Source organism: Gambusia affinis, linkage group LG20, assembly GCF_019740435.1.
Source record: "Gambusia affinis linkage group LG20, SWU_Gaff_1.0, whole genome shotgun sequence".
NCBI lineage: Eukaryota > Metazoa > Chordata > Actinopteri > Cyprinodontiformes > Poeciliidae > Gambusia > Gambusia affinis.
The window spans coordinates 21411422-21552021 of NC_057887.1; the positions used below are offsets into that span (position 1 = coordinate 21411422).

At 38.5% G+C, this 140600-nt stretch overlaps 10 protein-coding genes, 1 long non-coding RNA gene and 1 pseudogene across 23 annotated transcripts in view; 6 read left to right on the forward strand and 6 right to left on the reverse strand.

Annotated features, from left to right (window-relative positions):
• Positions 1–3036: 3036 nt before the first annotated feature.
• On the forward strand, positions 3037–14403 carry si:dkey-94f20.4 (synembryn-A). 4 transcript variants are annotated; one of them, XM_044103364.1, is made up of 15 exons: positions 3037–3615; positions 4318–4341; positions 4460–4554; positions 4650–4697; positions 5452–5469; positions 5569–5658; positions 6973–7559; positions 8082–8217; positions 8604–8792; positions 10383–10477; positions 11464–11614; positions 11694–11789; positions 12799–12943; positions 13037–13307; positions 13685–14403. In XM_044103364.1, exons 3-15 carry the CDS (start codon positions 4465–4467, stop codon positions 13800–13802), a joined length of 2034 nt encoding a protein of 677 aa, XP_043959299.1. In that variant the 5' UTR covers positions 3037–3615; positions 4318–4341; positions 4460–4464; the 3' UTR covers positions 13803–14403. The 4 variants fall into 4 exon arrangements, with proteins under 4 accessions (XP_043959299.1, XP_043959298.1, XP_043959300.1 ...); XM_044103363.1 differs by lacking the exon at positions 4318–4341; XM_044103365.1 differs by lacking the exons at positions 4318–4341; positions 5452–5469.
• irf3 (interferon regulatory factor 3) lies at positions 13814–24019 on the reverse strand. 2 transcript variants are annotated; one of them, XM_044103366.1, is made up of 11 exons: positions 23732–24019; positions 20818–20984; positions 19168–19339; positions 19016–19083; positions 18173–18233; positions 18032–18100; positions 17674–17928; positions 16714–16804; positions 15779–16065; positions 15283–15401; positions 13814–15157 (listed from the first exon to the last, which is right to left on the reverse strand). In XM_044103366.1, exons 2-11 carry the CDS (start codon positions 20980–20982, stop codon positions 15044–15046), a joined length of 1401 nt encoding a protein of 466 aa, XP_043959301.1. In that variant the 5' UTR covers positions 20983–20984; positions 23732–24019; the 3' UTR covers positions 13814–15043. The 2 variants fall into 2 exon arrangements, with proteins under 2 accessions (XP_043959301.1, XP_043959302.1); XM_044103367.1 differs by having other exon boundaries at positions 18032–18097; positions 23732–24017.
• A 945-nt stretch (positions 24020–24964) lies between these two features.
• Positions 24965–51783, reverse strand: prr12a (proline rich 12a). 2 transcript variants are annotated; one of them, XM_044103370.1, is made up of 15 exons: positions 50666–51783; positions 48802–48959; positions 46918–47079; positions 41387–46080; positions 39733–39960; positions 38191–38884; positions 32971–33476; positions 32079–32195; positions 31815–31948; positions 30650–31431; positions 30438–30557; positions 29208–29305; positions 28015–28146; positions 26420–26515; positions 24965–26325 (listed from the first exon to the last, which is right to left on the reverse strand). In XM_044103370.1, the coding sequence occupies exons 1-15, from the start codon at positions 50743–50745 to the stop codon at positions 26191–26193; spliced, it is 8136 nt and encodes a 2711-aa protein (XP_043959305.1). In that variant the 5' UTR covers positions 50746–51783; the 3' UTR covers positions 24965–26190. The 2 variants fall into 2 exon arrangements, with proteins under 2 accessions (XP_043959305.1, XP_043959304.1); XM_044103369.1 differs by having other exon boundaries at positions 30650–31449.
• Positions 51784–54298: 2515 nt separating this feature from the next.
• Positions 54299–56874, forward strand: LOC122823593. Its single transcript, XR_006369359.1, has 3 exons — positions 54299–54469; positions 56371–56481; positions 56758–56874. It is a non-coding gene; the product is annotated as an uncharacterized LOC122823593 (long non-coding RNA).
• Positions 56875–57598: 724 nt separating this feature from the next.
• On the forward strand, positions 57599–72698 carry LOC122823592 (annotated as a pseudogene).
• Positions 72699–75676: 2978 nt separating this feature from the next.
• LOC122823594 (carnitine O-palmitoyltransferase 1, liver isoform-like) lies at positions 75677–97349 on the forward strand. 2 transcript variants are annotated; one of them, XM_044103371.1, is made up of 19 exons: positions 75677–75845; positions 79851–80004; positions 81358–81497; positions 82796–82964; positions 83804–83905; positions 85180–85317; positions 85510–85587; positions 87357–87464; positions 88483–88570; positions 89776–89971; positions 90053–90241; positions 91827–91932; positions 92013–92129; positions 93240–93404; positions 94150–94278; positions 94364–94519; positions 94605–94718; positions 95610–95702; positions 96063–97349. In XM_044103371.1, the coding sequence occupies exons 2-19, from the start codon at positions 79864–79866 to the stop codon at positions 96183–96185; spliced, it is 2352 nt and encodes a 783-aa protein (XP_043959306.1). In that variant the 5' UTR covers positions 75677–75845; positions 79851–79863; the 3' UTR covers positions 96186–97349. The 2 variants fall into 2 exon arrangements, with proteins under 2 accessions (XP_043959306.1, XP_043959307.1); XM_044103372.1 differs by lacking the exon at positions 88483–88570 and adding an exon at positions 88881–88965 and having other exon boundaries at positions 75700–75845.
• A 605-nt stretch (positions 97350–97954) lies between these two features.
• LOC122823596 (troponin T, slow skeletal muscle-like) lies at positions 97955–105988 on the forward strand. Of its 4 annotated transcripts, XM_044103378.1 has the most exons (13): positions 97955–98418; positions 101233–101262; positions 101354–101367; positions 101450–101476; positions 102300–102318; positions 102411–102471; positions 102554–102670; positions 103286–103363; positions 103442–103555; positions 104567–104676; positions 104792–104882; positions 105229–105269; positions 105726–105988. In XM_044103378.1, exons 2-13 carry the CDS (start codon positions 101240–101242, stop codon positions 105769–105771), a joined length of 741 nt encoding a protein of 246 aa, XP_043959313.1. In that variant the 5' UTR covers positions 97955–98418; positions 101233–101239; the 3' UTR covers positions 105772–105988. The 4 variants fall into 4 exon arrangements, with proteins under 4 accessions (XP_043959313.1, XP_043959314.1, XP_043959312.1 ...); XM_044103379.1 differs by lacking the exon at positions 97955–98418 and having other exon boundaries at positions 100626–101262; XM_044103377.1 differs by lacking the exon at positions 97955–98418 and having other exon boundaries at positions 100626–101262; positions 101354–101476.
• Positions 105989–106128: 140 nt separating this feature from the next.
• LOC122823595 (dynein axonemal assembly factor 3-like) lies at positions 106129–110653 on the reverse strand. Of its 2 annotated transcripts, none has more exons than XM_044103374.1 (12): positions 110596–110653; positions 110329–110411; positions 109569–109675; positions 109062–109155; positions 108836–108990; positions 108592–108771; positions 107961–108083; positions 107753–107875; positions 107340–107478; positions 107059–107173; positions 106889–106963; positions 106129–106461 (listed from the first exon to the last, which is right to left on the reverse strand). In XM_044103374.1, exons 2-12 carry the CDS (start codon positions 110408–110410, stop codon positions 106308–106310), a joined length of 1347 nt encoding a protein of 448 aa, XP_043959309.1. In that variant the 5' UTR covers position 110411; positions 110596–110653; the 3' UTR covers positions 106129–106307. The 2 variants fall into 2 exon arrangements, with proteins under 2 accessions (XP_043959309.1, XP_043959308.1); XM_044103373.1 differs by having other exon boundaries at positions 110329–110461; positions 110596–110647.
• A 393-nt stretch (positions 110654–111046) lies between these two features.
• Positions 111047–116947, reverse strand: syt5b (synaptotagmin Vb). The gene is made up of 9 exons (XM_044103380.1): positions 116843–116947; positions 115532–115738; positions 114528–114706; positions 114358–114456; positions 113476–113643; positions 113194–113361; positions 112746–112860; positions 112528–112661; positions 111047–111674 (listed from the first exon to the last, which is right to left on the reverse strand). Exons 2-9 carry the CDS (start codon positions 115731–115733, stop codon positions 111465–111467), a joined length of 1275 nt encoding a protein of 424 aa, XP_043959315.1. The 5' UTR covers positions 115734–115738; positions 116843–116947; the 3' UTR covers positions 111047–111464.
• A 1399-nt stretch (positions 116948–118346) lies between these two features.
• Positions 118347–121096, reverse strand: LOC122823600 (ferritin, lower subunit-like). Of its 2 annotated transcripts, none has more exons than XM_044103383.1 (5): positions 121015–121096; positions 120442–120545; positions 120226–120372; positions 119222–119347; positions 118347–119153 (listed from the first exon to the last, which is right to left on the reverse strand). In XM_044103383.1, the coding sequence occupies exons 1-5, from the start codon at positions 121070–121072 to the stop codon at positions 118995–118997; spliced, it is 594 nt and encodes a 197-aa protein (XP_043959318.1). In that variant the 5' UTR covers positions 121073–121096; the 3' UTR covers positions 118347–118994. The 2 variants fall into 2 exon arrangements, with proteins under 2 accessions (XP_043959318.1, XP_043959319.1); XM_044103384.1 differs by having other exon boundaries at positions 121034–121072.
• A 1566-nt stretch (positions 121097–122662) lies between these two features.
• On the reverse strand, positions 122663–124965 carry LOC122823602 (ferritin, lower subunit-like). The gene is made up of 5 exons (XM_044103385.1): positions 124757–124965; positions 124175–124278; positions 123959–124105; positions 123209–123334; positions 122663–123140 (listed from the first exon to the last, which is right to left on the reverse strand). The coding sequence occupies exons 2-5, from the start codon at positions 124274–124276 to the stop codon at positions 122991–122993; spliced, it is 525 nt and encodes a 174-aa protein (XP_043959320.1). The 5' UTR covers positions 124277–124278; positions 124757–124965; the 3' UTR covers positions 122663–122990.
• Positions 124966–127440: 2475 nt separating this feature from the next.
• The window catches only part of LOC122823599 (receptor-type tyrosine-protein phosphatase H-like), a 17291-nt gene continuing 4131 nt past the window's right edge, over positions 127441–140600 (forward strand). The window contains exons 1-14 of one of the 2 annotated variants that reach the window (XM_044103381.1): positions 127441–127715; positions 128014–128074; positions 128152–128409; positions 128579–128842; positions 128941–129204; positions 129958–130218; positions 130327–130557; positions 130924–131193; positions 131272–131365; positions 131454–131504; positions 131892–131973; positions 132104–132191; positions 132305–132378; positions 133520–133624. In XM_044103381.1, the coding sequence (XP_043959316.1) occupies positions 127647–127715; positions 128014–128074; positions 128152–128409; positions 128579–128842; positions 128941–129204; positions 129958–130218; positions 130327–130557; positions 130924–131193; positions 131272–131365; positions 131454–131504; positions 131892–131973; positions 132104–132191; positions 132305–132378; positions 133520–133624 (2172 nt within the window). In that variant the 5' untranslated portion in view covers positions 127441–127646. The remainder of the gene's footprint in view (positions 127716–128013; positions 128075–128151; positions 128410–128578; positions 128843–128940; positions 129205–129957; positions 130219–130326; positions 130558–130923; positions 131194–131271; positions 131366–131453; positions 131505–131891; positions 131974–132103; positions 132192–132304; positions 132379–133519; positions 133625–140600) is intronic. The other variant, XM_044103382.1, reaches the window with a different exon arrangement.

Sequence of the window (140600 nt, forward strand, 5' to 3'; positions counted from 1 at the left end):
GGATATCAATCCAAACTTTGACTAGGCCAACACCTTGTGCTTTGTATCCTTATTATGATACAGATCCAATTTGAGATTGAATTTAAGAGTTTAAGAGTTTTCAACACTTTGCTGACTGATAGATGTCAGACATTTTAATTTACATGAACAGGTGATATTTTACATTTCAGCATAAACTGGACTCAAAGACTCCTCTAACAAAAATATGCATAAATACAAGTAAAACACTTTTGTTACAAACTTCTACTTTTGTAGTAAAGTTAATAGCAAAGTAAAATCACACTAACGATGGGTGACCCTCAATTGATAACTACTTAGCCCAGAGCTAAATATCTAGTTTTAAGATGAATAGTAAGTTTGCTAACTAAATACTTAATTTGAAGCTAAACATTTAGCTTATTTGGAGTTGCTTTAGAAACATAACAAATGAAAAATTAACAGTGGCATTTGACAAAATGTAATGTGTCATTTGTTTGTGTGTTCTATGACAGTATTTTTGTTGGGAGGGAGGGGTTACGATGTAAAGCATTTGAAATGCCTCGTTCCTTAAATGTGCTATAGAAATTTGATCTGATTTGATTTGATTTGATTTGATTTGATTTGATTTGATTTGATGGTTTGATCTGTGCACGGTTTGTGGTTGAGTCAAGTCAACACAGTGAGGACAACATCTAAACATGGTGGTAAATTAGAAAGCTCTGATCCTTTTCCATAAGAGGAGGCAAAAGAATCTGCTTTGCATTTACAAAGGATCACCACAAGGGGGCATTATAGGGTAAATGAAAGGTTGGGCTGAGAATCCTAAAATTTATCAAATTACTGCACTTTCACTTGAGTAGCTTGCGTTAGTTTTGTAATCTTTCCACCTATCTTGTAGCATCTGCTGTAACTTTTCATCTTCGGTATCCTGGTCATATTTCTTTTTTACAGATTTGTTATTGTTCTCTCCGTTATCAAGTTTTGATTTTGCTTGAATTAAAAAATCACCGTGCCGCGGTGTTTCCTGGTTTTTATTCCAAAGTCTGTAAATGAGAAACGATTTCCTTCTTTGTCTTGGTGCTATAATTTAATACCAGTGAAATCCAGAAACTTTACTCAAGAGTAGAGAAACTTCATAAAATTACTCAAGTAAAAGTAAAAAAGTACAGTGTAGTAAAAATACTCCTAAAAGTACATTTTGTCAAAAAGGTTACTCAAGTAAATGTTATTTAGTAAATATAACTACTCAACAATGTTTACATTTTCTTCTCAGTGACACAGAGAACAGGTGTGTGTCTGTTGCTTCTTCGCTGTGTCTATATTGCATTTGTGTGTGTGTACGTGCGTGTGTGTGTGTGCGTGTGTGTGTGTGTGTGTGTGTGTTTGTGTCTGGTGTATTACTGCCACCAGCACCTCAACACAATCCAGCCTGGTTGGGACAGTATTTGCTTTATAACTAATACTGATTTGGTATCGATACTGTTGCTATTTTGAATCAATAAACCCACCTCTAATGCCTTCAGTAAACAACGGCTGATGGGAAAGCACGAATAACATTAATTAAATTATTAATTATTAACCCTGCTGAAAATAGGAACAAGTTTCATTTATTAGCAGAGTTTAATAACGTTCCATAAATGCAAAAGCAGGGTAAACTCTCAAGGTTTTTTTTTCTTCTTTAATTCATTTCACCAGTTTCATTTTACAGCACGGCTCCACTGAGAACTCCCAGCTGTAATCATCACAGGTGTGTGTGAATAAAAAGCTCCAGCACTCAAATGATTATTATTTTACCAATGATTAATCACGGATTACGTCCGACGGTAATCGGATAGAGAGGAGGGATTGTGTTCCCAGGAGGAAGTGTCCCTGTTTACCTGCTGTGGCAAAACTCTGAGCAAATCTGTCACTCACCTCACAAGGTTTTTATTTTACTCTTAATAAAATGTTTTACTAATTTGAAAAACGTTTGCAGTCATGTTTTGTTTCATGTGACTGAGAATACAGTAAAATTCAGTACAACATGAATTATTTTTAATCTTCAGATTTATTTGTGTCTCGTTGTTTTTGGATTTAGGAAACAATGAGACACACATAAATATTACTTTGTAATATTTACAGAGTAAACCAGAAATACATTTTTAAGCTCAAATCATTTGCATGAATATACTTAGCTTTCAAACTACATATTTAATTTTACTAACTAAAATATAAATTTTTTTTTATCAAAATAGCTTGTTTGGAACTAAACAGTTTGTAAACATAATATTTACCTAAATATGAAGCTAATTATGCTACTTACATAATTATTTTGAAACAGAAACATTTGTAAATAAATGAATGACATGGTGAAAATATGACATTGGAAAAAGAACTCTTAATATTTTCTTCTGTAATTAAACAACATAATTTGGCTTACTAACTCTAATTATTGCTGCTAATTTTTCACGGTGTAATTTTCCAAACGGCGGGCGATAAAATCTGTACAAAACAAATGGAAATGCATGCATTTACTTTATATATATATATAAAAAGAAACCAACGTGACTTATAATAAAACCACACTCATGTTTACTGTATTTGTTCTAACAAACGATGAAATCAAGTTGGTGGTTAACAGTCCAGCAGCTTCTGCCTCTATACATTAAATAAAATATAGTAAATAACCCTAAACAAACTACAGAGCAATAACTCCCAATGGGCAGCTAATAGCAGTTAGCAGCGGCTAATAAGTGTAAAATTAAACATAGCTAAAATGCACATTAATAATGATAACAGTTAAAAACGTATAAAAAAACATAGCAAAATACTCACAAAACCCTGTGTTAGATCAAATCTGTCTAAAATATATTATAAAATGCAATAATTATAAAGAAAACAGAGTTAGTCCTAACACGTATCACAGTTACCAACGGCAACAGGAAAAGGGGGCGGAGCTATCAGTTGCCGGTTGCTATGGTAACCACTAACCGTCAAGACCAGCCAAACGGAACTTAATACTCCAATGAGAAATGTCTGGAGAAACAACTTATTGACTAAACAAAAACAACTTCAGAGAACAAATAAACAAATTTTGACAAACGTCACTTCCACTGTACTGTTAAAATAAAATCCTGTTACACTCACTTGGTATCCTACCTTTTGATTTGCCAGAAATCCTCACTAAGACTAATTTTTTCCTTTAATTATGTGGTGAAAACTTCACCGGCGAGCAGTCAGACACACTGACTGCAGCTGCGGATGTTTTATTCAGTCGTTTTTTTCAGCCACATTTAGATCCAGTTTGGTCTTATAACGTTTAGCAAAACTCAGCTGAAGAAAAAAGGAAGTTTTAATGGCTGTTTCAGCCGCTGCAGAACGGCACACACACGGGAAACCTTCCACAGGTTGAAAGGTCAACACAGGGAGATATAAGCTTAGAGTCCATTAGTGGATTATAACCATAAACACTCTGCGGCTCCTGCATCTCCCTTGGATTAAAGAGAGAGAGAGAAACACGGAGAGGCAGACCGGCTGCATGAGAGGGACTGGAATCTGAAGCAAACTCGACGGCAGAGACGTGGAACGCTGAAGGAGCTGTGATCGACCCAAACTCTGAGATCTGAGGTGATCTTCCTCACCTGGAAGCTGAGGACGGTAGGTTGGCTCAGAGATTTAATCTGGAATATCACTGGACTGACAGATTGGTAGCAATGCTGCCTTGCAGAAGGTTCTGGGTTCAAATCCCAGCCTCTGGTCTTTCTGCATGGAGTTTGCATGTTCTCCCTGTTTGCATGTTCTCCCTGTTTGCATGTTCTCCCTGTGCATGCATGCTTTCTCTCTGGGTGCTCTGGGTCCCTCACACAATCCACAAACATGACTGTTAGGTAAAACTGCAGAAACACAAAATCTTACCAAGTATATTTGGTTATAATTATAAGTTATTTTATTACACTAGCAGATTATTTCACTTAGAATTAGAACTTTTCCTTCAGTATTAAGGAATTATTGACTAAAAAGAAGATCCTGTTTCTTGCTGAAATGTTACTTGTCTTATTTAAAGTGTACTGACTAAAAATTAGGACAAAGATACATTGTAAGATTGAGTGTGTTTGCAGTGTAATTAGTTTTAGGTGTGAGTGTGTCCACGTGTGTGATGAACTGGACCAGTCAACGGTGTTGAATTCTTGCTAAAGACTCTGCAGGGATAAATGCAAATAGATAATGAATGGATGGAGTTTTATGTTTGCATTCATCTATTAAATCTGCGCAAACTGACCAAAAAAGGTGAAAAATCACGTACATAAATAAATATTTAAGTGGGTTTCTCTTATTTTCTCATATTTCTTGCTTTTCTAGTTCCTGGTTTGATCCAAAAAGCAGGTAAAATCTACAGTTTGTTGCTTTTCGTGTTGGCGTCCTCATTTAGTGTTGTGTAAGTTTAATTTAGTTATGGCTGGTGTGTGTGTGTGTGTGTGTGTGTGTGTGTGTGTGTGTGCAGGAAGCATGGACGTGGACATGGAGGGGATTATCCAGTGCATCAAGCAGGGGGATGAGAACGGAGTTCAGATGCAGCTGCAGCAGTTCAACAAAGAGGTAACGCCGTCACAGAGGGCCGCCGATTCCTCATGCATGAGTGATTTCTGGTAAAAAAGCTTTTATTTTTATTGTCTGACTGTGTTGATCTGCAGTACGCCCAGTGCTTCTTCTTTGATGCAGACAAGAGGGACAGAAGGAGGGTGAGTTCCTGCTGCGTCTGGAGAAAGTTTCGGCTCACATCCTCCAGTTAATCACTCTCCACCTCCACCTCCACGCCGTCCTCGCTCCCCCGCCTCCACCCAACAGTCGGGCTGTGATTAGCAATTCTGCTGCATCAGTCGTTCCTGATCCTCTGCCTGCTCAGGCAGATTGAGTTCAGACGCAGCGACTGCAAACCGGTTAGATTAAAAAGGAGTTTTCAGGATTTCAGTGCAGGTTCAGGTCCTGAAAAAAACATTTTTTATTTTGTTTTTGTTTTCAGCAGAGGTGTCAAAAGTCTGCACACATTATTGTGGAAATTCACACAAAATCAACAGATCCCCCACAATTTTAAGCGTCTTTATTATACTTTTCAACTACAGAGGTCGCCATTTATCACCTGTGCAATATTTTGCTACTTTTCTAGCATCCTGCACCAGGAAGCTGTGCTGCATGGCTGACTCTCCCTTACCTACAAACCAGAAATAGAGCTGCAGTTTTAGCTGTAACTTTTGTTCTGTCCTTCTCTATAACTGAGCTCCAGCTAACATGTCACTGCTAATAAAAGCTTGTTTTTTTATTTTGTTGTTGCTTTTAAATTGTAAATGTTTATTCCCTGGTTTCCGACAACCACTTAGTTTTCATGTTAAAGTGTAAGTTAGCTTTTATAAGATATCTTTGCTGTTCTTTGTTGATATGTTTTTCTCCCCCTTTTCTCTGTTGCTGCCTGTAAAAATTGATTGTTTGATTCTCCAGCAAAAAAAACTAGAAGAGGTAAAGTTCTGCCAACGCTTAATTCCTGCAGTTCACCGTTTTGTGGAGACTAAAAGTTGGAAAAACATGTTTTATTTGTTCTTTCCACTGTTTTATCAGTTCAGGCAGAATAAAGTGAGGGACTTTGCTGATTCTGACTCCGACATTGACGACTTTGAGCAGGAAGATCGAGGCCTCGTCCTCAGACAGGTAACGTCTGATGACTCTGCATGAGCAGAACCAAAACACATTTATATGTTGCTATAATTAAAACAAAAAATGTTTTCATTATTGTCTACAGTCTGTTGTTAAGAAATCCAAAATGTCAAGTGCAAAATAATAATTTTTAAAAATTGTTAAAGATATAAAAAAATAGATATTTATTTTTTTAAATATAGATTTTATTTTTTTTTATTTAAAAACATTTTTAAATGATTTTGTATCACCCAGCTGTCTGGAGCCTTTACTAACTAACAGGTTATTTTTCTTTCAGGTCAGCCAAATAAAACTCGTTTACAGCAACAAATGTCACAACTTTTTGAAAAAAAAAAAATAAGACAGATTCTTTTTGTATAAATATCAACTTTATAGTTTTTTTATATATATATTTTTTAAATTTAAAAAAAATATACACATAAAAAAGGGGAGACAAGCACACAGATTCCAACCTAACTGTTAAAAAATTACCGGTACTTTTTGTATCTTTCTTTGCTCTGAGTGCAGAATTTTTATTTATTTTCTTTTAATTGTTAAAAACCTGCTTTTGTAATTTATTTTTTTAATTTTTAGAGTTATTAAGAGCCACTTTGTGGCTGCAGAATAGATGAATAAAGAGGTAGTTTGAGGTACAGAAGTTACGCCTCTGGTTCCAGAGAGTCAAACTCAATTTCATTTTGAGCCAAATCAAAAGTCAGAATGTTCTTAAAGGGCCAGAATCTACTGACAAAACCCATTAAACTGTTAAGATATCTATAAACAGCTGTTTGTTTCAGTGTTCAATAAATGTTTCTTGAAATGAAATGATATTGAACGGCTGTCCAGGATTTTATTTTCTGGTTGTTTTTTTTGCGGTGCTAATTTAGAAATATTTGTAAGGAAGTTTTATGACATTTGTGCCAATGTCTGATGCTAAATGTGACTTTTTATTAATCGCCGTAACTATCACGCACATCAAGTAAGGCTGAGGCAGCAGCCACTTAAACCCAAAGTTTTTGGCCAATTTGGAGAAAATTTTGCAATAAAATCAGGAAAAAATCTTTTATAATGTGTGAATTTTGCATGAATTTTGTAGATTTGGGGGGAAAAAAAAAAACAAAAAAAAAACTGGAGACCTATTGATGTAATTTGGAAGACACAGCTACGGCGGCCATGTTTGGCCCCCCGGACCTTGAGTTTGACACTTGTGCTGTAGTGGTTTGTGTAGCAGGATGTCAAGTCTGTCCAACATTTTAAAGTTTCCATCTCTGTTAACAAAAGTTTCAGATTCATGGCCACTTGTTGATGTTTTTCTGTCTCCCTCTTCAGAATTTAGCCGTCGTCATTGTGAGGCTCATGAGGACAGGAGTGAAGCGCAGTCTGCTGAGAGTCTCTCTGCACTCACTAAGGATCCTGAGCAGGGACAAAAAGATCCTGGGCCATCTGGTGACTGACAGCACTCTGCTGACTTTGGCCAAGTTGGCCGGCCTGACCACAATCGACGCCAGCGAGGAATGCAATGACCCCGACTCTGATTTCTACGACAACATCATCGCCTCCCTCGCCGAGGCCAAACTGCTGCAAGGGTGCGCTGAAGAGGACGGCGGCGAGGGCGAGGCCCTGGACCCTTCTGAGGAGTTTCCTGCGGTGGACGACGACTCCAGCGGCGGCGACCTGGACAGCAACAGCTGGTTCGGCAGCCACAGGACCAGCATCAATGAAATGCACAAAGGGAGCATCCATCAGAAGGCGCTGGAGAGGGGAAGGAGAGACCGCAGAGAGAGCAAGATGGAGGGGGAAGGAGAGGTGGAGGAGGAGGAGCACGGGGAGGAGGTGCTGAGGAAAGAGGCCATGAAGGTTCTGTGCAATGTGGTGTACAACAGCACCTGGGCTCAGGAGAGGTTCAGCGCGCTCAGGTGGGTCCAATGCTAAAAAGGCTGAGAACGAAAGCGAAAATTATTTACATACAACCGCCATCCCAAAAACAACATGAAAAGTTTCACAGCAATTCCTTAATTCATCATGCACACGGCACGAATGTCTGCTAAAGCGCTAATCGTAGAACTAATGTTTCATTTAGTGCATTAGCATTTTTGCTAACATTTAGCGCACTTGCCTTCCCCTAAATTTATATTTTCAAAGTCTAAACTTTCAGTTGGAGAAAGGTTTTAGGTTTTGGTTATTAGCTGTAAAGAATTCTTTAAGTATGCTTTTATTTTGAAGAGGGTGATGGCAGTTCATCTTCCTCTTACGTGTTTTATTAAACTTTACTGAGCAAGTGGCAAATGTACAAGAGGTATACAGAAAAACAAAACACTTATACCCAAAACAAACAACAACCAGGGGTATTAATTTAACAACGACATTTACCCAGAAAGCATCAACAGTTTTAAATCTACCAGAGATGTAAATCAACTTTTTCCCGCTTATGGTTTCAGGCTTCTGGGGGGCCTCATTGAGTGTCTTTCCTCCAGCGTTAGCTGGTCGTCTCCCTCCAGTGTTCAGTTTTACGAGCTCCGCCTCATGTTCCTCATCACCGCCCTGAGACCCGAACTCAGCACTCAGCTCAAACAGGTACATCTGTTTATGTAAAAGCCCCGAAGAAGAGGAATATTTCAAACATGATCCTTCTGTTTGTTAGCTTACAAACATAACCATACCAAACTTGAAACAATAGCATTGCAGCTAACAACGGAGTATGTAGCGCTAGACTCCCCCTGCTGGTTGCATCTCGCCACTACATCAGCGAAATCAGGTTGGACATTAATGTGAATTTATCCCAAAATCCTGGCTGCAAAAATGTAAATAAGACTAAATTCCTTAATAAGTACAATATGAAAATAAGACAAAAAAAGAGTAAATGTACCTCTGAATGGTAAATTAACACATTTACTCTGTGAGACGTTTAGGTTTAACTAACCGTCAGGGTTCCTCACTCTCTGCCTGTTTTCCTCCTCCAGGAGGGAGGCGTTCTCATCCTCACAGCAGCCCTGGAGAGCTGCCTGGAGGTCCAGTGGAAGGAGCAGTATGAGTGTGTGCTGGAGCCTGCAGCACCACCCATCTCTCTGGAAGCCTCGCAGCGCATCGTGGAGATCCTCAAAATCCTCTTCAACATCACCTACAGCACCCACAAGCAGGAGCCAAGCGAGGTCAGACCCTGTCAGGGTTAAAAGGAAGGGGGAATGTGTATTTAAGGCTTTTGAGGGAATATTTTAAATCTACAGGCTCTGCAGATATATTATGATTACATATATATATATATATATATATAGATGGTCAGATTTTTGTTCTGTTTTGACAGTTTGCTTTTAATCATTTTTTTAAATCAACATATTGCGACTTTTTACCTTTCAGTTGCATCTTACATGTAAAAGTTTGTCTAGAGCGGCGGTTTTCAAAGTGTGAGGCGCGCCTCCCCGGGGGGGCGCCAGAGCACTTTAGGGGAGGCGCGGTGCGAGGGAAAAAAATAAACCGGAAAAGCTATCTGCTTGCTGTCTACTGATGTGAGAAAGCGTCTTTTACTGGATTTAGGAAAAAGTTGGTACTGTAGGTGCATGTGGAGTGGGGATCAGTGGAAATGTTTCCTCCTTAGAGGATGTTTTGGCCAGTGATGTCAGTAACGTTACTGACGTCGGACCACCAGTAGTCAGACTACAGTTACTTATCAAAATCATTTTTTTATTGCGTTACTATCTTCTTTTGTTATTTAATCGTATTTCTCGCGCCTTGTCGAAAGACCGACTCTATGCGACAGAAATGTAAACAATGGAGGAGATCATTTTGTTGGAGGAAAAACTGAACTATTTTGAGTTTCTGTCGACAAGTCCGATTATTATAAGCGGCGTTGGGCTTCATTTTTTAAAGTCGCAATTTAATGAGCGGCGGTTGCGCCTTTTGGGCTCGTTTTTGAACGTGAAGTTAATCATTTGGGCTTGGAAATAAGCAGAGACTCACAATAGAGACCAATATGAACAAGCGCAATAAGCGTGAAAACAGCCACGAATAAGCGTGTCCGTGGTTGGCAATAGTTATAATGGCAAGTTAGCACCGTTATAATTATTAATATTACGGTAAGTGTCAGCCAGCCAGACTGTGGAGCTGCAGGAGGAGCTCTGTCGCTGCGACATCAAACTCAGGGGCGTAACAGCAGAATCTGGAGGCTTGGGGGAGGGGAGCTTTAAAATTCTTCTTAGAGTTTTCCAGACAACAGTGGACCACACAAATTACTCATGTTTTTTATTTTTTGTACAATCTGCTCTTCAGTTCAACCTTATCAGTGGAGACACATTGTTGATGTTACCATTATAAAATAACTTACAATTAAGTATTAGCAAAGCTCAATGTGATTTTCACAGGAGGCAGAGCGTTGTTGTTAGCAGCTGCTGAAAGTAACTAAAAAGTTACTTAATCCTGCAGTTAGTTACTTTCCTGCAGTTAGTTACTACTTGACTTGGAAAGTAACTTAGTTACTTTCCAAGTCAAGTAGTCAGTAATATAACTAAGTTACTTTTTCAAGAAGTAATCAGTAGTCCAATTAAAGTTACTTTTTCAAAGTAACTATGACATCACTGGTTTTGGCCAGAGCGGGGCTGAAGGTGGAGTTTTTACAACTCCGCCCCCCTCCACGGGGGAGGCGCAGCAGGCCTTAAGCTCCTTGAAGGGGGGCTCACCCTTTCATACTTTGAAAACCCCTGGTCTAGAGAGAGGCTGACAAATGATTTGTTCGGTTGTCCGTGCAGGACGATGCAGCTCTTTACCGACACCTAGTGGCCATTCTGCGTCTCTGCTTGATGAGGAAGTGTTTGCTGCCTGAGGACACCGACGAGCTGCAGGGGTGAGGAGAAATGTTCTTCCCAGCTGCTCCCAAAATAAATAAATGAACCAATAAAGACAACAGGACGGACGTTTTTATGTGCAGCACAGATATGAACAAGTTTGAAGAGAGAAATTTTATATCTCAAATAATCTGACAAATGTTTTCTAAACAATTACTAATTACAATTAGTAATTGTTTAGCACATTTATTATTAAAAAAAGAATATATTTGTGTTCATTCCTCCTTTTTAACTAAATACATAGAGTTAAAAGTATACAGCATGTTCCAAATTTATTCCACATTACATAATATGCAAAGTTTTGCATAATTTCTGATTATATCTATGACGGAAAATGTCTCCTTGCATTTAAAGAACCATATTTTTATTTTTATTTTTAATGGTTTTAAAACAAAGAAAGATACAAAAATCTTTGCAATGACGTGGTAAGAAACATTGTGTTGATATTTGTGGAAAATGCTATAAGAAAATCATATTTCCTCTAAAGTTTATATATTTCTAACTAATATTTGTGCGCTTGAAATTGAAGTTAAAGTTCTTGTTTGGACACAATATTTTCATAGTTTCCATGAAAAGACAAAAATATGACCTACAAATTTTGCTAGTTGTTTTAGTGTCATTGTTTTGTAGATATTTAGTGCCATAATGTTTTTTTATTCTGTCAGAAAAAATCTGAAATACTGTTAAAACATGCATTTACTAATATATATATATTTTTTAAACACATTAGTTGGTTCTTTATGATTTTTAACCAAAGTTATTAAGATCGGCTAATAAGAGACAAGGAAAGCCTCATCATAATTTTGCTTCACTTTGCATTGTTTTTTTTTTTTTTCATTATAACTTGACAAAATTAGCCAAAGTTCAGATGTTGTGAAGGTTTTTAGAGGCCGACTTTGAATCTCATTTTTCTGTCGGTTAATTCAAAAACAGATCAACAAACTCCTGGGTTTAATAAGCCTTGTGCATCACTTTGTTGTTGCAGTCACACGGTGAACCTGCTGACGGCGCTTCCTCTGCAGTGTCTCAACGTGCTGCTCACGGTGCCTCTGCAGCCCGAATCCAAGCAGAGCCTGGGGGTCAACATGGACTGCGTCCACACGCTGCTGACCTTCATGGAGAGGCGGCTGGAGGCGGTGAGGGAGGAGGCGTTCATGTCTTAAAGTTTGTTTTCTTTCTTGTGAACATGCAATCGTTTGTTTCTGTTCTTCTCAGGGAGCTCGAGTCAAAGAGAAACTGACGCCGATCCTCAACCTGCTGACGGAGAGCTGCAGGGCGCACAGAGAAACACGCCTGTACATCAGGAAACATGTAACTTGACATGAAAAGGATCTCACATTAACATGCTAGTTGTATCTCTGGACGTACGCAAGCCTGACACAATAATTAATCCCCCCACACTGCAAAAACACAAAATATTACCAAGTAATTTTGGTTTAATTTCTAGTGTAAATATCTTAGAACACTTGGAATAAGAGAAACTAACTTAAAAGTTACTTTCCAGCAATATGTGCTTGTTTTGAGTGAATAATTCCTTAATATTGATGAAAAATTCTACTGGCAGAGAAATTTACTTAACATGGGAAAAATCTTTTGTTAGTTAAATAATCTGCTAATGGACCCAGAAGTTTTTATTAAGGAATTAAAAGATTAATACAGTATTTTATTTTGTTTTAAAACAGAACATTAATATTAAGGAATTATTTACTTAAAACAGGCCTCTAGATCTTACTAAAAATAAGTTAGTTTTGTCTTAACTCAAATGCACTAAGATATTTTCACTAGAAACTAAACTAAAAATACTTGGTAAGATTTTGTGTTTTTGGAGTGCAGAAATTGAGATAAGCAATAATAATATTGTCATTTTGAGACCATTTCCAGCTAATACAATAATAATAATATTGGCATATTAATGCAAGTACTCCCTCCAAAATATCAGAAAATCTTTAGTTTCTTAAGAACAGCTAAAACTGGAACTGGGAAATATTTTAAAAAGCGAACATAAATAAATAAAACAGCAATAATTATAATGGCTTCTGAAGAAAACATGTAAAATTGCCTGTTAGTACTTTTGTAAAGAAAAAAAACTTACTACTTTGTACTGTTTGTATTATAATAATCAGTATTATTTTAAAGTGTGTTTTTCTTTCACATTTGGACCACCTTTGATTGATTTATTGTAAAAATAAGAGTTTCTTGGTCCTGACTTCCTCTCCCTTGTCTTTGTCAATACTTTGTTTGCCATTTGTTTCCACTTTGAAGTTGAGATTCGTTGATTCTGCGTCTGTATTTGAACTTTTCTGTGTTTCCCTGCCGTTAGGTCCTTCCTCCTCTGAGGGATGTGTCACACAGACCGGAGGAAGGAGACACTGTAAAGAGTCGCCTGGTTCGTCTCATGACTCACCTGGACACCGACCTGAAACACTGCGCCGCCGACCTCCTGTTTGTCCTCTGCAAGGAGAACGGTAAACCTTCATTTGGATCCGAGAAGTCTTGTCCTAAAAGAAAATAAATAAATGCAGTTTTTAGGGAATCTGCTGCTCCTCTTTGGTTTCCAGTGCGGCGTTTTGTAAAGTACACCGGCTACGGTAATGCGGCGGGCCTGCTGGCCACCAGGGGGCTGCTGGGCGGCCAGAGAGCCGTCGCCGACGCCCAGTACTCCAGCGACTCGGACTCGGACACCGAGGAGTACCGGCAGATGAAGGACCGCATCAACCCGGTGACGGGGCGGGTGGAGGCGGAGCAGTCGAACCCGATGGAGGGCATGACGGAGGAGGAGAAGGAGGAGGAGGCCAAGAGGCTGATCATGCTCTTCAACAAGCTGTCCAAGTAGGAAAAACAACTTTAGCGTCACAGTGACAGAACTGGTATATTCTCAGTCACCTTTTTTGTTGTCAGGTTGCAAATTACCGACTTTATTTCTTTACTTTCCTTAAATGGTAAATTATATCACCCAGGAAAGAATATTTATTCTCTTGCTTGTCATTCTAAAATCTAAAACTAGAAGTAAAATCTTGCTTCTTTTATTCACTATAAAATAAATACATTTATATTGAATTTTTTGGTCAATGACGCTTTATAAGACAAATTCAATTTATCACAAGCTCTCTTGGTTGTAACGTTTTTTTTAACTCCTGAAAAAAAAACAAAGCATGACCGCCATTTCCTCTAGATAATTTATCCGCGTGTTGATCTGTTGTTTGCAGAGAAAACATCATCCAGCCGATGGGAGTGGATGAAGAGGGGAAGCTGGTCCCGATGACGGGTCTGGAGGAAGCAAAGTCCGAGTCGGAAGACGAGGCAGAATCAGACAAAGACGACTGAAACGCCACAACCTCATTAATCCACTTTATTGATTTGGTTTGTAAACATTTCATTGCATACAGCAATGGGATGTTCTGACTGGAACAACAAAGAGGACAAAAGATTAAATTGTTGGTCAGTGACAGACGGATAAAAAGGATTTAAAAAACCAAGATGTTCAGCAGCTTTCACATTGGTCTGACTTCAGATTTCACTTCTTATTTGTGTTGTAGTTCTTGAGAAGAAATCAGTTTCGTTATGATTGTGACATCAGTGTTTTGATTGCAGTTTGTTTTCTGTGTATTAAAAAGATGGCACTTTCTAAAGTTAGCCAGTGTTTCTTGATCAGCCAAGATTACAAACATGAGATGAAGTTAACAGGTTGCAGCAATTATTTCATACAACGGGATATGATGGAGCGCAGATGCGTATAAAACTGAAGCAGGTTTTGTAAACACATTGAGACAAATTCACATTTTTTTGCAGCATCACAATCCCACATTGAAATAAAAGACAATCTTGAAATGTACCACTATTGCCTGTTGATGCATATTCAGCACACAGCAAGGCTAATATTAGAAATGTGCCGCCCCCTAGTGGCCTAAATTAGTTAACTTGCACACTAAATTCAAATGGACTAATGAAGCATTTCCTAATCCGTTCTTCTAGGTAGAAAAGACAATCTGTGAATTTTTTATTAGTTATTCATGACATTATGTTTCCCTCATGCTAAATTATCATAAGGCAGTTCAAAATGGGAAAAACAGGAGAACACAGCATTTAATAAATGCAAATGTAAAACAAGAAAGGGCCACAAAAGAAAGGAAAACCGTTTTATAAAAAAAAAAAAACAGGAACAAATGGGTCCAGATGAAGACAAAACTCAGATGAAAACAGTTAGAAACAAAAAATACATATATAAATATATATTGTATTTTGTAGTAAATAAGAAATAAAATCATAATCAGAAGAATATAATGAGTGAATTAGAATCTGTGTGGATGTTTTCATTGCTAGAAATTATTTTTAAAATGCCACATGTTTGAAGGAACTCAAATAAATCTTATAAATTATGCATTTTGTGTATCAAAATACAAAGATAAAGGAGAAAACCAAAGATATTTATAGTCTTGTGCTTGACTTTGTGCTATCTCAGCTAACGCAGCGGGACAATGTGGTGATTATTTCTGCAGGATCTGTTTGGTGTCAAATAAAAACATAATAAACTGAAATGTTCTGACATTGAAAGAGGGGAAAAAAACTCAGTAAAGATCCATCATTTCCTCGAGTGACATCTGCAGTTCCACAGACTGCAGGGAGGAGGCGCCACACTCAACAGCCATGTTCTTCAGAAGCTCCATTGAAGTCGGAACCACCTGAGAGAGAAGAAAAGAGACGAGTCAAATTCACATAATCATGACAACTGAAAGTATTTACGTTCAGTTTTCTCTTTTTTCCACTCTGGAACTGCTAGTCATTTAAAACAAAAGCGTTCCTTCACCTCCACCATGATGAGTTTTTTCTCCCAAGGCCTGTTTTCCAGGTCAGGCCACTTTTCCCCGAGACAGAAGAACATGGAGGATGGTGGGGATTCCTTCTTCTCAAAAAAGTCAATTAATCCTACAGGAAATAACATAGAATAGAATAGAATAGAATAGAATAGAATATTCTAAGCATAAAACTTTACTGTCATTGCACTGTCACAAGTACAAGCAACGAAATGTAGTTTGCATCTATCCAGAAGTGCTATACGGGATATAAATATTTATTTACAGGTGTACAAGACTATATATAAATATAAATATGGGAGCTATATGCACAGATTATACAGAATATACAAGAATGTTAGGAAACGGATTATATATGTATTAGTAGGTTTATAATACAAGATAAATAATGGCAGATAAGATTTACAGATTGCATATGTGTGTGAGGAAAACAGTCTGTATAAGATGCTGCACATCTAGTCACACACAGGCAGATGTTTCTGAACGCACCTCGGATGAAGTCCTTCACCTGGTAAAGAGGCTCAGGATTCAGTTTAGAAATCTCACGCGGCTGTCTGCTGCTGTCAAACTTGGAGAAGCTCCAGTAGGCTTTGACCTCGCCGTGCCGCTGGCCGTAGATCACGCGCTGCGACATGCCCACCTCCAGGCTGCCCAGGTTGTCCAGGATCTTTTGGGTCAGAGAGGCTTGGGTGTGATCCAGGATGCCTACTGGGCACGGCAGAGAGATGATGGAGAGGCCCGTCTCAGGATCCAAAACTGCGTCGTTTAGATCAGGCCTGAAGCGAAGACGAGATGGAAGAAGAAGAGTGAGGTGAAGAGCTGTAAAGGCAACCTATTACGCTTCTGAGAACAGGTTAGCATAGATCTGTGGGCGATGCAAAATCATTCTTAGGTGATGAGATTTCAGTCTGCTCAGTTCTGCCTATTTTGAGTTGTTTTAGGGCGTCCTGTCACTTTAAATCCAAATAAGTTGCTCCTGGACCGAGGTCAACACTTACACTCCCACGTGAAAACAACTGCAATCAGGTGAAACATGATACGACCGTACATCTTTGAAAAGCTTTAGTAGAGCCTCCTGCACAATCAGCAAGTTGTTTCTGGATGCTAAGTCAACAACAAAACACTTGTCTTTTCCAGGAGCCATTTTAAAAAATACACTGATAAAACAAGCTGACCCAACGCAATGGAGCACCAATTCGGTTGCTAGGTGACGGGCAGTGTCGGACGACCTTTGATCTTCTGATATTAAAGTTTGAATTCTGAGAAAAATTAAAAATTCTCAGAAAAAGTCAGAATTCTGACTTTTATAAATGAAGGATTATTTCTGAGCGAATGCAAAGGAGCGTGAAGGTTTGAGTGAAATTTTCCTGAGCTTCTTCGCGTTGGAACATTGAATAACTCAAACGTTTTCTCCTGCTTGTTACCTGTAAACTAAACGGAGTCCAGCTTCATTGGGGACCTCCTGCTCAGAAACCTTCACCCCTCTGTAGAACACAGTCACCCTGAAATGAGTCTCTGGAAATGCACAAAGAGAATTACAGCAAAAAACAAAATTAATTAAAATTAACAACTAAATCAGTCAATTAGAATTCTGACTTTTTATGTCTAAATCCAAATAAATAACCAAACATTCTGAGGATTATCTCAGTTATGTTGTTGTTAGTATATAAAAATAATTACTGAACTGCTTCTTTCCTTTTATGTTTTATTTGTTTGTCTGTTTTGTGTTTTTCCACTAATGTATGTTGTATTCTGAAGTAAATATATTTCTAGATAAAAAATAATAAAAACTGCACTTTATTACATACACGTGGTTATTAATAGTCATTCATTAATCTGAAAAAAAAGCTTTTTCTGTCATTAGTTTGTTTTGTTTTTTCACAAATTTAATGTAAAATACCATGTATCTTGTACTCTGATGTAAAAATATATTTCTATATTAGAAAAATTATAATAATTGCATTTAATTACAAACACATGGTTATTAATATTTATTCTTTAATACTCAATATTTTCAGGTGTTTTGTTTTCTCTTTTTCCACTAATGTAACGTACCGTACCATGTGTCGTACACTCTGATGTAAAATTAAATAATATATATATGGAGAGAGAGAGAGAGAGAGAGAGAGAGAGAGAGAGAGGTTGCACTTTATTACAAATCTGTGTAGTTTGAATATTAAGAATTTTGCACAGAATCAAGTACTTTAAAACCTAATTGAAATTAAACCATTTCTAAGGATTTCTGGCACCTGTATGATCTCTGTTAACACAAACAGGAAACTGAATTTCTCCAGAAACCTCCCTGATGTATGTAAACTTCTGATCGTCTTTTTGCTTCACATCCTTTTTTTCAGGAACATTTCCTGTGAGAGTGAGTGACTCACTGAAATGATCTCCATCTCTGGTCTGGTTCACCGTTTCTAGGAACTGCGCTGCCTGCTGCCCGTCGCCGTAGCCCGCCCCCTCCGCCGCTCCCCCACCCGCTGGACGTGCCGGTTGCTCTGGCAACCCAGTTTCACGGGCTGCACCCTCAAACATCACTGGATCCTGCTGTTGCTCAGGCAACGGGTGCGCACCAATCACGAGCTGATCCTGCAGCTGCTGTTGCTCAGTAGGAGGCTGAAAGCCCGTGGTGTCCTCTGTGGAAAAGTTGGGAGAAAATGGAAAAGTGTCTTTTTTTTTTTTTTTTTTGTGGGGAAAGTACCGCTGGTTTGTTTTCTGCTGCAGAGATGAGGAGACTACCTGCTCCAGGGCCGATGTTCAGTCCTCTCAGACACTCCTGGAGGATGTCCTGGCTGCCTGGGCATTCTGCTGACGGAGATTAATGTGCTTTAATAAAATCAGACAGTGATCGGTGAATCAGAATAAAAGCTCCTTGTTTACCTGGGATCAGAATGTCCTCTGGATTATAAATAGGTGCATTAAAGAATGGCACAACCCCACTCTAAAAATCACAGAAATATCTCAAAAAATTCAGTCATTTTGCAGCAACTACTCATTAATTCATGCATCACGAAGAACTAGGATGTGAACAGAAATTTGAGACAGTAATCGAACATTTAAAATCCAAACATAAATGCTCTCTTAATTATTTAAGGATTTGTATACAATAATTTAAAATGTTTGTACAAAGAGAATTTTAGCAAACAATATTCAAAATAGATGTGCAGAAAGAGGACGCAAACACAACTTAAAAGAAACGGAAATTTTCAAATTCAGAAAGGCATTTCAGTTAAAGGAATAATTTTGACAGTGAGATAAAATATACATCTTTTTCTGCAATGAAATTAGAAAGTTATTATGATGAAGCAAAATGGAACTAAATAAGCTGATGTGTTGTTGTGTAAGTTTTGTATATTTGGAATATCTTCTGATCTCAAAAGCTAATTTTTTTTTAATTGAATGGAATTTACACTTTTTTTCATTCATGATTTCTTTTAGTTGTTAGAGGAACTGTTCATATTGATAATTGAGTGAATTAAACAAAATGAATGAAATTAAATGAACATCTTTTGATAGTTTTATGTCTGATTGTATTAAAACAGATCTACAGGCAAACCGTACTTTAATCTACTCATGATTGTTTTTCTTTTCTTTCCCTCTTCTTCTTTCCATGCTGTGGTCTGTTATGTTTTATTCTCATAAAATTCAAAGTCAATAAATAAAATTGTGGTGGAAAACACACACACACACACACACACACACACACATTGCATCATTGCGTACCCCCTGGGGATTATAGCCGTTCAGATCATTTCCGTCTTCTTGCTCCTGGGATCCAGAGGAAGATCGGGCTTTTGATGGTAAAGAAAAATAAACAGATTGTTACAGTTTTAAGTTTTGTAATCATCGGAAGGATTTCGATTTCGACCCCTCACCTCCTGACGCCGACTCCTCCGGCCAGCGGTAGACCTTATGTGGGTTGGCGGTGTCGTTCTTGTTGTCGGACACCATTTTGAAGCCCTTTGCTCTCAGGGCGCTCCGGAAGTTCCTCTTCCAGACTGAGGGGTCTCCCTGAGCCCGGCCGTTCCCACTCGCCTCCGCCCAGGCCTGCAGGGGGAGTAACACGTCTACAGCCCACTGATAGAGACATTTTTACATCTCGTCACATAATGTGCTCTCATTTATCTGCTCCATTGTCGGACGAGTTGGGTTTAAGATGGAAGGTAAGCAGGATCCTTCAATGATTTTCAGCCAAATTCATGGAGAGCCAGAGAAAAGACTCTTTATCTATAAAAATAACTCACTGAATAAATGAAGTTAATGTTACTCAGCAGGTTAGTGTAAACCAGTGTTTCTCAATTCCAGTCCTCAGTCCCCCTCTGCACTGCATGTTTTAGGTGTTTTCCTTCTGCCTCACACCTGGTTTAAATATGTAGGTCATTAACAGGCTTCTGCAGCACTTGATGGTCATGCAATCATTTGAATCAGATGCTCTGGAGTAGAGGTACATCTAAAACATGCAGAGCAGGGAGGCCTGAGGACTGGAATTGAGAAGCGCTGGTGTAAACCAACATGCTAATGATAGCATTTGAGCTAATTTTTTACTTAAAAGCTAAAGCTAACTTACTGAATGGACAGAGTGAATGATTGCTAACATCATGCTACCACTGCTATGTAGGCCTATAAGTCTAAATAACAATGGTAGCATTAAGCTAACCTTAGCCTTTTAGTTTAATTTGATTTATTTTGACTTGTGTTTTACAGTAAATTAGGCTTGGTAGTATATAAAACACAACTTAGTTATTATTTAATTAAAAAACTCTGAATAGATTAAGCTAATGTTACTCAGTATCATGATAATGATAGCATTTGAGCTAATTGTTGACTTAACTTACTGAATGGACTGAGTGAATGATGGTTAACATTAAATCAGTTCAACGCTGCCACTTTTATATAGGCCTGTAAGCCTGTGACAGCATTAAGCTAACTTTAGCATTTTAGCTCATTTTGACTTGTGTTTTACAATAAATTAGGCTCAGTACTATATAAAACATGCCTTAGTTATTACTTTACATTTAATTAAATAAGTCATTGAATAGATTAAGTTAACGTTACTCAATATGTTACATGAGACACGACAGCATTTAATCTATTTTTTTACTTAAGTAGCATAATAGCATTTTGGCTAACATTCTTTTAACTCATTTTGGCATCTCTACTTCATACTTGTATTTTAAAATTAAGTTTAAATACAACTGTCATGGCCTAATAATGCCACTTGCATTAACTAATTGATATTTTGCATAAAATGGATAACATTTAATGCAATAAACACATTTTTCTGACAGGAATGCATTATTTTATGTCTCCTTTTATGAATTTGTTGGAGTGTTTTACAGCTGCCAACAGAATTTTTGCTAAAGAAAATCATCCCCACAGCATGAGATGATATAAATAAAAGGTTTTCTAGATTAAATTACACACAATTCTCTATTTTCTAATTAGGTGACGTCTGAAGAAAACTGCTTGCACTGGTAAAGGTTGTACAGTCCATAGAAGGAAAAATGAACTTGTTTTTTAATTGCCTTAAAGATGAGAACATCCTCATTGGAGGAGTCCTGTCTCAGCGCGTGCTTCCATGGGATGCAGAACTCGGTTTGCTCAGGATTGGTCCAATGGACACCTGGATACCTCTCACTGTCGATGCTGGACTTGAGCCATGGGATCAGCAGTGGTTTTGAGTGAGCCATTTCTGTAAAACCAAAAGAAACAGATGCTGTCAACGCCAGGAAGCCTTCCAGAATCTGAAATCAAACTTTTAGAAAACAGATATCTTCTTCTAAATCTAAACTGTCACAGTCATCCAGATTTGTTCTTGTGTGAATCGCACACAGATTGGGAGCTTATAGGGAATTTATCCAATGTTAAAGTGATCCCTGTACTATTCTGGTCCAAACCACATCCTGAATAAGAGCGGATCTTAACCGTCAACCAGTGGTGGGCTCTGCTAACTAAAAAGCTAGTTGTCCTATTCCTAAAACACTAATTGTAAACATTGGTTCTGGTAATTATAAAGCGCTACACCAACACAGAGTTTAGTGGAAGCAAATGCTAAGTTAACTTCAATTTAAATTATATCTCTCTTTTAAAGACTACAACCACCAATTTCTTTTTGAAATGCTAATTTACATACATATATAAAGGCCTTCGATATTGTATTTAATATCTTAGCTACTGTATGTGTTTTACTTTGTCCCTGTATGTTTCTTGCCTGAAAGTTATTAAAGTTATTGGGGAAAAAGGAGCAAACACATGGAGAGGAAATAGAACTGCAGCGTAAACGGTCTTCATCCACTTCAAAATAAGAGCATGAATACGAATCTCTACTTGAGGAATTCTTAATAGTCAATTACCAAGTAAATTAGTGCTTCCGAATTTACCTGAGAAATTCATTTAGAGGAAGGTATGTGTGCTAAGTGTTTTCAAAGTTAGTAAAAGCGCTAAAGTGCTAAGTAAAAAATTAGCTACATTAGCTATTAGTGCATTTGTTTGTCATCTAATGGCAGGAAGAAATGCGTCACTGACAACTCGCATGGCTTGGTAGTTCAAAGTCTGAAAGTTGGTTAGCAGTTCCTGAGATTTATTTACCTCAACAACCATCTTCCTCCTCCTCTTCCTCTTCACTGTTCCTGTGGCAAAGTGGCAAATCTTTTTTTTTTTGTTGCCAATTTCTGAATTTTTCTTATCGATAAACATCTTTCTTACTTGAAAGCATGATCTCTTGTATTTCCAATTTTATAGAATATCAGAAGGAGATGGGTCTCTGTCTGATATTTAAATAGCAAATAATGTTTTATGCGAATATCTTTTTGCAGATTGTCTGTGTTTTTCTACAAATCATTTTTAAATGAGAATTTGTTGATATTTTCTCAATGTCAGAGTGAGATGCATTTTATATCAGGAAAAGAAACGAAAGATAAGAGAAAAATTGAGTACAAACATTTGATCTTGAGTGTTTTGTTTGATGCAAAAGTTTCTGTTTCATTTCTGTTGGCAAACTTCAATATCTCGATTGCGTTTTACAAGAACAACAGAAAACAGAAACTAACATTAAATTATAGCTAAACAAAGAGAAGAGCAGCGTAAATATTAACTGGACTGGGGTTTAATAAACATAGAGCTCTGGGAAGAATGAAGAGCCACTGCACTGATACTCATCACCAGATTAATTCACCAGATACTGATTACTGAGTTAAAACCTTAGTGTTGTTGTTTCTAAATTAATATAAACTTGTTTTCTTTGCATTATTTGAGGTCTGAAAGCTCCGCATCTTTTTGTTATTTTGACCATTTCTCATTTCCTGCAAATAAATACAACATTTTTGGGGGGAATTTCAGAGACATGTTGTCAGTAGTTCATAGAATAAAAGAATAAAGTTTGTTTTTACTCAAACATAAACCTGTAAACAATAAAATCAGAGAGCTGATTGATTATCTCTTAATATTTTCCAGAACTGCGTATTCTAACAATAAAAGGTAATAGATTTATTTTTATTCTTTCTGGATGGCAGCTCTATGATTCTGTGCTTTTAAATGTAGAAAATCAAAATATGTCAATCTGACCTAAAAGAAATAAAAACTAGAAATCTGAAGGCTGGAAAAAGTTTGTTTGTCTCGTTTACTTCAGGAGGCTTTGAAATCCTGATGCAAGATTTGTTTTCACCCTTTGTTAGCTTGTACAAGCATGCAAATATATAACTCTTAATATATGAAAAATTATTAATTTAACATATTAGAGATTATGCAAGCATTTATTTCATAAAACAGTTTAATCCTCCATTTGGTCTTGGTTAAATAAAATTTATAATAAGTTACAAATTAAGAAGAAGCTAGATTAAATTCTTCTTTAAATATAAAAGTCTTGAAAGTGAATCCATGTAATTACTTTTCCCCCCCACTTCCTCAAAAATATTCATAAAAAAACAAGGAGTTGACAAATTTGGTAAATATTACAACGAAGAAAGAGGAAACAGACTGAAGACAGAGTAAGCTCAATAGTTGTATCCCGTATCACGATAATAAATAAAACTGAAATACAATTCAAATACTTAAAATATGCATGTCTGATAATAATAAATAGTGATAAATACATAATAATATTAATCCATTCTGATGAGGTTTAGCAGCACTTTAACAAAATAACAGTGATAATCACACTTTTCATTAAGCCTCATTTCCATATTAAAATGTTCTTTATTGTAATGTAATATTATAATGTTAAATGCTGTTTTCAGTAGTTAGCAGAAAAACGTCAAAATTAACAGAAATAAATGCTTGAAAACATCTCTGTGTATGTATTTAATCTAAAATTTGCTTCACTTTGCAAATAGAGTTACTGACATACATCAGCTTTTCAATAATATTCAGGTTTTTTAATGTAATGTATGTTTACTGCCTCTACCTTTCGCCACAGTAATAGAATAATTGATCCTCTCGTACCTGTTTAGTGATGCAGGTTCGGTTCGTTCGGCTCAGGTCGGTCCGGTGGTCGTTTTCGGAGCCCGAAGAGAGATAAATCAGTTCAGAGGTGGAGACACGGCGGGGACGACCAGCTGTCCTCCAATCCAAGATGCGGCTTTCGTAAAAGCTGACACCGGCTGATTTCTGACTTTCGGAGTTTCTGACTTCTCGGGAAACTCCGACTGTTTGTTTCGTTTTCCTGATGTGACGTCAGCACGTCGGGCGGTCCCGCTTGCTAAGGCAAGACGTGCCCACAAACACTCACGAGACCTGTGCCTACTTCTGAGTACCAACGTTATAAACTTTGAAATACGGAGATTAAAAACTATTAAAGTAATTTATGTGTCAAATCATGTTATTTCTCAAGAAGATATAGAACTTCCCCGAAAGTATAAGCGGGTTTAGATCTTGAGTGAATTATTATAAATTAGTTTTACGTTCAAATGTAGCTGAAAATTACTTATCTAGTTAGCTTACTAAATAAGCTAACTAGATAAGTTAGATAAACATCATTTAACGATGTCTAACATCGTTAAATGAGCATTAAAGAAATGTCAAAATTTATTCTGCAAAATTTCAGTGGATTTGGGATTATCTGACAAAATCCACATTTTTGGTCCACCAGTTTACATACCATGCTTTGTAAACGTATTCACATATTGGAACTTTTCACCTTTCAATTTGTTACATAAAAACGAAACGATTCAATTTAATTTATCGAGATTTTTTGTGTGACAGACAAGGTAGAGGAGTTTTTCAATTTCTGAAATAAAATATCTGAAAAGTGTGGTGTGTATTTGTATTCGACCATCCTGAGTACTGGCAAATTCTTTTTCGCAAATCAGCTCAAGCTTTTTGAGATTTAACAGGTAGAGCAGTTGAATCATTTTATATATTCTCAATTTGTTTCAAGTCTGAACTTTGACTACACCATTCTAGCACATGAATATCCTTTCATTTAAACCATTCAGTTGTCGCTATGGCTCTTTGTTTAGGGTAATTTTCCTGCAGAATTCAAAATTCAACCATTTTTCAGCCTATGAACAAGTTTCTTACTGCTGCAGAAAGGCAATAACACAGCATGATGCAGCCATCTTTAACTTTCCTTCATTTTAATTTAGAAAAAATTCATCTCTTCCTCACAATGAAATGTGACGAGATATGGGAAACATTTCCCCGAGTCTCGACATTGAGCTGAAGGAAACGAAACCATTTGTTCTTTGTAGATTTTATTTGTTTTTCAAATACAGGAGAGTTAATGTACAGAAGGACAAAGAGTTTCATCAAGAACTGTACAGTATTTACACATCTTTTTTTTTTCCTTTTTTATGGAAAATCAGATTGTTTTCAAAATAAGTCATAGTATGCACAGACATCAAAATGATAAAAATGAAATGACTATTTCCTCTTTAAATATTACTTATTTATATTCCTCCTTCCCACACGGGGAAGGAATAGTTCTTTTCTTTGCACCTGCATGACTGATGATTGAACTGAAGCACAACAATGTTAAGTTTCAAATAAATGTTACCATTCTTTTTTCTTTTGTTTTTTTTTTTCCTCATTTTTTTTCAATTTTACACCCACTGTATTTGATACAATAGTTCTGTCTCGACGCCTGTTCTTCTGTATAGAGGGGAAGACGACTCGGATATGTGGGTTATGATTGTATACTGATCCTGTGGAAAATAAAAAGCTATTTTAAACGTCTGGGGCAGCAAACCAGCGCGTGTGAGAGTTTTTAAGTTAAAAACCTCCTCATATAAATAATAAAAATGCGTTCATATATTACACACGGCCGACTGGTGCTGCCCGTCCACGTAAGCGCATGACGACCAGAGAGCGCCCCCTAACACTTCCCACGTTGCTATCCGCGATGGCGCTGCTCAGAAAGCACAAAGCACTCCCGCCGCCTTCCTCTCCTCAAAAGCCGACAGCTGATGTTAGTCTTTTCAAAAAAATAATTTATGTAAAAACTAAGCGGTAATAGTTTCTCTTTGAACTATTGTCTTTGTATGACACAGTTAACAAGACGTCAGTGACTCTCCTCCGTTGACTTGGTTTTCCGGCTCCTGGTTTCTCTCTCCGTCTTTTTTTTCTTCTTTTTTTGTTTTAAACAACGATCCGGTTCCCCCTCTCCTTTCATCCAGAAGGGTCCCACTCTCACAAAGTAAGACATTTCTTTAGTGATTGGTCAACAACAAGACAAAATAAAAACAGGTCAGCGTCCGAGGTCGGGTCAACAGGCCCTCTTGTGTTCGTCGAGGGCCTGGAAAACTTCCTGCTCGGATCTGAAGAGATTTTCGAAGAGGGTCTGGGGACTGTACAGCGGGATTCATCTGGGCTTTTCCTCCAGATTCTCATTTTATTTATTTATTATTTCTTTTCTCTTTTTTTTTTTAAGTTTAGCTCTCTGTGTGTCTCCTCATGAGGCGAACTCAGGCTTTGGTGCTGAGTGTGAGCAGCTCGATGAAGGAGCTGAAGAGGGTGTCCAGCCAGCTCTGGTTGGCCATGCACTGCTGCACCACTTCCTCTTGGCCCGGATCCTCGGCCGCCTGCTCGATGGTGTTGGTCTGCGAACGCAAACACAGGCAGCTCTGAGCCAAACGCAAAGCTTTCGGCACGCCAAACACAGAAATCCTAAAGAAATGATTGGAGTCAACTGACCTCTTTCTTGCACTGCAGGAAGGTGTGGTACTTATAGTGATGCAGGGAGTGGTAGAGACTGTATATCCGGTACGTCTCAGACGACAGCTTAAGGTCCTGAAGGAAGAAACGAGTCAGGAGTTATTGGAAAAATTAAAGAAAAATTCTAACTTTAATTTGATTTATTGGGATTTTTGTAACATTTTTACACATTTTTCCTTTGAAACTGGACATAACCTTATCACAACGATTTCTCAGTCCTCCTATAAATTCCCAAATGGATTTATGTATGAGCTTTGACTAGGCCACTCCAACACTCTAACATGATTTGATCCACATTATTTAATGGAATCTCTGACTGAATGTTTGGAATAAATCAATTAATTGCATGATAAATCAAAACAAGCTCAAAATTCACTAAACAATTTTGCCTAATTATAACTGCCTGAGCCTAATTATTAATGTTTTTGGTTGCATTTGGTTTTTATTTTCCATTTTATTTATTTATTTTTATAGATATTCCAGTTCCATAGTTTAGAAATTATTGATTGTTGAGCAAAATGCTTGCATTATGTCATTATATTACACAAAATACTACAATAACTACAATATTATAGTTTATCACAATAATTTCTAGGATAATTTATCGTCCAATAAAGCTTAGAATAGAGATAGGCAGTCCTCTGCTGCTGCCAACATGTTTTTATTGTCCTGAAATATGCCCCATCCTCACCATAATGCTGCCACCACCATGTTACACAGAGGGATGCGCAGTATTAGTTTTCTGCCTTTTACAGCAGAAAGTTTTTGCCCAGCAGGCCAAAAAAAGTCGGTTTAAATAAAAACAACATATGCCACTTTTTCAGATTTTAACCGGCGAAAATGTCAAAATCAAGTGTTTTTCTCATCACTTAAACAATTACTAATTAAACCTCAATAAAATACACTGCAGTAAGAAAAGGCGAAATAGATATGAGGGCAATACAATTTTTTTCTTAAAATTTACAAATAAATTGTCTAAAATAAAACACAGAAGTATAACTGATGGTTGTGCTCCCACAAAAAGTTTCCAAATTTCCCAGAATTCCTCCTCAACACTTTCACACATTTTTGCCGTAACTTCACTCTGCTAGTCTGAATTATTTTGGGTGGCAAAGAGAAAACGTGAAGCTGTTCTGCAAACTTGCAGCAGGTGTTACTCCCCATTTAGTGCAAAGGTTAATTCACTGAAACACTGAAACCAAAGTTTCAGTGTTTATATATAAACACACACAACACGACACTTATTCCTGTTGACGTGTGTCAAACATAAGAGTTTTATTTTCACTTAAATTTGATGTTTTTTCTCATTTTTGACAGTAGAAAAATAATCAGAAACACCGGTTTCTGCACATATTCATCAAATACTTCAAACAATTCTATATTTCTCGGACTGATATGCAGTAGACGTTTTTGCAGGTGCATGAAGAGAGTTTTCACTAAAATGAAGACATTTTTAGAATATGTGCTAAAGATTGGACAAAAACTAGACTTTATATAAGTATTTTATGTTTAACTTCAACATCTGATGTTGTTGTAAGTCTGGTAAGTGAAATAATCCATGTTTGTGACGCTACCTGTGGTTTAGGCAGGGTTTTCTTGACTCTGTTGAGGGTCTTTCGGTTGTAGGCGTCGCCGGTTAGCCGCACCCTGACCACCACGGTGTCCAGAGAGTCCGTCATCATTTGGGGGTAAGCATGCAGAACATCCTGACAAACAAAAACAGGGAAAAAGTTGCTTAGAAGGAGACAAAAGTTGTAGTTTATTTCATGGTTTTAATTTTTTTTAGCTACCAAGACCCAAACATTAAACAATGGAAGGATTAATTAGATTTTTTCTAAATTGTTATTTAGTATTTTCTAATGGTCAACTCTATTAGCAGACATGAAGCTATGATAAAATTCAAAAATGAACGCTGGATTAAAAAAAAATAATAATCAAAGATTGTGTTTTCAGTGACTTTTATGAAGAAAAAAACATCAATTTGATGCAAACAAAATTTATTTTGTAATAAATTACTGCATCGAATAAACATTTGGATCAGATTTAAATTTACTGACATACAGATGTAAGTAAATTAGCTGCAGTGTACGTAATAATAATAATAGGATGTATGTAGATAATAATCACATGCATATAAAAGGGGTTGTAAATGTTTCCCACAGTAAAATTTAAGAACTTTCCAGGCATTTTTTGGTTTCTCAAACTTTTTCCACACCACTCTGAAAAAAATACTATCCAAATGAACAAAAGAAAACTGTTTCAATTCAATACTAAATGACATTATTTATTACGTTTATTAATAATATAATGCAACAGTATTCTACATTCTACAGCAGGAAAAGGGTAAACTAGAATATAGCACATTTTTATGCTTTGAAAAGTCTCACACACACATACCTGACTGGTCTGAAAAAGTTGCAAAATATAAAAAAAAAAAATTGTAGAAAGAATTTCTGTTACTAACTGAGCTAAAACAGGAGAAGTTTCAACTTCAGACGGTGAGAAAAAATGTGCCTGCATCTTTTCGTTATCCTTAAATACCTGGTTTCAGATATAAATAATATTTTCAAAATGTAGCACCTGCACTGGTGCAGTTTATTTAAACTGCAGTTTAAATATCAAGCAATTTCAAGGACTTTACACATAAATCAAGCAACATCCAAACCTTGAAAACACACAAGCATTTTGAAGGATTTAAATCAAGAAAAAGCACAAATTAAATAAAGAAAAAGCTGAAATGCTGAAGCTGTCAGGCAGGACGGATTACCTGGTGTTGGGAACTCATGCTGACTTTCCTCAACAACCTCCTCTTCTGTTCGCTCAGGATGCTGTCGATCTTCCTCATCGGGGGCAGATACAGCTCATCTGCCGACCAATCAGGATGAGGAAGGTTTTCATTACTCATCACTCATGCAGCTGCCAGTCATTTTAATATCAAGGGCCAAACGTAGAGCAGCTCGTTCTGGCAGCGGATCTGCCTTTCCAGTCTGTCACACCTTGTTTATTTAAGCTTGAGGACTCATTAAAGGGCCGGTATGAATATGCAAACTCAACAGTCAACTAATCCTCTTCTGCTTTGAAGTAAGTTTGCTCAGCTGGCCTAGCAAGCTGACACTTGGCAGCAGTGCCGGTTATTCAACCTGACCTAACTTCCTATTTTAAAGGCAAAACAACTTAATGTCTTTAAATAAATCCGCCTGTACATTACACACACAGACAGGAAAGTCTGATCGGGTTACAAACTAGAGATGCACTGATTCGATATTAATATCTGTATCGGTCCAATATTCAATTCCAGATCTGCTATTAGGGATAATGTGTCCGATCCATAACATCTATTGATTCTAATTCTATGCTTTCTCCTCTAGGTGACGTCATGCTTTGTACTTATTTTACATTATATTTAGAAATCTTAATTGTTACATTTTGTTTTTTAATTGTTTGAGCAAGTAGTCTACCTATCATGTTTGTTAGTTTATTATTTATTTTGTACAAACTGAACAAAATAAAGTTGTTTTTAAATGTTTACAAAGTTTGTGAAGCTAAGAGTGTATGCAACTATGCTGCACAATTCAGAACATTTTATGTCAGTTTTAAAAAAGGGAAACATTTTAAGTCAAATCAAAGCTGTTGTCTCTTATCAGCCGGTACTAGTTTTCTAAACAAACTTCATGAAAACTGCAAAACAGCTGAAACACTGAGTTCCTTTACATGTAGATTGAAAACCCAGCTGGTTAGAGTTGCTTTTGAAACATAATCAATGAAACATTGAGTAACAATTTGATGTGCAACAATGGCAAAATGTAGTGTTTCAGTTGTACACTGTGTTCTATGGCTTTGTAATTTTGTAAAGCACGTTTAAATGCCTTGTTGTGAAATGTGTATCACACATAAAATTAGATTTGATTAATCGATAAACCTCAGATATCTCTGTCGGTATCAGAAGTGAAAAAAGTCGACTGGTGCATCAATATCAGAAAGTTGGAGGCGTTCTCACCGTCTGTGTCTTCCAGAGCTTGGATCATGTCTGGGTCCAGCGCCGTGCTCACCAGCATCTCCACGTAGCTCCTGAACATCTCCCTCATGGCCCGGTTGTCCACTCCTCCCTTAACTGGCACTGAGAGGGGACACATTAACAGGTTACAGCTGGAAAATGGAAAACGCATACTGAGCAAAACGCAGGGCGTAATAATCCAACTGATTTCTCACTTTCATTCTCGCTCGCCGCCTCGTCAGAGGAGTCGGAGTCAGAAGACGAAGGTACGGATGAGGGTACGTTCAGCCACTTCTTCCTCTTCTTGGGTGGAGGTTCGGCCTTCACTTTAGTCGACTTGGACTTGGGAGGTCGCTCGGCCTTCTCCTTCTCCTTCTTCTCCAAGGTTTTCTTATCATCCTTTGTCCGACCGCGGTCCGCAGCTCCGGCGCGTTTTTCCACCTTCTCCTGCTGCTGCTGTATTCGCCGCTCCGCTTTCTCCTGCTGTGGATGTATTCGCTTCTCCATTCTCTCCTGTTGAGGCTGCGCCCGCTTCTCCGCCTTTTCCTGTTGAGGCTGCGCCCGCTTCTCCTGTTGAGGCTGCACCCGCTTCTCCGCCTTTTCTTGCTGCGGATGCACCCGCTTCTCCGCCTTTTCTTGCTGTATTTGTGCTCTCTTCTCCGCCTTTTCCTGCTGCATCTGTATCCGCTTCTCCGCCTTTTCCTGCTGCATCTGTATCCGCTTCTCCGCCTTTTCCTGCTGTATCTGTACCCGCTTCATCCTCTCTCTTTCCTTCTCAGACTCCTTCTCTTTCTCCTTCTCTTTGGCTTTGGGCACAGCGGCTGCAGCCTCCTTCTTCACTTGATGTTCTGTTGTGGTTGCTGGTTTGGACGTTTTCTCTTTTTGTTCTTGATGGACAGGTGGAGTCAGTCGTTCGTCTTTCTCTGCTGCCCTCACTGGAAGAGGAGGTGGTGGCGGTGGTGGTGGTGGTGCCTGGGTGGCAGGTGGGGACGCCATTCTAGGAAGGGACTGTCGCCTGTTAGATAAAATATAACTGGAAGCTTAACTTCTAGCACTAAATTAATGATTGCCAATTAGAAAAATGATAAATGGTAATGTCCAATAATATAGAGAATAAACTGTAGGACCCACTGGTGATTCCAGTTCAAGTTCAAGATACTTCATTTATCCCAAAAGAACAATTCAGTTTCAAATGAAAAACCTTTTCAGCTGAGAAGATGCCTGTGGTGTACCACAAGGTTTTCTCCTCGGTCCCCCAAGTTTCTTTTTTCCATAACATATTCTGTAACTTACTCCATTTGCTGATGATGTTACGTTATTCTACTGTGGCTAAAGTTTACAGCTAGGGGTGCACCGAATGTTAATATTAAAGAAAGTTACCTGAGTCCAGGAGCAGATCGCCGCCAAGGCCTCCGAGAGCAAACCCTCACATAATCCTTTTTGTTAACGTTCTCCAGAAACTTCACATATATCCGCTGGTAGCGTCTCTTAGCATCTCCGAAGTAGCCGAGATACTAGAACAGAAGTATATTTTCAGAAGTTTGTAAAAGCAACAACATAAGATGTTCTGTTTGTTTGTTTAATCATGGAAGAGTGTAAAGTTGAAACAGGACGGTTAACGGGCGGTGGGAGGTGAGAACTCACGTTGCTCGTGGCGCAGAACTGCCTCTGGCCGTCTTTGATCTCCGGGCTGAACTTCTGCAGCAGCGCTTTCTGCACCCTCCAGATGGGCGGCGGCTCGCGGCCCGTCTGCAGAGCCAGCTGTGCACAAACGCAGGACGCACAGCGGTTCAGTCACACAAACAGAGACGAACATTTACAACCTACTGCATACGATGACTGACCGGTGAGGACTAAAAACAAAAACTCTGATATTTTCATACAAGATCAGATTCAATCTAAAATATTCTCAAAAAGTGGCCTTTATTGCAAGCATCACTTCTGAAAGTATTAAAGTGCAAATTTGTCAGAAGAACTTCTTAAAATTACGTTTTAATGAGGAAAAAAATCTTCTGTAATCGTCAAGATCTGATGTGATTACCCAAGTCTGTGGTTCTATCTTCTAAATAGACTCAGTCGTTTTCACAATTGTTTCAAAGTCCTGCTACTGCTAATCATTTTAACGATGAATTTAGAAAATGCAGAATTTGCTTATTATTAAGACTTCCCCAGATGCTCAGCATCCCTTATTTTAAACTCGGATGAGAATAAACCCGTAATATTATGAGAATAAAATCATATTGTGATAATAGAGAATGCATGAGAATAAAGTCAAAATATTGAGAATAAAGTCTTAATATTTCAAGATTACCACATAATAATTTTTTTTATTAGTGTGACTCTAAACTCCGTCGTAGAGTTTAAAGTCCAAATAAGCAGAAGCTGTAAAACATGCTTGTGAAAACAAGATGGCGTCCCTGGACGGGCCGACACTCTGAACTAAGAAAAACCAAAGAATTCATTGGAGAAAAAAATCCCAATTTTACAAAAAGGTAATGTTGACTCGTTGGCCAGCTCTAATTAGACACAATCATACCTTGAGAGTCCGGATGTCCTCCACCCGGACCACGAACTCGTCCCTTTCTCTGAAGATTCCCTCTCCTCCGCTTTCGCTCTCATCCTCCTCACTTTCTCCAACAATGGCTGCATCTTCCTGCTTCTGGGCGAGGTGCAGAGATGTGATCTTAGGGGCCGGAGGCTCTTCGGGGGACGAAGGAGACTCCGGCGACGGCATGGGGGACTCCTTCTGGGCCGAGGATGGAGGAGGCAGAGCAGGAGGAGGAAGAGGAGAAGCTGGAGGCGGTGTGGTCGGCTGAGGGAGAGCGGCTGGTTCAGGAGGTGCAGGTGGAGGCGAAGGAGACGTGGGAGCGGCGGGGCTTGGAGGCAGGGAATCGGCCCGCTCCTCCTCTTGAGGAGGTTGAGGTGAGGGGAGTGAAAGGGGAGGAAGGGGCGAGTGAGAGGGAGAGGAGGATGAAGCAGGAGATGGAGGGGCAGACGCTTGTTCAGGAGTTTCTGGCTCTGGAGGAATCTCAGGAAGAGGAGCTGGAAGGAACAAGGAGAAAATCACATTCATGAAAGGTGAACTCCAGTTTGAAAGCGTTTTCAGATACACTCGACTGGGGACCAAAGATGCAACATTTGTTCCTTTTAGAGATGCACAATATTGGATTTTTGGTCGATATCTGATATGCCAACATACTAAAACTAATTTGGCTGATATTTTTCTTATACTTACTTTTTGAAACTAATTGGCTTCCTCTACTGTGGAATTAAAACACTGCATAATCTTTGTCAAATTAGCCTGCTACCAAAAGCAAATGCTAAAAATTAGGCTAAAAATGATGCAACACGTTCAACTTATGCTTAATGTCAAATTTATTCATGGCGTCTGCTCTCTAAGACAATGACAACACTCAAACAGAGATAATTTGTAAATTTTCACAAAACTAAACTCAACCTGTTCACCAGCAACAAGTGAGAAGCACATCAGTTGTGTGTTAATACTCAACACTTTCTTATGACTTTGTGTTGTGCTTCATCACTGGTTTCTCATAAAAACAAGCTTTTTAAATCAGTGACTTATTTTGACCGAATGGCCGATGTTGAAATTTAAATTTCACAGCTAATATCAACCATGCAGATAACATTGTCCATCCTTTCCTTCTTCTTATATCACTTAATGATAATTTTATCACTCTTACATGAAGCAACACAAAACCTCTGAAGGAGAGACTGAACACAACTTCCTTCTCCACAAAATGTAAGATTTTAGAGGTTGTAGAATTATTTTTTTTGCTTTTGGTGAAAGACAATGAGACATTTCTCCCTCTACCACCAGACTCATGTTTGGTTTAGTTGTATTTACCCAGAATGCCCTGTACAATGGTTCGCTTCCTGCTTTTGGAGTCAGAGTTTACTTCAACCAAACCTTAAAGACCAAGGTTTTTAAGAGTTCGATTAGCATTCACACCTCCGCAAACAAACCGGACTTTCTAGACAAACGGATTGGTGTTGGATTAAAGCGGACTAAACAAGGTTGTTGTGAATCACCCATAACCGTCTCTGGAATATATTCCAGCTCTCATCTGAGGTTTCTTCAGTTTGCTTAATAGTTGAAGTTTTATGCTTTTAAAGCCTCGCTCAGAGATTCCCGTTAGACGAGTAGTCAGGTTTAACTGAACCACAGACTCAGCTGTTCCTCCTGAATGGACTGAAACGATTGTTTTAATTATCGCTTAAACCATAGTTGATTCTGATGATTAATTGGATTAAAAAATGCCATTTCATTTATCCACCAGCAGGAGATGACAGAGTTATTTTGGTTTGGTCAGGGGTCATAATCTGTCATATTTCATAAAAATCAACTCCACCAAACAGGAAGAAAACAAAATGGAGTTTAACCAAAAAAAAAAAAAAAACATGGTCATAATTGAACATTTTATTACTAATCACCTCTATTATTTTCTAAAAATAAACCTATTAATTTGTTGCACAATATTAGTAAAACCAGTGAAACACTATTATATCACTGAACGTTACAATAACTACATGACTTGTGACAAAAAAACAACAATTAAAACAGTTGATGTCTTTCTGCTTTCATAGTAAACATCGACTCCATCTATACTGGACAAAATAGATTTTTATTGACTGCACTAAAACAACTTGATTATAGTTTATTAATGAGTTTACGAACTTATAACCTTCTAAAACATTTTATTCTGCGTTAAACACAAAGTGTCCCAAAAGATATTGCAGCTAGAAAACCTGAATGCCAAGAAGCTTAATAAAAAGCTAAAACATATTGCAGTCAATGCAGTTATATCACTGTGCACAATAATGTTACAGTAACAAACTTTCCACATATTGTGCTGCCTTAATAAGCAATCGATTAAAATGTTTTGTTTATGAGAACAAAATGAAAGTATGACTGGATGAAATGGGAGTGAAATGTTTGAATAATTTCTATTTTAGGCTGAATGTCACTTTCTAGGATTCCCCCACCCAGTGACACGTGTTTTAATTAGTGGACACTGTATTACACTAATAATTATACTTCTAGATGATGGCATAACATTCATTCTCAGCATACAGTATTTAGATTAAGAACAAACATACATATACATCTGAAGCTAAATCTACTTCAATGCATTAGATTATTGATCATTTATTGCTCTTTCAAAGTAGCAGAAATTTCAACAATGTTAGAGACACAATTAGTTTGAGTGCTTTATTTTTAATATATTTAGTGCATTTATTTGAGACGAATAATAAAACATCAAGGTAGACATTACAGAAGATTTTGTTTTTGTTCTAACATTATACTCCTTAACCATTACATACACATTTTAAATCAGATCGGCTGCTGTCCTGTGACTTTAAAATTTGTTACATACATTTAAACGTATTAAATTTCTGACACACCTGGATTAGCTGAACAGCTGGCCAGCAGGCCTCTGCAGAGCTGAATGACGAAATGTCAGTAAAACTCAAATCTAGCATTGATTCCTCCTTAGTATAGAAATAAAACTGGCTGACCACAAGTGCAAAACATCCAAACAAACTGCAGAAGCAACGAGCTATGCTAATTTTGACTTATTGTATAAAAGACGCACTATATTAATAATATTTTGTGCTTTTTTTATTCTGGCAGTCAGCCAGAATACATGTGCAATACATGTCAGTGCAGTTGTTGTAAAACAAGAACTGATAACAGAGTTAGCATATTTCACTACCTCTAGAATCTACTATGAGGAATTAGCTTAGTTAGCTTCACTAAAACATCAGTCTGGGTAAAATTTCCAATAGGTTCCAAACATTTTCACCTAAAGCACAGGTTAAATGCTCAAAAGTATAAAACAGAGAACTTTGGATGTACTCAATTCAGCCTTCTTCTTAACTGCTTAAAGATTTGCTCTCTCTCACCTTATTGCAGCCTGAAATTACTTATGCTTTTTCTTCGTATATTTCCTCAAAATTTCTCTTTATACACACCACAGACAGATAATTAAGAGTGCCAACTATATTATCATCAACATCGAAATCAGCCAATGTTTTCATTTTCAACATACTGTTATCAGTTTGATAACAAAAGCTTTATTTCCACTTTATCTTATTTCCACCTTGTTACTGTTTGTGCTTCTGGTGGTGAACGGGGATTTGTGTGGTGACATGGACAGTAATGAAGGAGCAGTAATTACACCAAAACTGCACAAAATATAAATACATTTTGCATTTAAAATTAAAAGCCCATAATTGTCTGTAAATATGTCCTACCCAGAACTCCTCAAGTGGCAGTTTTAGCTTCATTTGCTTCAAATTCAGGAATAGAATCTCCTATTAATAAACTTGTGCAATTCAATTATCAAAGAAATCATAACAAGCCAAAATGGCTGAGCTTTTAACATGTTAATAATGAATGTATTTTTTTTTAGCTGCAGACATTCTTTGCTACAAACGATTAAAGTATGCACTAAAAAAAATGCTACGCATTCTTGTGCATTTTAGGCAATAAAATGTTTATTTTATCGTTTTGAAAATTTATTTAATTATTTCTTTGCCTTTATTTTCTAATAATGTATAAAATCAGCTTGAGGTTAAATGAAAAATCTGCGCGAGGTGCCGATTCAATTACTCAAGTAGTAAATAATTGTTAGCTGAAGTCTTTACTCTATAGCAACTTCAACACCAAAGAGAGTCATGTGGTGTATTTACTGACTGGAAAAAGATTGGATTTTTGAGTGACAGGAAAGATGATTGATTCTAGTCACAAGTCAATTTCTTGATGCACCTCTAGAAAGAACCTGAGCAAAGGCAACTAACCACAATCTGTTTAGATCTTTTAACAGACAGAAACTAAACAGCTAAGTTTAGAAAAAGCCCCACCTAAACCTGCCACATAGTTTGACAGAGAAGTAATTATAGCCATCTTTGGTAAACAGGAAAAACAACAGCCATGAACAAAGGTTTCAAAATCACTCAGACCTTTTGACACAACCCTGGTCGAGTTAAAAAGCAACTACCAAGTCACAGTGAACCCAACGACTTGCAGGAAAGACACGGAGATCTGACAATCATGTGGTTTCTGACCTTTTCTGTCCCCGCTTACATTAGAAACCTGAACCAGACCACAATCCGGGAGTTGGTCTGAATGTTTTTGTTCTGGTTTGTCCTTATGGGTTTGGTAGAATGACTGGGTTGTTTGTTTGTAGTAGATAAGGATGCGTTTGTTGTGTTATTACCTTCCTGCCCAGGTATGTCTTAAAAAAAAAAGAGTGATTTTAATCTCTTATCCAGATAAGTGAAGAATTTATACAGAACTTAGCAGACGTTTTGGATTACAGAAAATCCTGCTGCTTTTCTGGGCTGGCATGAAATTATGACAGTGTCATAACCTTAGGTGAAAATATGATTGCAGAAATCTAAAATGCAGACAAGTTGTGACAAGAGGAATATATTACTTAAATATTATTCATAAGTGTTGTATATATTATTATATATTTATCATTACATTATAGTCTAAAAACAACAATATTGTTGTTTACCACAATAATTCCTGGGGCAATTTATCGTTCAGCAAAATGAGATATTGTGACAGGCATAATGACGGAGAATTTTCCTGGTTTTGAAACTGACTTCTTCATAACATGGTTATTGGCCCATACCTACTGTTTAAAAAAACAAAACACACACAAAAAAAACAAGCGATCTGTAGGATAAAAATCTTCCAGATTGTAAGATTTCCAGTAAAACTCACCATCAAGTTTAGGAGCGCACAGCGTCTCCAGCTGGGGTTCTCTTTCCTCTGTTATGTCCCTCTCTTCTTCCTCTCCTGTACTCCGTTCCTCTTCGATCTCGTCCTCTTTGTCCTGCTCCATGTCCCCGTCTTCTGGAGGAAGGATGTCCGGTTCGTCAGACTCGGGCTGGGAGTGTGCGGTTTGCACGGTGGGCTGTGGGCTCAGCGCGGGAGGCTCCATGGTGGGGGAGAGGGGAGCCTGAATAGGCTGAGCCTGGGGCTGGGGCGGAGGAGGAGGAAGAGGAGCCTGGATGTTGGACGTCAGCTGAGGAGTGTCGTACAGAGCTGAAATGGCTGAGGAGATGCTCTTCTGGAGGTCCTGGTTCTTCCCGACCGAATCCTCCTCATCGGAGGAGAAAGACGGCAGCGTCTCCAGGTTTCTCTTCAGCTCGTCCTCTAAGCGCTTGGGGCTGGGGCAGTTGCCGAGAGCCAGTCCGCCATTCCCCTCGCCGTCCCCAAACGGAGGCGGCGGCGGCGGGGGAGGCGGCGCCGGAGAAAGTGGGCGCAGACCCCCGGATTTACAGGGCGACGTCTCGCTGTTGTCGTGGTCCATTCCCGGCGAGATGTCCAAACCCGGAGGCCGCTTCCCCGTCTTCAGGAAGTCCAAGAACGAAGCCACAAAGCCAGCTTTGGACTCAGAGTCCTTCTCATCTCCCTGGAAGAAGCACGACAGACATCAGCTGTAGGAGTGAACCTCACAACTATCAAACATTCAACTTCAAGCTGCTGTGATGGAACTACCGTAGGGTCGGGTAAAAACAAAATCTCAAAAAACAAAACAAAAAAAAAAACAGATTTTTTTTTCTTCTTTCGTTTCTGATAGAAAATTTCAAAAAACGGTTTTTATTTCAGTCAACCTTTCTGTGAGTTGTAAAATAGAGCATAAGGACAAGGCTACAAAAACTTGTCTTTAATTACGAAAATAAAGTCATAATGTTAGTAGAACGACAATGCAATTTTAAGAGAAAAAAATTCCTGAAATGAGAAAAATAGCTTTTAGAGTTATAATGGTCTGATGTAATTATTTCTTCAAAATAGAATCAATTCAAAGTCTTGTTACTGATAATTTAATGCTGATGTGTTAAAAGATGAAGTATTTGAATTAAGTGTGGTCTATAAAACCAGTCCCAAAGAACAAATTCACAAGCTGCTCTACATTCCTCATTTAAATTTCTTGTTTTTCTGATGGATGGATGGGTGGATGGATGGATGGGTGGGTGGATGGATGATTTCATTCTCGTATTATTTTGACTATTGCCATACAACTTTATTCTTATAATTGACCATTCAAAATCCAAATAAACAGAAGCTATAAAATACACTCCATGAACAAGATGGCGGCCCAGTTGAGCTGACATCACTCTGAACCACTGAAAGGCACAAAAAAAAAAATCCAGATTCTCCAAAAATATAAATTTGAAAACTCAAAAATTTGATTAATATAATCAATTCATCGCCCAGCCCTAAACTGAAGCATTCTGTCCTCATAGGAAGAACTTTTACCCTTTCATCCAGTCCCTCTTCATCCACTCCTTCACTCATCATCTGGCTCTTCTGTTTGCTCTTGTCCTGGCTCCTGGTGCTCTCAGTGCTGCAGGGAGGTCCAGGACTTAAACCGAGCGACGGAGCCGAGCCAACCGAGCCGTCTGACAAAGCCGGGTCGGTGCCAGACAAAGAGTCTGTCCTCAGCAAGGCGTCAGAGGAGGACAGGGTACCAACTGGCAACTTGATCTGCATCAACAGAGAGAAAGTCAAGAATCTAAAGATGACTTAAAAGTCATTCATTTGAAATTAAATGAATTTAAAATAAGGGTGGGGACAAATTAATCATATTAAACAACGTCTGGTTCCTCACAATGCCACCAGCGCAACATCTTCTAAAGTCTGGGCCAGATGTTTACATACAGTAGAGTAATGATGATTTGTTTTTCCAGCGCGTTATGATAAAACAAGTTGATCAAGATTTTATTTACTGAAGATTTTCTCTATACAAACAGCCCTAGTGTATTTTCAGCCCTAGGCTAAAATACACTAGGGCTGAAACAATTTATCAGCTTAATCGCAATTAATCGATTACTCAAATAATCAGCTAATGTAGTAATCATTAGCTCGGAGTTTACAGACTCAAAAACGGAATTTCCTAAAAAAAACAAACAAACATACAGAGCAGTAGTTAATCCAAAACATATGCACATGTAAGACAAAAACACTTATTTTCCGTAAATCTGTCTTAGACAAAACTCCGGGAGTGGCACAGTTTTAGCTTCACTTGGTTCAAATCCAATAAAGGAACGCCATGGTATTAAATTCTATTAAGAATTTAATTAGTATATTTGCAATATTAAGTAACAAGGTTTATATGGTTAAGTGAAAAATCTGAAGAATGTGCCATTTCTTTAGTCAGAGAACTCAATTAATCATCAGAATTAAAATAATTGTAAGTTCCAGTCCAAGTTTGCAAAACATTTGATCAATTTCAGGAAAACCATAAAATTCAATGTTCTGGTATAATTTTACTATTGATATTTTACTATTCCTTTCATTAAAAATGTTTCAGCTGATTTAAGTTACTAAAGTGATATTTAAAAATATCTTCTCGTTCCAGTGTCAAGTAGGCCTGCCATAAATTGTAACAAATTTTGCTGGACGATAAATTTTCCCAGAAATTATAACGATAATGTTGTTTTGAGACACTATAATGATAATGGCAAAATAATGCAAGTTTGACCTCTCAAATGTCAATAAACTTTATTTTTGTAAAGAACATTTAGCACTGGAACTGAAATTTTCAATATCCAAAATAAATGCATAAACGACCAAAAGCAATAAATGAATAAATACTGCACACAACCGAAACCAGAAATTCACTGGATTATGGAGATTGGCCTTTAAAAAGTATTAATAATCAGAATGGAAATTATGAAACTCTGACTTAGTGTTAAGTTCTCTTTACACAATTAAAGTTAAATGATGTTTAAGAGGACAAACTTATTATGCTATTATTATTATGATATTACTTGAAAATCGTGTCAAAACATCAATATTATCGTTTATCGCAATAATTTCTAGGACATTTTATCGTCCAGTAAAATTTGTTATTGCAACAACAATCAGATCTGTTTTTTGTTTTGCTGTTTTTTGATGGAGGCCTACCAACCTTGAGAGGCGGGATGGGCTCATGCTGCTGCTGTTGGGGCTGGTGATGGAGCTGCTGCTGCTGCAGGTGGTGCGAATGCATCTGATCCTGCTCCTTCCCGCTCATCTCCATGTACATATCCTCCCTCCTTCCTCCTCTTCCTCGGCTTCCACGCCCTCTACCTCTACCCCGTCCCTCCATGCTGAACCCCCCTCCAACGCCTGATCCACCCATCTCTCCCATCATGCCCCGTGGGGTGTAGGGCTCCGGCATGGGGCGGATACGCGGCCTGCCTCTGGGCCTTGGGGGACCCTCTCTTTTTGGCCTGGTGGGCTTTCGGCCTCTCTTCTTGGGTCCGTCTGGAGGAAGGATGGAGTGTGAACCCATAGAGGAGTAGCCAGAGGCGTGGTAAAAATCGATGTCACCCATTAAGGGGCTCAGTGATCCGCCGCCTCCTCCCTTTCTGCAACTGGACACTAAATCTGGTAAAAGGTCAGGCAGCCTGCGGCTGTTCAGCCGAATGTCGGCAGGCTGGTCGGCTTTATCTTCGTCATCCTCAAATTCATATTCTTGGGCGTAGCTTTTCTTAGGTAGTGTGTTGGGGTCCCTGCGCTCCTTTAGCAGATGGAACGAACTGGATTTGAGGAGTTTCTTGGGACGAGATGAGCAGAAGATGGGCGACTGGAGGCCTCCGGAACCGGCTCCAGAGCCAGTTCCTCCAGGACCAGAGGAGAGCTTTGCTCCGGCGTTGTTTGGACCAGCTGGATTGGAGCCCATCCCCATGGCGGGAGGCTGGGACTGTATCAGACCCAACTGTTCAGTGTTGACCGTAGAGGGAAGCTCGTGGGTTTTGAGAGAGTCTAGATCTAGAGTCATGGTGTTGCTGTTGGGTTCCTCCAGGCCGTGACAGTACGGTTCATATGCCTGATCGCCACCATGGTGACCCATCATGTCATAACTGGGTCCGGTACCGCCAGCAGCTCCTCCGGCACTCTGTCCGGCTTTCATCGAGTCCATCCCTTCCTGCCCAGGGTGGTTTTCATTCATCTCCTCCGGACCTGGACCGGCGCCGCCGGAACAGCTCGACTTGTAGTCCTCTGCGCAAAACATGTCTTCCATTCCTGGGAAGAAGGAGCGGTCCTCATCCTGAAGGAGGGAGTCTGGGAAGCAGATGGAGGTTAACGGAACAAAGCGGTTGCTCTGTTGGTTCTGGTCTGCTTTCTCCACCGGGCTGACCGTATCGAACTGATGCTGGTCAGAGCGCTGCTGGTCCAGCTGGCTCTGCTGCGAGGCGAGCTGGCTTGGGAGCGGTTGCTGGGGGTCGGGCTGATTCTGGGGGTGGCCTGAACCAGAGGGCGGGGGTATGTGGTGAGGGTGAGGCGGTTGCTGCTGAGGGTGGGGAAGGTGGTGTTGAGAAGTCTGTTGCTGCTGGGCGTGATGCTGCGACAGGTGGTGCATGTGAGACGGTGTGGACAAGCCGATGTCGGGCTCTGTCAGGAAGGAGTGGAGCTCTGGAGCCGAGTGGTGGGACTGCTGCGGCTGATGGTGGGAAGGGTGCTGCCTCTGAGGCTCCTGCTGAGGCTGCCGGTGGTGCTCACTGCCGCCGGCTCCTCCACCGCTCCGCCCTGCGCTGCCTGGTCCTCCACGCCGGTCTTCTGCTACGCCAACGTCAGCGCTGGAGGTCTGGGAGAGAGAGCGCTCCAGCATGTCCAGGGAGGAGACAACGGAGCTCTGCTTGACCTGGCTCTGGTCATGCTGATGTGCGCCATGGTTGTAGTGGGCGGCTGCCACTTCCAACGCCTGCGACTGCAGCTGAAGCTGGAGCTGGGTGGTTTGAGACTGGGACTGAGCCTGGTGTTTACTAGAGCCCAGTCTCCCGCCAGCTCCTTCCATCACCGCTTGCTGCTGGCTGATGGAGTGCTGCTGTTGGCTATGGGAGTCCATTTTATGGTGCTGTTGGTGCTGAGAGTGAGAGTCTATTTTGTGGTGCTGTGGGTGCTGATGGGAGTCCATTTTCTGGTGCTGCTGATGCTGAGGGTGGGAGTCCATTTTCGAATGTTGATGCGGAGGGAGAGGATCCATTTTGTGGTGCTGTTGATGTTGGCGGTGGGAGTCCATCTTGTGGTGTGGCTGATGGGGCTCCAGCTTGTTGCGGGTGGTGTGGGATAACACCGACTGCAGCAAGTGTGGCGGCTGACGGGACTGGTCAGTGGGGGAGTCCATGAGGGACACAGCAGCTTGGGACTGCGAGTGCTGCTGCTGCTGCAGCTCCGGCGTTTTCCGAGAATATGGGATTTCCGCACGCTCCTGCGGCTTCTTCTGGAGCTCCATCTGGTGAGGCGGCATTTGAGAATGCGAGGACACGTGCTGACTGTGAGAGGAGTGTTGGGCGGCAAGAGAGTGTTGGTTGTAGGGGTCGCCCCGGCCGTAGTGGACAACAGAACCGAGGCCGTCGTGATGATGGAGGTGCGAGTGCACTTGCTCGGTGCTGCCTCTTCCATTGCCGTTTCTGCTGCCCCCAACAGATCGGTCGCTCCTTTGCTGCGGTTGCTGCGGTTGATGATGGTGTTGATGCTGTTGCTTCTTTAGTGACATCTCTAGCTGGTTCTCAAGCCCAGAAATGGACCCTCCAGAACCTGTATTCCCCACCCCGGCAGAAGACGTCGCACTGTGCGTACGTATAACGCTCTGAGGGTGGTACCTCTCCTCAGGGGTCTTGCCCATGTCATAACTCATCCCTTTGCCCGAATCGCTGGTCGGGGGTACGGACTGTGGCTGCGATTGCGTTTGCTGCGATGCCTGCTGAGGCTGTTGCTGAGCGTGGTGATGAGCAGCCTGAGGAGCGGGGCTTGCTTGGGCTTGCAGCAGATGCTGAATCAAGAACTCGTCATCGTCGTCCACTTCCTCCTGGGATCTCTGGGAGCCCACGCCCATCATAGATCCGTCCGGTTTTGCTTTGGAGGAATTGGAATGATACGACTGGGGTTGGGAGGAAGGACCTCTGGCATCAGGGTATGCCTGGGGCGATGCGAGAAAAGTAGGAGAGAGAACAGAAGAAATGTATTTATTTGAGCCAGCGCCTCCTGGAGACTGAGTGGGACAGGTGGGCACTGGGGAGTGCAGACCCGGCCGGATTATGCCCGAGTTGCCCGATGGAGAGGGGCTGGAGTCGGGAATATGATAGGAACCTCCCCCGCTGCCTCCTCCACCTCTTTCGCTGGTCAAACTGTTTCCCGTTGCTCCTCCGGATCCGGAGTTCCCGCTCCCTGCGCCGCTGCTGCTTCCTCCCCCAGACGCTCCACTACCTGAGGACCCACTTGACCTTAGAAGGGCAGGTGAGTGACCTGGAGCTCCATAACCAAGTGATGGGCTGCCCGCTCCACCTAAAGAGGAGGGCAGTGATCCATAAGCAGAATCAGCTCCGTACAGATCAGTGGAATACGAATGGCTCCGCCCACCTAAACTTCCGTAACCTTTTCCAGCTGTACCAGAGCTCAGGTCTTGGGCTTGTGGTGAGTTGAAGCCTCCATAGGACTGTGCCAGGTGGGATGTAGGGGGCTGATTGGGAGAATATGACTGAGTCTGTTGTTGAGGTGGAGTCTGACCAGTAAGAGCAGAGGTGGGGGTCTTTACAGGGGGCACTGGGGAGCCGTAACCAGACAAGCAAGACTTGGGGAGAGACTGGGGAGCTGAAGTGGAGGTGGAGGGAGGCTGCTGCTGAGAAGTAGGGGGAGGGGGAGCAGGTTGAGGGGGCGGCTGCTGTCGAGACGGAGCAGAGCTGGAGCTAGACGTTGGAATCGAGTTTGAAGGGTGAGCTCCTGACGTTGCAGAAGAAGAGGACGAGGAGGAGGAGGTTGAAGAAGCAGAGGGGGGCGTATGAGGAGTCCTTGATGACGATGCAGAACTTCCTGAAGAATAACCACTACTTGAACTACTTTTTGTACCCTTTCCGGCAGAGGAAGAAGAAGAGGAAGATGAGGAGTAGGGAGGCTGAATGATTGGTCGATATTGTTCAGTGCGAGGAGCAGGCTTGTGGTCAGAGGAGGGGCTCTGGTCACCCAGCGGGCTGCAGGGAAGGCCAGCATGCCTGTGGTGGGTGGCGATCTGCTGGTAGCCCGCTCCTCCACAGCTGAGATAGTGCTGGAGAGAGTGAGCAGCCGAGGAGGAGAGCTGCGACTGAGCAGGCGAGGGCCGCTGGTAGTGCTTGATGACGCTGTCCTGTCGGGGCATGGCCCTTTCCTGAGCCGAGTTTGACTGCGACTGGGATTGAGGTTGGGGCTGGGCTGAGGAGAACACGGACGGGTTGTACAGCTGGGACGACTGGTCTTGAAGCTGAGATGATAGCAGATTGAACTGGTGCGACTGCAGGTGCCTGGCAGAAGATGCCTGGGCCGACGAAGCGCCCGTGGGGTCCTGGCTGCCCCTGTAGGCGGCGGCGGCAGCGGCACCTTGTGACGATAGGAGTCTATCAAAACCCAGGCTGGACTGGGACGGCGCTTTGATGTGTATAAGAGGGTCGTGGGGGGAGAGCAGACCGTTGGAGGTGGGGCTAAATGTGGGCGTTTCCTGGAGGGAAAGGGAGGCTGCGGGAAAAGAGCGACTGGAGAAGGATGCTGGATGTTGATAGGCTGATAGAGCTGAAGAGGATGGGAAGGATCCAGAGCCAGGGAGGGCTCCAGAGATGAACAGTTCAGGAGGAGCAGGCGTGTGCATCGCTGTTAGAAAAGGAAAACATTAGAAAATTAATCAAATCATCTAAATAACTTTAAATAGAGGCTTTATGTACAGTTAACTCCTTAAAGGTGACCTATTATGGTTACTTAGATTGGGACGGGTCTAAAGGCTATATAAAAGACGTTAATTACATCTTTTGCATGAAATAATTCTTATATAATGAAATTTTAGTTCTGCCTATGTCCTTCCAGAATGAGCTGTTATAGGGTCTCCTGTCACTTTATATACAAATAAACTGCTGTTGGCCACGCCCCCAACTCAACTTTTACAGTTGCATGTGAAAATGGCTGCAAACTGATGCACAATGATACAACAGTACATCTTTGAAAAGCATAAGTGGAGCCACCTTCACAAACAACAATAATGTAGCAAATGGTTTCTGAATGGTAAGTCAGCAACAAAACATTTATCTTATCCAGCAGTCATTGTACAGCTCATACAGTGGTAAAACCAGCAGAGCTCGAGCTCTGCTTGGTGGCTAGGTGACAGCATATCGCCTGTTGAATATGACTTAACAATTGGGAGGTTTTTGACACCAAAATAACATTAATTTATTGTCAAAAAATAGCTTGGTGGCTTTTTTAAGTGCTTGGGCTGTTTTAGAAGCAGTAGAGACCCGAATGTAAGTAGTAAAAACGTGCAAAATGTGAATTTTGCATAATGGACCCCTTTTAAATCTTTTAACAGAATGCGCCCACACACAAATTGTCCGAATATTAATGTAGGCAAACATTGGAGGGTTGATTTTTTTAAATGTCATATTGACATTGGGTCTGGTTGAATGTCAACACATCAGGGAGGATTTAACATGGCCCCACCTGTCTGCCAGGATGGTGTGCGGAACTGAGAGAGGAGCGAGGAGGCGGAGGGCGGAGGCTGGGGACCTCGGGACTCCAGAGCTGAGATCAGGTTCATGACCGAGGCGTCAGGAGCGGAGGGGCTGGCATGGTGCAGGCCAGTGTCAAACAGCCCAGAAAGACCTTACAGAAGGAAATAATACATAATTACAACAGTCGCTTAAAAAGTTTAACTATATTTTTACTAATATGTGGGAAAAACAATACAGAAATAAAAGAGAAAACTATAGATTATACAAATGTTGAGCTATAAGGGACAGTAACAGTGAAAAATGTAAAGCTTTATTCAAAAATTTGTATTTAGAACAATTTAATAATTTATAATGTCATTTTATAAAGTAAATAACTTCAAAAAATATATAAGTTGCTAACATTTATTATACAACATAAGAAGTATCAAAAACTTTGAATTTTGTTTCTTTTAGCTCAAATAAGCCAAAATGATCCATATAAGCCCAATAACATACATCAATTTCCACTAATATTTAGTAAGTTGTGCTTTAACGGGTTGCTAAGTAACCACATGGCTTTTGTAGCTATTCCCAAACTTCTGATTTATTTTTGCTATTTTTTGGATCAGAACTCTGCAACCTAGACTCAGTTGGGTGTCCAACAAGAAAATAATCTCAAACACACATGAAAACTAAATGCTTATATACAAAATGGGTGTAAGTAAATTTCTGAGCATGTATAACTTTGTGAAGAAAACCCAAAATTTAATTCAAACTTGTTTTTATAATTTACCAAATTATATGCCGGATGATCATGACACTTGGACTATTTTACTAATTTCAAATAATTTTGCCGTTATTTACATAACTGTTGTTTGCACAGCTTTATTTTCTTTTATTGAGAATAATCTGGGTTTTTTTTTTCAAATGCACATTTTGTACACTTCTTAAAATGATCTCAGTCAGTTGCACATTCCTTTGGAGTTGAGTACACTATTTCTAATAAATGCATTGTAATTTTGCTCTGACTGTACAGCATGTTATTTTTAATTTTGCTTCGATATATTTTTATACTTTTATCTGAGTGTAAATCAACGTTACACCTGAACTTCCCCACTGTGGTTTAATACTGAAATACTAATCAGTCTGACCTGACAGAAGAATTAGACCTGTTGAAATAAGCAATGAATCAATTAATTGAATGACAATTAAAATGAGCGCAATCATTTCCATTTGCATGATTTATTATTCTCTTTTTTTTCTACCAAAACCTGGATGAGAAAAATCTTCAGTCTGGTGATTTGGTCTCAATAAGTCTTTTTGTAGGACATTTTGTTAAAGGAGACTTTATAATTCATTCATAATCTATAGTTTCTGTTGCTTTGTTTATTTTGAATATTTAAAATATCTACCAGTTCAGTGTTAAATTTCCATAAGAATTTAAGGTTTATTCATCTTTGAGAATGTGTTCTTGCATTATTATGACATTACTATTATATTCCATGAAAATGGTCTCAAAACAACAATATTATTGTTTATTGTAATAATATCTGGGACAATTTCTCACCCAGAAGAATGGTTAAAAATCATAATAATTATGGAATTATTAATAACATAATTACATAATTCAATTCAGTGGTGAATGTATGTAAACTTGCAAGCAGCACTGCAACTCCAAATCCACCTTTCAATATGCTAATCACTGTTGCTCAAAACAACCTGCAGAACACTTGCAAAGCTGCACAGGAATGAATGCAGGGTTTAAACTTCACTGAGCCAAAATTTGCACACTTGTCTGCGACAATAACCTACCAGACCCTGCACAGGCTGACCAAATAATTCACCGGCAGGGCCCCTTATGGTGGTGACATGGAAGGTATGACATTTATCTTACCCAAACTCCGTCCAGCTGCTCCCCAAGCCCCGCCTTGGCCAGAGCTCCCTGGGTGGTGATTGGTGGCATAGCCCTGCAGAGGGTGTGGGGTGGAGTAGGCTTGTCTGTGAAGGAGCTCGGAGTCAGGGTGGGATGATCTGGAACTCCCATAAACCAGACTGGGAAGGAAGAGGATATGGGGAGGGCGAGGAGGGTGGAAGTGTCAATCAATCTTCAGAGCATATTTAACATAAATCCAGTCAGTTTCCCAAATGTGACCCCTGAAAACGACTAGGTGGAGGTTAGCTTCAGTGCACACAAAATCACACAAGTGAATTACTCTATTCTTCTATCATAAGGGTAATTCGTTATATTTGTTCCAAATTACAATTAAGTTTTCTATTAACAAGAAAACCAAAAACTATTAATGAAATCAATTTATTTTTGAAGGAATCACAGCTACAATCATCGTCATTTTACTAATATCTATTACAGTAGTCATAAATCTGTCAAGTCTATACAGTGAGGCATACTTAATTATAAAATAATGGCTTACTTCCAATCAATAAAACGGAATCAAAAGGCAATTTCGTTGCATATTTTTTTCCTAACTTCCTTTATATGTTTTTTGTAGCTGGATAATTTGGCCTTACAGAAAGCAGATGAAATGCGTGGCTGCCTGCCTGTTCAGATGCATGCTAGCATTTGGTAGCATCATTTGGGAGAAATGCAGAGACTAGGCCCGAACTGTGAAAGGCCTGCGTTGCGTATAAATAAAGCATATGACACCGCAGTGCAATGTGCAGCTAAATAAAAATAGATACATCGTCGGTTTGATCCGCAGACAAACAATTAGCATGTCTGTAACTGCTAATTAGTATGGCGATGCAGCTAACAACTGAATGGTGCATCCCGACGCAAATGTGAGCTAAGCTGCATGCAAAAACAAATAAGCATATTTGTTTGGCAAAAACAGGCTTTCATAAAAGGCCCATATTCCGTTTTAGAGTTTTATAACGCAAATCTATTTTTCCCTTAAACGTTTCGAGCAGAAATGCGGGGATGATGTTTGCGTGGACAGGCCTCTGCTTTGCTTCGCTGCAACACGGAGCGCTAGCTGCCAGGCTAACCAAAGCTAAACTACAGAGCTCCCCTTCACGCATTCTGTGCAGCTTTCATTCTCTAATTTGAATTGTTCACCTGAATTCTGGTTTTATTCGAGTCAAATTGCAAATTGCACCTTCGATGCACAGGAAGGAGATTTTTTTTTTTTGGCAGAGCTGTAATATGCAAATGAGCACCAAACCAAGCAAAACCATCACAAATCCGCTAAATCACAAACGCACCCAAGTTGACATCTAAACAGTGATGCATTATTTCTATACGTCTGTTTCTATTATGCGTGACAGTGTAGTAGGTGTTTAATTAATATGCATCAGTTTATCTGGTTGATTACTGTCAGGGGGGTTGCTGAGAGGGGGTTTGCTGCGTCTGCACCCCTCGCAGTTTTCCCATCAATCCCTATGAATTTATCTGTGTTCAGGCCTGCAACACAGGGAACAATAATTCCAATGGACACTCAGACATCCCCCACCTCCATCCATCCCGCCAGGTCCTACCTAAAGCCCCACGTATGTCAATCACATTCAATTCACCCCCCCAACCTTCTCCTTTCTCCACCCCGCCCACCCCCACGACACACGTTTATCCATTCCTGTTTATAATAATATTACTATGCAAACTGTTTGGATGACAATGCACTACGCACGGCGCTGTAAATGAAGCTCCTGGCTGCCCAATTTGTTTACACGGGAGGTCACACAGTGCCCTGCACAAAGTAGCACGGATTTGATGCATGCACATTGTCTGGATCCCGATGCATTACCTTTTTGCCGTTCTGTCGTAACTCCATCCTGCTCCTGCGCCCAAATCACCAAATCCTGTTCCCGGGTAATTTCTATCCATTTAGGAGCGGTTACAGTGAAAGCGACGAGAACGTAGCAGGGCACGAAAAATATCCAGTCTTTCCACGTTCTCGCTTTCAAGCTATTTTCCCCGGTTTCATAAGCAAGTCCTCAGGAGTGGAAAACAGCATATTGAAAGAGAAATGGTGGGGAGGAGGAGAAAGCTGGATGAAAAAAGAGGGGGGTCTACGGGGTTACAATCCAACCACCTCCAAAAAAAGCCAGTCTTTCACCTTTTCCTGTGCTTTTATCATTTCCTCGGTCTGAAACGAGTCACGGTCATGATGAAGATGCCGCGGATTTGCTCTCTAATGGGCGAATTGCTTTTAAACATTTGACTTGAACGCGTCCTTTTTCCACCGTCTCTCCTCCCCTTTCTTCAGGCTAGTTTTGGCTACGCTGATGCTAGCTCTAGAAAAGATAGCAATCGACGGGGCCACGTTGGTAGCAATCATTCCCCATGGACGAGCAAAAAGAAAATCCCTAATTTGAAAATCTCTTTTTTCCCCCCCTCTTGCTCTCTCTTCGCATGCAAATGGTTCCCACCCCCCTCCGGAGCGGAGCTGTGTGGGGCTAGCAGCAGATGCTAGCTGTCAGCAACGACGCATCAAAATAAAACGGGGCTGCTTTTATTTCCCCCAAAATACTCGCTCCCCTCTTTTCTCCTTAGGCCACCCGAGTAAAAGCAAAAACTGGGTCGTTCACACCTCAAAGGGTGACGCAAGAACACGAAAAATATACGTAAAATCAGAACGAGGAAGTGTAAAGAAATAGGCCGCGTTTAAATATTTTTTACTCATTTTCCTCCGGAGACGCCATTTTTGAAGGCGGATAGCCGCTGTCCGTCCTCCCTCTCTTCCTCTGTGTCTCACTCGGTGTCTGCTGTGACCTCCATTCACCGGCTACCAGTCTGCCAACGAGCCCTGCTCGCTCTTCCACATTTTCATTTTTTTGAAGGGATAACTATTAATCAACGCCAAATACCGAGCAGCTCGCCCTGCACGCTGCAGTTTGCTGAGACGCATTCGAGTGCAAGCGGAGAAAATCCCGAGACAGCCAGATTTATTGTGATGGAGAATTTAGTTTGCAAATTCATATCCAGATTTTGACACACATTTGCCAACCAAATGCTGCCAAATGATCTATGTTTTCTAAAGGTTTGATAATGGAGCAGTAAATCTGAAATGTAATGGCAAATACCAGACACCAAGTAAAAAATATTGATTAAAAAAATGATTTATTAATAATAAACTGTGAATAAAGATACGTTATAACAAAACAACAAAAAAGACCAAAATAAACAAGACTACACAAATCTATATGAATTAAGTCGGTGAAAAATAATAAAAAATAATTCTTAAAAACATTAATATAAGTTATAAACAGATAAATAAAAAACTATCTATCTATCTATCTATCTATCTATCTATCTATCTATCTATCTATCTATCTATCTATCTATCTATCTATCTATCTATCTATCTATCTATCTATCTATCTATCTATCTATCTATCTATCTATCTATCTATCTATCTATCGCTGTGCTATGAAAGAAATGTAATATAATAAAAAAACAAAATATGTAAATCTAAGAAATATACTTAAAATGACCAAACATAGAGGTCAAGTTAATTAAAAAAAACCCAAAACTAATGCAATGTATAAAATAAATTCCATTAGATGTAGTAAAAATATAATAATCACTTTCTAATTTGTGTAATAAAATTGCCCTGTAATTGCATATTATTAACTGCAAATAATTATTTTATGATTACATTTGCCCCGCTATTTTGGCTTGACATATTAATGACAATTGTATTAGACATTATTAACCCAACCAAAAGAAGCCGTGTAACATTTTATGAATCTAAATGTATAGATTGCATAGAAAAGATGAGCATAAAGAACAAAGAGGTGGAAATCTTCCAACTGTTTCACAACAGATGACTTTTCCTGTTTTAAACTTGTTGTAAATCCCTCTGACTCTGTATTTGACCCTTTTTGGCCTCCTCCATAGTTTTGGATTCCATTCATGTTTTCTCCTCCTAACATGGCAACAGTTGTTTACATGCTTCTATTAAAGCTTATTATTTAGAGAACCTGCCTGGCAGAAGATATGTACATAATTGTTCAGGCCAGCAGATGGCACACTGAGCTTTCTAGTAATTATAGTAATGGAGGATCATTGAGCCCTGGCTGGTAGAGATGGTCTAGTAGTTCATCCCTACTTGGGTTATTTTCTGACACTTTAAATGGCTAGACTGCTAGGCAACCTTGTGTCACTTCTAGGTTTAAATATAAACTGAGATACAACCAAGAAAGATATTATTAAACTATCACACAAAGACAAAAGAGCATGAAATACAAACCCATTCAACAAAATAGAATATTATTTGAAACTTCATTTATTCCAGTAACTCAGAAAAGCGTAATATAGAATAATTACACATAAACTGATGTCTACAAGTCTTTATTCCTGTTAATTGTAATGATTTCCACCTGCCACTTTCTAAATAACATCAAACCAATAAAAAATATATTTAATACAAAAATCTGGCCTTAATCAAAAGCATGTGTAACACCTTTAACACTTTGTTATCTTAATCTCATCGGAGCACATTTCTGGTTTATTTAATATGACAGTATGATCCTATTTGTTATACATATTTTAAAGGCGATTCGACTGGCTGTTCAGTATCGTGCTTTGCTGCCCTCTAGTGGAGAGGTTTGATTTTTTTTCCCAGTTGAAAAAAGATTTTTTTTTTTATATTAGGTCTTACAATGTCCAATAGTTTATATCAAATATAATATAAGTTATCTTTAATATACAATCTGTCAAGTGAGCACATTATTAATGCTTGTGCTACGTCTGGAATTTTATATTTTATGCAGACAAAAATTGGCTTGCAAAAAGTAAGCTGATATGTAAAAAAAAGTAATTCTGATATGGAAGTTGTTTTTTTCAGTAGCTTTTTCAATTAAGCTTGAACTTTGCTGTGATAAATGATAAAACTCTGAACATACTGTAAAGCACAAATTAAGAACAGCAGATTAGTTATTCTAATTTGTTTCAAACATTTATGCATATTTTCCTGTAAATTTGCAGTTTTTCTATTTTCATTCTTAAAACTTGGAAAATGCCTGTTTGCTTCTTTCATCCTTTCCTAAAACTAATTCTGTTTCCATTTTCTTTTTTTCTTTTTTTTTGAATGCAAATGAAACTTGTCCCAGTTCAGCCCCTTTAGGCAACAAACTGGTTTAAAACTGACTGACTTCATGCAGAGAGAATTAAGAGAACATTGTGATGCGTAACAGCTGACCCCAAAGGTCACGCATGCACAGTCATTAGAAGAATAACAAAACAAAGGATATAAATCAGGAAATATTACTTAGATAAGATAATGCATTTATCTGAATAAAAGAAAAAAAATTAAAAAGAGAGAAAATCTTTAACAAGGCAAGTACTTTTCCAGTACATCTGACTGTGAATTTCTGCATGAATTTAGTTTCGATTTGCTTTACGGTTAAAAAAGGATAAAAACTTTTAAATAAATTAAAATATAACCCACCCACCCAGTTAACTGTGTTAGCGCCTCTCTCTGTGATCCCACTTGACCGTAGCTGTTGCTGCAGCAAACCTCCGGTTCTGTTCAGTCCAAATGCCGGTTCCTGTTGACGCGGCGCCAGCTCCATGCCAGATTATCAAGGCGGACGCTGACAAGTGGTGAGTTTTAACACAAATTTCTGGAAACAAATACACATTGGATCTGAGTGATAAAGTGAATCTATTCCATCAGAAGCTTTATTGATTCCATCAATCACAGATCATTTGTTTACATTATTTGACAAATCACAATAAAGCTTGAAGTCCAGGAACACCAAGATCTTAAGATGCATAAATAGATGGGAAGCTTAAAATAGACTCCACACATGAGGAACGGCACATACAGTACAGGGTGTCAACTCACGTTACAGAGAGTTGCGTTTATTGGCAACAAACGTAAGCATGTCAGTAAAAAAAAAAAAAAAGGATTAATCTTTTATTAACACAAGGGTTTATAAACAAACAAAAAACAGCTTTTAATTTAAGGATATTTAGTCACTAGGGGAAGAAAAACTGTGTAACACAACCATTATTGTGTTTAAAAAAGCACCAGTGACACTATTAGTCGTTCCTCTAACATTTGACAAGGAGGAAGCAGACAGAGAGACGATTGCTTTCCTTTGCTATCCTATTTTTAAGCTCCCCCTCTAAACATAGAAGAAGCATTCATTTTGAATAATTTTTCTGTTATTTTGGTCATATGTTTTGATTTATTTTCCTGGCAAAAAATTATGACCAATTTTCCATTTACTGATTGAAGCCAAGAGATTGTTATTTAAGATGATCTTATATTTCATCTCCATGGTGAAGCAGTTGGCAGAACTGTTCAGAGATGGATAGTAACTGGATACATTTACTCAGTTACATTTACTTGTGTAACTTAAAAAAACCAAACCTTTAGGAATAGTTTTAAAGCACATTTTTACTTGCTTGAGTAATATTATAATTATAATTCATAATCTTACTTGAGTAAAATTTGGGTTACTCTACTCACTGTGAGTAACTTCTGAATGAAGAACAAACACGATTTGACCAAAAATACACCAGACACACACCTAAAGTTTGTTGAAGTGAGACCTCTTGTTTCTACACCAGCTTTGTTATCTGATGTAATTTTCTGCCTGCTGAGCTTGTTGCTACATTTATAGGTCAAATAAATGTCCGGTAAACACCATATATTGTCATTGGAGATACTTTTTATCCTTTTCTCAGATATATTTACATTACCTTCTATGGGTATTGACATTATATTGAAGAAAATAGTTTCTTCTGCTTGAAATTTATTTTTAAACTTTTACATATATCACTTTTTCATTTTAGTCTTTAAAATACCAGAATTTGCACTGCACATAACTTTATATTTTTATTTGTCTGATGACATCATTGTAAAATATTAAATCACATGTTACTTAGTACTTCAACAGATCAAATACTTTTTTACTCTTTAAATAATTTCATGCTTGTAGACAGGTGATAACATTACCTCATGTTTTAAAATAAATAATTTTGATCTTTTTACTTTTTCAATTTAGTTTAAAAAATGATAGAAAATAATGTAGATTTTGCTGTTTTTAAAATTCGTTCTTTATGCTTTTCCTTTTACTCATCAATGAATTTTATGGAGGGCCTATCATAGTTAAAAACATTTTTCCTTCTGAATAAATGTACTGAAATTAAAGGCTGGATTTTTTGAAATACAGATTTTTTGTATGAAATCATGAAACAACAGCAATAAAACATGAATTTAATGTACAGTTTTTTACACAACAAAATTGTTTGTCACCTTAAGAAGGAGCAGATATTTGATGCATGGATCTTGTTCCTGATGGCAGTTTACAAAGTTCCACAAATCTGAGCTGCAAAAAAGAGAAACTTAGCAAATTACAATAAAAAAAATCCACTGCTGCACTTTTAGAAAACATTTAGCTACATTTCTGCGTGTTTGTAATTTTATGTTGGCTAATTTCTATAAGGTGTGTGTTTATGAGTGCAGACTAAGTGTGTGATGTCTTGTGTTACAGCGTTCTAGAAAAGAAAGTGGTGGCCTGCAAGGATCTGATGGATGCCTTCCACGCCTGCATAAAAACTCTGTGTGACGGATCCTGATAAACGAAGAAACATGGATTTAAAAAGTAAGTTCACATCCCTACAAACTATCACATATTTATGCCTGCCTTCTTCTGGGAAAGCTTAGGTTAAATAAACCTTGCACCAGAAACCTTGTATTAAAAAGCTCTGCTTAGTCTGAATCTTAATAATCTTAAGGAGAGAAAGTGTTTGAAGTCAAAGATTTTTACTTATCATTCTCACAACTAATAAGACATTAAGCAAATACCAAATTTTGCTAATCGATGAAGCTAATGTTTGTTTCTTCCTCTTTTTCTTCCTTCTTCTTATGTTGCGTTTAGGCGGCCACCAGTTAAAGATTTTTCTACCTTCCAGATCCCCCAGTGAGGATAAATCTGGAACAAACTGAGTTACCAGAAAACTCAAGATGAATGTAATTCCAATATGTTCAACACCACAACACTTGTTTAAATTAAAATAATGCAAAAAACATAATGATGATGTCTTTTTCTGGCATGATGTTTGATCCTTAAATAGCAAGATGTAGGAAAATCTATATCTATAATAAATAAATAAGGTTATGTATTTATTATAAATAATTGTATAATAAATTATTATTATAAAACATTATCGCGATAAAGGATAAACAATAAATACCCATCTGTTCTCACAGCAGGTGACTAATTATTTATTCTGGAAGAAATCACATGCACTTAATTTTTTCTCAAAAGTATAACAAGGGGCATTAATTCAAAGACACTCCACACTTTTCAGATCTGTATTTGTAACAGAAACATTTGTGTTTTTCTGTCTCATTCAAATCCTAATGAAATATATTTAAATTTCTGGTTGTGAGCAAAAGAGAAAAAGTTCAAGGGGGTATGAATATTTTTGCGAGGTACAGTTACAACAAATATTCCTGTCGTGTTAAATAAAGTAGTGCAGGCCTACCAAGTTATACTGAAATCTCTGGGCCAGCAGCTCCTCATCGTCCCATCCGCAGCCTTAGGCGATGTTTACACATGTCTTTTCATAATAATAGGGAGGGAGGTGTCCTCTGCGGCCCACAGAGCCCACAGTGTGGCAGGTGCTGAGGTGAATGCAGAGATAAGCGTATTTTGAGGAAGGCGACCGGGAGGGCGGGGAAGAGAAGCCAAGAGGAGAGAGGATGGAGAGAGAGTGAGACCCGGATGCTGATGCGAGCGGGGCGAAGGAAGGGAAGAGGGGAGCGAAAATATCGATTTACGGCAAGAAAACGGAGTATCATCCAAGGGGGGCCTTTCGCTTGCGTGAACTGGGATCCGAAACGAGGAGGAAGATAAGCTGATTTGTGCGGTGTTGTTTCACCTGTATGTGTCACCGCCCATGGAGGACACGCCGAAGGAGAGGAGAGGGGGAAGAAGATGCTGTGATCCGCCACTTGCAGTGATGTAGGGAGGCAGAGACAAGCAGAGGCAGGGGACGGGGGAGGACTACGCTACGCTAATGAAAAATAACAAATATATAATTACATACACATGTAAGAAGATGGTTGTCCGGAGAGGACTGCGCGTTTCACCTCGAGATTCCGAGAGAATGTGGCAGCCGTGCGATAAAAGTGACCGTTTGGCGACGCCGAGAAACTTCAAGCGGGGTCGGTGTTTGTGACAGGCGCGAGACGGCCGTTGGTCGAGGCGTCGAAGCTAAAGCTAGCCTCAGATAGCATGTTGTTGCACCTGTAAAAACAGGCCTGACAGTGGAAAAAATAACTATTATCACGTTTTCGGAGCAAACATTTAAGCGTACGTGTTGGACATTTCGTTCTTACGCTCAAACAGAAAATGACATAAGTAAAGGCTTTAAAGCAGACGGCTTGTTTTACAGCTATAGTTTAATGACATATATATGTAGTTAACGTCATAAATGTAACTAAATTACACCAATAAGCTAATGTACATACGCAAAACATTCTAGTTAGCCTGCAGTACCTTATAATGTTCATTTTAAGGACAATGGTTGGTATTTAACTCAGTAAGCAGCCTTGGTACGAACTGTCATCCCAGTTTCTCTGCATTAAACTATATATTTTTGTTTAACTGTAACGCCATGTTTACCGCGTCTTAGAACAGGAAACTATTGATCTCAGCTTAATTTTATTTCCACATGGTTTGACATGTGTGTTATTTCATGATACATGTTAGTAAACTAGAAATAGCTGTGATATCCCTGAAATTTAAAGTTGAGCATAATTCCTTGCACCAACCTATGTAAAACCTGTACAGTACCAGAGAAATTGCAATAAATCCCAGTGGCGTATTAGTTCTAATTGTGTATTAAGCCTTCAGTGGGAGCAGTATGAGTAAGGAACTGTCTTTGAGTCAGTCTGCTCAATATGTTGGGCCCTATCGACTGGAGAAGACTCTGGGGAAGGGACAGACAGGTGAGAGGACACACACTCATTGTAGAATGAACAATATAAAACTGAAACATATTGAATCAAAATTATATATGTCTCTTTTCTGCATTCAGGACTGGTCAAACTCGGAATCCACTGTATTACAGCTCAGAAGGTAGCGATCAAAATAGTCAACCGCGAGAAGCTGTCTGAGTCAGTTCTGATGAAGGTACGTAGCTGCTCTCAAAAAAATACATGGTGTTAAAACAAAAATAATTGTTGGTATAATTGCTTTTACTCAAAACGGAAAATCAGGTGTTATTTCTAGCACTTTTAAAAAACAATTATGGATTGATTGTTACAGTTATTATAATGCTGACTGCTAATATTCTTGGATAAATTTTCAGGTGGTATTGCTCCATACTGCCTCAAACTGTAATCTATCTTTATTTTGAAAGTTCATATTATGTTGGAGTTTTATATAGCTAAACGTTATACTTGTTTGGATTTCTGCTCTTTTCAGAGTAACACAAGCAAAACAAATTGATTTTAGTTGGTACATTAGTCAGGATATTGACTGACTGTTTGTAGAGAGTAAATTTGTCTTGTTTAACCAAGGTTAAAGTTTAGTAGCCTTGTTTCAGCTAGCTGATTGACAATGTGCAAACTTAAAAAAACCCCATCTAATTTACGGTGAAATACCGACAGCTGGGGTTGCCAGAATTTTACTGTATAAATACGGTACAATTTTGATTTTAATTTTAATTTTACTGTAAAGAAAAAAATTCTGGCAACAACATCTGCCGGTATTTTACTGTAGATTAGAGACTTTTTCCTTTTTCAGTGCAGCAATAGGTGGGGAAAGGGGAAACTGCCAATGTTGCTTGCTGTATCAAACTACAAACTTTGGCATTTCTCCTTTATTTATTGTCTACTTACTTTAATTTTGATGCTTCAGAATGATCACTGCTGTCTGGCTCTGTAGCAATTTTGTCTGTATCTTCTGTTTAACCAGGTTGAAAGGGAGATTGCCATTCTGAAACTGATCGAGCATCCGCATGTGTTGAAGCTGCATGACGTTTATGAGAACAACAAATATCTGTGAGTTCCTGCTGCAATTTGGGACAATTCTAGCTCAATAATGAGTAATAATAATAATGAAAACTTGCGAATTAGATGGAGACCAGTATAACTTCAAGAAGGGTGAGAAATTTTTATTTTTCAAACATTTATCTGCCGTATTTTAGTGCCACTAAAAACGACCCTGTCTAAAAATGATGTGGTCCTTAATGAGATTTTATAAGCTAAGATTATAAACATAAATCTACAAATATTTTCTCCCTCAAAGTGCCGACATGGATTGGGCATCTTGTTCCAGTAATTATTGATATTTTGAGATCAGTTTGGGCTCCTGTGGTTCCAAAACTTTCCAGCTTCTGACCCCACCAAGTAAAAATGTAAAAGGGTCGTGACCCCAAATCTTGCTTGAGCATACAAGTGTTTTTATTGAGTCAGTTAAAAATGGCAACATAATCTGCACCAACAGCCAATGTGTTGCTTTTATTTATCCTAGTCCTGTGTGTTATGTTTTACACTGTTTATTAAATACATATACTTTTTCATTTCTCCTTTTGGTATTTAGGTTACTTTTGCAAGATATTTTTAAGACTCTCATGCTGCCCAACATTTATATTAACTGCAGAAGCATATTCTAAATAAGTAAACACTTTGAGATATAGCTGACAAATACAGAGATACATAGAAATAACAACAAACAAAGCTAGCATCAGAATGTCACTAGGCGTATATTTTTACTCTATTTATTTCAGTGGGTGTGAAAACAAAACTCCTACCTAAACTGGTTTTGTTTACTGTAGCACCAAAGAGATAAAATATTATTTTAATGCAGGTAAATATAAACCTGGAGTAGTCAGTCGTCTTGGAACTGGACATCATAAACATATCCATATAAACATCCCTGAGACAGAGGGATTTTCGAACTAACTCTGTCTGCCGAAGGATGCGGTCTCACTGTAGTGTTCTGCTTACTGACAGATACCTGGTGTTGGAGCATGTGTCAGGAGGAGAGCTCTTTGACTACCTGGTGAAAAAAGGACGTCTAACTCCGAAAGAAGCCAGGAAGTTCTTCAGGCAGATTATCTCTGCGTTGGATTTCTGCCACAGTCACTCCATCTGGTTGGTTTTTCGCTTTTGGAGCTCTGGGTCTGAGATCTCTTTTGACCGGGTCAGAAATAGATTTCCTCTTCCGTCTGTAATCTGGGTGTGTGTGTGTGTGTGTGTGCGTGTTGTGTTTTTGCAGCCACAGGGACTTGAAGCCAGAGAACTTGCTGCTGGATGAGAAGAACAACATTCGTATTGCTGACTTCGGAATGGCCTCCCTGCAGGTGGGGGACAGCCTGTTGGAGACCAGCTGTGGGTCAGTACCAGCCCTGTGTGTTAATACAGAACCAGGCTAATTTATGAGCAAAGATGTGAGCAAAGCATTAAACTAAAGACACACTGATCTAATATTAATATCTGCATTGGTCCCGATGTTGAGAAAAATTCTGTATTGGATATTGTTGACAATGTGTCCTATCTATACATTCTAATTCTATGTTTTGTGCTCTGAGCAATGTCCTCCTTCATCATATATTTTACATTATATCTACACTTTCTGAACCACTCAGGAGAAAGTTTCTTATAGTGTATTTTTATCTATGACCAAGGTAGTAAACTTATTGTTTTTGTCACTTTCCGTTTCTTTATTATTTGTTTTACATTTACTGTTTTACTTCTAATTGCACTGACTGACCAAATTAAAATAGTTTTTATATATTTGACCGACCTTGTGAAGCTATTGGTGTATTTAAGTGCAAATAAATACAAAATAAATTTGTAATTCGGTGCGCTTTACATCTGTGTTAAAAAAAGAAGCGGTTTAGGTGAATTAATTTTGGATTTGGTGAACTATTTCTTTGATAATTACGAATTAAAGTTTGGATCATTAAACTATCTAAAATCCAAATAATTTTAATTTTACTGTCAAGGCTCTTCAGATCACCAGATATAAAGTTTTTAAAATCTGATATTTTGAGAATGCCGTGGTGTTATGTGCTCCTTTGTGTAAAAGTATGCTGTTACTATTATAGATGCAAATATTTGAAAGTTTTCACGCATCTCTACTGGGGTTCCCAATACGTGAGCTTTGCAGAAGCAGAACTTACCATTAGCCACAGAAGCTAAAACCAGCACATCTTAGCTTTTACTCTTTTGGAGAGTCCATGTTGTTAATTCCCTTTTTATGCAGTTATCACTACTCCTGTCTTCACCTCAGTATTTATAGAAATATCAACACCTCCTATAACTTGTTTTTCTTTGGTTTCAGATCACCACATTATGCCTGTCCTGAAGTTATACGGGTGAGTGCATTTACCTGTGATGAAAATGAGCAAATGATGCGATTAAATTATTGATCCAGAAGCAAACGCGTTGAGCCACATGAGCTGAACACCAAGCGATGGCACTAATGATTTTAAAACCATTGAAGGTAAACTTGAAATCTCTCAAACTGACGATAAACCTGGGACCTGTGTTGCTTTATGGGGCCCATCTCTTGTCAAAGTGAGTTTTCACACTGCGCTCAGCACTTAAAAGATTATCCTGCTCCATGAAATAAATGTTGTTTTCACAGTGTCGATGGAGACAGAATAAGGACAGGGATTAAAATGGATTGCAGAGTTTCCTTTGACGGAAATGTAGCCATGTTGAAGCTTGTATAACTTATAATTCAGGTAAAATAAGTGAATTCTATTTGAATCAACTTCAGATTTATAATATTCTGTCTTACAGGGAGAGAAGTATGATGGGAGGAGAGCAGATGTGTGGAGCTGTGGGGTCATCCTGTTTGCCCTCCTGGTGGTCAGTTTTAACCTCTAGTGTTCACAGTTCAGTTTCATTTTAGTTTGAAATATTTTTTACTCTGTCATTTCCTGTTCTCCCTCTTACCTTCAGGGTGCTTTGCCGTTTGACCACGACAACCTTCGCCAGCTCCTGGAAAAGGTGAAGAGCGGCGTCTTCCACATGCCGCACTTCATCCCCCCAGACTGCCAGTCGCTGCTCAAAGGCATGATAGAGGTTAATCCTGAGAAGAGGCTCACGGTACACTACCCACTTCCACTAGTCAAAACTTTAGAAATTTTCTTTTAAAATTTAATTTATTGCAAAACAAGCATGTGATAGTGATACAATTGATTTAATTAATTGCATTAAACAATCTAATCCCCAAAGTTATTACAAATAATAGAAAAACAAAAAAAGAAAACGTCACCACTAAGCATCATTTTCTGAATTAATTTTCTTCATAATTCATTTTCTGAGTTTACTGAGAAACTCCGTAAATAGTAGCCATATTTCTTCAAAATTGACTCCCTTCTATCAATATAAGTGAGTCATTCTGATACAATCCATGATGCCACATATGATTTGATTGTGCATATTTTAGGATTTTAATGTGATAAAACAAGACATAGCACTGCATAATGGTGACGTGGAAGAAAAAGTGTTTCTATTGCATTCTGTTCAGTCCCACTGACTTTGAGAATAAAGTCAGTGGAAGTTAGTAATGGGATTTAATTCAATCTGAGAGTAAATGCTGCTGTTTTATTAAAGCTTCAGAACATTAATCAATAAACAGCATCATAAAGATTGGGATCCACCAATAAAAAGGCTCAGATTTCCTTCATTTTGAGGGATCATTGATGAGAAACTGATCTTATCCATTTCTACGACAGTGTTAAAATCAGCCACTGTCTCATTTTGTTGTGAACCGGGCCGGATTTAGAAGAATTTGAGTCCCTGGGCTGGAAATTTTCTGTTCTCTTCCATTCCAGCAAGGAGTAAAGTTGTAAACTTGGATTTGGCATTCATTATTCTGAGATAATAAAATTTATTCAAAGCAAAAAAAAAAAAGAAAGAAAGAAAAAATCAGCCCAGCTCTGCAGCCATCTGGCTGTGAACAGACTGGAGAAACTAATGGTCCCATCTGCCCTGTTCCTCTTACAGCTAGAGGCCATCCAGAAACACTCCTGGTATCAGTGAGTAAAAATTCTTTCTCTCTGCTGTCAGAAGACGTTGCACCATATTTTTAAGTTAATCCCGGTTGTTTGTGATTTGTCGTAATGAGCAGAGGCGGTCGTAATGAGCCGTGTCCTGAGCAGCCTCCTCCCAGGCGGGTGTGTGTGCAGAGAATCCTGTCGCTGACCGAGTTGGACCCGGACGTGTTGGAAAGCATGCACTCTCTAGGATGTTTCCGCGACCGAGTCAAGCTTACCCGTGATTTGCAATGCGAAGAGTAAGACCGCTGAAAACTTTAGTGTTCGTTCACCTGTCCTGTCATCTTAATGGATTAGGTGGATCTTAAAGGGGCAGTGTTATTCGAAGTCGACTTTTTTGAGCTTTACATCATGTGATAATGTTATCAAAAACATACCTGGAGAGTTGTTTTGATTCTTTCATGCATGTTTGAGAAATCCTTTAATCTCCGTGGCAACCATTCTGCTGTGCAAAACGTCTGGGTAGGTCTAGCTCTGCCTTCAAGGAGCTGCAGTTTCCAAACTCCCATGCTTCCATGCTACAGAGCACATATAGCCCCATGTCCCCCACACTGTGCTCCTTCAGACTAGCCAACAGCAATTAGCAAACACCTTGCAGACTGCACATCTGCAGTCATTGTAGGAGCTACTTCTGAATGCAGTGCTGGTAAAATGTTGTTGAAGGGTTAATAGAGGAGCCAGGTTGTGATGACTTCCAGAAGGCAGAGTTTCAGAAAGAGAGTTTTTAAAGAGACAGAGACCCAATTTCAAGAGTTTAAATCACCTAGTGACATTTAATTTAAATCATATTTGATATAAATAATATTTTTATACAACTGAAGGTAAAATAGTAACTTGATTGTTCTATGAAATGGCACTATGTGCCTGGAAAAGACATAATACTGCCTCTTTAAGGGATAAATAAAGGATTTTAATTGGGTTTAGAAATATATATCTTGAAAACATTACATTTAAACATAAGTATGTAGCTTTAAATTTTGGTAGAAAGGTAAAAATTATTCCTCCATTAACACTATCTTGTGTGAAAAATGTATATGAGACATTGTTTTTATATTTAGAGAAAACCAGGAGAAGATGATCTATTACCTACTGCTGGACAGGAAGGAACGCTACCCAAGCTATGAGGACGAGGACCTGCCTCCACGCAATGACGTTGGTGAGTCAGTAGGTGGCAGTAGCGAACCGTTCAAGAGGGGAAGCTGCTTCTATTAGCTTCTTGTGTCCATATTTTGGAGGGCTGAACCAGTTGATCAGATTAATCACAATAAATCGATTCTGAAAAAGCTAATTTAGTAATTAAATAATAATTAACTGGAGTATGTAGACTCTAAAACATGCCATTTGTTCTTTTAACAAATGGCCAAAACTGTATCAAAAATCTATTAATTTTTTTAAGCTGAAAAATATTATTTTTCTGTAAATATGTTCTATCGAGAATCCCTATTCAGTCATTTTAGCTTCACCGAGTTCAAATTCTGTTAATAAAATCTTCTATTAAGCACCTTTTTATCCAGTTTTTAATTGGTTTATCCAAAAAAAAAGTACATATCAGTGTCAATGTTGCTGCACTGGTTGGAGTTCTACTCCAGTTTAAAGCTGACAGAGCACATTGCCCCGTTATGTTGACGTTTTTCAGCAGACCCTCCCCGGAAGCGTGTCGACTCTCCCATGCTGACGCGTCATGGCCGCTGTCGCCCTGAGAGGAAAAGCCTAGAAGTCCTTAGTGTTACGGAGCAGGGGTCTCCCACTCCACCTCGCAGGGCCCTCGACACAGCTGCACACAGTCAGAGGTAAGTGTGTGTACATTAAATACAAAATTCTCTCTTTATAGACATTAAAAGTTCATTTTATTGTTTTTTTGTCACTTTTATGCTGGTTATTTTCAACAGGTCTCGCTCAGTCAGTGGAGCTTCTAGTGGTCTCTCCTCAAGCCCCCTCAGCAGTCCCAGGGTAAGGACTTCACAGACTTTTAATGCACTTTATCATAGAATGTAATAATCTTCATATGTTAATATTGTGTCTAATGCCTCTTTTAGAAATGATGATGGTTGCCTGTAGCAATCAATAATTGATATTTTCTGCAGATTTTTACAGCGAACTCCCTCACTAATCACTCTGCAAAATATCAACATCAATATGCGGTCAATATTTTCACAGCTCTGAAGATGAAACTGTTAAATATGAATCAACTTTCCACAATCTTTTCTGTACTGTCCATATATCAGTGTCTCCAGTCATTTATGCACATTATCACACCACTTCCAGCTCCTCAAATTAAAATCTTTCTCAACAGGAAGTTTGCATTTTCTCCCTTTATGTCATCTCTCTGCCTCCCTGTGCATGTACGAGAACAACTAGTTTATTATTTACTGAAATAAAGTAGTTTCAATTTGAAGCTTACAGTAACAACCTCACTGCCACTGTCTTCTCTCTGCCACAACACTAAATCCTCTCATATCAATAGTTTTTAGAAAAAGAATAAAATAATCAAACTCAGGGTTTCCCCGGTGGTAGGGGTGCTAGGGCAGTCATCCAGTGGCCCACCTTGTTTTTGAGTTTTAAAAAAATGTTTAAAGTTGACAGACAGGAAATTTGAAAATATCTCTAGGTAGTTATGTATTATTGGAAGATATTAACAGTACCTAAACATCATCTTAAAAAAGGCAAATATAAAAAATGCAATTAAAGTAAATACTTGTTTTGCAGTTCAGTTGTTTAATCCTAATTAAATTATCCAACTTGTTTTGATTAGAGGTGCACTGATTAATCGGTGTCGATTTTCTTAATTTTGGGAGGTCGGTGATCAGCCGATTTTTACATGTGAAGCTGATCTTATCCATTGATCTTATCCATTGATCTTATCCATTGATCTTATCCATTGATCTTATCCATTGATCTTATCCATTGATCTTATCCATTGATCTTATCCACCTCTGCAAAGGTCTAAAAATCAACCACTGTCCTCTTCTGCTCTCCCGTTAGAGAGGTTTGACTGACAGACCAGCCCACAAAGTCATGTTTGTACATTTACATTTAACAATAGCTTCCCCACTGTTGCAAATTCAGCAACTTTCTTGCTATATTGAGCAGCATTTCAGAGAAAGAAAATTGGTATTGGCCAAAATCAGAATCAGCAGGAAAGGCGTTTTAAAAGTTTGGTAATCAGGGATCGACCAGAAAAGTGCAATCCTAGTTTTGATCCTTAATCTGTGACTTATCACTTTATTCACTGGAGTTGTTAGCATGTAGACCGGTAAAGACAGGAAGTGGTTACAGAGTTTCTGTGAATAAAAAAAACACACCTGACCTCAGCCACCCTATGTGTTCACATTCTGACCTCACCATGTTGCCATTGTGCTTCCAATCGTTTCACCAAAGAGACTCTTTAACCTGCCTTTGACGTCAATGTTACTGGTCAGTGACGTGCGGTCAGGGGAGGCAGGTGAGGCAGTGCCTCACCAGCCATCATGGAAAGAAAGAAAATATATAATCATAAAGTAATTTAAATTGTTATATTCATCCGGTGGTTTGTACTAAAAAATATTTATTTTTCATGTAGCTTCACCAATTTCGATTTTTATTTGTTCAAAATCGCTGAATTTTCTTATTTTCCCATTCACACTCCTCCCCCTCACCCACAGTCCTACCAGAGCCCCGTCTTCACTTTCAGCCAGTCAGACGTCACCTGCGCCACTGCTTCCCCCCTCACAAAGGAGTCCAAACAGGGAAACGCCACCACTCCTCGTTCAGCACGGTCTCATGAAATGGTTTAAACAAATTTAATATGTGAACTTATTTCCAATAATTTAGCTTATGTATATAATGTACAGTGCTTTTATCACCAACTGTGTTTGTCCTAAGTCGTGACTAAGCGCACTCTGTGCCACAGGTTACCCCCCAGGGCTCTCCGCTGCCCACACCGTTGGGCACCCCTGTTCACCACCCCCACCACCCCTCAACTGCCCCCTCCTCTTCCCCTCATCCTCATCGATTCGGGCAGAGTGGAGGCGGAGATTATAATAGAGATAGTGATTTTTTCCTCTCCCTCCAGCCCAGGAGGGGGCGGCGGCATGGCGGCCAGCAGCCCCGCTCACTGGAGGACTCGCCTCAATTCTTTCAAGAACAACTTGCTGGGATCGCCGCGATTCCATCGCCGCAAATTACAAGGTGAGTTTCTACGTTATGTTGCAATAAACCAGTATTTATAAACCTTCACTGTCAGATTACAACCATAAACTTCATCAAAATTTTAAGTTGGGATGCACTGATCCACTTTTTTCATTTCTGAGACTGACCTAGATATCTAAGGTTTAGTATTGTCTGATATGATCCAATACATAATGACAGCACTGAATTGACTCAAGATCTTTATTTTTTAAAACACATACGTGAATTACAAATTTATCTGATAACTCTGCACCAGTGCAGCACATTTAAATACACCAATAGCTTCACAGACTTGGTCAAACATGTAAAAACAACGTTAAGTTTTCAGCCAGTGGAATTAGAAGTAGAACAGCTAATGTAAAATAAAGACAGAAATGGAACCTGACATCGGCTAGAATTTTTTTCCAACATTGGGACCAATACATTTAACAATGGATCGGTGCATCTCTTGTTTTAAGTAATAGGTAAACATAAGCGGAGCATAACGGTGAAGTCACACTAAACTACCCAGGGTTTCAACATTTTTTGTTGCTACTTTGTATTGATCTAAACCCATAAAGTACGCTGAGGTTTGTGTTTGTAATGAGACCAAAATGTTGATGTTTTGTTTTTAAATGAGGTGAATCTAGGATACAACCTCCATTACTTCCAGCTGTTTATGAAATTATCTTTAATTTAGATCTTTCTCTCCCAGTTCCGACGTCAGAGGACATGTCCAGCCTAACGCCAGAATCCAGCCCAGAGTAAGACTCCTGCCTGCTCTTTTATTCACCCACTATAACTCTCCTGCCTTTCTACGTTCCCGCTCACTGCCTGCAATTTTTAATTTGTCATCAAGGCTGGCCAAGAAGTCCTGGTTTGGGAATTTCATCGGTTTGGAGAAAGAGGAGCAGATCTTCGTGGTGATCAGGGACAAACCGTTGAGTTCTGTTAAAGCCGACATTGTCCACGCTTTCCTGTCAGTGAGTATCTGATGCATTCTGTCCTACTCGCTGCTCTGGTCAACTTTTATTTGTACATGAGCATGGCTCTCTGGGAGAGAAAGGCATTCACATGCACTCTCATGCTGTGCACCTCATTGCTTCTCATTATTTCACTCTTCTCTGTTTAATTTCTGTTTGAGCTCGCTCATTTGTGGCACGTACATGGGGCACGTTGCTTTCACCAATGGCTCACTCTCTGTCTCTCCTGTCCTCACCCTCACCCTTTGTGTCCCCTATGCTCACGTCGGACCCCTTGTACCTCTCCCGCCTCGTAAGTCTGTCGGTCTCTCTGCTTCTTCTCTGTCTCCCCACCACGCAGATCCCGTCGCTCAGCCACAGCGTCATCTCCCAGACCAGCTTCCGGGCAGAATACAAATCCTCCGGCGGTCCCTCCGTCTTCCAGAAGCCCGTCAAGTTCCAAGTGGACATTGCCTTCTCCGAGGGCGAGAGGGAACGGGACAGGGAGCGGAGCGAGAGGGAGGGGAGGAGGGAAACAGGAATCTACAGCGTGACGTTCTCCCTCATATCAGGCAAATGACATTTACGTACTTTTAAACGGGAAGGCTTTATGTCACATCCACATGATTTGTATAAGTGACGCGACCACTGCACTGAACCCCATTGAGAGCCTCATGGTTATTCCACCTGAGTTAGTAGTATCGTTGTTTCTTAATGAATATAAACTTATTTTCTTTGCATTGTTTGAGGTCTGAAAGCACTGCATCTTTTTTTTATATTGACCATTTCTCATTTTCTGAAAATACTGTAAATACAAATTTTTTGCTAGGAATTTCGGAGACATGTTGTCAGTAGTTCACAGAATGAAAGAACAATGTTCATTTTACTCAAACATGTACCTAGACAGAGTAAAATCAGAGTAACTGATAATTTTGCAGTGGTCTCTTAATTTTCAAATCAGCTAATGTTGAAGACAGAAATGGAATGCCCATCATTTGATTTTATTTCTTTCAGTTAAAAATGCAAAATAATTTTATTGTGAATTCTTTTCTTTTAACCTGTTCAGCAACAAATTAACATATAATATTTTTAAATGAAATATCTGAAAATGTTTCTCAGAGTTGTCCAGTTTCCTAACTTGTTGGTCAAGATATCATTGTTAGTTTATTCCCAGCAACAAAAATGAGAACTCTCTTTGAAAACCCTGAACTGGATTTAGTCCATTTTACTTATTAGGTGTAACTAGGTTGTGGCTGGAGATTTCAGTCAGTCAAGTTTATTTGTATTGAACATTTCAACAACAAGGTTTTGGATCCACAGGGGCCGAGGACATGTCCAGACAGCCAGAATCCAGCCCAGAGTCAAGCCCAGCTTCTCAGCTCTCATGATCAGCCACTGGTAACCCTGTTGCCTTTAAGACCGCCTATCCGCCAGTTTTAACTTCTGCAGTAATTCATTTATTTTAAATTGATCTCAAGAAGTCCTTACAAATTTTGGCCTTTCAACCTTGGAAAATTTGAAATTAATCTCAAAAATTTTCTAGAAAATCATGGAAAGTTCTGAGGTAAAAGTTTAAATTTTTCCAGTTTCAAAGTGAATAAAATGTGTGACTATTTGAGCTAAAAATGTGCATGTTTTTTCAATAAAATTTCTGGAAATTTCAAACTCAAATAGTTGAACATTTTCAACTTTTGCTCTGACATTATTTCCACAGTCTTTCTAGAAATCTTCTGAGATTAATATAATTGGATTGGTAAGAATGCACCATATAAACCCTGGGAGTGACTTTCCTGTTCTGCTCTGTTGATCCCTTCCCAGATGAGACGTCGGACCCCTTGTACCCCCACCGCCAAAAGTCTGAGGCGCTTCTGAGGGTCTGTCTCCCACCAGCAGATCCGTCAGGCCAGCCACAGCGTCATCTCCCAGACCAGCTTCCGGGCAGAATACAAATCCTCCGGCGGTCCCTCCGTCTTCCAGAAGCCCGTCAAGTTCCAAGTGGACATTGCCTTCTCCGACCCCATTGAGAGCCTCATGGTTATTCCACCTGAGTTAGTAGTATCGTTGTTTCTTAATGAATATAAACTTATTTTCTTTGCATTGTTTGAGGTCTGAAAGCACTGCATCTTTTTTTTATATTGACCATTTCTCATTTTCTGAAAATACTGTAAATACAAATTTTTTGCTAGGAATTTCGGAGACATGTTGTCAGTAGTTCACAGAATGAAAGAACAATGTTCATTTTACTCAAACATGTACCTAGACAGAGTAAAATCAGAGTAACTGATAATTTTGCAGTGGTCTCTTAATTTTCAAATCACCAAGTTGAAGGCATACAATGCCCACATTTGATTTTTATTTCTTTCAGTTAAAAATGCAAAATAATTTTATTGTGAATTCTTTTCTTTTAACCTGTTCAGCAACAAATTAACATATAATATTTTTAAATGAAATATCTGAAAATGTTTCTCAGAGTTGTCCAGTTTCCTAACTTGTTGGTCAAGATATCATTGTTAGTTTATTCCCAGCAACAAAAATGAGAACTCTCTTTGAAAACCCTGAACTGGATTTAGTCCATTTTACTTATTAGGTGTAACTAGGTTGTTTTTTTTGAGTAAAAAGTGGCTGGAGATTTCAGTCAGTCAAGTTTATTTGTATTGAACATTTCAACAACAAGGTTTTGGATCCACAGGGCCGAGTCGCAGATTCAGACGGGTGGTGGAAACGATTCAAGCCCAGCTTCTCAGCTCTCATGATCAGCCACTGGTGCAAGCCCTATGTGGTAAGACCGCCTATCCGCCAGTTTTAACTTCAACGAAGCAGTAATTCATTTATTTTAAATTGGTCTCAAAGTTTGACCCTTTTCTTACAAATTTTGACCTTTCAACCTTGGAAAATTTGAAATTAATCTCAAAAATTTTCTAGAAAATCATGGAAAGTTCTGAGGTCGAAAAGTTTAAATTTTTCCAGTTTCAAACGAATAAAATGTGTGACTATTTGAGCTAAAAAATGTGCATGTTTTTTCAATAAAATTTCTGGAAATTTCCAAACTCAAATAGTTGAACATTTTCAACTTTCGAAGCTCTGACAATTTCCACAGTCTTTCTAGAAATCTTCTGAGATTAATATAATTGGATTGGTAAGAATGCACCATATAAACCCTGGGAGTGACTTTCCTGTTCTGCTCTGTTGATCCCTTCCCAGATGAGAAGAGCAGTCGTCCCCACGGGACCCCCACCCGCCAAAACTCGAGGCGCTCTGAGGGTGGGGGCGACAGGTGCGAGTGGGGCGACCGAGCAGACGGCGGAGGCATCGGAGGCAGCGGAGGAGTTCTACAGCGCAGAGGCTCGGCCAAGGAGAGAACCCGCCTCCTGTCCTCTAACGGAACCCAGTCCCAACCGTAGGATAGAGCGAGAACACGCTGCAGGATGCTTGAGCTGCACCAGAAACCAGACAGTAATAACTCCACCTTCAAGTTTCCCTGCGAGCTACGAGCCACCCCGATTCTTCCTTGACTTCGTCACTGAAAGTGCTTAACCGTTACAAGGATTGAGCCTTTTTCCCCCTCCCATCTTGCATTGTTTTGCCAACATAATCTTGATGTTCCGGATCACCATTAGTCCTACTTTTAAAAGAGGAAGAAGTTTTAAGGAGCCACCCTTTAATTTAAAAGAAAAAAAAAAGGAGTGTGAGAATGAGCAGTTTGGTATCCATAATTTAAATATAAAAAATGTTTTGAAGCTATTATAACTATTGCCTGTGACAAAAGAACAATTATGATTGAATTGATGGTCAAAATAAAGGTCAGACCATTGGTTCACATCCAAAATTTACTCCTTAAATTAATGGTGGCGCTTGTGTCCCTGCCAAGCAACACGCAGATAATAGTCCCTCTGGAGAGAAATGTAAATGTATTGCAGCATAAAAACTTTAAATTTTAGCAACATGCTACCAGGAGGTTCCGCTTTTCTCTTAAGAAACTGCATCCTCTATTTCCAGCAGCGGCTTTTGTTGATCTAAAGAAAGCCAACAAGTAAGCTAAGTAAGTGAATGTGAAAAAACTTATTTTTTTATTTTGGTTTTTATTTGTGTTAACGTATTTCCTTTTATTTGAGGATGTCAGTAGCACAGTGGTGTTGGTGAAGACAGCAGCAGAAACAGTCTGAACGTTGTTGGCATAAGTTGAGTTGTTTTGTATTTCCTTTTTACTCAGAGACGGTATAAAACAATGCATCTATGATTCTGCATTGGACCCTCGTTGCTCCGGTTGCTTTGGTTTGAACAGATACATGAACATTGCGTTAAGGGCCATGGGGAGGGCATTGTTAATACGTGAATAGATCTCTGAACCGCGTTGGAGGTGTTTGTGCCCAGACTGAATCAGAAGAGCATTCCTGACCTTGGGATCAACCAGAAAGCACCTCTCATCTGAAGCTTATCTCCTATTGCCATTGTATTCACATACTGACCGTAAGGAAAAAAAAAAAACCCAATAAAACAGAAAACTCATGAGTGGACATTTTTATGACGCTGGACTCACAAGGTTTGCACAGGACTTAAAAAAAACAGGAAGCAAGCATCTCCCAACAACCCCGCACTCCTCATCTGAGTGTTCACCAACAAGCCAAGCGTTGGATCTCCAAGTGTCACGCCATTGGACAAGCACGACGTAGCAACTCGGACATCCACATGTTACCCCAGTACTACGCCAGACCAGTCAGTGTTCTTCACCAGTCTTCCATTCAGCACAATATGCAACGTAGTGCAGGAGTTTCAGTTTTTCATTAATTTATTTGATTATTTATTTATTTATTTATTTTGTTATTTATTCATTTATAAATTTAAGTTAGAGTTCGGTTTTGCCATATGTTTGTTTACAAAGTGTATCCCATGTCATGAGAACCATTTTAATAACAATCTAACTCACTCATAATCACTCTGATTTTCCTTTCCTCCTCTGATAGATGTGTTGACTCGTTTTCTTTTCCTCAGTGACCTTCGTCTGAATCTCAAGCTTCTCATGTTTATCTCTGGTTTCTGGAATCTGTGTGTGAACTGATGACTGAGTGAGAGAGAGAGATTAAAGCTTCGCAGTAGCTATACGTTGAGCTGATTCCGCATGGCGACTTCGCCCAACCTAACCATATCAAATTAACTACCGAAGCCAAACCCTACAAGGCGCTGTTTATTTCTCTTTTACACATTTTTAGCGTTCGCTTCACTCATTTGCGTCTCTTCACTCCCCGCCACCCTGTCGTATACCCATCATCACCAGACAAAATGTACAGAGTTGTTTGCCTCACTGTTAGTACACACTTTTACGATCGCTCGCCTTCATTTCTGGTTTCATTTCTCAAACCACTTTCACTTTCATTGACCCAGCCCTGGCTAAGATTGTAAACTATTCTCCATTCATAAGGGTCAGTAGAATAAGGTGTTTAAAAAAATGAAGTGTCTGTATCATAATTTAAATATAAAAAGTGCACTATTATAACTATTGCCTGTGACAAAAGAACAATTATGATTGAATTGATGGTCAAAATAAAGAGAGATTCACATTATTGTTATGGTGACAATAATAAACCTTAAATTTATATGTGTGTCTATTTACTTTCTTAGTTACAAAGTTGTTTACCTTTCACTTTATGTTTCTAAATGTTTTAATGATATTCTGTTACACTTAAAGCTACTACACATGCTTTTCTTTTTGTATAATTAAATTCTCTTTAGGTGCATTTTGTCATCTAAAAAATAAGATGCCCTTGTCAGTTTTACTTTTAGGTAGTTATTTAAATCAAGAATAATCTACCCTCACAAAATCAATCTTTCATAAACACATGCCTGTGATGACATCACACAAGGTGAGTTTATATTTATTCCTTGTTTTCCCCCCTTTTCAGTTGTGTTTTTTAAATCAAATTCCACATTTAAAAGTGTTTACCTGTGTTCTGATTTGAGAACACTTAATTTAAGAAAATATAAACCACAATAAAAATGGTTTGTTAAGAGAATCAGGTCCAGGGAAGACCAAAATGGCTACATCGACAGTGATCATAATGAAGGTAACGTATAGGAACTATGTAGTCTGGTTGATGTGTTTCATCAAGATGATTCTCTGCTGTTTCCTGCAGAACTGCTGCATCACCGCCATACTTTTACATGAAAGTATAACCAGGGAAACAGACTCAACTTATATATATATCTCCAGTACAGCCTGCCAGCATCATTCCAGTCAAAACTAAAAAGAATATCCATATGATAATGCATGCTATTGTTTTGTTATGATGGCGCTTTCAATTTCATTATAGTAATTTACGGTACTTGAAGTCGCGTCTTTTTCCACGGAGAATGGATTTAAAAAGGTTGAAAGGTAAACTTGGAAAACTCCAAAGTTCTCCAATAACTCCAAAGTTGTTGGAGAACTTTTGAACAATATACACATTTTTCTTTTCTGGAGATAGATTTGTGTATTACGAAATCAGTAACTCTAACATGGTATTAAATTAATACCATTGCAGTGATAAAAAATAGACAAATTAAGTCGGTGTTTTTTAGATTATTATATCACAAATGTACTACAGTGATATATTCAAACTTTTATCCAAAACTGAAATTGTGCGCTTCGGTTCAAGAGCGACCTTCAAGTTTTAATTACCAAATTTCCGACACTCTGTGAAGGCAGCATCCACTCATCCGAGCGAGCATCTGTTGTGGAGCGCAGTCGCTGAGGAGGAAGACTGAAAGCGACGGGACTCTACCGGGGACGACGTCAGAAGTTAATAATCTGTTCCACCTTCACTGAATCCTGGACATTTCACCTCTTTTAATAAAAACAGGTGAGTGTAAGACGCGTCGCAGGAGAGAGGCCGCATCTTTGGCAGAGCATTAGCAAACCTTATCAGTAGCCGTTTTGGTGCTGGGCGCTCTGGCTAGGCGCCACTAGCATCAGCTAGCGTTGACTCGGCTGTCACTTATAGCGACAGCTCGATTTAATCGCCCTACGTTGGCAAACGCATAAAAGACCAGTTTGAATTTATTACCTCAGTAGTCAGACAAAGCGCTTCTGCTGTTCTCCTACATTAAAATCCACTCTACTTTCAGATTACTTAAGGAATGCGGTTGGTCTCATTGTCGGTTAGCCTGAATTACCTGACCCATCTTCACCGATAGAGTTGAAACATTAGCTGCTGCCAGTTGAAAATTCACTGATCCGAGCAACACTCTTGATTCAGAAAGGTCAGAGCACATTACACTTGACTTATATCGTTTGATTGCCATTGAAAGAGCTTACACTCATAATTATTCCTCCACGAATGGGGAATACCTATATTTCCACATAAAGGGATTAATCAAATTATGAGGGCTCTGGATGTTACTGCAAGTGTTTAAAGTAGCCCTTATGTTGCTAGAAACAATATAGGGAAGTCTTTTTGCTTAATGACACAGTAATGGGAAGAGACATGCCGTAAATATTTGTAATTAACACACAGGTCTGTAGGTGATTGTGGTTGTTAGTTAGTTTTTCCGTCTTCCTGTCATTCATCTCTGAAAGGAAAGTTCATTTAAGAGGTTAACTCTGGAGAAAGGCCTTCTGCAGATCTGTGTTGTGTTTTGCCCTGATTGCCACGGATCCATAAAACCAGACCCACACCAATCAGGCTTTTCCTGACACATACTACTTTCCGGTTTACTTTGAGGTCTGACCTGCTTGTTCTGACTTTGGCAGGCTGCAGCACACAAGAGGAAAACATGGATTAGAGGTTGTTTGGTAGCCGTAGTAGTTCTAAATCCAACAGAAAATTAAAGAACTGCAAGGTTAACTCCATTTATGCATCATCACATAAATATGTTCTCTTAACTGGTGCATTTTTAACCTTAAGAATGAGATTTTTTTTATTTGCTGCATTTAACAAAGGAGGAAAAAAATTTTTTTTGTATTTGAGCCAACTGAAGGAAAATGAGCCAATTATAATTTCAATTGCTTTCCGTGTCTCTACATTAAATTCAAGTCTTCAATTTTAGGTTGTATTTGACAAAGAAAAGTTACATCATTTATCTTAATTTACCCTGATATATATTTTTTTAAGTTAATGCTACTCAACTACTGTAAAGTCATCTTATTGTGTGTAAATTTAGATTTTTGCTGTTGTTTGTTTGAACTGAAATGCATCTCTTGTGTATTTTTCCATGCAGACACTGTAGTGATCTAAATGCCTGAGGCATTTACCTTTGTCCCAGTTTATACAAGCCCGGCTAAGGGCGCCTCCCATCTGAGGTTGGATTCTTGTAATTTTTCAGTTGTCCAATTGTTTTTTTATCTTGTATTATTCACACCTTTTGTCCAGAACCTGCAGCTCCTTATGGACGTTATCCACACCCTTGGTGCCGTTTTACATTTTGCCACAATGGAACCACAAACTTTAATTTGCTTTCTTGAGATTTTATGTGAGAGAGAAACACATAGAGGGGCTTATTTGTGAGGCAGAATGAAAATTGTATGTGTTTTGCGAATGTTTTGCGTTTCAGGTACACGTCTTTGTGGTGTTTTATGTTTGTGTTTGATTTTACTTGCACATTTAAATAAGTACTGTTCCTAAAGTTTCTATAAAGTCACCCTCCCTTTCATTTTGTTATTGTATTTGTTGACAAAATGTGTGTAGTTGTCATTTTAACCTTGTTTTGTATAACCTCTGTTTTCAACAAGACAAATCACTCATTGTTCAAGGACAACAGATGAAAAATATTCTTTTGGCTAATTCTGGTGCGTTTAATATGCAGTGTCCCTGCCAAATAAATTAACAGATTTCAAACTAAATTGATAATCTCAGGACACAGGTTGGCTGAAAACAGATGCATGCCACGTTTCTTTTAGATTTTTAATTAAAAGAAAAACAAAACATAAAATCATGTATCGTTTTTCTTCTACAGCAACATTATTCACTACTTTGTCTCACCTAAAATCCACAAATGCACATCATAATTTCAGGCTTTATTAGGATAAAATAGGTCTCAATATTTTAATATTTTAACCAGCTGCCCTGTATACAATCTCTTACCCATTTGTACTCTGAGATTGTTTGATAGCATACCAACCTAGAACCTGTTTGTTTTTTTTCTTAAATATTTGTCAGTTTCTGAAATTAAAAGCTTTGCTCCATTCATGCATCCTTTCTCAATTTTTGAGTTTGAAAATTCAATAAAACCACCTTCAGTCTCTTTCTTCTTTATCTTAAATTATTCACTGTCAAATATTTGTTTGCTTGACTTCTTGTTTTCTCCTCGCCGTATAAATGAAGCCACATCTGCAGCTTCATCAAAGCGGAGGCGTCTCTCTCAGACTGTATCTCCGTGTTTCTGTCTATCAGCCTCTGTGGCGTCTCTGTGAGGAAGCTTGAAGAGGTAACCGGTGCTGAAATCTGCTGTTTGAAGTCGGCCATGTTACCACAATATGAAACACGTTAGTGGGAAACGCATGAGCATCTGGTTTCCTTCATGTTGTTAATGCTGACTAAACCTCAGGCCATTATCCATAACCTATTTATAAAGGGATAAAAACAATCAATTTCTTTTTGTGAAGAGAAGCAGGAAATGCTCTGAACATAATTCTGCTGATCAGATCAGCATCCAGTCAGTGATTCCCACCATAAATAAGATGTTTTAATGTCATCATTAATATTTTAATGTTGTAGAACAACGAGAATAAGGGCATCATCGAGAAGTGAGAATAAAAATATAGATGTTTTCACAATGTGTTACAAATATAAATCCAACCAATGAGGTGTGCCCTGTCACAATAATCAATAAATCAATTAATCGCATTATAAATTAAACTGAGATCGATCATTTTCATGTGGACAACAGTTGTTAAAAAGTTGGTATTTTTAAAAATGCTGCAAAAATTTGACACCAGTATAAAGTACTTATTGTGCACTACCTGTCAATAAGTCTCTGTTTTTGGTTACAAAGACTTCATAATCCATTTCAATTATTGTTCTCTTAGTTGTTTTGTTTTATTTTGGATATTTAACATATTTTCTAGTTCCAGTGTTAAATATTCTTTATAAATTAAAGTTTAGATTGCCTTTTTAAGTCACCTGGATTTATATAGAAACATCACAACACATCGTCTCAACACACTTTACAATAATAAAAAGTCAGTTCAATCCAATTATTCTGAGTCAGTTACATCAATTTCAACTGATCCTCGTTATCAAAGTTTTGTTTATTGTTCAAATTGATTAACAGCAGGAATTTCTCTTTTGTTTCTACCATTTAAAAGAACCTCAAAAATGCACTTTAAGGACATTTTCAATGAGTCAAAGACTGACTGTTGATAAGTGTTAATTATTAACAAAAACTAAGGGATGTAAAATATTTAAATTTTTCCTTCCCCTGTTCTTGTAACTTGTGTTTGGTGTCCTGGTATTCATTTCATGAGTCATTTCAAGGAATTCGGCTGATTGGAGTCGTCTTATCTGTTCACTTTATTGCTTCTAAGCAGAAATTCACATCAAACTTTGATAATCTCAAACTAAATCTTGCTATAATTTAGCTTTTCCCCTATTGATATGATGTTTATTTGATCTCAAAGAATCTCTTTCATCATCAAATCTGAACAGATTCATGAGCCTCTAATCATGGTTTTAGTATCAGACATTTGGAAAGGATTGTTTACAGAATAAACTCATGTCAGAAGTTAACGATCTCTGAAGAATGTCAAACATTTTTTCATGGCTGCTGTTTGCGCCTGAGGTCACTAGTTTTGGTATTTGTCTCGTCTGAGAGGTTTTTTTTTCTTCTTTTTTTAATGTTTGCTGTCATGTCGCGGATCTCTCCATCAGGTCCACTGTTACCATGGCGGAGGCCCACCAGGCTGTAGCCTTCCAGTTCACCGTCACTCCAGACGGCATCGACCTGCGGCTGTCCCACCAGGCGCTCTCTGAGATCTACCTCTCCGGGGTTCGCTCATGGAAGAAGCGCATCATCAGAGTCAAGGTAGAGGAGTGGCGAACCGTTAAAGCTTTTATTTTATTGCTGCTTTTTGGGACATGTGACAAAACGGTTTAAAATAAGCAGGTCCTATTGAACTTCAGCCAGTTCTGAACTCTTGCTTAAGGCAGAGGTAAGATCACAAAGCAGTTGGAAGAGCAGGGGTGTCCAAAGTGTGGCCCGGGGGCCATTTGTGGTCCTCTCAACAATTGTGAGTGGCTCATTGACTTGATCACAATTCAAGAATAGCCTGAAAATTGGTTTGCTGGGGGATGCAGATCCATATTTTAAATCTGTGTTGGTGAAATAAAAAAAAAAAAAAAAGCAATAGACGTTTAAAATCTTAGAATGGAAAATGTAACATGCAACACAAAGTATTCATCCAGTTTATCAGGTATAGGGACCAAAAACATCCAGTGACTTTTACTAAAAGGCAGGCTTGGGCCTGTTTAATAAACTTTGTGAAAAAGTAAGAATGATCCGCAAACAAACACTGAGACATTGTAAACTTAGATATGTAGTTTTTTGTTTTTGTGCGGACAGACTGAGATCTGGTGTTTTTTTGGGGGGGGTGAGGTGAGGGATTGCACCGTGCTTTATTAAAACAAATTATTTTAGTTTATTTCAATGTTTTTTTGTACCTCTGTATAACAGAAAATTCTACTAAAAATATTTGGGGAAAAATAAAAGTGATACATAGACAATTTGTGGGTTAAAAAGACAAAAAAATTCAGAAAAAAAGAAAAATTTAGGATATGGTTTGTTGTTTTGTTTTGATTTTTTGATTGTTTTTAATCTGGCAAACCTGCAAGACCCTTTAAAGAACAACAGAAATCTGACTGCTTTGCTTATTGCATTAAAATATTATGTTTAGTTTGTTCATTTACTAAGTAAAAATAAAAATACTAAAGGTTCTTTGGCCCCCCGCAGTAATTGCAACTTGACATTTTTGGCCAAAAAGTTTGGACACCCCTGTGGTAAATAATTATACTGATATTTTAAAGACGCTTCAGTAACGATGATAAAAAACCTCCAGAAAACACTGAGAAATTTTCACGTTCAACATTTATAATTATAGAACATCCAGCTACCAATAGTGTAACTCTAATACTATTTTTTCCTGAAATAATTAATACTGTTTAAATATACTTTATTGATTGTCACAGGTCTGTAAATTCTAACTAATTTGCTCATTTGAAGGAAAAAATCCAATCTTTTTGGATGTACAGTTGATGTAGAGCTAAAAAAAACAACCATTAAGCAGTTTACTACTACGTTTATTTAATAGAAATATTTAATTTAACTTTCAGATCCAGGACAGAAAAACAATTAAATGTTTTTTTCCTTTCGCCTTAACAGAACAGAGTGATCTCAGGTGTGTATCCTGCCAGTCCTTCTTCTTGGCTGTTTGTGGTGATCGCCATCCTGGCCACCATGTACACCCGCTCCGACCCGTCCATGGGACTCATAGCCAAGATCCAGGAGCACCTGCCTGTCAGGTAACCAACTCTATCAATCCATTTGGCATTCATCAATATTACATAGAAATAGAAGTTCATGTTTTCAATTTTTTTCCTGACTTAACTTTTTCTCTCTTTTTCAAATATTTACTTTTTTCAAGCCAACTTGTCGTGTGATAAACAAAAACCTCAATTTAAAGGCGGTAAAGTGTAATAAACACTACAGTTTCCATCCCTACATTTGTCATATTACAAGCAAATATTTGATTGAGTTTTGAAGTGAAAAATGCTTCACTTTGTCTTCATTTTTTCACAAGTAAAAATCTGAAGTGTGACGTGAAATGATTGGTTCAATTCTGCCGAGTCAGCACTTTATAAAGCTGCATGTGCACGTCCTCAGGCTGGTTCTTGCTCATTCTTCAACCCAAACACATCCATATTGGATGGAGACTGTCTGTTAACAGCATTTTGGACTTGGACTAGGCCATTTTTAACACATTATTGTGCTTTGGTCTGAACCAGTCCAGCTCCGTTCTGCTGGAAGGTGAATCTTTGCCCAAGTCTTAAGTTTTTTGCAGCTTTTTAACAAGTTTGAATAGAAATATGGGTTGAGGATGGAGAATGATGACATCTCCGCTGAGTTTCACATAAAAGCTCAATAAAGATGAAATACATGGAGGTTTGTAACATCAAAACTGTAGAAAAGCTCAGGAGCTGTGAATACTTTTACAGATAACTGTACTTGTTTATTCATTCTATGTCTTATAATTATCACGCACTCTTATTTCATAGGATTGACGTACATTTGACAAATAATGCAAAATATTAGTCCAAAATACCTGGCTTCATTAAATCTTTTATTTTGACGGTCCATGAAGTCTGGCGGCTCTTCACTACATTTACAGTTTCAGTCGTTTTGCTTTTAGATGGTGGCGGTTAAACAGAAATATCAAGGTCTGTGCCTAATTATAGAGAAATCTTTCCTGACAAAAACAAAACCTGGTAAAATATTTGACTGAAGTGAGGTGTTTGTCCAACTATGACTGAGACAAGAAGCAGGAAATTGCACTAAAACAGATTACAGGCTAACATTATAATATTTCCTTTGCTTTACTATTTGTTGGAAGGAGGATTTCTGATATTTACCGTGCAGATTCTCCATAAACATGCAGGCGTGAGAAATGCAAAGTGGCTGCATGTTGAAAACGTAACTGAACAAATGTTCCGTCCACATTTAAATTTCTACATTTGCATAAAACCGTCTTATAGATCTGGATGGTGCGTTATCAGGATTTTGTTTTGAAAGCTTGCTTACTGTGTCTCACTGTGGTTTGCAGCCAGATTAGCACGCAGTGCCAAGCGGTGGTGTCAGCGGTGGTCTTCAGCACGATGCTGTGGCTGCTGCTCATCTTCACCATGCGGCTGTGCCTCAAGCAGCTGCTCTCCTACCACCGCTGGATGTTCGAGCAGCACGGCAAGATGTCCACCACCACCAAAATCTGGGTGGTCAGTTCTGCTTCCTCACCTGCTAACCAACCAGAGTTCACCTGTTCTGACACTTTGTACAGCATAACTTACAACTTATTGTCTACTCTTTTATTTAAAAGTATCTATTTTTGTTATCAAGTCATTTTAAATCAATCTGCATGCATATAACATATAAGTGTCTATGTATGTGTATATATATATATATGTATACACTTAGAAATAAATATATCTTTATTTCTTGAATAAAGATTCAAGAAATTATAATCTTTAATGGTATATATATATATATCTATATATATATATATATATATATATATATATATATATATATATATATATATATATATATATATAGATATATATATATAGATATATATATGTATATATACATACATACAGTGATGTATTAGGGCCATTTTATATTGGGAAAATAAACTAGACAATTTATGCCAAAAAAAATTTTAAATTTAGGAAAAAACAAGGAAATTTTCTACTTTGAAAATTTGTAGAGAAACAAAGTTTCTACAAAAACATTTTTGTTTTTTCTAGAAACCTTCAGAGATTAATCTAAAATTTTGACGTTTTTTTCTTGTACATTTCGGACTTTTCCAGCTCAGAAATGTCCTTGTATTTTCTGGACCATTTCAGGAAATTATCAACTTTTCAAACTGAAATTTCCTTGTTTTTTTTTTTGTTTTTTTTATGAATTCTTTGATTAATCTCAAAATTTGAATTTTCTAGAAAAATTTCTTAATATTTTCTACAAAATACACTGTTGTATAAATGGGTCAAGCTAGCAAATTAAACCATCTAGTTGGATCCATTTGCTCCGTTTGGGTCTGTTTGTCGCGTTCCAGGCTCTGGTGCGGATCTTCTCTGGCAGGAAGCCTCTGCTCTACAGCTACCAGGGATCGCTGCCAAACCTGCCTGTGCCTGCCGTGAAGGACACAGTCAAGAGGGTGAGATATTATGATGCAGAGGAAATTATGTCTGTGATTACAAAAGGAAGAGAAATAAAACACATTTTCTGTCCCATTTACATCTAAAGTTTCTGTTCCAATCTTTGTCTTAATTTTTATTTTCCCCTGCAAAACACTTTTTTGTTTCTCTTGTATAAAGTTATATTTATTAACTTTAAATGTATAGTAAGCTCCACCTTTTCCCAGTCATAGTCAACTGTATATTTACAATGTTATGGGTTATTTTGAAAATATAAGAGTAATAATTTCTTGCCAAAATTGGCTTTTATTTTAGAAAGGCTAATGCTAACTTGCTTTCTACTAATTCTGCTATTACTGATTTTTTTTTACAGAAAGGTTTGAAAGTTTGTGCTCTGCAGTTTCATCAAACTTACAAATTATCTTTGATTGGCATAAATTTAATAACTTGGTGTGATAACATTCTTACACTGCGTTGTACACAGCCTATAATGCAGTTTGTCAAGCTTTGCACACAAAATTAGATCATGTTCTTTAAATTGGCTTTGCTGTTTAGCATAGCTTGCTAATGACACAGTGGGCTTGCGTGCAGATTAAATGTTTGATTTTTTTTTTCTATTCTGTTTTTTCCAAACTGCTGCTGTCAGCCATTCTGCTGTTTTTTTTGTTTGTTTTTTTTTACTAAGTGAACTGATCACTCCTACATCTAGCACCTGAATTGCTCAGTAGCTGTAATTACCTGCAGCCTTTCTGCTGTGAAAGGGGTCAACAACATATGATGACATTTTCAGCAGTTTTCACCAATGCTGGATGTTTGTTAAACTCGTTACCTCTGCTAGCTGAAACAGTAGCTTTCTCTGTCTATTAACATCCAGCAGGAATTTTCCAGCTGATTTCCTAGATTTGCAAATCCAGGAGTTCTACTTGAGATGTTTGCTGAAAGCTTTGGTAGAATAAAACAAAACCAAGTTTCTTTAATCCTGTTCGACTTTCTGGTTGCTGAGTTTTTATGACTGTAACTCATCAAATGTGTTGCTTGAATGTTGGCTTCATTCTTCGTTCACTGACGGTGTTTCTGTAACTTTTTCAATTTTTAATGTGTTGAAAAATTGTTTATGTACAATTTATGACTTCCGGAATAAAATTTGCCTAATTATTGCCCAGTATTCTAATTTAAATGTATTTGACAGAAACTCATAAACTGATAAAAAGGTAGAGCTGTCCATAAAGTCACTTAAAAAGCCTTTATTCCTCTGAATCAGATCAAATAATATATCGTATCCTGTCCTCTGTAGTATCTTGAATCAGTGCGCCCCCTGGTGGACGACGCGGAGTACGAGCGGAGAAACAAGCTGGCCGCGGAGTTCGAGAGCAGCCTCGGTAAACGCCTGCAGTGGTACCTCAAACTCAAAGCGCTCTGGGCCTCAAACTACGTGAGTGACTCTCCATCAAAGCGAGGCTACTTAGATGTTCAAGTCAAAAGAAAAAAGAAATTCTATTAATAATAAATAGATTTGGTGGATTTCTGTGGTTTGAATTATTTATCTCGCCTAAATAAATAATACATTTGTGATGTCTGCTGTGTAGCTCTCTGAATGAATGTTTTTGCACATTTCACATTTCAGGTTAGTGACTGGTGGGAGGAATACGTCTATCTACGAGGACGGAGCCCCATCATGGTCAACAGTAACTACTATGGCATGGTACTTACATTTATTTATAATTAAAAAATGGATATGTATTTTATAGATACTACAGTTTTTATGAAGGAAATGCTTCTATGAATCAACTTTGTTGATGCAAGTTATAAACTGCATTGACCAGTTTAGGACTTTATTGATCTAAAAACAGATTTGATGCAGGTAATTATAAAATTCTTAATATGCTGCTAGAGTAGAACTTCATTGGTTAGTCATTATTTAAACGGCCTGCAATTTATAATTGCTCATGTAGTACCTGATTGATCCTGCAGGGGTCAGTATTGGGCCTTAAATAATTTACAGATACACTCATTCATAGTATTTGCAGTTTATATATGTGTATTTATTTTTTTATTATATGCCATTCAGACATGCTGTGGACTGTAATGAAAGATCAAATTAACATTTCCAAAATTGAAACCAATTTTTATATATATATATATATATATATATATATTCCTCCCTCAGTCTTTGCATATAGCCCCTCCGATCGGGGCTACTTGAGTAGTAGCATTCCAACAGATCCAAGTTTTCACCTCTTGCCCATTTCCGCTTCGTTGTCCGCCTCATTGTTCCAGTAGCCCATTTATCGTCAAGGTGCTCTGGTTCCCCAGCACCTGACGCAGACCTTGTTTGGCCGGGCGACGTCTGAGCCGGCATGTTTCCTTGCTTCTTTGTGTCTCTCATGTTATGAGGTAGGCTGTAGCTTGAAGGATCTTGCCTTCAGACAGGATAGCGCCCTTTTTCCGGTTTCGACCTGGATTCGTACCCAGGTCGACCGGGTGAAAAACCGCTGACTTATCTATTGAGCTATCCTGCCAGCTGCATGGGATGTACCACCGGCAAATAACCGAAGTGGCTGACATCAGAAAATCCTACCAATGGCTGGAAAAAGCTGGACTGGAGGACAGCACAGAGGCCCTCATCATGGCCGCCCAGGAAGTGGGAAACACCCCCGAAGGTAGTGGAGAATGACCGAGCTAAGATCCTGTGGGACTTCCAGATCCAGACAGACACAATGGTGAGGGCGAACCAACCAGACATAGTCGTGGTGGATAAACAACAGAGGAAAGCCGTTGTGGTGGATGTGGCAATACCAAGTGACTGCAACATCAGGAAAAAGGAGCATGAAAAACTAGAGAAATACCAGGGCCTAAGGGAGGAACTGGAGAGGGCCTGGAAGGTGAAGACCACAGTGGTGCCTGTGGTCATCGGGACCCTCGGGGCAGTCACCCCCAAACTGGAACAGTGGCTACAACAGATCCCAGGAACAACATCAGACATCTCAGTCCAGAAATGTGCAGTCCTAGGCACAGCCAAGATACTGCGCAGAACCCTCAAGCTCCCAGGCCTCTGGTAGAGGACCCGAGCTAAGAGGAAGAAGAATCACCACCCGCGGTGGGTGAGAAGGGAATTTAAATTATATATATATATATATATATATATATATATATATATATATATATATATATATATATATATTTTTTTTAAGCAAAGATGAAGCCCCAGTGAGCCGAGGAAAGTTAATTTTTTTGTCTTATTGCTATCTGAGGATGTCTCTTGTGCGTCAGCTTTAGAGGTCTACAGGAAACGGATGAATAGGTTCCACCTCAAGACTTTTGAATATTTTTTTACCGTTTTTTTGTGTCACTTTATTTTATCTGTGAACGTTTACTAAAAAAATGCATTTAAATTAACAAGTTAAAATCTATGTAATTAATTGATTAATCTAACGATCTCGTTAAACCACTTGCTTCTCCTTTGCTGCTCAGGACTTCCAGTATGTGACTCCCACACCCATCCAGGCAGCCAGAGCCGGGAACACCATCCATGCCTTCTTCTTGTACCGCAGGAAACTCAACAAAGAGGAGATTAAACCTGTAAGTTTACTACTCCTTTACTCATGTTTTGTTTGTTGGTTTATTTTTTTTCATGTGGCAGCAGGACGTTTGGGATGTTTTCTGCTGCTAAAGTGTATTACATGTATAAAGTTTTTTACTGCAGGGGTGTCCGAACATTTTGACACGGGGGCCAAATATGTTAAGTTGCAGCTGCTGCGGTGGTCACAGAATTTTTGGGATTTTTAATTATGAATTGTAAAAAACTGTTATATTTTTCATTTTTATTTGGTAAATAAACAAACCAAACGTAATATTTTAATTCAGTAAGCAAAGCAGCCAGATTTCTGTCGTTCTCTGTGGGTCTAAAGGGTTTTTCAGGTTTTCCAGATTAAAAACGATCAAAACAAAACAACAAACTGTATCCTAAATTAAAAAAATAATCTTTTCTGGATTTTTTTTTGTCTTTTTAGCAACAACAACAGTTTGTGGACCTCCCTTTTATTAAACGGGCTTCGCCATGTCTGCATGTCTGGATGTTTTGGGCCCTATTACTGATAAAATGGATGAATACTTTGTGTTGCACATTATATTTTTCATTTTAAAACTTTAAAAGTATTGTTTTGTTTTTTTAACAGTCTTTCATCAGTGAAAATTTCACCAAAACTGATTTAAAATGTGGATCTGAAACAAGTGCCTGAACCAGCAAACCAATTTTTAAACTGTGGCCAAGTCAACGGGCCGCTCTAAGTTGTTCAGAGGCCCACAAATGGCCCCCGGGCCACACTTTGGACACCCCTGCTTTAATGTCTGCCCATCATTCAGCTCTTGGTTGTTTTTCATCATTTACAGCAGATCTGGATCTTGATTTATTACAGATTTCATGGTTGAGACGTTTCCCTCACATCCTCATCCCATGTTCATCTCTCTACTTTTCTTTGAATCTTTTCTTTCATCTTTTCCTTCCCTCTTTCTCTTCTCTCATTGTTTAAAACAATATTTTCTTAAACCTGCATCCCTCTGTTGTTTCCACGCCCTCGTGTTCTCCTCCGTTTCCCAGAGTCGCGTCCCCGGCACCATCATTCCTCTGTGCTCAGCTCAGTGTGAGAGGATTTACAACACCACACGAATTCCCGGGGAGGAGACGGGTAAACAGATTAAAACACACACATCCGAACCCAAAAGTGCAGAGTTTTTGTTCTGAGGAAAACAAAAAAGTCAGAGGAACGCTGAAGGGTTTCAGGCTCTGCTGAGGATAGTGTTCAGTGCTTCAAGCGGCGTCTGCTCCGTCACTTCTCACCTGTCTGCTTCTGAAGGTGGCCTCTCTTTAACTGATGTCTTATTTTCTTCTCTTCACTCCATCACTCCATTTCTTCCTCCCTGGTCCCCTTTCCTTCCATCCCAACGCTCTTTCATTTGCGACATTCCTCTCCTGCCGCCTCTCTCCGTTCTGCTCAGTGGTTGTTGAGGTCTGCAGTTCCTTGCTGCTCCTATCAGTTTGAGCGGATGTTTGACACTTGTCGAATCCCCGGAGCGCTGACAGGTAGTTTTTATATTTTCACATAAGCTGCTCTCTCCTTTAACTGCAGGATAATTTTTACCATCTGTGCCATTCTCACCCTTTCTTGTCCGTTGTACTAATATGCTAAACATTTCATATCGTCACCTTCCTAAAAAAAAAAAAATATATATATATATATATATATATATTTTATTTTTTTGCTAAAAGTTCTTTTTTTTTTTCTTTGGTCTAGATCTTTTGGCAAAAAGGAAGTGGTGATTTTTTTATTTTTTCTTCAAAAATCACTTGATAAAAAATGACCAAGGCCGTTATTTCAGGAAGGTGACAATAAGAAAGCTCAGGATTATGCTTCTGCAAATAGAAATACATTTTATTTTAAGGCTTTTTATACATATACATCCGAGTACGATGGTAAGCTTTAGGAACAAAATCTTCTGTTTCTAAAAATAGAAATTAATTTTATTTTAAGGCTTTAAATTTTTTAATAATTTAGGCAACTAACAGCATAATGACTCCATAAGGTGTTTCCTTTATAACTGTTATGATTTGATAAATACTAATAAAAACATACTTATTTTAAAATTCTCATGTCATTTTAAACTAAAAACTACATTCGAAATGATTTTCCTTTATAGTTTCTACTCTAAATCCACATTGAGTGTTAATTTAATGTTAACAACATAAAGGTACAAATATATGATGTTATTTTTGTTACACAATCTCAACTGTTATTTTGCATAATCAGGGAAATTCAATCCCAGAATATTTAGATATTTGAAAGCCCTAAACACCGACTCTGCTGCAGCGTCCGTCTTCTCTGCTTCCTCATAGATTCTGTTCAGCACTGGGAGGACAGCGACTACATCGTGGTTTACCACAAAGGTCGATACTTCCGCCTCAGGGTGTACCAGGCCGGCAGGATCCTGTCGCCCCGGGAGATCGAGTTCCAGATTCAACGCATCCTCGACAACTCGACGCCGCCGTCCAAAGGAGAGGCCAAGCTAGGAGCTCTTACCGCCGGGGAAAGGTGAGTTCAAGAAGCCAGAGAGTTTCTAAGTCTGACGACACCGTTTGTGTAATCTCACCTTTTCCTTTGTACGTCAACCAGAATCACCTGGGCGAAAGCCAGGCAGGAGTATTTCAGCAGCGGCGTCAATAAACGCTCTCTAGACTGCGTCGAGAGGGCGGCCTTCTTCGTGGTGCTGGACGATGACGAGCGAGGCATGATGGCCGACAATTCACCAGAAGGTCTGGACCGCTACGCCAAGTCCTTGTTGCATGGAAACTGCTACGACAGGTAAAAACCAGCCTGCAGCACAAAATGACACAGATTTATCACAAATACAAATGGATCCTTTCTGTTTTTAAATTGGACAAAATTACTGCAAACATATTAAAATCTTCCTGCAATGGAAAATGTTGGAAGCAAGCAAAAGTATCAATCTGTTAATAAATAGGAAGACGTAAATATTCAGTGGCCTTTACTCCTCAGAAGCACCAGAATCTGCTTTGGTAACGTTTTACTTGAGACTTTTAATGCAACTTTGCATTAAAAATGTCACAATTTACTGAATGGTACTTCATCACAACAGTCAGACATTTCTGAAGACTGCTTCATGTTCATGAAGGTGTCATGTCACATTTATGATGCTGTCATGTCAGTATTCTTGGGTATATAATGATTTACATATCCAATTTAACAAAAAGTGTAACTACTTCATTGGAATAATTAAATGCTTACTTTTAGAAGACAAAGAAGGTCATATTACGATTTGTTTATGATAGAGGAACCGTATACAGTTGTGTAAGAAATGCACCAAACCCCATTGAAAACCTGGTGGTTTTTCCACTAAATACTGATTTTTGAACTCTTCTTGAGATAAAACATTAATATTCTTGTTTCATAAATGATTATGAACTTGTTTTCTCTGCATTATCTGAGGCCTGAAAGCTCTGCATCTTTTCATCATTTTCACTATTTCTCATTTTCTGCAGATAAATACGTTTTTACTTCGAATTTCAGACATGTTGTCAGTAGTTCATAGAATAAAACAGTGGTTCCCAAAGTGTGGGGCGCGCCCCCTATGGGGGGCGAAATGCCATTGCAGGGGGGGCATGGGAAACGGTATGAATTTAAAAAAAACAGTTTCACAAAAGTGTTTCACTGTAAAGATGGTTTATAGTGTGTTTTGTTCTAGCCTGAAGTGTGAAATAAACTTCAGTGGAGTTTGAAAACAAGATATTTATAAAGGTTTATGTCTGGTTGAACGAAGTCTGTGCCCAGTTGATTTTTTTTCTTTCTTTTTTGGGGGGGATTTTATTGTAATCCATAGGGAGGCCCAGAAAATCTTTGGGAACCACTGGAATAAAAGAACAACGTTCATTTTACTCCAACATATACCTATACAAAGTGAAAGCAGAGAAACTTACAATTTCAACTGGTCTCTTAATTTTTTTTATTTTGACCCACGTGACAAAAACTTTGGACACCCCTTAATCCTTTGAAGTCGACGCCTGTTATTACGAGATATATCCATGCATTTAAAATACGCCTGAAATTTCATCAGGTGCATTCATTGTCTCTTTTCAGGTGGTTTTATAAATCCTTCACAGTCGTTTACTCATGTAGCTTTTTACGCATGGGCTAACATGATCGATCATATTCCTGGTTTTATTTGGAAGTAAATATAAAACAAAATCAATATAAACCACTACTTTTACAAAGTTTGAAGTCTCTACTGTCCAACAGAAATGAAATGCACTCTTAGTCTTTTAAATGCACCTCAGAGGGTTAAAGTAAAAGCTTAAAGTAAACACAGTTGTTGTTGCATGTTGCCATGCGGGTGTAAATTTCCTCAGGTATTCATGTCGGTCTCTTTCAGGTGGTTCGATAAATCCTTCACAGTCGTTTACTACAAGAATGGGAAGAGTGGGATAAACGCAGAACACTCGTGGGCCGACGCGCCGGTAGTCGCCCATGTGTGGGAGGTGAGGAGAGTTTGCCGTGTGACGCTGTCGGACCCCAGCATGCAGCCAATCGGGTCGCAGTAAACGCTGTGTGTTTGCAGTTCGTTCTCACTACCGACAGCTTCCATCTCGGCTACAACGAGGAGGGACACTGCAAGGGGGAGGTCGACTCGTCGCTGCCTCCACCGCAGAAACTCAACTGGGAAATTCCCTCAGAGGTTCGACGTTCTTTCCGTTTCTTATCGGTTTTATAAACGGTGCTGTGGAATATGGAGGCAGGAGGTTTTTATTAAGAGACAAACCTTTGCAATGTTGCAATTACGAAGAACTGTTTTAGAAATGATTTTTATTAGGATGTGATGGGGTGGGACGATTAGGCTTAAAAAGCTCAAATTTTCTCTTGTACCAGATATGAAAAAAAAAAAAAAAAGATTTTAACTGTTTTTTAATTTCCTGTTTTCTTTTTTGAAAATGCAGAAAATATTTTCTAAAAGTGGATTTTATGTCAATCAGCCCTGTGAATTGTGTAATTGAGAACATTAGCAGAAAAAAGGCACAATTTTACCGTAAAAAATCTTAAAATTATGAGAACTTCTTGAAATGAGAAAAAAAGTTTATTAGTTATCCACGTTACTCACAATAATTTGATGCAGATGAGTTAAAGTGATTTCTATTAAATATTACCTTTAAAACTTTGCTCAACGTTTCTCATTTCAGTTTTTTGTTACTTTTTCATGTTGGAGTAAAATTACGACTTTGTGATTCTCGTTAGAATTCAGCTAAAATCAGATCAAAGTTTAACAAAGCTGAAAGTTGGACACAAATTCTGATTGGTTCCTGTTACGCCCCCCAGGTCTAGGGGTCCAGGGGCGGTAACATAAAAATGTCCAGAAAAAAAGGATTAAATAAAAAGGTGGTTTCACAGAACCAAAACACAGTAAAACATAACCAAATTAGAACAAAAGAAAAGGGTTAACAGATTCAAGATTGGGTAAATGCAAATTATATTACTAGAGGTTCAAACAAATCAGTCTTAACTCAAAAACAACCCAAAAGAAAGGACAAAGGGGAGCACCAAACCTGCCAACACGAGCCTCTAGCATTGTCCAATGGAGTGGCTGCTCTCCTGCAGCCAATCAAGAAGCTGAACCTGCATAACAAAAAAAAAAAAGAAGCCTGCACAGCCTCAGGATCCCAGGGGCCGTAACAGTTCCCGTCTAAAGACTCCTGGTTTAATCACTAAGGTTGACATGAGATGGAAATGCCTGGCTGTTGAAACCCCAGCAGCGGCTGTTTTTAGTTAACCGTCTCTCCGTTTCCTGTCTCAGTGCGAGGAGCAGATCTCCCGCTCTCTGGCGGTCGCCCAGGCTCTGGCTGACGACGTCGACTTCCATGTTTTCTCCTTCCGAGATTTCGGCAAAGGAAAGATAAAGAAGTGCCGCGTCAGTCCTGATGCTTTTGTACAGATGGCTCTTCAGCTGGCTTACTTCAGGGTGAGTCGCTCACTGAAGGACGACACACACAGACACACACATCTGGAGTCATCCAGGGAAATTATTGAGCTGTTTTGCTGTTAAATGCATCCTGACTAAAACCAGGAAGATGGAGCACATCACCCCAGTTCTTCTTGTCGCTCAGAAAATAGACTTTAAAATACTGTGGTTAGTTTATAAACCACTGAACAGCTTAGCAACAAAATAAATCAAAGATCTGCTGCTGTTGTATCAACCTTCCAGAGCTCTCAAGTCTTCTGGTTCTGGTCCAGAACCAAAATAAAGAAGCAGCATTCAGCTTCTGTGCACCGCAAATCTGGAACAAATGTCCAGAAAACTGTAAAACAGCTGAAACACTGACTTCCTTTAAATGTAGACTAAAACCTTTGGCTGTGAATGACGTGAAAAACTAGCCAACGTTTTGTTGTCTAACGACCAAACTTGGTAAAATGTAATGTTTCAGTTGTTTACTTTAGTGCTTTTATGATGAAAAGCACTTTGAACTGCCTTGTTGCTGAAACATGATATGTAAATAAACTATAAATAAACTATAAATAAACCATAAATAACTTGATTGATTGATTTAAATGAAAACTGCAGGCTGATAAATGTCAGTGATTTTGTTTTTTTAGCTCAGTCCCTCATCTGTTGCTTTTCTGGATCTTTTTTTTATTTTTTCTCACTTCATGTTGCCAGACAGGTTCTGATTAAGTAAAGTGCAGCTGTGGTTTGTTTCCCTGTCCAGGATCGAGGGACGTTCTGTTTGACGTACGAAGCGTCCATGACCCGCCTGTTCCGGGAGGGCAGGACGGAGACGGTTCGCTCCTGCTCCAGTGAGAGCAGCGCCTTCGTTCGAGCGCTGGACGGCGGCGAGGTGGGGACGTCACGCTGAAGCTGCTTCTCCACTTGGTAGTTTTCTTTCAAACCAATCAGTTTTTGTCATTTCAACACGTAATCAGCCAGCAGACGTGTGCCAGCGTTTGTTCCACGCCGCGTCAGAGAAACACCAACAGTTGTACCGGATGGCAATGACCGGAGCCGGGATCGATCGGCACCTGTTCTGCCTCTACGTGGTTTCCAAATACCTGGGAGTGGACTCGCCCTTCTTGAAAGAGGTCTCTGTTCAGTTTAAATCATTTTCCTCCAGAAGGCCGTACCTGAGGCCAGGTCGACTAAAAACAAGGTTTGTACGTGTTTCAGGTTCTGTCTGAGCCGTGGAGACTGTCGACGAGTCAGACTCCCGTCCAGCAGGGGGAGCTGTTCGACTTGGTTAACTACCCAGAGTACATCTCCTGTGGAGGCGGCTTTGGGCCTGTCGGTATCGCCCTCAATGCTTCAGAAACACAAAATACAGCACTAAAACAGAGATTCATCTCAGACATTTTATTGAAAAAAAAACTGTGTGAACTTCAGAGTTTTAAAAGCCAAAAATATTTGATTTTTTTTTTTTAAATTTCTGAAATTTTTTACTTTTCAAATTCATAAATCTCAGATTTTTCTTTTTCTGAAAATTTGTGAAAATAATCTCAAGATTTTTTTACTTTTGAAATCCAGAAATTTCCTTCCTTTTTTTAAAATTTTATTTAAATTTCCGAGATTAATCTCAAAATTTGAGGTTTTCTCTAGAACAGGGGTGGGCAATCCTGGTCCTCGAGGGCCGGTGTCCTGCAACTCTTAGATGTCTCCCTGATCCAACATACTTGAATCCAACAGCTGAATCAAGTTCAAGTTCTGCAGAGTCCTGCTAATGACCTCATTATTTGACTCAGGTGTGTTGAAGTGGAGCTACATCTAAAAGTTGCAGGAGACCGGCCCTCGAGGCCTGGAGTTGCCCACCCCTGCTCTAGAACATTTTTTACTTTTCAAACTCAAAATTTCTGGCTTTTTATTGTTTTTTGAAAATTTGTGAAATTGATCTGAAAATGTGTGAGTTTTTTGTTTTGCTTTTGAAACTCAGAAATGTTCTACCTTTTTGAAAATTTCTCAAATTAAGCTCAAAATTTTTAAGTTTTTTTTTTTTTTCAATTTTATTTCTAGAAAATGTCTGAGATTAATCTCAAATTTTCATTGTTTTTTGGCAGGAATTTAATCCTTTTTATTTCTCTCTACAAACAAACAGTGTTTTATCTTGTCGTTATTAAACTTTTATCTCTACGTTAATATTGTTTTTTCATCCGGAGTGTAACTGGGATCTGTCTCTTTCAGGTGGCTGATGATGGTTATGGAGTTTCTTACATGTTTGTGACAGAGAACATAATTAATTTCCACATCTCATGTAAACACTCGTGTTCTGAAACTGTGAGTTTAACTTGAAATTTATTTCATTCATTTAATTTAGTCAGTGCACAAAATCTTAGCATGTATTTTTAGTTTAGTTTTGTCTTAATTCCAGTTTACTGACTTACAAGGAACTTTTCAGCTTGTTCTTTTTACAAATGGAGGATTTATTTTACATTAAATGCAGAAGTTATAGATTGTACGATTTTGACGGTTCTGAGTTTGGTTTCTTTTCAGCGATTAATGATTAATCGATTCCTTAATTAGTTGACGGTTATTTAAATCATTGATTAATCAGTTCAGCATCCAGTTTAGATGTTTTTGGAAAGCAGACCGTCTCTTCTCTCTAATGGAAATGTTTTGTTGCCGTCTCCCCTGAAGGACGCCCATGTCTTCGGCAGTAAGATCCGGGCAGCTTTGCACGATCTGCTCCATCTGCTGGACCCCGTCTACAAGGAGCCCAACAACGAGCGGAGCAAAGCTGAGGTCAAAAAAGACAAGTAGACGCAAGGGATGCTGGGAAAAACGTGTGAAAACTTTGAGTTGTTCTTCTCACAGCGGGACCCATAACGTCAGGTGGAGGGTTTTTGTTTTTCTTGTTTAAATAGTTTCTTTGAATGGCGTAGAACGATGAAAATTATGTTTTTATCGATGCGGCTATAACTTTGTGTGTGTGTGTGTGGGTGTGTGTGTGTGTGTGTGTGGAGAAAGAAAATGTGCACAACTAGTTTAACAAAATGAAGCTATATAATATTTATCTTGATGTTTGTCATTCTAATTTAAAATAAAAAGCCAGTTTTTCATCCAAACCCGTCCAGCGCTGGGATAGAAGATCCTGAAGTCGCTCCACTGCAGGGAATAATCCGTTTGACTTTCCGTCGTGTAAAGTGAAGCCGCGGACTTTCTCTTGTTTGAGTGAGAAGTTTTGCTTATGAGGTTTTATGGCGAAAGGGAAAACGTCATTTTCTACCATGCCAAACTGGGAGCCTTTGTTTTGAAAAGCTCAGAAGTCTGTGACTTCCTTCCTGTTTGTGTAAATCAGATTTTTATATAAACATGTATAAAACCAGTAAGTGATCTGGAGTGCCAGGTGGGTTATGCATGTGTTTCTACTGCAGATCTGTTTCATTTTCACTGCGGTTTATTTTAGTTTTTTACATGTATGTTAAATTAGTGCCAAAACAATGCAAACTGTATATTTATGGGTACATTGTGACATCAGCCAGCAGTGCTGCTCTCCAGATGTCCATCAGATGTTAAATATATTTCCAGGTTTCTGTTACTTAATGGCTTTTCACCCTTACAATAATCACTTTGTCTTATTGTTTTATTATTGCTATTGTAATGCTTTTTAATGCAACATTATAAGGGAACATTAAAACATTCTTAGGAAAAACAGAAAAGCTTTGAATTTCTTTCTGATTGAATTCAGGATGTGCAGAAACACGGTAGAGGAAGCATCATGCTGACAATACTCAACCATGTCTCACTGAAATGTAGATATATTTTACCCAGAATTCCTCATATTGTGTCGTTTTAGTTTCACCTGGTTCAAATTCTGTAAAATCACCAGTTTTAAAATAAATAGATTCAGTTTTCCCAGGTGTTTTAATGCAATGTGTGCATAACATTTCCAAAATAAAAATAACATATGCTGTGTAATAATTACTCATTTTCTAAAGTTCTTTTTTTTTCTCTAAGATTCAAACTATTTGCTTTTTTAAAAATGTGTGTGTGTATATATATATATATATATAACAAATGTTCCATTGAAGGATATGTATTTAATTTTAAAACAAAAATCTATTTTTGTTTGTCAATTTAAAAAAATCGAAATAAATTTCCTACAATTGTGTTAAAGTTTTGTTTTGAAAGAAAAGTTGCATCGTGGCTCTAATTTACACTGCAAAAACACAAAAACCTACCAGCTCTTTTTGATCCAATTCTACTGCAAATATCTGAGTTTTGTCTTGTTTCAAGTGTACTAACTTAAAAGTAACTTTTATAGGAGCTTGTTTAAGTCAATAATTGTTGAATATTGATTTTTTTTTTAAGTGCTAATTGCATTAGCAGCTCATTTAACATATAGGACGAGAAATTTATCTTGTGATAATCGGGAAAAACATCAGTATTTTTTAAACTTAAAGAATCATTGCTTTAAAACAATATCCTGTGGTTTAGTGAAAAGAAGTTACTGGTAATTTATTGTATTACTCAAGCCTAGGAAGATCTTTGCACTAGAAACTAGACTTAACACTTGGTGTCATGTTTTTGCAGTGTAGTTTTATTTGGTTGGTAAAAACGGCTCTCAGGTTGTAAAAGTTTTTGTCTCTTTCCCAGTTTTTTGCATTTTCTCCTCCAGTCCCTCCAGACCGGAGCGGACAGCCAGCGTTCTGGCTGCAGAAGCGCCGGTCTGTCAGAGCGCCGGCCACCTGTCTTCGTCTCTTGTTACAGGAGTGAGGTCAGCCATCAACCCTCCACTCATCATCCTGCATCTCATGCCTCCAAAAGCCACCAGTGATCCGCATCCCAGCCAACCTTTTCCAAATTAAGGATGGGATTTACTCACAGTTACAAATAGTTTTGTGAGGACAAACGATTGGATGTTTTCATGTGGCTGATTGTTGGGAGGTGAGATTATCCACGACATTCCCAGAGGATTTCCCTTTATAAACCCGCGTTTTCAACACTTATTTACTCATCTTATCGCCGTCGGTGAACATCCGTTACCGTCCAGGTACGTCCTCTAATCACCTCCTGACTTTCTCCAGCTACAGTGGTTTATTTTACAACTCTTCATTTTTAAGATGCAATCAATCTAAAATAGCAAAACAACCAGAGCGTTTTAAAATCTGTATTTATGAATTGTTTTAATTGCAAAACCTGAACATCTTGTAAAGTGCTTTTGGTGTAGTTTTTAGTTCAAATATTTTAGTAAAATTTAAATAAGACAAAACTAAGCAACAAGTAACTTTTCAGCAATAAATTCAGTCAGTCCCTCCCTAATATTGACAAAAAAGTTCAGATTATTTCATTGATAGCCAGGGATTTTTCAGCAGTATTTAGGATTATTGACACAAAACTAACTTACAAGTGACGTTTCAGCAAGAAATGAGCTCATTTTAAATGAATGATTCCTTAATATTGATTTAAAAACATACTGGACTTAAGTGAAAAAATCAGCCAGTGAAACTAGAATTTTTATCATTAATATTAAGGAATTATTTACTTAAAACAAGTTCATATTTAAAGTAATTTAAACCAACTTTTAAATTAGTTTTGTCTTGTTTTAAGTGTATAAAATAAAAATGGTGAGTGAGGAAAATAAAACATATATTGGGATCCATGAAGCTCCATGATCAATTGTCCCAGTAAGTATTGTGATAAATGTTAATATTGTTATGAGATCATCTTCAATTAATATATCTACAGTGGTTCACTCTCTCAAAGTCTAATGAACTTTATTTTGTAAAGAACATTTGGGAAAATATTCTAAAACTCCAAAATAAAACTTAGTAAAACAGAAAGAAAAATAAACGTGTCTGTAAACAAAGTTGCCATTCAAAAAATGTCAGTCATCAGAATGGAAACATTTTATTTAGCTGATTAATTTGTTATTATGAAAGGACTTCCTGTCATTTTTTATTACTAAAGTGAGTGTTGGTGGATCTGAAATCAAGCATGCTGATGGTCAGACTAACAGGTTTATTTCTGGTGCCCTTGGACTCCCTGTCTGTCCGTCTGTCCTCTTCCAGACAGTTTAGTAACAATGCTCATCATGAATTCCTCTCCAGATCCTCCTCTGGCTCTCGGCCCACGTTGCTGTTCGGATCCACAATCTATGAAATATTAACTGAAAAATCTGACAACAAATTTTTTAGTTTTATTAAATCAACAGATTTAATAAATCTGTTGATTTATTAAAAGACAGACGGTCTCAGGGGACGAATGTCTGCTTTGTTTCTTTAATTTCTTTTAGTTTGATCAACTCTGATGAGGTAACGGTTTACAGCCTAAGCTGCAGTTTGTTAAAGTTTCAGTTAATAGATGGGATGACAGCAGAGTATTTAGGTATAAACAGCAACCAGCCGAAATGTTTAATGTCTCCATCCCAGATTCTTTCTTCCAAATCAAATTAAAAGGAGGACAGCTGGTCTCCGAGTTTTTCTCTGCAGGGTAGCAACATTTCTCTGACCTCTCGTCCCTCCAGCCTCGACTGTTTGCATCCAGTTAAATGCAGACGGCCTTTTTATTTTGTTTTATTTTATTTTATTTTTCACGTCTGGTAGGATTATCTAAATTATTTCTGTTTGCTAATTGTCAAAATAACAAGAAAGAATTTAACAATAATGTTTTAACTTTATCAAAATTTAAACATTTACACATTTTTTATTTATTTGTTTAGTTTAAAATAAACTTTCCAAACAAAGTCAGGAAAGTAGTTACACTTAATCCAAACGTTTTATTAGACCAACAGCCCAGGAATATTAATGTTGTCATTATTGTAATTTCCCCTCCCACACATAAATCTCAATTTATGATAATAAATAAAGCCGTGGGACAGTTATAAGGCACACAAGAAATACATTCGTGATTTGTTCATTACACGTTCCCACAAAAAAAAGGCAATTTTAAAAATTACTTTGAGAAAATTAATTCACAGGATTTTTAAAAAACGGTTTTTTGTTGTTGAAATGAGTCAGAAGAACGACACTGAAATGCACTTTTAACTTTTCTTGTAGGTAAAGTTTCAATTCCTCCTGACAGAACTGGTTTATGAAATGAAACAAAATGATATCAGGCTTATAGCTCTTTATATTAGTTATAGGTGAAATAATCTGCCAGTGAAACTAAAACTTTTTCATCCATATTAATAAATTATTGACTTAAAACAAGCTCCTATTTATTGCTAATAAGTTACTAATAAGTAAATTTAGTCTTATATTAAATGTACTGAGATATTTGCACAATTAACTATAAATACACTCTTTTTGCAGTGAGCAGGATATCTACTAGAATCTTGACTTAATGTCGTGTTTTGATTGTTGATTTATTATCAAACATTTGGATTATCTTAAATGTTGCAATTGCACAAAAATCTGTGAGGGACGACGGAGTCCCAGAATGAACTTCAGTGAAAGAGGCGTACGGAGCCTGGTGCTGGAAGCCCGTTGAAAGGCTGTTTACGTCGTTTTAAACTGTGTGATTGTGAGTGGGAATAAAAACACCAATAGGCATTTCTTTAGCCAGTAAACCTTTTACGGATGCAAAAGCAAGAACCCCCCACTTGATGACTTTGTGTTTCTGTGTTTGATTTGATGCAAAGCACTTTGAAATTCCTTGCTGCTGAAATGTGCTATGCAAATAAAATTTGATTTGATTTTGATTTTGGAAAAACTGAAAATAACATTAGTGAAGAATCTAGAGTCTAACATTACTGCTGCTGGGAGGAAGGATCTGTGTTGACGCTCCTTTGTGCTCTTAGGATGCAGCTCTCAGCTTCTGAATGAAGCTTTTCTGCTGAATTTCATATTTATGTTTTTCTCTCCAGAGTCGTCATGTCTTTTCCAGAAGAACATGGGTGAGCCAATCAAATCCAACATTCAGTATTTATATCACTGCAGTCTGTTTTTTTACAGGCCTGTCTGATATTATCTTTTCTTTGCCTCTAGAGGCCGTCAGGAGGGTAAAAACATTCACAAATACTTTTAAATGAATGTACATTTTTTCTCTCAGCTCTCTCTTACTGCTGCTGTGTTTTTCTGCAGATGATGAAGAGGAGCAGGGAGAGGAAGGTGAGCCTGTGAACAAATCAGAGGGTTATTATTAAACTTTATAATGCAGGAAACTCTAGACTGTATTACAATGGAGTATTAGGGCCACAGGAAGAAAGTACAAATAATATAAGAATAAAGTTGAAGTAATATGAGAATAATTTTATTCTCATATTATTTAGACTTTACTCTTGTATAACTTCAGTTTTGTAATGTTATGATTATTATATTTACACATTTTAATACTTTTTTGTCTGTTTTTATGTTAAATTATGTAATGTGATCTTGAGTGTTGAGAGGCTCCAACAATAAGATGTATTATTATTACTATTACTAGTAGTATTACAACTACATTCTCATAACATTTTGACTTTATTCATGTAATACTATTACTTTTTTTTTTTTAATAATACTTTGACTTTGTTAAGTTTTTATTTTTATTTTTTCTCAGTGTGTTTGCATGTTAGGGCCAGTTTAGATAGAAAACAAGAGTAAATTTCTGTCAAAACACTCAGAAATAAAAAAAAAAACCCCAAGAAGTATTCTGATCTTCAAAAGCTGAACATTTGCAAGAAAAAACAAAAAGTTTATGATTAAACTCAGAAACTTTCTAGAAAAAAAAACAAGGAAATTTCAGAGCACCAAAAGTGAAAATATTTTCACTCGTCTGTTTCAAAAGAGCAAAAATTTTTGACTTTTTGAGCTTAGAAATTTCCATGGTGTTTTTTTCTGAGATTAATCTCAAAATTTCAGAATTTTTTAGTTGAAATTTACTTAATGGTGAGTTTTATCAAAACAAACCCAACTCATTATTTCTGCTGCTGTTCTGGCGACTGTGTTGAAGAAGAACGTCCCAGATACAAGTAAGTTAAACACTGTTTATTTTTACCTACAAATACCTAAGACATCAATATTTAATGCAAATATGTGTGAATATGTTGTAACATTTGCTCAGGCCAGTGGTCACACAACTCGCAGCACCAAAAATCCCAGAAGGAGAGAGGGTTGACTTTGACGTACGTTCCTTCAGCTGTAAGTTATTTAAAAAAAAAAGAGTCCAAATCAATCATAAGTGACCCTTTGTGTTCCTGCTGTCAGGATATCCACAGGAAGAGGATGGAGAAGGATCTGCTGGAGCTGCAAACTCTGATTGACGTTCACTTTGAGCAGAGGAAGAAGGAGGAAGAGGAGCTGATTGGACTCAAAGACAGAATTGTAAAGTTCCTCCGGTTTTCCCCCCAAATAAGGATTCTGAAAACAAAAAAAATATGCCTTTTATTTTATTTTTACTCAGAATTCCAATTTTAATCTCATAATTCTGACATTTGTCTTAAAATTCTCACACTTCTCCTCAAAATTTTCAGTTTATATTTTAACTTTTTTCCTCAAAATTATGACTTTTAATGTCAGAACTCAAACTTTTCTCAGAATTATGTATTTAATCTAAAAATTCTGACTTTTTTTGTCAGAATTTTTACAGTTTTCTCAGAATCAGAATTGCTTAAACCGTTTGTGCACCATGAGGCAAATTTAGTCTTAAAACTCAAATCTAACTAGTAAATTTGAGACGGTCTTTCCGTGTGGATAAATTGCAGGTTTACAAATCCTATAAAAAGAAAGAAAACAGTTGTGTAATCGTCTTCATATGATAACAGAAAAACTGACAAACACTTAAGGATATTTGGTTATTTATTTAGATTTTGACATGGATAGAAACAGAATTAGAATTCTGAAAAAACATCCAGGTTTTCTTTTTGTATTTTTTTCTAGTGACTAATCCTTTTCCGTCCTGCTCTGACTACATGATTCTGTTTTAATGTTTTGTTGTAGGAGAGAAGGAGAGCAGAGAGAGCTGAGCAGCAGCGTGTGAGGGCTGAAAAAGAGCGAGACAGACAGACGAGGATTGCAGTAAATTATTCTAAAATTACAGGTATCGTTTTAAAAATCTGCTCTGTAAAACACATCGTTTCAGATTAACTCTTTCAGGAAGAACGACAGAGGAAAGAGGACGAGGAAACGAAGAAGAGAGCGGACGATGAGGCCAAGAAGAAGAAAGTTCTCTCCAACATGGGCGCTCATTTTGGAGGATTCCTTGCAAAGGTCAGTGGGATTCTTTTTCTTTTTAGCAAACGAATGTGAAACAGCACAACTACAGCTCTAATAATTGGAACAGCATTCGATATTTATTAGCACATTTTATTGTAATTTTTATGATTATGGCTGTCGGACGACAAAAGCACAAAATCGAGTGACTCAGAAAATCAAAAATATTGTGTAAAACTAAAATATTCCAAACTCTTGATGTCACATCTTCATCAGCTAATTAACACAAAACAGGAAAATTTAGTGGAAGGAAAACGTTCACAATATGTTTGGATATAACACACTGAACTTTTTTTTTTTTTTAGAAATGACCTTTGGTGACTCAAGAGTGTGAAATGAATCTATATCATGAGTTTCACTTTCTGACATGAGAGTTTGCAGCGTGTTTTTCCGTCCATCCATCCATCCATCCATCCATCCATCCATCCATCCATCCATCCATCCATCCATCCATCCATCCATCCATCCATCCACCCATCCATCCATCCATCCATCCATCCATCCATCCATTCATTCATTCATTCATTCATTCATTCATTTAAAAGCACGCAGTGCGACAGACTGGCAACCTGTCCAGGGTGAACCCTGAACCCATTTTTTAACACCCTTGTCCCTAATGGGGTCAGGAGGGTTGCTGGTGCCAATCTCCAGCGAACGCTCCGGGAGAGACGCAGGGTTCACCCTGGACAGGTCGCCAGTCTGTCGCACAGCGTGCTTTTTTCCCCCAAATATATTCATTTGTGTTACTTATATACAAATGAACACAAATTAATTTGCTGAATTTGATTCATTTACAAATGAATCATTTGTGTTCATTTGTATATAAGTAACTTTAGCAAGTTGTAGAAGATGTAAAACTGACCACTCTTCTGATCAAAAATTATAGTGAACATTTAAATAAGCTTTTTAGGCATAGTTCATGAACTCTCAACCATTACAGAAACTTAATGTTAGCTTGATTAATCATCCCAGACTCAGTTTTGTAAGTAAAGATTGTATTTCCTGCAGGAAGAACAAAGAAGAGGCAAGAGACAAACAGCAAGAGAGATCAAGAAAAAGACTCTGGCAGAGAGACGGAAGCCACTGAGTATTGAGAGCCTGAAGGAGGACGGCCTCAGGTGATACATTTACAACGTTTCGTTTTTACTGTTTGCACAAAGTGAGTCTGGAAAATTCTGAAAATAATTTTAAAATGCAATCAGGTGGTTATCAGCTCAACTCCATGTGTTTCAGAGAGAGAGCCAAGGAGATGTGGGAATGGATCTATCAGCTGGAATCAGAGAAGTTTGACCTCACTGAGAAGATTAAGAAACAAAAATATGAAGTAAATCTTCATCTAAGCACAGCAAAAACACAAAATCTTGTCAAGTATTTTTGGTCTAGTGGAAATATCTTAGGACATGAAATGAGACAAAACCAAATTAAAAGTAAAATTTCAGTGGATATGGAAGTTTGTTTTACGTCAATAATTCCTTAATATTATGATTATTCCATTCACAACTAGATATTTTTTCCTGTGTCTCTAAGTTATTTTTTTTTAAATGTATTGACACTAGAAACTAGACCAAAAATACTTTTTAAGGATTTCTATTTTTGCAGTGAGAAAATCTAAAGTTTGTTCCTGAATAAATGATCTAACTTGTGACACTTGACTCCACTTTGTTTTTCAGATCAACGTCCTTCTGAACAGAATCCAACATGCTCAGAAATTGTGAGTCAGCCATCTTTGATTCATGCACAGCTTTTAGTTACTGCACCTTTGCAGACAGGCAGCAACATCACTAATATAGCAGAAAAATAGCAGAACTACATTTATTTTTAAAACCCTCACTGAGTTGTGTTAGACTCACTTTGCTAGAAAAAACACAATTCATTACAAGTGACTTTTCAGCAAAAAATGACTTGTTTAAAGTGGAATACATAAACTGGTGAAGAACTAGTTCTTTTTCATCAATATTAAGGAAAAAGAAATTATATCTTGATGAAAAGATATAGGAACTTTTTATCAAGCTCCTATATATTAATGAAAAGTTATTTGTAAATTATTTTTGTCTTATTTCAAGTATACCAAGACTACACCAAAAATACTTGGTAAGATTTTGTTTTTTGCATTGTTGTAAACAATATTTTGCTGTTGTTTACTGATGTTTCTCTTGTCTTATTGCAGTAAGAAAGGCCATGGGAAGGGGAAGGTCGGAGGCCGATGGAAGTGAGGTTTCCCACATTTGCACAATAATGAGAAGATTTTCTGAGAAGAGTTTTCCCAGCTTGAGGATTTAGTTGTAGTAATTTTCTTGTGTTCAGCTCTTCAAGTTTAATTGCCCGTTCAGTTAATAAAACACATGCTTCAATTAAACAGTGTTTTTTTTAATAGAAACTGAATTCACTGCTGAAATTTTCTGCAAATACATTAACAACAATAAACATACAGTTTGTTTGAAAAAGTTCTGGATAGTTGAAAATCCAATGAGTCTGCTGAAAAATCAGATACCTCCCAAAAATAAACTTATTCTGCCATTTTGGAAGGAATTGGAATAAACATAGTAATAAAAATTATCTAGAAAATGTATTTATTTTTTATTTATAACCTAAAATGAGCATGTCACATTTTAATATGAACAAAAGTTTTGAGAAAAAGAAGTAGAAATAAGAAAAATCTTATATAATCCTACTATAATAAAACATGAGAAAAACGTTATGGTGTTGCAACAGAAGCAGCTTGCAGATCTGTGCTGAAGAAAAACCGTCTTCACTTTTTCTGCTGAACGAAAACGCAGTGGACGCCATCATTGCTGCCATCACTGGCGCCCTCACACCAGGGTTCAAATCCTGCCTTTAGCGCCAAGTTCGCCACCGTCTCTGCAAAGCCCGCTTCCTGCTCCTTGTTCAGGTCCAAAATGTACCTAAAGAGAGTACACACACACAGAGTTGTGTTTATATGTCTTCATATTGACTTCTATTAATTTTCTGCAGCCTAACTCTGACCCTAACCATCACAACCTTAACCCCAACCAAAATCAAGAGTCAATTCACACCTCAGCTCTAAAACTAACCCCTAACCCAAAAACATAATTTCCCAAGAAAATGTCCCCACAAGGAAAAGTGGTCCCCACAACCCTGCATTGTAGATACAAATAGGTCCCCACAATGATATAAAAACCGAGTTCACACACACACACACACAAACGCAACGTAAATACAAACACTGCAACCACACACAGTGTTAGGTAATAAACAAAATGAAGCACCACGAGTACAGAGCCGCCACTGTACTCTTGGTGACAGTGCAGTTGCCATAGTAACAAGCCATGTTACTATAAAAACCCTTACTTGGCCAGCTCCACGACAAGCACAGCGTCTGGTGCAGCAATCTGTCCCATCATGGGGTCCAACTGGTGGACGCAGCTTTACAAACAAAGAGACAGAAACCTGCTCAGAGCCATATCCGTGGTCCAGGATGACACAAAATACATATTCTGTTGTCGTTTACCGATGCTTACCTGGCAGAGAAGTAAATAGAGTTGAAGTAGTGGAAGTATTTATACTTCTGTGGCAGCTTTTGAAGAGAGTCTAAAGGCAGAAATGTGACAGAGACGCCGCTGAGGTGCATTAAATCTGAAAAGGAGTAAAAGGAAATGTATTGAGTCGGTTTTGCATTAATAAAACAAACGGAATAAAGAAGATAACTACATAAAATTATAAAACAATTCTTCTACATTTATATTCTGACATTTTCAGATTCAGATATCTCTGTTTCTTCAGTCATAATTTGACGTTTTACCATTAAGTGATTTTTGCTGACTCAGTTTGGGTGCTTCCTTCGCCTCCATGTCTGAATGAGAAGTAGTGAGATAGCGCCGCCTGCTGGACAGGGACCGGAACAACTCCTGCAGGTTTGCAGAAGAGATATCCTGGGCCGTCTATGGAGGCGATTAGAGGAAAAGATGAGAAATAAAAAAAGACTGTCGTCTTCTTCAGAATGTGAGCATATTTAATATGAACTGAAAGAAAATTATAAATGGTTTGCAAACTTTTATTAATTACATTTTAAAAATGTGAAACCACATTTCACTGCAATTATAACTGTTTGCTTTCAAATATGTATTTACTTATTTTTCCAATAAAAGAAATGAAAGCTTGCGAAGTGTCAAAATGTGAAGTGTTTGACAGACAATAGCTGAAGCAGTATTTTACACTGAGGTGTTGCCCATTCTGTGTTTTCAGCAGCTTCTTGTCGTCACTTTCAATACCAAAAGAAAGATACGGGCTTGAAACGATGTCTCCCCAGTAGCCTTGGATGCCAACTTTGTCTCCTTTCTGCTAAGACAAAAACAAACTAAGATTTAGATTGTTTATTTAAGTTCAGAGCTCTTTAGTTCACCTAAAACAAATATGCATGAACCTTATTAAAAACCCTTGTGGAGAGTAAAGTGGGGTTGGTTGTTTGGTAGATTCCTTCCCTCATTTCGAACGCCAAACCTTTTCCTCTCCATTGTACATACTGCTGTTTGCTGATGACTCCACACTGCTTAGAGAAAAAAACAGGAAGAGTTCATCACTGTAAAAACACAAAATATTATCAAGTATTTCTAGTTTCTTAGTATCTTTGAAATATGACAACTAACTCACAAGTAACTTTACAGCAAGATACGCAAGCTTGTTTTAGTCCATAATTCCTTAATTTTGATGAAAAAATACTATTTAGATTGACAGATTGTTTCAGATTGTTTCCCATGTTATAAGTGCTGCTAGTTATAAATCCCTTGCTGCTAGTGGAACTAGTGCTATTTTTATCAATATTAAGGAACTACTGACTTAAAACAAGCTCAGATTTTTTTGCTGAAAAGTTAATTAAGTCTTATTCCAAGTGTAATAAGATGTTTCCCCAAGAAATATACTTGATAGGATTTTGTGTTTTTGCAGTGATGTAGGAAATCTCAACATTAAAATACTGTATTTACAGAGAGATAACCAGTTCTGTTTTCTTTTTCTTTTGGCAGTATAAACAATAAAGTGTAAAAATTCTCCATCACCCCTTTCTCATGCAGCTTCATGGTGAGGTCCCAGTCGAAACATCCCTTCTTGGAGTTGTAGCGGGTACCAAGATGCTGCCTGACCCGATAATCCCAGGCTTTGGACATGATGACAGGAGAAGAACCTGCAGGCTGGATCCACAGCTTGAATATCCTGGCTAGCTCATCCCGCTCTTTAAACTGGAAAAACATTCAGTTTTAGTGGTTGTACTGGAAACAAGAGATCAATAATTGCAGAGTTCACCTTCAGGAGTGTTGTGTTCAGACAGGTGTTTATGGGGTCCTCTGTTATTTCAGTGACCGAGTGAATGAGTTGTGATGCGGCTCGCCGCAGCGTCTCTTCTGTCTGACTCCGGATTTCCGTGTTTCCAAAAAGCTCCAAGAAAACTTCAGTCTTCTCTGAAAACAAAACATTTTAGAGCGCCGTGGCTTTAATAAAATGATAAACTCATCATCAAAGCAGCTCTGACCGTTAACTCCCATCTTTTCCTGTGGCATCAGCGTAACGTAGAGGAGCAGCAGCTGCCGAGCCACGACGTCCATGCTGCTTTCAATCACCCACATCTGCAGAGCAGAGAACATGTGTGACTCCTGCTGCACGTATCTGTGCAGATATCTGTGCTTAATGCAGGAACTTAAGGGAATAAACTGCAAAAACACAAACGTTTACCAAGTATCCTGGTCTACTTTCCACAGAAAACATTTTAGTTCACTTGAAATGAGAAAAACTAACTTTTAAGTAACTTTTCAGCAAGAAACTGGAACTTGTTTTAAGTAAATAAGTAATTAAGTACTGGTAGATTACTTCACTTAAACATTTTGTTATAAGGAATTATTAAGTAATTATTGACTTAAGACAAGCTCCTATTAATTGCTGAAAAGTCACTTGTAACTTCTTTTGTCTCATTTTAAATGCAATAAGATAGTTGAACAAAATGACTCGGTAAGATTTTGTGTTTTTGAATTGAATGGCTCACATGAAGGTTTTGCTCGACTGGAGAATCCGCAATAGTCTTCAAAATATGTCTGGGATCCCCGCTGCCAACCAGCAGCACATTCATTTCTCCATCAGATTTCACAGGGCCTGGATAGACGGCCAAAACACAAGTTTACCCATTATAAGATATTCATTTAACAATTAGATTTCAAATTTTAGCATCTTAGGGGGTGCAACAATGGTAGCAACAGATTTAACTCAAAATAACGGTCAAGTTTGTAAATATATTATGCATAAATTATATTTGACAAACTAAGGTCATTTCTGTTTACTGCTACTGAAAACACAACATTTATGTAAAAAAAACATTACATTAGATCAATTAAACCAAATTTGTTATTCAAAATATGGGCCTAATGAAAAACAGGCCCATATTTCAATGCTAAATTAAAGGTTGTTGTTTTCAAATATTAGTGCTCATATAAAACAGTCAAAGAAACTTGTCACAATAACAATCAACATCCATTACTAGTATATTGTTATTTACTTACTCTATTTATTATTTTTTATTATTTTGTAATATCTTAAATATTTTTCTGTTATTTTTATTATTAACCTTTACTCCTGAAGTGCACTAAAGACCCTACGCTTGTTGATTTGGGACCCTTTATGAGGTGTAGAACCCCACATTGGGAACCACTCCACTACACAGCTCCCAGCAGAAAAATCCCTTTTTTGAATCCCCATAATTATTTTCGTTTACTAAATAAAAATGTAAACATCCTGGCGCAGCTTCTCACCGAATCTGAGCAGATTCCGGGCTGGACTGAAGCCCCACCAGGAGAACCAGCCCGCTCCTTCAGACACCCGACCTGCACTCATCCTAACGGAAACATGGGAACCATCAATCTTCCGCTGGGTTTCACGTCGACGCTGAAACATGGTAGCAACAGCAGAGACGTAACTTTGATCATGCTAACGGTATGTAGACTAAACAAGCTAACTAATGTAAAATCGTTAGAGTCTGAAGTCTGTCAAAGGATTATAAAGTATTGGTAAGGACTCACCTCAGTAACAGATCTGGAACACCCGGGGAAACGTTTGAGTTCGGTTGCTAGGTAACGGTCTCCAATGCAGCGAGGCCTCTATGGAGCTAAATTGGTGTCAATTTACTTGCACGTTTGTTAAAAAAACTAATAAAAAAAAAATGAAAGTGAAAATAATTTGGAACAAATAAGGGAATGTTTATTCAGTTTATACATACATACATATATATATATATATATATATATATATATATATATATATATATATATATATATATATATATATATATATATATATAATTCTTATCCTCTGTAATAAAAAACATTTTTTCAATTTTCAGATTTTTTATTTTAGTTTCCAACTGTATCTAAAAGTGAAGATAGCAACTGTACAACTTTCAAAAGATTTCTTTATTTCGATTTAAAAGGAGTATTTTACACAAAAGCACAACATAATAAGCCAAAACGCCAACAGGTCTTCACATAAGACAAGAGTTCACAAACTATTCGTTTATACTGAAGGAATTTCACAGAACCTGCATATTTACATTCACAGTTTTTCGAATTTTCAAATTTAGATTTGGTTTAAAATTTGGTTTAAGATTTTGTGTGAAAAAAAAGAGGAAAAGCAAAAACAAAATTGTTTGTATTGTACACAGGCACATCCAAATACAAAGTACAGACTGGTGACAGATAAACAAACTCTTATCTCTAGATTACGGGGTTCTGCAACGACTCAGGTCCAAATGTCCATAAAAGGAAAAAGTCACGTCCAATCAAATTCTTCTGAGGAGATGGACTCTTTTCAGAAACGACAGCGCCTTTATTCACTGGACTGTGAAACAGAACAAACTGATAAAACATTTCAGGTTTGGATCAGAGTCTGGTTGTTAGCGAGGTTTGGCTTTGAGCGCTGCGTCCACCTCCTCTTCAGGCAGCAGGGTGTGCCACTGCGCCACCGGGCGCCGAGGATTCGCCAGCATGTCAGACCAGTGGCGCAGGCCCACACCAGTCGCCCCATAACCCATGAAGGTCTTCCCTATGGGGTCATTGCTCCCCAGCTTGTCGTAGTCGTACACAGTGATGACAACCTGCACTTTCTGGAGAAAAAAACCAGCAAAATGAAATCGCTTAATTACACTTTAAGACGAGTGACACTGCAAATAAATAAATATTATAGGGTTGAACACTGCAAAAACACCACACAACAATTAATCAGATTGATCGTGTTTAGGGCTACAAGTAAAGATTATTTTAGTAGTTGATTAATCTGTTGCTTATTCTGAAGATCAAAAGATTAATCGTCACATTCTACAGATTTTTCATTTAACCACATACCCCTTTCTATATAGTATTATAAAAAACAATTTTTGAAGTACATTAAAATATGCAAATAAAGAAATAATTTAATTCCTATTTAAAATAAGAAAAGAAACATTTTATTGTCCAAAATGCAATAGCATCCCTTTAGAAGATCTGAAGCTAAATGTAGACCGCTTGGAGAGTTTTGGCTGAAACATATTTACAGACAAAAAGTGTCTTTATTTAAAATGCAAAGTGTTTATGTTTTTTGTTCAGTTTTGGCTTCATTATTGCTCTGAATATGTTGATTGTTTTTCAGCAGATGGTTTGTTTTTGAGAGTTGGAGAATCTGCTTCAAGATTTTCATATGTTGCTGTTAAAAGTTTTTTTTTTAGCTACAGGTGCATCCTTCGCTGCAAACGATCAAGTGTACATTAAAAGGAACGCTGTTATTGAATTTTGGTAATAAAATATTAATTTTCTTCTTTAAAAAAGGGGATTGTTATTGGTTTTTATTTTTGCATCTTTTACATATTTATAATATTGCATAAAAAGCCTTAGGAGATAAAATCTGCAGAATCTGCACCTTTTTTTATCCAATGTATGACTAAATAACCATAAGTAGGAGTTCTTGCATCATTTGAAGCTCACCTGTATTTGTTCAAATGGGACTTCGAAGCTGAAGCTTTCGTTAAAGTAGGGATTGAGCGTGTTCTTCTTCACTGTTGTCTTCTTCTTCTTTATCCGCTTCCCGTTTTGTTGCAGAACGATCTTCACAAATGGGTCTTGTTAAGACAACAAAAAGTATTCAACATCTTCCTTCAATATGAGACACAATATGGACCAAAGTCCCAGAGAGGTTTAGTTACCCGATAAACCACCAACATCCATTTTTTTCAGATTTTTTGCCTCCATGATGTTCACCGTCAGTTTCCCAGCCGTTGGTACGTAACGCAAAGAAATGCAAATGTCTCCCAGTTTTTCCTGAAGACAGAAAAGTTGGTCAAAACATTTAGGAAAGTGGTTTTTAAAGCTAGCAGCATATTTATGAATTTTCTGACAAGTTAATAACTGCAGAGTCTGTAGTAGGTCTAAGCAAATTTGTATGGATTCTTCAAACTGTATGGAGTAGCACTGCCCCTCCCCCTCCTGTTGCTGTGCACCTTGATAAATTCTACTATTCTTTAAGTGACAGTTTTGGCTGTTTAAAGTTATTTTAAACCACATAAAACCTGTTTTAGTGCAGAAACTAAAGGAGCGTGACCTTTTTAAGGTAACCCTGTTTTAAACCGTTTGAATAAAAACTCTAAACTTTACCTCTTCTTTCTCTCCACTCTCCAAGTCCCTCCATTGCTGCAATGGCTGGCCCAGATCAACACTGTTCATGGGAATCTTTATTTCGCCGATCATGTCGTGCTTGGAAAAGCGATCAAAGTCGAAAACCTCCAGAATCAAAGTCTTTCCGCCCAACTCTGCATAGGGAATCTAAAAAGAAATGATGTTTGTTGTTAAATAAGGGAATGCAGGTGATTGCTTGCATTTTTTGCACTATTAGCCACACAAATGTCAACAAAAACAAAACGGTTTGCTTTGATGTACCTTAAAAATAAAAGTCTCATTGAAAACAGGGCTCAGGTTTTTACGCTGGACTTTGGTCTCATACTTCTTCTTCTTGTCAGGCAGCAGGAAAACTTTAACGTAGGGGTCAGAGGTCCCTCCCATGTCCATGGCAGCGAGATCCTGAGCCTGAAGGATTCCCACTATGAGCTTCAGCAGAAAGAAAAACAAATCAAACGTGACGTTACAGCTGAAAACTGGAAGTTATTCATGCATCTGTGAGTTCTTACAGATTCAGGAAGAGAGTTATCTAATCTATGAGGTAATCTAAAGTTGATTGATCTTATCGATTGACTAACAGATAATTAACAAACATCCATTTTCCTTAAAAAAGAAAAACCTGAGTTTTCTCTTATGTCAAGGGTGTTGACCATCTTTCCGTAACAGAAAGGGCAATTTTTTTTATTACATGCTAATTTTTAAAAAGCACATCGTATCAGGCCCATTGTAGATAGAAATAAAGGAGGAGTACATTTGCAAGTGAGAAATTTTGATATTGATCTAAAAAATTATCCAGAAAAAAAAGAAAAATTTTGAGCTGAAAATGTTTTACTTTTTTTGTTTGTTTGCTCAGAAATGGCCATTTGTTTAGTCTAGAAAATGTATGAGAATGATCTCTGAGTTTCTTGATTTTTTTGGCAGAAATTTAAACCTCCTTTTTTTCTATCTAGAACTACCAGAATAGCCTTCGCAGGGATGCTACATCTGCCATCTTTGTTTCTCTTTCAGCTGGCTCCACTTACGGCTGGCCAGTGGCGCCCTCTTGTGGATGGCGATCACACTACAACACTTAAAGAAGCTCTGATTCATCATTAGTTAATCGATTGGAAATAATTTTAATCTTTAATCTGTTTCCGGAACTACCTGAGAATCTGTGAAGTTGTAATCCAAGGAGAACTCCAGTTTGCCCAACTTCTCCTGTTCTTTCTCTTCTTCCTCTCCGTCCTTTTTCACGTCGCCCTCCTGCAACAGGAAGCGTCTCCATGATTCATCGTGGAACAGCAGACGAGGCTGCGGAGCGAAAAGCAACCCACCTTTTCTCCGGACTCCCCGTCTCCTTCCTTCTCCTTCCTGCGCCGACCTCCGGCCTTCCTCCCCCTCTCTTTCTTCGGCTTTTTCTTTTTCCCAAAACATTTTTTGAAGACGCAGAAGATGAAGCAGGCCACCAGAACCAGGACCAGAATAACGATGGCCGCCACTGCCCACACAGGAACTACAGAAGAGCGCTGAATTAGCTCGTCCTATTTGAAATTTAATCACTTAAACTCCTTTAAATTAACCGCATTATTTCACGATGATTTTATTTGTTTTTGTTTCGTCCTCGGGGATTTTCAGTGCAGCCACTTATCTGCAGACAGTTTGCTGAGTGTGTGTTTGGTCAGTAAACACTTTCTTCCCCACAATCAGATAATAACACTCCTGCAGCTGAGAGTAGACGTGTAAAAACATCATAAGTATAAGTCATTCCTTTCCCCCTGTAATCTTTAGCTTCACTGGATCATTTTGCTGTAACAGAACTGATTCCTGAACACATGAACAAAAACATCTCAACGATTTAATGTTATTGAACTTATTGCACATTCTGTTCAGCTAAAAATGTAAATTTGATGCATTTTAATGGGCTTTTGTCAGGTAAACCAACACAAAGTGGTAAATGAAAGTGAAATTCTGCTGTAAATATTACACAACTGCTTATAATTTTTGATAAATATCTACTATAGAACATTCTCATGTTTAAAGAACCATCGTTTTCTGTTTCTAGATTTTAAAATAAAGATTTATGCAACATTTTGATAAATCATGTTTTTTTAAAAAAGAAACATTTTAAGTCAGTTCAGATGTTTTCCTGTATCGGATCGCTGTCAGCCGATACTAAACCTCAAATATCGGTATCGGAAGTGAAAAAAGTGTATCGGTGCTTCCATACTTGCTACTGACAAAAGGTGTAAAAGTTCAAATAGTGTGAATACTTTTCGTCTTGTTTGTGACACAATCATTCGGATCGGTTTATTTCATCCTGGTTCTGCCGGCGCCTTACTTGGCAGGTGGCTCAGCTCGTTCATGAACTTCTCCTTCATGTGGTCGTACTCGTGTGCGGGGTGATGTTCGGGATGCGTGTGTTCATGGTGGTGTTCCGGATGGTTGTGCTCGTGACGGGCCGGTTCCGTCGATTCCTCAGATTCGGGTTCGGACGGCTCCACGGCCCTCCGGAGCCGGAGCCCGCCGCTGCCCAGCCTCATGCCAGCTGTGGGAACGGCAGAGCAGGTCAGTGTCTGCGTAGTTGGCCAGTTCAGCGAGCTGCGACACATTTCTGCATGTCTGCTGTGTAATCCCTCTGATCATGTGTTGCAGTACAGACCAGGAGCATGGGACATCGCTTAAGCCAGATGCTCAACATGGCTGACCTTAATCCCTCTGTTACTCGCGTTCCCTCTGTCATCTTCTGCGGCCCTTATCCCACGCGTTCACTCCCATCCCAGCCTCATTTTTCCTGCCTTCATGCTCTCTGCCGGGCTGGATTAAACTCTGCCATGGAAATATTAATCCAAAATCTCAGATTCTCAAAGCTGCAAATAGAAGTTGGTCCCATCTCGCATTTATTCCCTGTTATATTCAACTTATTGATTATTAAATCAATAAGTAAGTTGACTAAAACGAACTCAGAATCTTCAAAAAACATTAGATTTTTATGAATTTTGATGAGTATGTTGAACTATTTTTAATTTAATCAGAACTTGATTAAATAACTGCAGTTTATTCAACATAATGCAGAAGAAAAAAGGTCATTTTTATGTGATTTTTATAATTTATGATGATAATAACTGTATAGCAAGAAGGACGTGTAATCCAATGTAACAAATAATAAAAAAGAAAAAAACAAAGTAAACCAAACTAAATAAATACATAAAGAATTAAACATAGCAAAAGGTTAGGTTATAAATCTAAAGACGGATTGATATACTTTAAAAGAATAAAAAATAAACTAAAATAATGCAAAAATACATACGATGGTTGATGGATGGATGGATGGATGGATCAGTTTAGTAAAGGATTGTAGCAGAATAATAAATAATAAATAAAACCAAACATCAGTAAATAGATAAACTGTTAAAGTTGATCTGATCAATCAAAATACAGAAAACATTTTTCCTCCACCAGGTTCTGATTATTTTTCTGCAAATAATCAATAAACAAAAAACACCTCTGGTAATAAAACAGATGATAATTTTGTTCCAGTTTCAGATATTCTTGGATTTATATGAAATTTTCTCTTAAAACAGAAAATGTCTTCCCCTCTCTGGACTCTGTAAGTAAAATATGAGGAAACTTCATTTAGCATTCTTCCTACCTGCTGATGGTTTCTCTTTATTTCCTGCTGGTGTGAAATAATTGTGTTGTCTTTGAGTTTGAAATATTTTGTTCGTCGCCGTCTCCGCCTGGCAGGCTTCCTGAAACCGTTCCCATCAAAGCTCTGACAAATGACCAGAGCAGCGTTATCGTTTAATCCCCCCAACCCTCCTCTGATATCAGAACGCTGACGACACATCTGTTGCTTTTCTGCTCATCAGAAACCAGCAGTGTGTTGTTGTTTCCCTGCTGCTGCTGTTTTAAACCGGACAAAGAGAATCAATTTGGGAATTTGTTCTGTTCAGGTAGAGAAGTTAGTGTTGTGTTCATGTCAGCAGTGTGATAATCATCAGATTGTGTGGAGCATCTAGTCTGTCACTAATCTCCTCAGCATAGCTGTTAATCTACAAACAACTTTGCCTGAGAGGCCGTTCTGCTGCTGCTCTCACACTTTGGTTGATTTTTTTCAGCAGAAAGGCTGAAAAAAACAATAAATGAAACATTTTATTTGTGTAGAGAAACTCAGACAATTTACAGGAATCAGACAAACTTGCAAAGAGAATATTTAAAAAGAAAAACAAAAAAGAAAGGAAATAGAATAGGAAAGCACTTAAACACACTCCACTGAACTTAAAAGATATTTGTCTGTTTATTTTTCCAAACATGTTTTTTGTCATTATGGCCCAAAGTTTCTGGTTTGGTTTCATCAGAAACAAGGTTCCATTTTAGTTGGAAGAACATTTTTTATGATCAGTACTATATATTTTGTTTGTAATTTTACTTGATTCCTATAATAGTGTCAGTTTCTAGAAAAGTGCTACACAAAATCATTCAACTCCATGTTAAAGCAGATAAAAGGCTGTTAGTAACTAGTTACTTTTAAATGTTTAATTACTCCATGCTTGCAAGTTTGACTAGTTGAGTAAAAGTTCTGGATCTTTTTCCCACTGAAACATTTTAATGCATGAAACACTGAAACCTCCAGAGTTAAAATGATACGTTTGAAGTTATAAATGTTGTAAAAAAAAAAAAACAACCCAAAACTGTTAAGTTGGAAACAATTCTGCCTAAAACTATTTTGTACTCAATTTCTTTGAAATACCAGAACCTGCAAACCTTTCCAGGTGTTCAAAGTCAGTTTCTCTGTACTTTGTTGTTCTGTTTTTCCCATGGCTATGAATCACAACTGCACAAAGGATAATTTTCCCCGGTTTATGAAATGTAAACAATGAGCAAATCTGGACACTACAGTCAGTATAAATGGCAGTTATGAACACCAAGCTAAACATGCAGCAATTAAGTACTTAATGGAGTGAACATTTATTCCAACAGGTCGTATCAGGTTCACTGGTCAGGATAATGTTTTCTTTTCAAAACCTCAGACCTGAATTTATTCAAATCCATTTCAGTAGAAGTTATTAGAGCCATAAATGATCCCACAGACTTCCCCTCTGATCCCAGACGTGACTGAACCTCAGACAGCATGACAGAGCAAACAGGAAATGTTTCAAAGGTTTGGCAAATTTAGATTTATTAAAATATTTCAGATAATTTTCCAGATCTTGAAATATTTCAGCAACTTGATTCAGAAATGGTTTGCATTTGGTAAAAAAGTGAAAAAGAGAACCATGGAATGGATGACATGACAGACCAAATATGATTCATTTCACAGTAACAACTTATTACAAAAATTATGGCTTTTGCTACAACTTCAGAACGTTGAGGCTCCTGGTTCTTTTAGAGATTAGTGTGACTGTGGCTGTATGGTAGAGTCCTGCAATCGGAAGGTTGTAGGTTTGATTCCAGTTTCCTCCTGCCACAAGTCGATGTGCCTCTGGGCAAGGCACTTGACCCCAAATTGCGTACCGATCTGCGTGTCGGTGTATGAATGTGTGTGTGTTTGTGAGTGTGACTGGGTGAATGTGACTCTATTGTAAAGCGCTTCGAGTGGTCAAAATGACTGGAAAAGAGCTATTTAAGTTCAATCCATTTATCATTTAGAAAAGTTGAGGTAATTCCAGTTAACCTTTGACCTATTGTACGGAAATAATGGAGTTTAGGGTTAAATGTGCAAATAGTTTGTTTTTTTAACGGAAACAAATGCAGCTTTGACCTCTTTGGAAATTGACAGCTGGAGATGTCTAATGCTTTTTTTAATTTTCTTTTAGAGTGTGTCTGTCGAACAGGTAATCTGCCATGGAGCCGTTCGGGTCGGAGGTGGTGAGGCGGGTCAGACTGCCGTTGTAGTCGCCCAGCTTCTTGATGGTGTCATGGCTGTCCACGAGGAACTCCCGCTCCAGGAAGTCGCACAGCTGGAAGAGGAAGAAAATGTAACAAAACCTGAAGAGAATATTTTTCTTCAATAATCAGCTAAACTCACATGTGGGTCTTTGTTGCCGTCGGCTCTGCGGTGAACATCCACGATGAAAGTGTTCAGAGACTTCTGGTATTCCAGGGAGAAGGTCAACGCATCCAGACCGCCTCTCCAGTCCTCCCTGCTCGGTTTCTAGGAAACAGATTTAATGTTTCCATCAGACTAGACCAGCATCGTGTCCAGTTTTAATTCTGATCAGCATTTCTACTGAAATCACTTAAAGAGCTATTTATTTACCAAACTCAATCAGTTGGGATTAAATCTCCTGTCTTTGTTTTATTTAAATAATTTCTAACCTCAACTCCACTTATTTCTATGTAGGATTTTTTTTAAGTCAAAAAATGACAAATTCAGAGTTTTTTACTAAAATTATCCTTTTTTATGTATATAAAATGCTAACATACTTTCTTGTTAAATTGCTTGTGACCATTATTTATGCTTACAAGCTTTTTAAACCTCTCTCTTAACTTAACTTTGGAGAAAAGACAGAACCAATCTTTCTAAATATAGATCTAATAAATGCAAGTTTCAGCAGTTTTTCCACAAATTTTCATCTCCACAAAAAACCTTTTTTTAAACTAGGTTGGCCACCATTGAAAATGTTTCACCATTAATTTTTTTTTCTGCAAAAGTTTTTTTTTAAAACCCCAAACTATTTTTTTTTAAATGACAAATTTCCCAAAGTCACCTGTTTTCAAAAAGTCAGACATTTTGCAGCTTTACCACTAAAAACACAGACGACTGTACAATGTAGTCAGGATGACGTCATCTAGCAAAATAGACATTTGATTTTATTTTAATCCACTAAACTACTGACTGCACGTTTCAGACATTAATATTTAAAATCTTCACAGCTGCAAGAGTTTGACATAAAATATAATTTTAGCCCAAAATATTTAACATATGAAGTTGATTGTAACAAACATTCAGACTGAGGTTAAAGTCCAGTGTTTAAGCCAGCAGCTGGCCTGTTCTGCCCAGACTGATGACATTTTGAGTCTTTAACTCACAGTGATTGTCTGAAGCAGAATCCGGCCTCCTCTGGTGTTCTGATATTCCAGCAGCTTCTCAGCCTGTTCCCGCTCCTTCATGGAGCGCTCCAGGAAAAAACTGGAGAAGTGTGGCAATGCGACATCATCCCTGTCAAAATACATCCCCTGAAAAACAGAATGAATATCAGAAATCAGTCAGCAGATTGAAACGTGACTGACTTTAGCTGGACCTACCAGGGCAAGGTAGGTGTAGGAAGCGCTGAGCTTCAGATTGACGAGCTTGTTGATGTCGCTTTCAGTCTCTGCATGGTAGTTTTGTTTCACGGCAGTCTGCATTTCTAAGAGAAACATAAAGAGGCCTTAATAGTACGTAGAGTTAAAGTTAAACTGAAATAGGACTTCAGGTGCTAATCAACTCTTAGCTTGTCTAAACGTAACAGTTTAACTTCCAACCCAAAGTCTGTCTATGATCCACTTCAGCTCGCCGGTATTTAAAGGCTTCGTGAACCTCCGACCTAAAACATTCATCCTGTGTGGTTGAATGATGACGGGTTTAACTCTGATGCAACCTCAGCAGGCTCTGCTACCAGGCTAACACTTTGCTACTTTTACCAAATCACACCAGAAAGCACCTGGAGGCTACAGCTCAAGCTAATCCCACAATCTAACAATGACGACGAAAACAAATGTTAGCATTGTTAGCACTCATTAGCTCAAAAATGGATTGAAAACAAACTATCATTAGACAACGTGTTAGTTAACTAGATTTTATAACAATTTTACAATGTAATTGAAACAATTACTTACTTGTTGACATCTTGTTTACCATAACAATACAGCGGAACTTGTCTTCTTCGTCTTTCATTTGCTAAAGCTAATTAGACATCTTTACCGCCCTCTAGTGTTCAATGGATAATAACATTTATTTTCCATGGCATGTTTCTGTTAGTTCTGTTCTTTGAGATGTTTTCTATTGGAAAAAACTCGATTTTCCTGATTAACAGTGGGAAACGCATCAGATACACATGATACATAATAATATGAGACATGTTTCTTTTAAATTGTTGCCCAGAAGATTTCAGACAAACCAATACATGATTAAATATATTAAAATAATGGATCCCAGCTATAAATTTTGCAAAGAGCATCCAGAAATAGTCATTTGTTTTGGTCCCATATCACAATAATATTTTGAAACTATATAATTTGTCATGTTGATACAAAAGTTTTATGAACATGAAACATTAGTTTTAGTGTTCATGGAAAGCAGAATAATATAAACAGAAGCCTGGAAGTCAATCTTATTATATTTGGCAATTTCCTATTAGCAACTGTAGAATTTAACAACATTTAAATTTTACCAGTTTTGGTTAAGGGAAATCAAACTATATTTACTCACTATTTATAGATACAAACAAAAAAGCTGTAAACACATGAATGTAGGTCAATTAATAAATTTCATCAAAAAATCTGTTTTGTAATAAAGTTATTTATTGTAGAAGGCTATTCCACTGACATGCTTTGTCACATATCCTGTGATATATTTTATTCATCATTCTCTTTTTGTATTTGTAAACAAACATCTTTAATAAAAAAATAAAAAGCCTAAGCAGTAAAACAGCAGGTTACTCAAGTAAATGTAACTGGTTACTTCCCATCTCTGGTATTAAAGTCCACAATTCTGAATTATTTTTTATTAGTCTGGTAGATGAGAACAATCTAAACTTAAGTCATGTTTTTATTGGCTGTATTCAGAATCATAATTACCAGAAATAATTCTTCAGAATGTCAATGTGGAATTAATATATATATTGTGATTTGCTTTGTGAATTGATGTAGAAAAATAAACTTTTCCACAATAATTTTTAAAAAAAGATCACTGCAAAGGTGTTTAACTTCACAGACATTTGTGTCTTTGTTTCAACACACCTGAATCAATCAGGTAATTCACAGAACTCTGGACAACCTGACCGCATTCTGAGGAGGTAATTCAGTAATTTGATTCAGGGACAAATCTGAGAAACGTCTTAAGGACCGGAGTTTGAAACGTCTTGTATGATTGATTGAACAGAGCTCTGGGTTGTTCAAAGTGGGTTTATAATCCAAACCAGTTTTAAACTTCTATTGTGTTCCCATGTAAACTGGTAAAAAGTCCAGTAGTAAAGAAACACTTGGCCAATTAGTCAGATTCAATTACAAACCTAAATAGACTTTGAAGAAATGTCTAACTACAGAGTAAATCCCATTCCAGGACTTACAGAGATCCTTTAACAGACAGCAGTAAAAGTATCATTTCTGTCACAGAAGTGAAGAGTGGAATGAAATATCTATTTTCTGGGAAAACTGATCAGTAACTTGATTATTAAATGAGAACCAAAATAAAAATCCATGCAGTCAGTCCTCAATAAGCAGAAACCACATTCAGTCATGACTGAACGACAGAGCAAACAGGAAGTGCTTCAAAAGTTTAGATTTATTAGATATTGAAATTTCAACAGTTTGATTCAGAAATAGTTTGCATTTGGTAAAAAGTGAATATAGGACATGATACAGACCAAATACGATTCATTTCACAGTAACAGCTTATTACAAAAAATTATGGCTTTTGCTACAACTTCAGAACTCCTGGTTCATTTAGAAAAGTTGAAGTAATTCCAGTTAACCTTTGACCTATTGTACAGAAATGGAGTTTAGGGTTAAATGTGCAAATATTTTGTTTTGACAGAAACAAATGCAGCTTTGACCTCTTTGGAAATTGACAGCTGGAGATGTCTAATGCTTTTTTAGAGAGTGTGTCTGTCGAACAGGTAATCTGCCATGGAGCCGTTCGGGTCGGAGGTGGTGAGGTGGGTCAGACTGCCGATGTGGTCGCCCAGCTTCTTGATGGTGTCATGGCTGTCGATGAGGAACTCCCGCTCCAGGAAGTCACACAGCTGGAAGAGGAAGAAAATGTAACAAAACCTGAAGAGAATATTTTTCTTCAATAATCAGCTAAACTCACATGTGGGTCTTTGTTGCCGTCGGCTCTGCGGTGAACATCCACGATGAAAGTGTTCAGAGACTTCTGGTATTCCAGGGAGAAGGTCAACGCATCCAGACCGCCTCTCCAGTCCTCCCTGCTCGGTTTCTAGGAAACAGATTTAATGTTTCCATCAGACTAGACCAGCATCGTGTCCAGTTTTAATTCTGATCAGCATTTCTACTGAAATCACTTAAAGAGCTATTTATTTACCAAACTCGATCAGGTGGGTTTAAATCTCCTGCCTTTGTTTTATTTAAATATATAGAAATGAGTATAGTTGCAGTTAGAAACAGTATTTTAAAAATTAAAGTAAAGTTGACAAATTCAGAGTCTCTTACTAAAATTAGCCATTTAAACCATAGAAGCAGCCATTATTGTGACCAGTTTTAATTTCTTAGTTTCTTCTGAATCATCCCTGCCAAGAGACTAAAACATAATGTTTTAAATAAAATGCCATTTTTAAATTTCTTGTTAAATTGCTTATGACCAATAGTTAAGCTTCTTAAAAACTTGCCTTGACAGATCTTAACTTTGGAGAAAAATGACAGAACCAATCTTTCTAAATATAGATCTAATGCAGGTTTTAGCAGTTTTTCATCTCCACATGAGTCCAAATTTTAACTAGCTTGGCCACTTTTTCTTTTTATTAGTTAAAAATTTCAAGGTAGATTTTCTTTTCCTGCAAAAGCTTTTTAAAACCCCAAACTAAATTTTGAGTCTTTAACTCACAGTGATTGTCTGAAGCAGAATCCGGGCTCCTCTGGTGTTCTGATACTCCAGCAGCTCCTCAGCCTGTTCCCGCTCCTTCATGGAGCGCTCCAGGAAAAAACTGGAGAAGTGTGGCAATGCGACATCATCCCTGTCAAAATGCATCCCCTGAAAAACAGAATAAATATCAGAAATCAGTCAGCAGATTGAAACGTGACTGACTTTAGCTGGACCTACCAGGGCAAGGTAGGTGTAGGAAGCGCTGAGCTTCAGATTGACGAGCTTGTTGATGGCGCCTTCAGTCTCTGCGTGGTAGTTTTGTCTCACGGCAGACTGCATTTCTTAGAGAAACATATAGGCAATCTAACTTTAACATAAATTAAATTTCATACATAAATTAGTATTTCAGATGCTAATCAACTCTTAGCTTGTCTAATCGTAACAGTTTAACTTCCAACCCAAAGTCTGTCTATGATCCACTTCAGCTCGCCGGTATTTAAAGGCTTCGTGAACCTCCGACCTAAAACATTCATCCTGTGTGGTTGAATGATGACGGGTTTAACTCTGATGCAACCTCAGCAGGCTCTGCTACCAGGCTAACACTTTGCTACTTTTACCAAATCACACCAGAAAGCACCTGGAGGCTACAGCTCAAGCTAACAGGCTAATCCCACAAGCTAACAATGACGACGAAAACAAATGTTAGCATTGTTAGCACTCGTTAGCTCAAAAATGGATTGAAAACAAACTATCATTAGACAACGTGTTAGTTAACTAGATTTTATAACTATGTTACAATGAATTGAAACAATTACTTACTTGTTTGTTGACGTCTTGTTTACCATAACAATACCACGGAGCTTGTCTTCTTCGGCTTTTATATGGTGAAGCTAATTAGACACTTTTACCGATTCATCACTGCAAAGGTGTTTAACTTGACAGAGACACACCTGTCTTTGTTTCAACATACCTGAATCAAATAATCAGGTAATTCGCAGAACTCAGGACAACCTGTTTGCATTCTGAGGAGGTAATTCAGTAATTTGATTCAGGGACAAATCTGAAAAAATACGGGACATCAGAACTCATGGACTGGAGTTTGAAACCTCTTGCACGATGGATAGAACAGATTTTCTCTGGGTTGTTCAAAGTTTAGGTTGTGGGTTTATAATCCGAACTTGCTTTAAACTTCTATTGTGTTCCTAAGTAAACTGGTAAAAAAAGTCACTTATTAGTAAAGAAACACTTGGACAATTAGTAGTCAGGGTCAATTACATAACTGAAAACAATCAAAATAATCATTAACAGTAATGTTAATTACAAACCTAAATAGTTTTTTGATGCAACAACTGAGTAAATCCCATTCCAGGATCTACAGCGGTCAATACCTTTTAACAGACCTGAACAGCCAAAGTATTGTTTCAGTCATGGAAGTGATGAGAGGAATGCAATATCTTTGTTCGTTTTCTGGGAAGACTTTGTCATTTACAGGGGTGGGCATTCCTGGTCCTCAAGGGCCGCTGTCCTGCAACTCTTAGAGTCTCCCTGGTCCAACACACCTGAATCCAACAGCTGAATCTCCTCCCAAGTGCAGTCAGGTTCTCCAGAGTCCTGCTAATGACCTCATGATTTGACTCAGGTGTGTTGAAGTAGAGATACATCTAAAAGTTGCAGGACACCAGGAATGCCCACCCCACATTATGTTACATAATGTTAGCCTCACCGAAAGGTTCTTCTGTGATCTAATGTAATGTCAGCTTCACCTAGAGAATAGATCTACTCTTCAATTCAGCGACCTCTCTTTATTTGGGATGTTTATCACCATGTGTTTGTTTTTAAGCTAAAGCGTTTTAAGTTGCCGCTCCAACTAGAAATCAAGTTTGTAAAGCAACTACAACAAAGAAACACTTTATGTTCTTGGTGCTCCTCTGTGTTGACCTACTATCGGTCTAGATTGGTTAACTATCCAACAAGTTAACCAGTCTGTTTTTCAACATGAAATTGTGTCAGTAATACATTTAGGCGTTTACAGCATTCAGATGACATTATTCTCCAAATTCAGTGCATTTTCATTATCATTAAGGAGAAAGAATGGATTCTGATATAGCTCTGATTCTGTTTCCTTTGGGTTTTCTGTAACTTTACTTTTCTTTTTCATTAAATCCTCATGATCCTCCTGAGTTTCTGTCTGCATTTTAGTCTGGTAAAAAAAAAAACCCATGATGACACCTTCAGAAAATTCTGTTACAAGTAACACGGTTTGGAAAATGAACTCAGAGTTCAAAAGTTTCCATATGAAGGTCGAATAAAAACTTTTATTTGACTTCTACTTCCTCCATTTTTCCTTACAGTAAAGAACAATAAAAACAAACACTTTGACACAGCTTAGGTAACTCATAAAACAAGAAGTGCCCTGGGCTCTGTTAGTCATATCTTTCCTTTTACTAGTTACACATTGGCTCCAATGTCAAGGAAACCAGAGATAACGCAGCATAATACACTTAATGACCCAAAATATCACATATAATCCATTCATAAAATGTGACATTTTAAGAATGGTGGATAAAAACTTGTAGTTTTGATGTGTGTATTATGTGTAATAAGTTATATATCTTTTTTTTAATTATTTTACTTTCTTAATTTAATATTATTATAATGACACTAAAGATGATTCTGGAGATAAAAAGTTGCTCACAAGCTGTAAACTGGCAATGCAGCAGATAAAAAAATAATCATCACTAAAAATAATATTTAACTCTAGAAACTTCCTTGATGAATGCTCATTAATGGATCTGGAACAATTTGCATAAGGTGACTGAAGGAAGCAGCAAAAGTTTATGTGACTGAAAAGGAAACATAATGATTGAGTTCATCACTGGGGAAAAAGAAAAGAAGCACAAAGATCTGGATCAGATTGAAGCAGGACTGAACGCAGCAGTGAAGATTATTTTCATATTTCCAGGAAAGGAAGCAACTTTAATAGTATTCAGTTTACATCTGGAGTCAGAATTTGAATGAAAAGAACATTAAACCAGTTTAAGTTTGTTCCTGTTACAGGTTTATATATCAGAAGGATTTATAAATTGTTGTATTAAACACCCTAGCAGATAAATGGAGATGATAACAATAAATGTCTCTACATTTTATAGATTCTAATATGTAAAAAATGTTTTCACAAGTAGAATTTCCACATCATGTGCTTCAAAATATTTGACAAAATACAACTAGAATTGAAAGCACTTATATTATGCCTTTTAAGTTTATGGCAGCCATGTTTGATTTTGAAGTTTGTGTTGGTAAAGCGAACAGTTACAGCTGATATAAAGCAATCAACGTTAATAAACTTGCAAAGCAGGCAAATCTGCTTTATCAATGTCCCCTTGAAAGCAGCAAACTATAACCGTTAATAAGGAAGTGCCAGGCGGGGCAAAGGTCCCCGAGCAACACAAGTCTAAAAAGGAGAAGCAGTTATTTACTGTGTCACTTGTGAGTAAGAGAAGGGACCAGAGGTTACAAAAGGAGGACCTGGTTAGGAATTAAAAGTCAACACTGGATTTATTACGGCACTGAATCAGCAGCAGGCTGCGGGGAAATTAGCTGTTTCAGTCAACACATGAGGTGGCCATACTGGAAGAGCTGAGGTTTATCTGACAGCGGAGAAGAGCCTCTGCATCTCCACATGACTTTAGGGGAATAATCAGTGACAAAGATGGAGCTTTTATCATTCAAATCCACATCAGAGCTCCTGTTACTCTGCTGCTGCTTCAGTCTGCTTTTGGTAAGTTCTGCATCATCTTTACATTTACTGGATCAGATTTACTGAGCAAAAAACGCTGAACCACAACAAAAGGAAACAGAGTTAATCACAGAGGGGCTCATGATAGTCATCGCTGTACTTCAGCTCAAGAAGCTAAAGTTTATTTTTGCCTGTCCAAAGAAAAAAAAAAGTTCTGTACCAAACCCTACATTTTTTTCAGACAACTATCTTTGGAAAAAGTATTTCTGTATCTACTGATAGTCAAAAAGATCTTCAGCACCTTTAATGTGTTTTTTGTTTATTCATTTTTTGTTTTCAGACTGTAACAGTGAACTCCTCTAGATTAGAACCTACAACAACAGGAGAACTAACAGAACCTGGTTAGTATGGAAACTATTATTATTGTTTTTCTTTTATAAATTTCTCTTAGTTTTTCTCAAGTGTCTCCTGTTTTCAGCTCCTGGATATGTAATAAATGTATCAGTGGAGACCCAGAACAGCAGCAGTATAACTCTGAAGTGGAACAAAGTTAACAACATCTCAACATATAAACTGGAATATGATTCTGGCATTAAGGAGATCAATGATGCTGCTGGTGAAACATTTGTACAACATCTTGTCTCTGATCTGACTGCTGGGACAGAATATAATTTCACTCTCTTCACTGTGTTGAATGAACTCAGCAGCTCTGGATTTAATTTCTATGCTGCTACAGGTTGGTGATTTGTGAATCTTATATCATTCCAAGATGATCCCAATCAGTGTAACAGGAGCATCATGTCCTTTTGGTACACAAACTAGATTAAATAATATTTTTTTCAATGCAATATATTTGCATATCTGTCTTCTTAACTTTTGTCAAGTTTTTCCTCTTTGTTTTTCAGCTCCTGACAATGTAGACAGTGTATCAGTGGAGACTCAGAGTGTTAACAGTATAACTCTGAAGTGGAACAAAGTTAATGACATCTCAACATATAAACTGCAGTATGAAGAAAATGGTGGTAATGTCACTAAGGAGATCAGTGATGCTGCTGCAGTTGTACAACATGTTGTCTCTGATCTGACTGCTGGGACAGAATATAATTTCATTCTCTTCACTGTTTTGAATGAACTCAGCAGCTCTGGATTTAATTTCTCTGTTGCTACAGGTTGGTGATTTTTAACTATTAACATCAACAAATTTTGAAACAGCTGAATTTACTACCTGATAATTGACTGCAACAGTAAACTCCATCTTTGTTTTTAGCTCCAGAAAATGTCAATAATGTATCAGTGGAGACTCAGAGTGTTAACAGTATAACTCTGCAGTGGAACAAGGTTGATGGCGTCTCAACATATAAACTGGAATATGAAGGAAATGGTGTTTCTGTCATTATGGAGATCAATAATACAGATGCAGTTGTACAACATGTTGTCTCTAATCTGACTGCTGGAACAGAATATAATTTAATTCTCTTCACTGAGGCCAATGGAGTCAACAGCTCTGGATTCTCACTTTCTGCTCTTGCAGGTTGGTGATGATGTTGTAACTTTGGATTTAAACTGTTCTGACAACCAACCAGCACAATTGATCATTCTAAGGTTTTATCTTTTAATCTTTTAATCTTTTATTTGTCTTTAACTCTTGAATTCTCAGTTGTTAGGAACAACAAATGTGTGGAAATAACTGAAATCCTCCACTACCAATTAAACAACAGAACTGCCTACAGTTGTTGTCATTAGCAACAATCAGTGCTAACGAATAGAAATAGGGTTCTGTGATTGGCTGCTTTGCAAACGCCACCCAATAAAACATCAGACAGCATCGAGCAAAGGTGTCTCAATTTCCAAAGCTGCATTTTAAAAGATATTTTAGATATGTCTGTTGTTTTGTTTAGAAATCAAATTTCAATATATTTTTGTTAGTTATTTGAAGCTTTTTGTGACATATTTTATTTCAAAATATTAGCCAAGAGAATAATTAACCTCATTAAAAAAGGAATATAGAAGAAGGTTTCATAAACAGAAACAGATTTTTGTACTTTTTACTCTTCTAAAGTTCCCTGGTGACATCTGGATAAAAGATAAACCACAAATAAAGATTCAGTTTCAGTAAATTGTCGTTGGGTTGCAGATTATGATTATTTTCTCAGATTTAAAATTTATTATCAAATTAGTTGTATGAGTTGATTAGTTGGACATAAAAAGATTTTCATCCAAAGAGATTATAAATCATTTATTTTAAAGTGACGACAGGTCATGATTGTCTGTTTTGTTTCCTCAGTTCCTCTGAGTGTGAAGTCGGTTCGTGTTTCGGAGCGTTTAGTGGACAGAGTAACTTTACAGTGGAAGAATCCAGATCAAGCCTGGAAATACAAACTGAGTATTAACGACACAAACGCATCTATAACTCAACAGGAGACGAGAAGAAATGTTGTGTCATATTTAATCTCCAACCTCAAGCCTGGGACGATGTATCAGTTCAGAGTGATCACAGTGTTCTCTGGACTGAACAGTGCTGCTTTCGTTGGTGACACAGTGACACGTAGGTACACAGGGCCAGGCAGAAGGAAGATAAAACCTTTTTCTGCATTGTTGTGTTAAATTAAAGAAACAAAGAAGCTAAAATAATTGTTTGTTTTTAATGTTTCAGAGATCAACTGCATTGCTGTATCCTGGAGCGTCACCAACTCATCGATCCAGGGAACAGTTGAAGGATTGTTCTCCAGGGCCACGGCCTCTAATGGATCTGAAACTCACGAAAGTCCTGAAGGGAAAAACGTGACATTTTCCAACCTCCATCCTGGAGCAACCTATAACATTTCTCTACTGTATGAAACATCGACTGAACCTTATCTACAGTGTAGCATCAAAATACCCATCAGTAAGTTCAAACCACTCATTATAACTTTATAATGAATTATAAAGACGTTATAACAGATGTTATATTAAACTTATAATAAGTCTTAGACTGAGTATTTATTATTGTATTGGTAAAAGGAGATGGACTCCCCATTGATGGTATTAATATTATTATGGGTCATACAATTACCTTAAATGTGCATTGAAATACATTTTATTTATGAAGGTATTTAAGTCGACACGATTTCATAACTGATACAAATATTTTACAGGACATGTTTACAATGTAGAACCAGATGCATTTTATGATCCTGACAAATTAATAAACTCTTCTTTCTCTTTACAGTATGAAAAGACAAATAATAATTTCCTGGTTCTTCCCTCCCAGTTCCTCCTTCTTTAGCTCCTCTCTGCAGCTACTGGGGTTCTGGCTACAGCGCTCTGATTAAATGGGACAAACCGGATGGTGTGTGGACGACAGCTGAACTCAACATAAACGGAAAAAATATCACTTTAACACCAAACCAGAACCGTCTCACTGTGGACGGACTTCAACTGGCCAAAACTTATAAAGTCTCTGTGATTTCAAAGCTGGAAACAAAATCTGATCCTTTAACATCTGAACCATCCATTTTTTTCTGTTCCACTGATAACAGAGGTGAGCAAAAATACACATATTTTCTGTTTGGATTTATTAAGTAATAATTTCTCTAATCTATTAAATTAATCCTTCCAGGAGTCATTGGAGGATCTGTGTTCGGTGTTCTGCTTTTTGCTGTTCTCATCGGTGTCATTGTGTTTCTTGTTCGTAAAAAGCCAGATTTTATCCGGTCAGTGCTTCCTCAATGACAGAAATATCACTAAATCTGATCGATAGTATGAAATTTACCATTTCAATCTTTATATTTGTTAAAATAGCAGACAAACATCTTTCATCCTTGAATCCAAAACAACAGAAAGAAATAAGAGGTGAGTACACTGTAAAACAAAACATCCTGTTCAACATTAATGTTCACAACTCATGCAACTAGGCAGAAAAAATAAAATAGCTGAGAATAAAACCTCTGATCAGTTTAAGAATATTGATTACCATGGAAAAGTCTTGACCATCCAGCTTATTCATATATAACTCTTAATATCAAGATGTCTAGTTTACGTATAAATAAACCAAAGTTATCAAGTTATTTTAGGTTCGTAATTTTATTTTGCACAATAAAACTTCATGTGTTTTCATATTGCAGTAATTGATTTTTTTGAGGCAATTGGTTTGCATGGATTTAAGTATTTTCTTTGCTGTAACATTTGTTTTTTCGGATTTACAGATTGATGAAATAATAATAATCTGTTTTCTTCCAGAACTGTTTCTGCAGCCAAATTTCCAGACCACTTCCAGCAGCTGAGTTTGGATGAAAACAGAGGCTTCAGTCAGGAATACGAGGTTCATAAAATAAATATACCCACAATTCAATCTTCTCTTTCTCCACTCTGCTTTTAAAACATTTGTCTCATACAATGCATGTATTTCAGGTATCAGTTGCTCAATTTTATGGTGTCATTTTTAATTTTAGGCTCTCGTTCCTGTTGGCACAGGCCAGACATGTAAGGCAGCGATTCTACCAGAAAACAGAGAGAAGAACCGTTTTAACATCCTGCCTTGTGGGTCCAGCTCTTATTGTTGCTCCATGTTTACATTGAAATACCAGCTGAAGATGTTTTAGGAAATTTTCACCTTTTCTTTTCTCATCTGAAAGTTTCTGTTTCCTCAACAGACGACTGGTGTCGGGTCAAGCTTAACACATCAGCCCCCAAAGAGACGGGCTATATAAATGCCAGCTACATACCAGTAAGTGTCCGTATTAATAACACATTTGCTTAGAGAAGAATGTTATTTTTTTCCTCCAGGATATGAAGTAAAGTCCAAAGTTGTTTATCGTTTCAAAAATAAATCAGTAGAAATTGTTTTGTTGAGTTTTTTCTCCTCTGTCTAAATTTTTAGGTACAACTTCTCTATTGGTCTTTTTTTTCTTCTTTATTTATATTTAAGAAAATATCTTGGCACAGTTATGGCAACTTTCTAATTTTATTGTTTTCTTGGTGCGAAGCGAAAGTATCTGCTGTAGCAGTCTGTATGACAGCAGCTCTGAAAATGTTTCTGACAGAAGATGCCCGGATGTCTGCACCTTATTTTAAAATATTTGTTGAACTTCCTGTGCATTCACATTTAGCTGGGCACCAGCATTGGATCTCATACAGCGGTTTTCATTTTGCCGAATATAGCCTACTGCAAAGAGCCCAACAAAACAAACAAACAAACAAAAAAACTTTGGCTCCGCTCACAATGCAGCCTGAAGTGACCCAATTCTGACTTCTTTTTTTTTTTTTTTTGCTTTGCCATTCACATTTCCAAAAATAAGCGACTTATATGTGATCTCCAGTGGGAACTGCCAACACCTGAAAGTGTCCCGCATGCGCAGTAGAGGGCGCAATAAGGTCACACAGTGTGCTCAGTTACTTGCCAACCGCCATAAAAATCGTAGAAGAGCTCAGTGTTTGCGGAAGTAAACATGGATGCTAACGGTGTAGCATATCTTACGATTTTTAAGTTGTTATCCAACAGGAGCTAAAATACCAACAACTTAATCCTCGTTATCTTCCGCCATGATTGTTGTTTTTCTTCCCGCTTGCGTATCAGGGCGCAGAATAGTGACGTTTGTCGAGTACAAATGACGTTCCGGTCGGAAAAATGCGACATGTCTGTACAGACTCCGGTTGTACTTGAGAAGATCGGATGCGTATCGGATATCCAAGTGGGTCGCATTCGAAAAAATCCGATCTGTGTTGTTCATACTGTCATAAAACGATCAGATACAGATCGCAGTAATAAAAAAACTAATTGGATTTGGGTCAATTCAGGCTGCAGAGTGACCGCAGCCTGATTTGGGTCAATTCAGGCTGCAGAGTGACCGCAGCCTTTTTCTCTGTAGGGCTACAACACCAGCAGAGAGTACATCGCCACGCAGGGTCCTCTGCCCTACACAGTTGTTGATTTCTGGCGGATGATTTGGGAACAAAAAGTGAAGAGAGTTGTCATGTGTAACTGGGTTTATATTGTTAGTTATATATTTCCACAAAATGTTTTCTTTAATTTATTTGTCCTCTTATATTTGTGTATCCTTGTGTTCCTCTGTGTCTGCTATAAGGGGTTTGGTCCTCCAGCTCCGCCCTTCTTTCTTCTTCTTTTGTTCAGGGTCCTCCAGGACCATTATATATACTCAGTTATTAATTTCCTCTTCCCTTTTGTTACTTGTTCCACTGGGGAGAGGCAAGTTTTATAATCCGTTGTATTCCTTTCATTTATATTGTTCGAATGTTTATTTTTCCGCCTGTATTAATTATGGCTATTTTCAGTTGAGTTGCTATTACGCTTTTATAACATCTGATGCATGTTAATATTGTTATTTTGTATAGATCGGGCTGGCGAACTAGAGCACAAGCTACGTGCTAATGCTAATGTCTCCCGATTGGCAGGTATGTTTGCGCGCCCTTTTGTTACTTGTTCCACTGGGGAGAGATCGGGCTGGCGAACTAGAGCACAAGCTACGTGCTAATGCTAATGTCTCCCGATTGGCAGGCTGAATAAACGGAGACCGCCTCCAAACCCTGATTCGGAGTTTTGTGGTTTGTCTGATCACCACACACAACGCAGAAGTTCACCGGTCACACTTGGTGCCGTTCGACCCGAGACATCTCTGATCAAGTCCGCAGTCAGCGCTACCCAGTCCAGGGAGCTGTGACGATCTCTGGCTGCCTCCTGGTCCTGAGCTGCGCCGCTAGAACCGCTTTGCCCTGTGTGTAGTCTTTCAGGTTTAAAATTACAAACCCCTTTTTTTTTTTTTTTTTTTTTTTTTTTTTTTTTTTTCTGTGCTAGCGCTCACCACCTTCAAAAAACAAAGTTTTCCATTAAAAGTATTTTTTTTTTCTTTTTCTTTTTCTTCTGTATTTGTTCTGGGTTTCTATTTTTTTTATTTCATTTTTTTTTAAATTGTTCTTATTATTATTTTTGTTTTATTTTATGTGTATGCTTTGTTGTCAATCACAGACATGTCTCAAGCAAATCTGCCGGAACTTGAATATGTGGGCAGTGGTGTCAGTTTTGGTTCGGCAAACATTCCACGTACTGCTTCACTGTGTTTTGGGAGGGGTAGGCCTGTGGCACCTGGTTACACCGAATGCACAGTTGACCAATCTGCAATAAATCCACAATTTGTGCCTGTTGCAAACTCCACACCAGTTTCTCTTGCCACTTCACAGCCTACACATGTTTCACATGAGGCCCTCAGTGGTTTAATATCTGACCTGGCTAAGCAAATTGGAGATAATATTACAGCTAAAATGTGCACCGTGCAACAGGCCGGCCACTCCCAGGAGTGCCTTGCTAATAATGCATCTCCTACTCTACTGGAGTCTCCCCATGTGAAGGTTGTGGTGCAGTCTGAAGCCAAAGCCCCTCCATTCTTCAGAGGTGACAATAGTGACACATTTTCCATCCAAGAATGGGAAGATCTGATGAGGTGTTACCTGTCTAGGGCTAACTGTGGGACACCTGAAGAACAGTATGGGCTGTTACTGTCCAGATTAACAGGCAAAGCCCGTGATGTGGTGAAGGTCTCTCTACGGTGCCGACCTGAACTGTGTGGTGGTGGGTTAATTAATGCTGTTTTTGATGTCTTAAAGCACCACTTCAGTGAACTCACATGTTCCAACCTACCAATGAGGGACTTTTATGGTACCGTTCCAAGGGCCGGGGAGGATGCTATGGACTATTGGATCCGTCTTAATAAGTCCATTGATGCTGTGGATGAGTGCCTCCGCAGGCGTGGGAAACGTGTGGAGGACCCTCATGCAGAGGTTGTGATGATGTTTATCAGTCACTGTCCTGACCCCACCCTTTCCTTGTCTTTCCAAATGAAGCCACCAGAACAGTGGACAGCAGCTGAGGTCCAGCAACGCCTGGATGGTCGTGTGAGGACAGTCAAGAGCATAGTGGTAAATACACAGGCTGTTGACAGTGCTGATATATCGCACGACCCTCTGGCGAGCCAGCAGCCCACTGGGGCGTGCAGTGTTGCCACTATTGAACCAGTTTCTCAACAGATGGTGACCATGTTTGACAGGGTCCTCGCTCTGTGTAATGCATCACTAGCTACTGGTCACCAGAGAGCGGGCCGATCTCAGGTTCCCCAGCGAACACAGCCCCTAGCCTGTCGAGTTTGTGGATCCAGTGAACACTCCACACATTCACACTGCAGACTATTCAGGTTATGTCTTAACTGTTTTGAGCCAGGACATATGAAACGTGACTGCAGGCAGGAAGTGGGACAGAGATCCTCAAATGCTGCTTCACATGTTGATTTAAACTGACCGGCCTGTGTGATGAGAGGGGCAACATGGGCATTTTACACACCACCCTCACTGATTCTGTTAATCCACACTCAGAGTATGTTGACTGCTGTGAAAGGTTCCCCAAAGAGAAAACTATTATTTTGGTTGGGTCACAAAGAGTTGGGGAAGCTAGTGAGTTATTTTATGCTCCTGTGTCGATTGGTGGCCGTACGTCACTGAGAGGGATGCTGGACTCGGGCAGCATGTCATGTACTCTTAGTGAAATGGGAGAGGCTAAGTTGAGAGCAGCAGGTGTTGTCCTGTCCCCGCAACCTGTCCCTGAAGGAGTTGTCCTTGTCGGTTGTGGTGGACTTATTACACAACCTAAATGCATTTATGAGCTGAGCATGGAGCTCTACGGTCTTGACTGTCTAGTGCCGATGTTCCTTGTTCCTGGACAGAGGGATGGGTTGATTATTGGCACAAATGTCCTTCGACCAGTGATCCAAAGAATGAAATCTGATGGGAAATACTGGGAGATGATGTCCTCTCATACGACTGACCCTGATTGTGAACAGTTCCTCCAGTTGCTGAGTTGCACCTCCCGGTGGCAGAGCCCAGGGGTACCTGACAAGGTGGGTACTGTGAGATTGCAGCAGGCTGTTACACTGCTGCCCCGAAAGGAATACATTGTTTGGGGAAGACTCCCTCCCTGTGCTCCCGTGTCACCTGGGAGCACTGTCATTGTGGAACCGACTTCAGCTCGCTCCACACCAAAAAACATCTTGGTTGGTCGGGTCATCACACCGATGTGGGGCGATCGTTGGCTTCCCATGAAGGTTCTTAATCCCACTGATATGCCTCTTCTATTGCGCCGCAATAGTAAGTTAGCAGATGTATTCCCTTGTGTGGCTGTTGAGGACTTTCCTGCCACTCCAGGCTCATGCATGGTGCAGTCTAGCCAGGCTACTTCCTCATTTCCTTTGGGAAGTGAATCATCGGATCCTGTGCAGATGCTAAAGGACTGTGGCCTTGGTGATGTGGACTTGGAGGGTTGTGAAGTGTCTGATGAGTGGAGGAGGAAGCTGGCTGATCTGTTGTTGAGCTTTCAGGATGTGTTCTCCAAGGACCATTTGGACTGCGGGGAAGCAAAAGGGTTTGTCCATCGGATCCATCTATCTGACACTCGCCCCTTCAGGTTGCCGTTCCGCAGGGTGCCCCCAGCACATTATCAAGTGTTGAGAGAGGTGCTATCAGAGATGGAGATGAAAGGCATAATCAGTAAGTCAATCAGTGAATATGCTTCACCCTTGGTGTTGGTGTGGAAGAAGAATGGCGACCTGAGAATATGTACTGATTTCCGTTGGCTTAATGCTAGGACGGTTAAAGATGCCCATCCACTGCCCCACCAAGCTGATTGTCTTGCTGCACTGGGAGGGAATGCCTTTTTCAGCACGATGGATCTGACCTCTGGGTTTTACAACGTGCCACTGCATGCGTCTGACAGACGTTTCACGGCCTTCACTACACCACTTGGCCTGTATGAGTATAACCGTCTCCCCCAAGGTCTCTGTAACAGTCCTGCATCGTTCATGCGCATGATGCTCAGTATCTTTGGTGACTTAAACTTCTCCAGTCTCCTCTGCTACTTGGATGACTTGTTGGTGTTCGCGCCTTCTGAAGAGGAGTCGTTGAACCGTTTGAGCGTTGTATTTTCCCGGCTGCGGTCCAGCAACTTGAAACTCTCTCAGAAAAAGTGTCACTTCCTGAGACGGTCTGTAGCATTTCTTGGACATGTCGTGAGTGCGTCCGGTGTTTCTGTTGATAAGGAGAAGGTGAGAGTAATATCTGGCTTCACAAAGGCAGATCTAATGGAGGCTGATGGTCACACTCCGTCTCAACAGAAGGTTAGATCATTTCTTGGAATGGTAATATTTTACCAACATTTTATCCCTGCATGTTCTCGTGTTGCCAAACCTCTTTTTGCCTTGACTGCGGGCCAGAAGAGGAAACACAAGGGCAGCAGTCGTCATGTGAAACCTGGGACGTTCAGGAAACTGACGCCACTTGATTGGACCCCTGAGTGTGAGGAAGCCTTTGTGCAGTTAAAAAATGCACTCCTCAATTCTGTGGTTTTGGCACACCCGGATTTTGAAAGGCCTTTCATCCTCTCCACAGATGCTTCCACTGATGGTCTGGGTGCTGTTCTTTCTCAGGTACCGGTGGGCGAGGAGAGGGCAAGACCAGTTGCTTTTGCTAGCAAGTCTCTCAGTCGTGGCCAAACCAAGTACCCTGCTCACAGACTTGAGTTTTTGGCTCTTAAATGGGCAGTGTGTGATAAATTCAGTCATTGGCTCAAGGGTCATAAATTCACTGTTTGGACCGATAACAACCCTCTCACGTATATTCTGACCAAACCTAAGCTGGATGCTTGCGAGCAACGCTGGGTCTCCAAGCTCTCTCCATACACCTTTGACATCAAGTATGTCCCAGGCAGGTTGAATATTGTGGCGGATGCTCTGAGCAGAAGGCCATTTGTCAGGTCGCTGGCTGACCGTGTGCTGGCAGAACCCTATGTCGACCTATTGAAGCAGGCCTGTGATGTGACAGATGAGTCTGTGCAGGCAGCTTTCCATCTGACTTGCCACCCTCAGTCTTTGGCTGACTTACCGTTCTCAATGGCTGTCAACGTCTCCATGTCTGAAGATGATGTGTCTTCTGTGCTGTCGTCCATCAGCAACTGGGAAGTGGCATCCAGACACCGTGCCGCATCCCTAGCTGACCACTTGCCGTCAGTTGTTGTTCCTAATGTTGATGCATCTTCTGTCCTGTCCAAGGCAGAGCTTCAGTCTCAACAGGAGCGCGATGCCACGCTCTCCAGGGTTCTCCATTATGTGACCAGGAAGCGGAGGCCTTCTAGACGTGAACGCTACAACGAGTGTCAGCAGACTTTAAAACTTTTGAAGCAGTGGGATAGACTTGTGCTTTTGGATGGGATTCTTTACCGTGTCACCAAAGATCCCTTAGCGAAGCGCAAGCGCTTCCAATTTGTCGTACCAGAGTCCCTGAAGTCAGTGGTACTTTCTGGTATACATGACAGTGCCGGTCACCAAGGTCAGCCGCGCACTTTGTCACTGGCTCGTCAACGTTTTTTCTGGTTTGATATGGACAAGGATGTACGTAACTATGTACGGCAGTGTTCAAGATGTGTCCTCAGTAAGACCCCTGAACCAGCTGCCAGGGCACCACTGGAGAGTATAAAGACCTGTGCCCCACTTGAGTTAGTGTGCATTGATTTCTGGTCAGCTGAAGACACCAACAACAAGTCTGTGGATGTGCTTGTGATCACTGACCACTTTACTAAGTTGGCACATGCCTTTCCCTGTCGTGACCAGTCAGCTAAGAGTGTGGCAAAGAAGCTGTGGGAGGGTTTCTTCTGCATATATGGTTTCCCTCAGCGCATACACTCTGACCAGGGCCCGAGCTTTGAAAGTGAGTTGGTGGCAGAGTTATTGGACATGGGGGGCATTATGAAATCACACACTACGCCCTACCACCCCATGGGCAATGGTGTTACAGAGAGGTTTAACCGAACTTTGGGGAGCATGTTGAGATCTCTGCCCCCTAGAGTGAAACAGAAGTGGCCACAAATGATTCAGTCGATGACATTTGTGTACAATTGTACTGCACATGAAACGACTGGGTTTGCGCCTTTTTACTTGATGTTTGGACGAGTTCCACGGTTACCGGTTGATCTCATTTTCAAGAGTGTCCTTCGTGATGACACAGTTTGTGACTACAATGCCTATGTCAAGTCACTCATGGATGATCTACATTCTGCTATGGTCCTAGCTCAAGAACACAGTGCTGCTGAGCAGAGACACCAATCAAGGCAGTACAACAAAAGGGTCAAGGGCTTACCCTTGTCGGTGGGTGACCGGGTGCTGTTGGCAAACAAGAGCGCGAGAGGGAAACGTAAGCTGTCAGATAAATGGGAGTCTACAGTTTTTGAGGTTGTCGCTTCTAAACCCGGCCTTAACCTCTATAAGATCAGGGATTTCTCAGGACGTGAAAGGACAGTTCATCGCAACCTCCTACTCCAGGTCAACTTCTTGCCCTTGGACCTGTCATTGGGTGAACAGCACTCTGTTAGTTTTGTTGCTACCACAGGGGAGCCCGATAGCTCCTCCCCAGAGAGAGGAACTGACATCCTAGGGTCTGTTATCCCTCCTTGTGCCAGTGAGTCTAGCGAGGTCCGTACAGCATCCTGGGTTCAGGCACAGTCATCATGTGAGAGCGAAAACTTACCCTCCCCTGATGGGTTGTCTTCTACCTCCCTTGGGTGGGCTGGAACAGATGCTCCTTCACCCCCTTTCATTGAGTCGCATAATCATCAAGGGGATTTGCATGACCCTGAGGACAGGGGTTTAGGTCACAGAATCACTACACGTCTTGGCAGGATTGTCAAGCCGGTGCAAAGGTTGATTGAGTCTATGGCCCAGATTGAGTCTGGTTTTGGAAATCAAAAACTTAACTCTCCTATCACAGCTGTGTAATTTATTTTTATTTTTATTTTGTTTTTCCCAGTACTTCATCCTTGGTCACCTGATTGTTATGCTTCTAGGCAAGTGGTTTGTTGAGTATATGGATGGCATGTACACGCTTTTATTTCTGAATGTTGTA

Bases quoted from the DNA above. Each gene is read 5' to 3' on its own strand.
- LOC122823600 (XM_044103383.1), bottom strand. From the start codon at position 121,072: ATGAAAGACGAAGAAGACAAGTTCCGCTGTATTGTTATGGTAAACAAG. The intron at 120,546-121,014 runs GTAAGTAATTGT...TGTTTCTCTTAG, and splicing joins GGTAAACAAGATGTCAACAA to AAATGCAGACTGCCGTGAAA. The intron at 119,348-120,225 runs GTGAGTTAAAGA...TCTGTTTCCTAG, and splicing joins TTCTGCTTCAGACAATCACT to AAACCGAGCAGGGAGGACTG.
- LOC122823594 (XM_044103371.1), top strand. From the start codon at position 79,864: ATGGCGGAGGCCCACCAGGCTGTAGCCTTCCAGTTCACCGTCACTCCA. The intron at 94,279-94,363 runs GTGGGGACGTCA...ACACGTAATCAG, and splicing joins GAGCGCTGGACGGCGGCGAG to CCAGCAGACGTGTGCCAGCG. The intron at 94,719-95,609 runs GTCGGTATCGCC...TGTCTCTTTCAG, and splicing joins GTGGAGGCGGCTTTGGGCCT to GTGGCTGATGATGGTTATGG.
- LOC122823595 (XM_044103374.1), bottom strand. From the start codon at position 110,410: ATGAGTGCAGGTCGGGTGTCTGAAGGAGCGGGCTGGTTCTCCTGGTGG. The intron at 109,156-109,568 runs GTGAGCCATTCA...TCTGCTCTGCAG, and splicing joins CAGTCGAGCAAAACCTTCAT to ATGTGGGTGATTGAAAGCAG. The intron at 107,174-107,339 runs GTAAAACGTCAA...ACTCCTTTTCAG, and splicing joins TCAGCAAAAATCACTTAATG to ATTTAATGCACCTCAGCGGC.
- si:dkey-94f20.4 (XM_044103362.1), top strand. From the start codon at position 5,392: ATGTTTTTCTCCCCCTTTTCTCTGTTGCTGCCTGTAAAAATTGATTGT. The intron at 8,793-10,382 runs GTCAGACCCTGT...TTGTCCGTGCAG, and splicing joins ACAAGCAGGAGCCAAGCGAG to GACGATGCAGCTCTTTACCG. The intron at 10,478-11,463 runs GTGAGGAGAAAT...TTGTTGTTGCAG, and splicing joins GACACCGACGAGCTGCAGGG to TCACACGGTGAACCTGCTGA.
- irf3 (XM_044103366.1), bottom strand. From the start codon at position 20,982: ATGGCTCACTCAAAACCACTGCTGATCCCATGGCTCAAGTCCAGCATC. The intron at 18,101-18,172 runs GTAAACAAGGAG...AATCTCCGTCAG, and splicing joins AGAGGACATTCTGATCCCAG to CAGAATGCCCAGGCAGCCAG. The intron at 16,805-17,673 runs GTGAGTCACTCA...GTGCATTTCCAG, and splicing joins CAGAGATGGAGATCATTTCA to AGACTCATTTCAGGGTGACT.
- LOC122823596 (XM_044103376.1), top strand. From the start codon at position 101,398: ATGTACATTTTTTCTCTCAGCTCTCTCTTACTGCTGCTGTGTTTTTCT. The intron at 102,472-102,553 runs GTACGTTCCTTC...TCCTGCTGTCAG, and splicing joins GAGAGAGGGTTGACTTTGAC to GATATCCACAGGAAGAGGAT. The intron at 102,671-103,285 runs GTAAAGTTCCTC...GTTTTGTTGTAG, and splicing joins TTGGACTCAAAGACAGAATT to GAGAGAAGGAGAGCAGAGAG.
- prr12a (XM_044103369.1), bottom strand. From the start codon at position 50,745: ATGGATAGAAATTACCCGGGAACAGGATTTGGTGATTTGGGCGCAGGA. The intron at 33,477-38,190 runs GTGAGTTTTACT...TGTTCCTTCCAG, and splicing joins GTGCGCTCCTAAACTTGATG to CTCCTCTTCCTGAGATTCCT. The intron at 31,450-31,814 runs GTAACTTTCTTT...TTTATCTAACAG, and splicing joins CGATCTGCTCCTGGACTCAG to GCGACAGTCCCTTCCTAGAA.
- syt5b (XM_044103380.1), bottom strand. From the start codon at position 115,733: ATGAGGCTGGGCAGCGGCGGGCTCCGGCTCCGGAGGGCCGTGGAGCCG. The intron at 113,362-113,475 runs GTACATCAAAGC...ATTTCTTTTTAG, and splicing joins ATGAGACTTTTATTTTTAAG to ATTCCCTATGCAGAGTTGGG. The intron at 112,861-113,193 runs GTAAAGTTTAGA...TTCTGTCTTCAG, and splicing joins AGAGTGGAGAGAAAGAAGAG to GAAAAACTGGGAGACATTTG.
- LOC122823602 (XM_044103385.1), bottom strand. From the start codon at position 124,276: ATGCAGTCTGCCGTGAGACAAAACTACCACGCAGAGACTGAAGGCGCC. The intron at 123,335-123,958 runs GTGAGTTAAAGA...TCTGTTTCCTAG, and splicing joins TTCTGCTTCAGACAATCACT to AAACCGAGCAGGGAGGACTG. The intron at 123,141-123,208 runs GTGAGTTTAGCT...TTCCTCTTCCAG, and splicing joins ACGGCAACAAAGACCCACAT to CTGTGTGACTTCCTGGAGCG.